Source organism: Canis lupus, chromosome 5 (assembly GCF_048164855.1).
Source record: "Canis lupus baileyi chromosome 5, mCanLup2.hap1, whole genome shotgun sequence".
Taxonomy (NCBI): Eukaryota; Metazoa; Chordata; class Mammalia; order Carnivora; family Canidae; genus Canis; species Canis lupus.
Genome location: NC_132842.1, coordinates 44,919,574 through 45,063,752, shown reverse-complemented (window position 1 = coordinate 45,063,752; position 144,179 = coordinate 44,919,574). Strand labels below are relative to the sequence as shown.

General features: G+C 38.8%; 1 protein-coding gene, 1 long non-coding RNA gene and 1 pseudogene across 7 annotated transcripts; 1 reads left to right on the top strand and 2 right to left on the bottom strand.

Annotated features, from left to right (window-relative positions):
* The first annotated feature begins 40,458 nt into the window (after positions 1-40,458).
* Positions 40,459-47,489, top strand: LOC140633642 (uncharacterized). Its single transcript, XR_012031209.1, has 2 exons — positions 40,459-40,639; positions 46,333-47,489. It is a non-coding gene; the product is annotated as an uncharacterized lncRNA (long non-coding RNA).
* Positions 43,283-44,915, bottom strand: LOC140633641 (GTP-binding nuclear protein Ran-like; annotated as a pseudogene).
* Positions 47,490-59,752: 12,263 nt separating the features above from the next.
* Positions 59,753-132,312, bottom strand: GPBP1 (GC-rich promoter binding protein 1). 6 transcript variants are annotated; one of them, XM_072826507.1, is made up of 13 exons: positions 132,205-132,312; positions 129,650-130,659; positions 100,119-100,238; positions 87,517-87,640; positions 87,167-87,390; positions 83,924-83,990; positions 82,804-82,863; positions 75,952-76,136; positions 75,211-75,348; positions 73,524-73,691; positions 72,897-73,084; positions 66,212-66,314; positions 59,753-60,704 (listed from the first exon to the last, which is right to left on the bottom strand). In XM_072826507.1, the coding sequence occupies exons 3-13, from the start codon at positions 100,179-100,181 to the stop codon at positions 60,546-60,548; spliced, it is 1,479 nt and encodes a 492-aa protein (XP_072682608.1). In that variant the 5' UTR covers positions 100,182-100,238; positions 129,650-130,659; positions 132,205-132,312; the 3' UTR covers positions 59,753-60,545. The 6 variants fall into 6 exon arrangements, with proteins under 6 accessions (XP_072682608.1, XP_072682606.1, XP_072682605.1 ...); XM_072826505.1 differs by having other exon boundaries at positions 129,664-130,659; XM_072826504.1 differs by lacking the exon at positions 132,205-132,312 and adding an exon at positions 131,912-132,113 and having other exon boundaries at positions 129,664-130,659.
* Between the last annotated feature and the right edge of the window lie 11,867 nt (positions 132,313-144,179).

The window sequence follows — 144,179 nt, the reverse complement described above, 5'->3', positions numbered from 1 at the left end:
ACACCTTTTCCAGGATGACTGGCCCTGTCCGCATGGCAGGCCTGAGATGGTGGAGTCCTTTGCAAGTGGTTAAAATCAGCCCCAGGGAAGCAAGCTCTCTGGCAAACACAGGTTAACTTTTAGGATACCTGCACCCCGTAATGATTTAGCTCCAGGATCCAAAGTCTATCAAGTTACAATCTAATGTGTGAATTTAAAGCTTCCAGTTTAAGATGTCAAATGCCATTTATTCAGTAAATACAGTATCTGTCGTTTGTCTGGAGCTGTTCTGTGTGCTTTCCTAATATTAAGTCATTTAAGTCTGCATACCCATATGAGGTAGGTACAGGTACTTTCATCCTTATTTTTGCAAGTGAGGAAAAGGTAATGCAAAAGGGCACTCAGCCAGTATAGCAGCGGAGTCAGGATTCAAACCTGCAGATTCTAATCTACAGCCTGGACTCCTAAGCCCAGCACAGACGAACAACTACGACTGTAGTATGTCAAACAGAGCCAAAGACAGGAGGAAATCATTGAAAAGGTGTAGCTGAAACGAGCCCCCTGTGAACTCACTAGTGTTTCCCTGTGTGGCATTTACCACACTTAAAATCCCCCTCTAACTCATCAAGGCTGGCCAGAAATTAGAGGCAAGGCTGTCCATTTTGGCACAGAAATACAGTTACTACAACAAGAGATGCCTCTGCTCTTAATGGATAGAACTAGACGTCTATCTTTCTTCCCGGGGCTGAGAGCTTTTTCCCTGTTCTCCTCTAGGTGGGAATTCTAATATGGTAACCGTGAAAAAAATCCCATGACTTTCATCAAATGGTATTTTCTCCACCTATGGGGAGAAAAATAATATAGAAACCTTCCATATTTCATTTTCAACCCTGTCACTGACTCACTGATTCCTGGCTGTAATGAGGACCTCCAGAGGTCATTTCCATTCCTGCCTTCAGAGGACAGCCATGAGACTTGATTCTTTCACTTTTAAACTGGTTCCTTCCTATCAGGGAGGGAGACTGTTACTGATAAGTTCATCATTTGCCTGGGAGAAAGAGCCTTCCAAAGTGCTCCTCAGCATTTGGCAAATCCAGATTACAGCATCTGTCAGATGTGCCCACACATTTGTTGCTTCTCAACAAATGAAAGAACCCCAGTGATTACTGCTGCTGACTAAATTAAACTTAACAACCTAGTTTATTCTAGCAGGTTCCTGGTAAACAGCACTGCAGCTGAGAAGGCTTATCCTGTTTACATTAGCATGAAATATTCTGGGCTGGGGCTCCTAGAGCAGGGCAAGGGGCTGTGTTCCCTGAATGTCAGCTGTGTAAAGGGCTTTGTTGTTTAGATAAATGGTGTTTAGGTAAGAAAGCCTCTGTTGATGTGATCTTTTGTATCAACTTTGAGCATTTGACGTAGATGGACGTTGTTCTATTTCAGTATATGCCAGACCTTCTCAAAGAGGAGAATCATCAGTGCGTGTAATGATTGGATGTTCTGTGTTGACTAAACTTACATACACAGTGTGACCTTCTTGAATTTCTGCCTCTGTGTTAGGGTTTCTCAACCTCAGCACTATTTACCTTTGGACTAGATATTCTTCATTGAGGGGTTGTCCTGTGCACTGTAGGATGTTTTAGCAGCATCCCTGGCTTCTACCCACTACATGCCAACAGCACACCACCGCCCAAGTTGTGGCAACCAAAAATGCCCACAAACTACACCAAATGTCCCCTGGAGGGAGGGCAGAAACATGCTCCACGTGAGTTGAGACCACCACTCAAAGCTAAAAAGAAAGTCTTTTTTAAAAAACCAGCAAGGGCAGAGACTATTTGTAGAACATTCAGGAACTCTCAGAGCATCCTCAGATAGGTCTCCTCCATCCGTCATCCATGTCCACAGGACATTCTTATCGGTTCTGCTTATTGAAACTTGGAAACACAGATTCTTGAAAGACCTTAAGAAACATGACCAGAAAAATAAAAATTATCCTGTGACTATTCAGTAAGTGTCCTCTATGTGTCCAGCCCATGTGATCTACTCTCTAGATTCTTTAAAAATGTCTGTCCCTTCAGCTTGAAAAAGGAAGGAAATTCTGACACGTGTAACAACATGAATGACCCTTGAGGACATTATGCTCAGCGAAATCAGCCACATATAAAAGGACAAATACTCTATGAGTCCACTCATATAAAGCATCTAAAGTAATCAAATTCACAGAGACAGAAAACAAAATAGTGGCTGCCAGGGGCTAAGGGAAGGGGGGATCCGGGGTAGTGTTCTTTAATGAGTACACAGTTTCAATTTTGCAAGGTGAACGTTTCTGGAGCTTGGTTGTATGACAATGCGAATGCACTTAATCCTTTTGAACTGTACATTTAGAAATGATTAAGATGGTAAATTTTGTATTATGTGGGTTTTGCCATAATAAAAACTAAAATAACAATAATGATGATGATGAAAAATAACAATAAGCGAGGGATGAAAAAAATTTCTGTCACTATCATTGTCCTCCTAATGGGGCCAGAACGGCTACACTAGAATCCTGTAGACACTCAGGCATGGCATCCTTTACACACTCCTAGTCTGAACCCTGATCACTGGCTCAAGTCAGCCACCATCCTCACAAAAGATCTGAAAACTTTACTTCATCAATTTTAACTTATTTCTCCAATAAATCTTTTTGGGATACTTTAAAATATGTACATTTGAAACCATGTCTCTTCTGTACTTTGGCCAAATTTCTGCAGGAAGTTCTAATGAAACTTGGAACACCTAAAAGGCTAGGGGTGAAGGGAGTGGTAATCAGTACTTTCAAACTGCTAATCTGGCCCCCAAAGAATCTGCAGTTGAAGATATATGGAAATACTCTCCCCTTCCCATCACCACCAGACATATTCCAGCACAGTACCAGGGCAGCACGGGCACCTTGGCTTGGTAGGGATAGGACCAGGGAGGGAAGGCCATGACTGAACTCAGGACAATAGGAGTCTGGCCCCTCCCAAAAGTGTCCCTAATGGCCAAGAAAGTGCTCTGAGACCCCACAACTCATAAGACCTTCCTGCACCTTCCTGTTCTCAGCTAAGCAAGAACAAATGTAGAAAATGATACAACATTCAGATGCTCTTTTGTGGTTTTTGAAACAGTTGCCCAAATTTTACACTAATTTCCTTTTGTGGTGACATACCATGGGAAGACAGAGCACTTTGCTGGCATCCCATTTACAAGGTCCTGATCTGCTGTCAGTGAATATTTCAGACCTGCCTTCACTTCCCTTTCTCACCATTTCAGCTTCCTTTGGCTAGTACCACTTTTATGAGAGATATTTTTCTGTTCAGTAATACTCTGTATTCCCTTTTAACTTATGGCAGTGTTTCTAAACTATGTTCCAAATAAATATGTATGTATGATATAGATATATAGGACACAATATTTTTCTTCTAAATATACAAAAATTAGAAAAATGCTAGGCACATATGCATAGCTTTATTATTTCTCTCATTCTAAAATGAATCAATTTTTTCACATTTTAAAGTTTCTGGAATTGGGACGCCTGAGTGACTCAGAGGTTTAGCACCTGCCTTTGGCCAAGGGCGTGATCCTGGAGTCCCAGGATCGAGTCCCACATTGGGCTCCCTGCATGGAGCCTGCTTCTCTCTCTACCTGTATCCCTGACTCTCTCTTTCTCCGTCTCTCATGAGTAAATAAATAAAATCTTTAAAAAAAAACAAAAAAAATTAATAAAGTTTCTGGAATCAATATGATCTTAGTAACTGATATGTGGCATATTTTTTTCCTAAAAAGCTATTATTAAATCAATGGTGCAATCACTGGGTCTCAAAGCAATGAAATACTTCACCTTGTAACTGTACAAGAGACCGTCTGACCTGACCCACAGGCAGCTAGGATACTAGGCACCAGACATTTCTGCAAATTGTAAGCTGACATGGCAATTTTGGTGATGTGGCCAGGGCAAACCATATCTTCAAGGCAGGCAATATGTCTCTTAAATGATGACATACCCCAGGCTGGTCTGGGGTATGGATTTGATATTTTTTATTTTATTGAGTACTGAACATCTATACCTCACACATATACTTCCTGCAGTGCTACTTCTGAAAGAAAGATACCTTGCATAAGAAGTAGAGTGGTTTGTAGCTCCCAAAATGTATCTAAATCAAACATACAAAAATTTGGAATGCTCCAAAGTAAAAATGAAAAATTTCTGTTGTGGATTTCTAAGAAACTGAGAAAGGTTGTCCAAGACAAAACATGTAATGAAATTAAAGCGGTCTAATTCATATTGACCAGAATATTATAAAATGTATAGGTGATCTTAATCTTCCTCCTGCTACAACACTCCTAATACAAAATGGAATTTCCAAATTAGACTATAATTTTAAAACATATAAGAATAAGCTCCACACAGCTTTTGATAGGAGAAACTAACTCAGAAATATCATTAAAAAATTTAGCAGACAAAGAAAAATGATTAAAAACACTGCTTTCATATAGATTCAGTGCAATCCCTATAAAATTCCAAAGGCATTTTTCACAGAGATAGAACAAATAATCCTAAAATTCATATGGAACCACAAAGGGCCCTCAATAGCCAAATCAATCTTGAGAAAGAAGAATTAAGCGAAGGCATCATGCCCCTGATTTTCAAACTATACTACAAAGCTATAGTCATCAAAACTGTATGGTACAGCCATAAAAAAGAATGTAATCTTTCCACTTACGACAATGTAGATGGACCCTGAAGGCAGTATGCTAAATGAAATAAGTCAGACAGAAAAAAACATATAGAACAGAATAGAGAATTCAGAAATAAGCTTACACTTATATGATCAATTAATTTATAACAAAGGAGCCAAAGGGATCCCTGGGTGGCTCAGCGGTTTAGCACCTGCGTGATCTTGGAGTCCCAGGATCGAGTCCCACATCAGGCTCCCTGCATGGAGTCTGTTTCTCCCTCTGCCTGTGTCTCTGCCTGTCTTTCTTTCTCTCTCTCTCTGTGTGTCTCTCAGGAATAAATAAATAAAATCTTAAAAAAAAAAAAAAAAGGAGCCAAGAACATACAATGGGGAATGGGTAGTCTTTTCAGTAAATGGTGTTGAGAAAACTGGACAACCACATGCAAAAGAATGAAACTGGACCACTTTCTTACATCATACACAAAAATTAATTCAAAATGGATTAAAGACTTGAATGTAAAACCTAAAACCATAAAATTCTAAGAAGAACATATAGGAAGTTAGTTCCTTGACATAGGTCTTGGCAATTATTTTTTGGATTTGATACCAAAAGCAAAGGAACAAAAGCAAAAATAAACATAGAACTGCATCAAACTAAGATACTTCTGCTTAGCAAAGGAAATCATCAACAAAATGAAAAATTCAACCTATTGAATGGAAGAAAATATTTATAAATCACTGATTTGGTAAGGGCTTAATATTTAGAATATATAAAGAACTCATACAACTCAATAGCAAAAAAACAACAATCTCATTTAAAAATAGGCAGATGATCTGAATAGACATTTTTCCCAAAAAGACATACAGATGGCCAACAATTGCATGAATAGATGATCAACAGCACTAATCATCAGGAAAATGCAAATCAACACCACAACAACTTATCATCTCACACCCGTTATTATCAAAAAGATTAGAAATAACAAGTATTGGCAAGGCTGATGAGAAAAGAGAACACTTGTGCACTGTTGGTGGGAATATAAATGAGTGCAATCACTGTGGAAAAAGCCAGAATGGAGGTTCCTTAAGAAACTAAAAGTAGAGCTACCATATGATCCAACAATTACACTTTTGAGTATTTATCCCAAGAAAATGAAAATACTAACTTGAAAAACTAATTCAAAAAGACATTTGCACACCCATGTTCACTGCAGCATTGTTGACAACAGCCAAGACGTGGAAACAACCTAAATGTCCATTCATGGGTGAATGGATAAAGAAAATGTGGTACACATATTCAATGGAATACTATTCAGCCATAAAAAAGAATGTAATCTTGCCACTTAGGCCAATGTAGATGGACCCTGAAGGCAGTATGCTAAGTGAAATAAGTCAAACATAAAAAGTCATATACTGTATGATTTCACTTACATGTGAAATCACTAAACAAACAAAATACAACAACAAAAATGGAGTCATGGGTATGACTGGTGGTTGCCTAAGGCAGGAGGAAATGGAGGGTGGGCAAAATGGGTGAAGGAAGTCAAAAGGTAAAAATTTCCAGTTATTAAGGGGTGCCTGGCTAGCTCAGTCTGTTGGGCATCCAACTCTTGGTTTCTGCTCGGGTCATGATCTCAGGGTCATGACATCAAGCTCCACATCAGGCCCACACTCAGTGCAGAATCCGCTGGAGATTCTGTCTCTGCCCTCCCCTGCTCAGGCATGCTCACTTGCTCTCTCTCTCTCTCTCTAATAAATAAATAGATAAAACGTAAAAAAAATTGTCCAGTTATTAAATGTGTAAGTCATAAGGATGTAATATGACTGCAGTTAAAAATACTGCCTTGCATATTTGGCTAGGAGAGTGGATCTTAAAAGTTCCCACCACGAGGGAAAAAAATTGTAACTATATATGGTGACAGATGTTAGCTGGACTTCTAGTGGTATGCAATATAGACAAATATCAAATCATTATGTTGCACATCTGAAACTAATATGTCAATTACACCTCAACGATAGCAACAAAAATACTGTTCTAGGTAAAGTATGTAAAATAAATTTTTGCTCAATGTGTACAGTTTATTTTTTATTCCTAACAAAATTTTCATTTATCTAATTTTTCCCATTACATTGTAAAAAAAATTTTTAATTTCTTACAGCAATTACTTTATATTGATTCCACATTTGCTATCTACTATAATTCACATGCAAATTTTATTTCATAAGTTCCTGTGATGCTTTTTCAATTCACTATAATTTGTTTTTTTTTTTTTTTGAGATTTTATTTTTTTATTCATGAGAGACACAGAGTGAGAGAGGCAGAGACACAGGGAGAGGGAGAAGCAGGCTCCATGCAGGGAGCCAGACATGGGACTCGATCCTGGGTCTCCAGGATTACGCCCTGGGCCGAAGGCAGCGCCAAACTGCTGAGCCACCGGGGCTGCCCCAATTCACTATAATTTGAAGAGTACCCTTTGTTCAAATCAGTTCAGACACACTGCCTTAATGTGAATTCTATAGTCTACTGAATTTTTGTTTTTTCCTTTTATTTTCTTTCTTTTTAATTTAAATTTTAGTTAACATACAGTGCAAAATTGGTTTCTGGAGTAGAATTTAGTGACCCATCACTTATGTACAATACTCAGTGCTCATCACTAGTGCCCTCTTTAATACCTATCACCTATCTAGCCCATCCCTTACCCACCTCCATCACCCCTCAATTTGTTCTCTATTGTTAAGAGTCTCTTATGGTTTGTTTCCCTCTCTCCTTTTTTCACCCCTTCCCATATGTTCATCTGTTTCTTTCTTAAATTACATGAGTGAAATTATATTGTCTTTCTCTGACTGCTTTATTTCACTTAGCATAATATACTCTACCTCTATCCATGTCATTACAACTAGCAAGATTTCTCTTTTGATGGCTGAGTAATATTCTATTTTATATATCTTCTTTAACCATTCATCAGTCAATGTACACTTGGGCTCTCTCCATAGTTTGGCTATTGTTGATAATGCTGCTTTAAACATTGGGGCGCATGGATCTCTTCAAAACTGTATTTTTACATCCTGTGGGTAAAAACCCAGTAGTGCAACTGCTGGATCATAGGGTATTTCTATTTTTAACTTTTTGAAGAACTTCCATACCATTCTCTAGAGTGGGTGCACTAGGATGCCTTCCCACCAACAGTGCAAGAGTGTTCCCCTTTCTCTGCATCCTTGCCAATACCTGTTGTCTTTCTTGTTTTACTCATCTTAGCTATTCTGACAGGTGTGAGGTGGTATCTCATCATGGTTTTGACTTGTATTTCCCTGATGATGAGTGAGGTTGAGCATCTTTTCATGTGTCTGTTAGCCATTGGAATGTCATCTTTGGAAAAGTGTCTACTCATGTCTTCTGCACATTTCTTAGCTGGGTCATTTGTTTTTGAGGTGTTGAGTTTGATAAGTTCTTTATAGATTTTGAATACGAACCCTTTACCAGATATGTCATTTGCAATATCTTCCCCCATCTGTAGACTGCCTTTTAGTTTTGTTGATTTTTTCCTTTGCTGTGCAGAAGCTTTTTATCTTGATGAAGTCCCAGTATTCATTTTTGCTTTTGTTTCCCTTGCCTCCTGCAATATGTCTATTAAGAAGTTGCTACAGCCAACGTCAAAGAGGTTGCTGCCTGTGTTCTCCTCTAGGATTTTGATGGATTCCTGTCTCACATTTAGGTCTTTCATCCATTTTTAATTTATTTTTGTGTATTGTTGCAAGAAAGTGGCCCAGTTTCATTCTCCTGCATTGCTATCCAGTTTTCCCAACACCATTTGTTGAAGAGGCTGTCTTTTTTTTTTTTTTTAAGATTTTATTTCTTCATTTGAGAGAGAGAGAAAGTACACAAGCAGGCAGGAGAGGTAGAGGAACAAGCAGACTTCTGGATGTGGGACTCGATACCAGGACCCTGGGATCATAGAGGCTGTCTTTTTTTCCACTTGATATTCTTTCCTGCTTTGTTGAAGATTGGCCATATAGTTGTGCAATCTCCTGTTCTACTTCAACAAGGGAAACAGAGTTCAATCCTCACCAAAGTGAAAAATGTTAAAAATACATAATGTAAAAAAAGAAAAAAACCCATAATGCAAAAAGCCTATGTTAACATGAACTCCGAGTTAGAATTCATGGCCTGTGCCTACGAAATGCACAGACCCGACTGCTCCATAAACATCATATTCCACCATTTTCCTCACTATACAAGACCACACAGTACTTTCGGGAAACATAAAATTGGTACTCAGTCCTTAAACCATATGTTTTAATAAGTAGCAGCTAATCAGGCAAAGCATTTGCATGTCTGCTATTTTGGGACCATTTCAACATCTCCCAGGGACTGTAAATGTCCTTACTTGCAGCAAACGGAACCCAAAGTAGTAGCAAAATACAAGCCACAGCTATGCAATTATGCTACTGTGAGAATGTGTTCTCAGCAGGTGAGACTGGAAGCCCAGGCCAGGTGATTAGAAAAGAAATCTGGCAATGAAGACAAAGCGGGGGGCAGAGGCCTGGTGAGGGAGTGCACATGCCCAGTAGACGCCATTTAGCTATACTGCAAAGAATTTAACTTTGTCTAAATGTTAAGAGCTATATGAGGGGTTAATTACCTCCTAGCCTGGGACTGACCTTATTACCACCATGGCTTACTTACTTTTTACTGCGAGAGAGACAGAGAAAAGTATAAAGAAGGTGGGGAAAGGGCTTCTAAGAGTTCTGAGCTAACTAAGAGCTCGAGTTCATCAACTGGCATTTTACTTCTCTGAAATGAGGAACAGTGAACTATCAAATGACTTTTGCTGCCCCTACAAATGATAAATGCTTGTTAAATAAAGAAGGTCTATTGGTCACCCAGAGTAGTGTAATTTGGACGCTTTCCTCCTGTGCACCCCCAGGGGTAACCACCCTAAATTCCACCAATGAGGCGTTAGGCAGAAACAGTTGCTCCTCTTCCTCAGGGTCCTGGTTTAAAATGCAAAATCTAAAAAAAAAAAAAAAGCAAATTCTCAGGGGCACCTGGGTGGCTCACTGATTGAACATTTGCCTTTAGCTCAGGTCATGGTGATCCAGGGGTTCTGAGATCAAGTCCCGCATTGGGCTCCTCACAGGAAGCCTGCTTCTCCCTCTGCCTATGTCTCTGCCTCTCTCTGTGTCTCTCATGAAAATATAAATAAAAATATTTTAAAAATAAAATAAAATGCAAAAGCTCAGGCCTTAAGACACAACACAAGCACAATTTCCACAAAGTAACTTTTTGTAATTCTGGTCCAAGCCCCCACCCACAACCCACTGGTTAGGTTGGACTAAAGAGACCTTCTCCTTGCTCCCTGAGCCCCTGATAAGAAAAGGTGACCTCCTTCACACTGTTGCACTCTGATTTTTTCTTTTTTAGTAACTCCTTTCAACCTCTAAAGTGTTCCAATCTAGATAAGGAAGCACCCAGTCAATTGACTCATTTTTGCCTTCCACCTGCCCCTGCCACAGGGCCTTGCGTCTCCCATTAGAATGAGAGGCCACACGTGGCATTTCCTTCCTTCCTTCCTTCCAGTGGCTAGAGATACCTGGCATTTGGCAGATAATCCATTGATTATTAAGGTCTGTGGAACTTAAATAAAGTAACTGAAAATGCCCCTCAGTCATTAATACTCTAATGTCCAGCCACATACCAGCTCACCAGACAGGAAGGACCCCTAACATCAGGAGAACATGGGGTCACCGAAGGTAGAAGGCTCCTCAGAGAAAACAAGCAAGTGCCTGAGAAAAGCTCAGCCTCCCTCACCACCTACCTACCGAGCAGTCCTTCCCTACCTCCCAGCCAGAGACAGCAAACACCAGGGCCTACCTGCCAGGATCCTTCTCCAGAAGCAGTTAGGTGATGGCCAAAGACCATATGTGAGCCAGCTGCTTCGAACTCTGAAGGTTCTTTCTTCCTCTCTTTTCTGGACTTTTTATCTTTACATTTATTTTGCTTTTCCTTCTGGCTTCATGTTCTGTTGTCGCTGGGATTAGATTAAATTTAACCACCCTAATTTCTAGCATTTACGCCCTGTTGCTACCAGCATTTGCTTATGAGAGAATACATTCATTTCTCAAAGTAACAAGTGAAGAAATGCTCTCAAGGGGAAAGTGCCTTAACAACAGTTACTGGCCCAGAATACTTTTGTCTCTACAACCAGAGCAGAGGAAATGTACAGGTCAAGTGTCCTAGTGACTATTACCATAGACAGCAGAGCTACCATGAAACCCTCAGGACACTTTAGGAAACCCCAACGCACACAATACTTGAATGTATTTAGTCAACAAGCATTATATAAACAGGTTTTCTGTGGCTCCTAGCAGGGAGCCAGGTGGAGAGAGACCAAGGAAAAGTTACAATCTCTATCATTAAAAGATTTATAATCTAGTTAAAGAATGGAGTAAACTGGGGATTCTCAAAGTGTGCTTCCAAAACCAACAGCACCAGATGAAAATTTATGAGAAATACAAATTCTTGGGCTCCAGCCCTACTGAGTCAGAAACTCTAGGAGGGCAGGAGGTGGCAGGGACCTGTGTTGAAATAAGCACTCTGATAATTCTCATGCATGCTAAAGTTTGAAAGCTGGTGGAGTAGAGGCATGCAAGAAGTTAAATAATGATCCTACAAGTGCAGAGTCCATGGTAGGAAGCAGTGTGGGAGTAGATACTTGCTTTGTGTGCACTCTAGCTCAGGTCTGGAGAGGTGGTTCTGTGGCCTTCTCTCAGCCACGAGGCCCTTCCCTCACATTTCTTAGGCTCAAGATTTTGCCATCACACTGAGAGCTTAAGAGTGTACTACTAGGAGTTTTCTGTATTCACTCAAGTTTTATTTTTGCCACCTGCTACATCCTCACGCTGCCCTGGATATATGACACGGGATGACAGGACCAGAGGCCCCCAGGTGAGGTGCTTCCTTTGTTGTTGTGGAGGGCACCCATGACCACATGCCTGACTTCTGACAGCAAAGTAGCAGAGAACAAGCAGCTGGAAGTTTCTCTCCTTGGTGACAGACACTAGGCAGCCTTTACAAAATTGTTCCCAACTTTTATTTCCATTAAAGACAGATTAGATCATTCAAACCAACTTTTCTGCCGAAGACAACTTTTAAAAGCTAGGTGAATTATACAAAAATATTTTCATAAAAGGATCAAATAGCTAACAAGAGGGAAGAATTACATGGGCTATAGTCTAGTTAAAAATGGAAATTCAGAGAGATGGGCCCCACCTCTGGGTCAGCCTTTGCCCTAAAAAGGTAGTTAAAAAGCAAAGCAGTATTTTCAATAGCTCATGAGGATAGAAGAGCAAAAGACAGAGTACAAACCCTGCCACAAAGGGTCTCTAGTGAGCCACTCGGTGCTCGGGTGGGTATTCTGAGAGCTACACTCTAGACATGAGGGCGAACTGCAATTAAACCTGCTCTCATGGGGCACCTGGGTGGCTCAGTCAGGCATCGAACTCTTGATACTAGATCAGGTCATGATCTCACAGTCATGAGATGGAGCCCTGTGTCAGGTTCTGCACTCAGCAGGGAGTCTGCTTGAGATTCTCTCCCTGTCTCTCTGCCCCTCCCCCAACTTGCACATATTGTATGTTCTCTTTCTCTCTCTCTAAAATAAATCAATCAATCAAAAAAAAATTTTAAAAACTCTGCTCTGGGCAGCCCGTGTGGCTCAGTGGTTTAGCGCCACCCCCCACCCAGGGCGTGATCCTGGAGACCCAGGATCGAGTCCCATGTCAGGCTCCCTGCATGGAGCCTGCTTCTCCCTCTGCCTGTGTCTCTGCCTTTCTCTCTGTGTGTGTCTCTCATGAGTAAATAAATTAAAATCTTAAAAATTAATTAATTAATTAATTAATTAAAATCTTTTAAAAAAAGATTAAATAAATAAATAAATAAATAAATAAAACAAACCCTGCTCTGAGTTGCAGCCAGATTGAAAGTTATTAGAGTGGCCCAAAAGTCTCAAACCCTGCAATTACCATAATCCTGCACTGCATTTCTAATTACCTCCAGAAATCTACCAGAAGCAAAAGAATATCCTTTGTGGGGAAAGATATTATTCTAGGCCTCAAATTATTTCTGTAACTAATGTTTTCAAACATAAAGTCCAACACACAATCAAATATAACCAGGCCTCAAAGAGACAGGGCAATATGAACAACAGCAGCACAATAACAATAGAAATAAATTTCCAGGTAGTCCAAATAATACATTGCCAGATAAAAACTATTAAACTACCATGATCAACATGATCAAAGAGAAAAAAACAAAACAAAACAATTTTGGCAGGAAACTGGAAAAGAGAGAAGGCAACATTGCAGATTTGAAAAGGAAATCAGCTGAAATTCAAAATTTAAAAATGCAATAACCAAAACTTAAAATAATGTATTGGTTTACCAGCAGATTAGAGAAAGCTGAATAAAGAATTAGTGAACTGGAAGTTACATCATACGAAACAATGAAATACAGATTAAAGGAATGGAATTCAGAAAGGAGTGGAGAAAAGATATAAAGGCCACAGCTAGAAGATCAAACATGTTTAGCTGGAGACCCAGAAGAAGAGAAGAGAGAATGGCCCTGAAACAGATATGTGGCAGGTGACTGTCCTATTCTGCAGGTAGAGAGGTCCCTCCCACGGGGCTCCTGGAAGTAATCTTACACTCTACCACTTAGTGACAGACAGGGTGCCTCTGTGGGGGGCAGAGTATTCACAGAGGACCATCACATTTACCCATTTCAAATAAGTACTTTTCAATCAATACAATTGAAATGCTTCAAATATTTACATCATTCCCCCATGCACGCTTACTTCAAAGAACAAATTCAACACCAGTGGTGAGTTACATTATCCAAAAAGAAACACCCTAGTTTGGGAGAAAGGTTCTGAAGGTGTTGATGTGAAAGAGGCTGGCAGCTGAATGAGTACATCTAAGGCACTTAGGTGAGTGTTCCTAAGGGGAAAGAAGCCAACAACACAGTCCACCTACTGTGCCCTGGGTGAGACACCCAGGACTCACTGCTGGACCCAGGCAGAGAGGGCCCTACAGCAGAATCTGAAAGAATCGCTTTCAAGAAGGGCACAGCAGGTGCTCTGGTGTACAAAGGATGGTGATAGCTCAGAATTGTCACTGTGACTGTCTCAAGCCCATCACAGAACATAACTTGGCATTTGCTCAGTCAAGACTTCAGGGAAAAGAGCAGAACTAAGGAATAGCAAAGAGCCTTGGATACAGCCTTCTAGGGGCAGCAGGGCGGTGGCCAATGTGAAATAAGTGCCCTCCTGCATCAGCAGTGGTCACGCAACACTGGGAACTGTGGATTGGTGCCATTCACTTTGCTCCTTTATAACTTGTGAGCAGGTGAGGCTAGCAACACATAGGTGAAGTACTTTGCAATCACCACCACTAAAGAAGAAGAAGAAGAAGAAGAAGAAGAAGAAGAAGAAGAAGAAGAAGAAGGAGAAGGAGAAGGAGAAGGAGAAGGAGAAGGAGAAGGAGAAGGAGAAGGAGAAGGAGAAGGAGAAGGAGAAGGAGAAGGAGAAGGAGAAGGAGAGGAAGAGGAAGGAGAAGGAGAAGGAGAAGGAGAAGGAGAAGGAGAAGGAGAAGGAGAAGAAGAAGAAGAAGAAGAAGAAGAGGAAGGAGAAGATCCCTGTGAATTACCTTAGTGCAGTGTATTCACTGCGGTTTATTACTCTGTAGGTGTACAGAGAGCCAAACATCAATTGTTCATCTGACCAATTTTCCCCCAAGAGTTGAATGAGACCTTTCAACACAGAAATACCACACAGCCTTTATTTTGTGCTCAAGTCAAAACACTTGCTGTGAAAAGGCAACTCCTAAACAAAACAGAAGCCAGTGGAGAAACAGGATTCACAATGTAAACAGAAATTTCTCACTGTAGGTTTTGTTTTTTCTTTTCCTTTTTCTTTCTTTCTTTTTTTTTTTTCTTTTTCTTTGTGTGTGTGTGTGTGTGTGTGTGTGTGTATCTTAGGGAAAATACAATGTAAACATGAGGCCAAGTTCTGATGAAATATAGTAAATTGGTTGTTTTGGAAATGTTAATGTCATAGATGTCAGCTTTAGGCTGATTACTTGGTAAGAATGATTCAGTTGTTAAAAACATCTTACTAATAATATGTTCCGCTTTCAGAATACGTCAAAACCTAAAATGTCACCAGAAATAAGACGATTTATACTAATTAAAAGGAATGGTGCTCTTAGTCTAAGAGAAAAATTTAGGATCTCTAAAGGAAAAGGTACATGTATTGAATGAGTCCTTCTTGTTTCTTAATTTTGACAAAAGAGTTTATTTTAGATCTAAACATCCCCCTGACATACTGTGAGCTTAAAATTTTTTGTATATTTTAACTAGAAAGAGAAACTAACCAGAAATAAAGAGGATAAACACAACAACCCAATAGATTCTCATTTTCCAAGCAGAAGTACAGGCACACTGTAAAAAAAAAAAAAAAAAAAAAAAGGCAGAAAAAGCAAAAAGCATGAAATGCTTGCAGTTCCAACTCACCTAAATGAGTATTGGTGAGAGAAGGAAAGTCTTGCCATCTATACTGAGATGAGCAGGGGCAGGTGGCCCTAAGTTCTGCCCTTATTCCCAGCTTGGCTACCATCCCAGGGACACAAACAACCTCCAACATAAAGAGCTGATTGTCAATTAGGACTGATGGCCTTTGGCTCATATTTTAATAAGAGCAATGTTTTGTTCTAAGAGGTCGAGGTGTACTAACACATTTCATCTTCAAGACAATTCCATGAGGCAGGTCATTGCCCTATTCTATCTGCAGGCCAGGAGACTGAGGCACAGAGAAGGCACCCTGCCACAGCCACCAGTGATGGTCCAGGACAGGAGAGTGCCAGCTTTCAAAGTCCTCCAGGTCAGTGCTTCCCAAAGTACCGGCCATACAGCTATCCCGAGGGGAGAACTGTTACAGAACCAATTCAGGTGGCAATGGAAAGCAATTCTTCTGAAATGTTTATAAAAATTTGACAGAGTAGTGTCATATCTATTAGAATTGTGATGGACGAGGACCTTTTTTTTAAAGCTGACCCTCCCCCACAGAGGGTATCTGAAGCTCAGAAACCACCCCAAGTTCAGTGCTGATGAGAAGGGCCCCAACTCCCCATCTGTCTTCATCTGGGAAGTAGTTAGGGGCACAGCATGTGTCCTGGGAAGGAGCAACCTGACCTGCCCGCTGAGAGCGATCCCAGAGAAGACAGGGCCAGGAGATCTGGGAGTGCAGGGGACCTGGGCTGGTCATCTCCTAAGTCCTCTTTGGTGAGCTCAGAACCTGCCCCCTGCAGTGTATAAAAGTAGGAAGAGGGATCCCTGGGTGGCTCGGCGGTTGAGCATCTGCCTTTGGCCCAGGGTGTGATCCTGGAGTCCTGGGATCAAGTCCCACGTCGGGCTTCCTGCATGGAGCCTGCTTCTCCCTCTGCCTTTGTTTCTCCCTCTCTCTCTATCTGTGTCACTCATGAATAAATAAATAAAATCTTTCCAAAAAAAAAATCATCAGTCTTAAACAAAAAAGTAGAAAGAAACTGCCTCTTGAGCACCTTGCAGAGACTTCATTAGAAATGTAGCATTACCAGGGGATCCTGCATAGGGTCATCTCATGCCTTGCCTTCCCCCTAGGGAGAGAACTGTAAGGGGAAAGGGCACCGTGTTTCCCAGGAACAACAGGGCTGTGGCACCTTCATACCCCTTTCTTGGGTCCATCTGATCCCAAAGCACCTCTCCCAGTAACCAACGTATTCCTTCCCTCTTGCACGAAGCCCTCTCCTCACTCTAGAAATGAAGGAGCAGCAGGGGAAAAGACCCTCCTCATTATCTGAAGCAAGACAGGTTTCCCTTGAAGCCAAAGGTGGGGATATGAAGGGTCCCTGCCCCTGGAGGGAGGGAGGAGGAGGACAGTGCAGGACACATTCCTCAGATTTCTCAGGCTCACTCAGCTCTGTTTTCTTGGAAAGCTTTTCCCGAGTAAACAAAAATGGAGCTTTGGGATCTCCGAAGCCACCATTCACCACAAAACCTATGATTTACAAAGAAACTAAATGATACAGCGGAGAAGCCTTCAGCTGAGGTACTCTGGACCACAGGGCCTATTTTCTGGAGGAGATGGATGCTGTGTGAAGGGGGCTCCGGGGCGGAGTTGCCTCGGGCTGAGTACATGAAGATGTGGGTTTGCTGTGGTTCATAGAAAGTAAAAGGGAAAATCTAGAGAGGTCACTGGTCACCGTGTACAAACCAAAAACCCACTGAGTCTACTGTGGTCTTTAAGAGATGTGGGTTGAGGGGATCCCTGGGTGGCTCAGCAGTTTGGCACCTGCCTTTGGCCCAGGGCCTGACCCTGGGGACCGGGGATCGAGTCCCGTGTCAGGCTCCCTGCATGGAGCCTGCTCTGCCTGTGTCTCTGCCTCTCTCTGTGTCTCTCATATGAATAAATAAATAAAGTCTTTAAAAAAAAAGAGAGATGTGGGTTGAAAACTCTACCACTCCTGCTTGATAGAAGAGGCGATGGCCATGACAGCAATATTATTATTAAGGCTTATGGCTTTTATAGCTTACAGAGTGCCTTTGCACATGCGATCTCATTTAATCCTAGTCTTCATCCCAGGCAATAAACAGTAGTTTTTACAATCCCCTTTAGAAAGCAATCATTAATAAAGATGAAGAAACTCAAGACATTTTGCCCAGATCACACCCCCATGAATCAGCTACTTAATTATGTGCCACTCATTTCTTGGTTCATATGTCCTAAGGGGTTTCATTTCATCAGCTACTGTCAGGTCACTGAGATTTAGAAAATAAATAATGATATTAATATTACCTAACCAAGTGCCTGCTACTACACTTATTGGAACCGTGTGTGTGTGTGTGTGTGTGTGTGTGCGTGTGTATGGCATATTCTATAGGATCTTCTTGGTAATTTTTTTAGTGGATCTGAATTCCAAATGGACTCATGAAGACCTTTATATCAGTGTAGTTGTGCTGAACTTTTGGTGAATACATGAATGAATGAATGACTGTCAGAAGGAGCACTTGCAATGTTCTAGCCTGAACATTCATCCCCTGAGGAGCTAACCAGAACCACCTGAAGTGGGTTGAGTTTCCACTCTCCCTGCCTCCACCAGCCATGCACACATGCCAGGGGCCCACCTCCAGAGACTGTGGTTCTGTGAAAGACGACACAGCCTGTGGATCCACATGCTTCAAACAAGACCCGGAAGTGCAGACTTCTGATTAGGAGCCACCTTCTAAGCTAACTCCTTCCTTTAGCAAATGAGAGGTTATGTGACCTGCTCAAGGTCACACATTTTATGGAGAAGAACATGGTAACCCAACACTCCAGGCTCTGGCAGAGGAAAACATCATATGGTACCAAGACCCCAAATTAAAGTCACTTAAGCAACCAAAAATATCATACGGTACCAAGAAAACATCATATGGTACCAAGACCCCAAATTAAGGCCACTTAAGCAACCAAAATGTAGCACATCTTTTTTTCTCCTGCTTGGATAGACTATGGTAAGTTCTAGTTAAGAAGGTAACCTGGGAGGGGGGGGGCGGGGGTGTGTGCCTGGGAGGCTCAATAAGTTAAGTGTCTGCCTTCAGCTTAGGTCATGATCCCAGGGCCCTGGAATGGAGCCCCACATCAGGCTTTCTGCTCCACGGGGCTCTCCTACTGCTTGCCACTGCCCCTGCTCGTGCTCACTCGCTCTCTCTCTCTCTCTCTCTTTCTCTCTGTCAAATGAATGAGTAAAATCTTTTTTAAAAAAGGAAGAATAAGAATGACAACCTGGATAACAATTCCCAGACTTAGGTGATATCGAATAAAAGACCTAGCCATATGCCATTTAGCCTTTGGCTATACAGAATGTCCCTCAGCAAAGTGCAGGGCCTCAGGGTCTTCCCTGAGCATGCGCACACCTAACCTGGTCTCTGAGTCCTATCACCTGTGTGAGGGCCTTCGTGGACTCTGTACTGAGAGACTTCCACTTCCTCATTTCTCAAGATGTAGGCAATGAACTACTCCAGCTGCTTCTCTCTGGAAGAGGTGGTGTGTCCTTGGAGGATCAACGTGAGGAGCCTCTGGAAAAGGAACTAGGAGGGTTCCCTGCGAGGGCCCCAGCGTGTGTAAACATTACAAGTGTCAGCTACTATATGAGAATGTGCTTCTTGAGAAAATATGAGGATATGTTGAGGGAAACATTGAAAATATTGAAAACTATCATTCAGGGAAGAGTGGCTCTGATATCAGGGCCACCTTTTTAAGAAGATATTTAACAAACACATCGGATCTTTAAGAAAACAATCTTTTTTTGCCCTGCTGAATTTTGTGCAGACCCTGCCCTGAACGGTGGTTTGCTGCCCCCTCGTGTTCATCTTTTTATTTAAAATGTTTGACAAATCTTTATAATAATCCTTACTGTTTTCCTTTCCTTCCTGGTCTTTCCAAAGAAAACTGTTCATTGAGTGTCACTGAAATAGCCAAATTAAATCATAACTAAGTTAAATTAAAGGCTCTTCTTACTACATACATGACAGTTACTTAGAACACAAACACGATTTCTGTTTCTCTTCCAGTTGTCCTTCACCAACCAGTGCCATCAACAGGTTAGGAAGGAGTCCAAGGACCACATGACAAAGCCAGAACCACAAAAGTCACCACCATTTCACTTCAACATGTTCTCTTTAAGGAGAGGTTAATTCTCTACCTGAGAAAAGCTATTAGCTACCCCCAGCACTTCCCAAATCAGGCTGGGCATCTGCAGAGCAGTATTTAGACTCCTGGGCCTCAACCCCCGAGACTTCTGAATAAGTAGATCTGAGACAGTTGTATTTTTTAAAACTCTTCAACTAATTCCATGATAGTTTCAGCTTTGAAAACCGCTGAACTACGAATGAGGACCGATGTGTATAGAAAAGACCTAAAGGACAGGATAAAAATTTAAAAAAAAAAAAAAAAAAAGTCAAGTTTCTTGATGGCAAATGAAGCACTGTAGTTTAAGATTTTGTCTAGGGCCAAAAAAGGGCCTCTCTACGGTGATTCTGGGATCTGACACCCAAGGTGAAAGGATCCCTAGTATGCGTGGCGGTGGGCGGGAGTGGCGGGGGATAGAAGCACTGGAGAAAGAAGCTTCTGCTGCTAGTCTGCCCTGTTCCCTCTTTGATCCTATTCTCCATAGCCAGGCAGTCACCACGTTCTGCTTGTTCTTCCTTGTCAATCTCTCTGAAACGCAGCCCTTCCCTGTCTATAGTTCCCACTTTAATTCTAGTAACAAGGAAGGGACAAGGTCAAAAGAGAAGGGGACCTCTTCTAAAACATTCCTCTAATAAAACCATTTACTTATTCCCCTTTTATTAGGGGAACCATTTACGTAAAGATATTCTGCTGGTTCTGTGTTTTGTGTTTCCAAGGATGCTTTCCACAGATTCACACTGGGCCCCGCCTTCAGAAATCCTCCAAAAAGTAAAGGGACAGATACATTTGGTTTACTGTGGCCAACTTAGCACCCATGTTATCTCTTCAGTCTTTTCAGGACTTCACTAAAGTAATAGGAAATGCATATGAGACATATAAAACCACATGGACAGGGGGATCCCTGAGTGGCTCAGTGGTTTACCACCTGCCTTTGGCCAAGGGCGCGATCCTGGAGTCCCGGGATCGAGTCCCACGTCGGGCTCCCAGCATGGAGCCTGCTTCTCCCTCTGCCTCTGTCTCTGCCTCTCTCTCTTTCTATGTCTATCATAAATAAATAAAATCTTTAAGTAAATAAATAAATAAAACCACATAGACAAATTTATAGGGGAGGACACAAACAGCAGATGACCTGCTGGATGGAAGAAACTAAAGAAATATAGGAAAAGTTCCCAGAACTTGAAAAGGCCTCCTCAATGCCTAAAAGAATAAATGAAGGAAGACCGACACAAAGTAATACTTTCACAAAATTCCATGGGCCTAGGAATAAACAAAGATAAAAGCAGGTCACATTCATAGGATCAGGAATCAATGTGACTTCAGACTTCTCAACCAGAGACACTGAAAGGCAATGTAGAAATTCTGTAGGGGAAAAGATTACTAACCTGGAAATACATATTGGGCCAAAGTATCTATCAAGAAGTAAGACACAGTCAGACTTGCAAGGAATTCAAAATGGTAAAGGTGCACTCCCTTTTGGGAAGGTTCTGGAAGATGTGCTCCAGAAAATGAAAGAATAAGCTCAGAAAAGGAAAACGTGTTAAAAGATAAACCAAGGCACATCAAAATTTTTAAGAGTTTGAGTCAAAATTAATTTGATCGGTCAGCATCAAACCAGAGGTGGTTAAGAGTGCTCCTCCAACAGGAGCACGGCAAAGAATTAGATAGAAAAGGTGTGGAAGAGAAGAAAGGAAAGTATATAATTGGCTAAAGCTTAAAAACTGGTTGGCTGTCTGGGACTGGTTGTCTCTACTGTTTTAGTTTTGTAACCTTGAGGCATTTCCAGGCTTAGATTTGGGTTTGCTTGCATAGGCCACCACAGCATTAGAACCTCTTCAGCCTAGTGGCCTCCTTGTTTCATTAATTTACCAGACAAAGGGGATCTAGGCAAAAGGAGCTCCAACAGAGTGAAGGGGTGAAGGCAAGTCAGAGGACAGGAGCTCTGCACGGGCTCAGAGCACAAGCAGTTCAGCTTAGGGCAAGAAGACAGAGAATGGGGAAGATATTTTTGGTAATTTGGAAAATATTATTTGGCACTTGACAATTTGATGATGTGTGTGCAAAATAAGTGCCAAGTGCACAACAAAGCTAAGCCAATGAAAAAGTGAGACAATTAACACCAGGTTAACCAAATTTCACATAAGGAAAAAATCACTCCCATATTAAGCTCAGCAATGAAGAATATGGTTTACAAAATGATGTCAATGTTATGTATATCAAGAGGTTGAAAAAAGGAATGGGGAGCCCAAAAGGCAAACCATCTACCATAATATAAAGCCAATAGCTAATGTCTCAGATTGATAAATTCAGAAACATGACTTAATTTTTTGCCTCTGAGAGATAGAGGTGAAAGGGGCCCATTCTCTGAATTCCTCTTGATAGCTTTTGAATTTTGATCCATATAAATATATTGCTTTTCTGGAGTTATTCTATTTGTTAAAGATTCATCAAATGGATTTCCTCTGGAAGGAAAACCAATGAACTGCTCACAGTGGCTGCCCTTAGTGAAGGGAAATGGGAGATGAGGGAAGCAAGTGAGAGAGAAAAATATGTTTCACTAAGCATCCCTCTGTATTTTTTAAATCTGTACTTTGATGTTATATTATTAAAAAGATACATGGTTTTTTCCAAGGCAAAAGAAACAAGAGTTGAAAATAGTTGCCCCTGTGCAGTAGAATTGGAGAGAATTAAGGGGTGGAGAGTGTAGGGATATTTTGTATCATTTTCTATTTTTATATACAAAAAGATTTGTTGTTAATGTTTTGGTATATTTTTTAAAATATGCGTATGTTATTCTATGTATAAATTTTTAATAATGTTGGGACGCCAGGGTGGCTCAGTGGTTGAGCATCTGCCTTCGGCTCAGGGCATGATCCCAGGGGTCCTGGGATCGAGTCCCACATCAGGCTCCCCTCAGGGAGCCTGCTTCTCCCTCTGCTTATGTCTCTGCCTCTCTGTGTGTGTCTCTCATGAATAAATAAATAAAATCTTTTTAAAAAAAATATTTTTTAATAATGTTAATGAAAGCTGTGGTGTGGTTTCTTGGACACCAAAGTTTAAACACTGTATAGGCAGCACCATTAATTTAGGCAGGCAAAGGTGATTCTGATCCGCATTCTGGAGCCAGGGAATCTCCCAATCATGGAAAGTTCTTTGGCCCCCTCTGCTGGTAAGTGATACAACTTGTCAAGGAGTCTGAGAGTACTTGAATGTCTTCACTAAAAACCTCCTATAAGCTAAGAAATTCATTAGTTGAGTAGTTTCATTTCTATTAAAAATCCCATTAAATTATCTGAGAATGTTCTACATTCCGTAACAATGTCACGGAAGGAAATATTCCCATTTCACACTTTTCTGTGAATTCCAAATAACTTTTTTCCCCTCAGCCATTATTTTCACATACTCCAATAAAATCTGGGGACGCCTGGCTGGCTCAGTTAGTAGAGCATATGACTCTTGATCTCAGGATCATGAGATTGAGTCCCAAGTTAGGGGTAGCATTTACTTTTAAAAAACTTAACAAATAAATAAAATTTGTTCTGGTACTACTCAAAGATGCTTTTCTTTCATGCTAGAGCTGCAAGAGAATGCCAAATAGTAAATTTAAAGATTTTTTTTCATCCTTGTAGTTAAGTTCCAGATGCCATATGGACAGAAACAAGTTCTCTACATATTAGTCTTTGCTGTCTGAGGGGACTTCCTCTACCTCCTGCCTCAGATGGGAGGAATCCCTGGAGAGAGCCCAGACACGTAAAAATCCACCTAACCTCATCCATATATCTACAGAGAGTTAGCAAATACCTTTATGGATTTTCTCTATTTTTGATTACCTAAGTATTACTTGTTGGCTTTAAAGATTAGACCTTTTTAAGTTGTCACAACATCTTTTAAAGGAAATTCCCCAAATATTTTGAAAGTTTTTTTTAATTACATACCCTATAACCCCACAATTTCACTACTTAGTGACTCTCTCAGAGAAACAGAAACATGTATACAAGGCTGCAAAAGTGGAGACTGGAATTGTTTGTAATATCTAAAAAATGAAAACAATCTAACTATTCATCAGCAGGAGAGTAGCTAAAGTAGATGGTTGATTACTTAAGCTATTCAGCATTTTCAAAGAATAAGGTAGTTTACGTGTGCTAACGTGGATATATATCCAAAAAATACGGTGAAGGGGAAAAAGTATATTGTAGAAAGATCCATACAGCATGATGTCACGTATTTTTTTAATATTATAAATTCTCTCCATGTGCATATATAACCATGTAAACACATGGAAAATACCAGGAGGGCCACATACTAAACAGATAACAAGAGAGAGGGAAATGAAAAGGGCCTGGAGTGGTATTCAGAGATGCCAGCTTACAAATATATGGACTCGTTAATTGAGTAATTAAAAATTGATGCAAAGGTAATCTTCTCTCCATCCCCACCCAATCCCACATCCCCAAAAGTAACCAACCTTAAGAATCCTTCTATAACTTTCTCTATGCTCATACAAAAATATACAACTATGCATGTACATATACTTTCTTCTTTTTGATTTTTTAAAATAGGATTAGACGACACATAATATTCTATAATTTCCTTTTTCCACTTAATAATATTTCAAAGATGGGGGCACCTGTCAGTTAAGTGTCTGACTTCAGCTCAAGTAATGATCTCAGGGTCCTGGGATCAAGCCCCACTTCAGGCTCTGCACTCAGCAGGGAGCCTGCTTCTCCCTCTGCCTCTGGCCCTCCCCTTGCTCATGCCACTTTCCTCTTAATCTCTCTCTCTGTCTCTCAAATAAATGAGATCTTTAAGGGCAGCCCAGGTGGCTCAGCGGTTTAGTGCCTGCCTTTGGCCCAGGGTGTGATCCTGGAGATCCAGGATCGAGTCCCATGTCCGGCTCCCTGCATGGAGCCTGGTTCCCTCTCTCTGTGTCTCTCATGAATAAACAAATAAAATATTTTTTAAATAAATAATAATAATTAATAATAGTTCAAAGATGCCTCCTCAGGTAACATATATATTTTATTATTTCTAATAGTTTCACAATAATCATAGTATGGATGTATCATGATTTATCCAAAATTCCCTTATTCGGGAACATTTCAGTTGTTTCTAGTGACTTTTTGCTACCATATCATATAGATATATGAAATATACACATATATCATTTATATGTAATATAGTGACAAAAACACTATAATTACATATGCATAAATATATACTCATGTAAAAAAAGAAAAAAGAAAGAACCATTAACAATATCTTACATCCTGCCATTTATTGAGGAGTATTAGATCAAAGGGCATACAAATTTATGGTTTTATTAGATAATGAAAGCTATTTGTTTGTTGGCCATGAGGGTCCTATATTTTAATATAGCTAACGTTCCTCAGTCTCATCCAGAATAAGGCAACCTTCTAGTTCAAAAGCTGACAGGCTTTCTCTAAGTTAAGGGGAAGGGGAAGCTAAGACCTAAAGAGATTAAATTATTTATCCAAATCACACAGAGCTAAATACATAAACTGGTAACTACTTGCACTGCAACTGCTTGTTAATCAAATTTTCTGCTTTTCACTGGACTTTAGCTGCAAGCAAGTAAGTTTGGAGTTTCTTGGGCTACGATGAGGACAAAGCCTGCCTGAGAGCAAAACAACACAGAGCTGCACAGAGCTGACAGGCAGCAATGGCTCCCTCCCCAACAATTCCAGTTTATTTTTTTTTTAAGATTTTTATTTATTTATTCATGAGAGACAGAGAGAGAGAGGCAGAGACACAGGTAGAGCGAGACGCAGGCTCCACGCAGGGAGCCCAACGTGGGACTTGATCCTGGGACTCCTGGGCCGAAGGCAGGCACTAAACCGCTGAGCCACCCAGGGATCCCCAGCAATTCCATTTTAAAGATAACTGCAGTTTACTTCTCACCATTTGTAGCCAAAAAAATTCTGACTAATTCACCACATTCCCAGTCACATGGTTCTTTCTGCAGAGAATTTTAGGTTTTTTTTTTAAGATAACTGACACACTACAAAACTATTCAAAACCATGGAACTATCTGAAAACATAAGATTAATAACTATTTAATAAAACAAATGCCTGGGCAGCCCTGATGGCCCAGCAGTTTGGTGCTGCCTTCAGCCCAGGGTATGATCCTGGAGACCCGGGATCGAATCCCACGTGAGGCTCCCTAGATGGAGCCTGCTTCTCCCTCTCCCTGTGTCTCTGCCTCTGTGTGTGTGTGTGTGTGTGTGTGTGTGTGTGTGTGTCATGAATAAAATAAAATATTTAAAAAAAAAACAGATGCCAAGTTCACAGGCTAGTGCGTTTCTTTCCTTTAGTACACTAAGGAGGGCCTTATTTCAGTGAAAAGCAGAATGAATTGAAGTGGGATGGGGAACAAAAAGACCTTATGGACTTCATAGGTTGAGAGATATAAGCATTCTATTTTTTTTGTATTATATTTATTATTTTTTAATAAATAAATTTTTTATTGGTGTTCAATTTTCCAACATAAAGAATAACACCCAGTGCTCATCCCGTCAAGTGTCCCACCAGTGCCCGTCACCCATTAACCCCCACCCCACCCCCCGCCCTCCTCCCCTTCCACCACCCCCAGTTCATTTCCCAGAGTTAGGAGTCTTTCATGTTCTGTCTCCCTTTCTGATATTTCCCACACATTTCTTCTCCCTTCCCTAATATTCCCTTTCATTATTATTTATATTCCCCACATGAATGAGAACATATAATGTTTGTCCTTCTCCGATTGACTTACTTCACTCAGCATCATACCCTCCAGTTCCATCCATGTTGAAGCAAATGGTGGGTATTTGTCGTTTCTAATGGCTGAGGAATATTCCATTGTATACATAAACCACATCTTCTTTATCCATTCATCTTTCGATGGACACCGAGGCTCCTTCCACAGTTTGGCTATTGTGGACTTTGCTGCTATAAACATTGGGGTGCAGGTGTTCTGGCGTTTCACTGCATCTGTATCTTTGGGGTAAATCCCCAGCAGTGCAATTGCTGGGTCGTAGGGCAGGTCTATTTTTAACTCTTTGAGGAACCTCCACACAGTTTTCCAGAGTGGCTGCACCAGTTCACATTCCCACCAACAGTGTAAGAGGGTTCCCTTTTCTCCGCATCCTCTCCAACATTTGTGGTTTCCTGCCTTGTTAATTTTCCCCATTCCCACTGGTGTGAGGTGGTATCTCATTGTGGTTTTGATTTGTATTTCCCTGATGGCAAGTGATGCAGAGCATTTTCTCATGTGCATGTTGGCCATGTCTATGTCTTCCTCTGTGAGATTTCTCTTCATGTCTTTTGCCCATTTCATGATTGGATTGTTGGTTTCTTTGGTGTTGAGTTTAATGAGTTCTTTATAGATCTTGGAAACTAGCCCTTTATCTGATACGTCATTTGCAAATATCTTCTCCCATTCTGTAGGTTGTCTTTGAGTTTTGTTGACTGTATCCTTTGCTGTGCAAAAGCTTCTAATCTTGATGAAGTCCCAATAGTTCATTTTTGCTTTTGTTTCTTTTGCCTTCAGGATGTATCTTGCAAGAAGTTACTGTGGCCAAGTTCAAAAAGGGTGTTGACTGTGTTCTCCTCTAGGATTTTGATGGAATCTTGTCTCACATTTAGATCTTTCATCCATTTTGAGTTTATCTTTGTGTATGGTGAAAGAGAGTGGTTTAGTTTCATTCTTCTGCATGTGGATGTCCAATTTTCCCAGCACCATTTATTGAAGAGACTGTCTTTCTTCCAATGGATAGTCTTTCCTCCTTTATCGAATATTAGTTGACCATAAAGTTCAGGGTCCACTTCTGGGTTCTCTATTCTGTTCCACTGATCTATGTGTCTGTTTTTGTGCCAGTACCACACTGTCTTGATGACCACAGGTTTGTAGTACAACCTGAAATCTGGCATTGTGATGCCCCCAGATATGGTTTTCTTTTTTAAAATTCCCCTGGCTATTCGGGGTCTTTTCTGATTCCACACAAATCTTAAAATAATTTGTTCTAACTCTCTGAAGAAAGTCCATGGTATTTTGATAGGGATTGCATTAAACGTGTACATTTCCCTGGGTAACGTTGACATTTTCACAATATTAATTCTGCCAATCCATGAGCATGGAATATTTTTCCATCTCTTTGTGTCTTCCTCAATTTCTTTCAGAAGTGTCCTATACCCTATTTAGGGTATAGATCCTTTACCTCTTTGGTTAGGTTTATTCCTAGGTATCTTATGCTTTTGGGTGCAATTGTGAAAGGGATTGACTCCTTAATTTCTCTTTCTTCAGTCTCATTGTTAGTGTATAGAAATGCCATTGATTTCTGGGCATTGATTTTGTATCCTGCCACACTACCAAATTGCTGTATGAGTTCTAGCAATCTTGGGGTGAAGGCTTTTGGGTTTTCTATGTACAGTATCATGTCATCCGCGAAGAGGGAGAGTTTGACTTCTTCTTTGCCAATTTGAATGCCTTTAATGTCTTTTTGTTGCCTGATTGCTGAAGATAGGACTTCCAATACTATGTTGAATAGCAGTGGTGAGAGTGGACATCCCTGTCTTGTTCCTGATCTTAGAGGAAAGGCTTCCAGTGCTTCCCTATTGAGAATGATATTTGCTGTGGGCTTTTCATAAGATGGCTTTTAAGATGTTGAGGAATGTTCCCTCTATCCCTACACTCTGAAGAGTTTTGATCAGGAATGGATGCTGTATTTTGTCAAATGCTTTCTCTGCATCTAATGAAGGATCATATGGTTCTTGGTTTTTCTCTTGCTGATATGATGAATCACATTGATTGTTTTACGAGTTTTGAACCAGCCTTATGTCCCGGGGATAAATCCTACTTGGTCATGGTGAATAATTTTCTTAATGTACTGTTGGATCCTATTGGCCAGTATCTTGTTGAGAATTTTTGCATCCATGTTCATCAGGGATATTGGTCTGTAATTCTCCTTTTTGGTGGGGTCTTTGTCTGGTTTTGGAATTAAGGTGATGCTGGCCTCATAGAACGAATTTGGAAGTACTCCATCTCTTTCTATCTTCCAAACAGCTTTAGGAGAATAGGTATGATTTCTTCTTTAAACGTTTGATAGAATTCCCCTGGGAAGCCATCTGGCCCTGGACTCTGTGTCTTGGAGATTTTTGATAACTGCTTCAATTTCCTCCCTGGTTATTGGCCTGTTCAGGTTTTCTATTTCTTCCTGTTCCAGTTTCGGTAGTTTGTGGCTTTCCAGGAATGCGTCCATTTCTTCTAGATTGCCTAATTTATTGGCGTATAGCTGTTCATAATATGTTTTTAAAATCGTTTGTATTTCCTTGGTGTTGGTAGTGATCTCTCCTTTCTCATTCATGATTTTATTAATTGAGTCTTCTCTCTCTTCTTTTTAATAAGGTTGGCTAATGGTTTATCTATCTTATTAATTCTTTCAAAGAACCAACTCCTGGTTCTGTTGATCTGTTCCACAGTTCTTCTGGTCTCGATTTCGTTGAGTTCTGCTCGAATTTTAATTAACTCTCTTCTTCTGCTGGGTGTAGGGTCCATCTGCTGTTTTTTCTCTAGCTCCTTTATGTGTAAGGTTAGCTTTTGTATTTGAGTTCTTTCCAGTTTTTGAATGGATGCTTGTATTGCGATGTATTTCCCCCTTAGGACTGCTTTTGCTGCATCCCAAAGATTTTGAACGGTTGTATCTTCATTCTCATTAGTTTCCATAAATCTTTTTAATTCTTCCTTAATTTCCTGGTTGACCCTTTCATCTTTTAGCAGGATGGTCCTTAACCTCCACGTGTTTGAGGTCCTTCCAAACTTCTTGTTGTGATTTAGTTCTAATTTCAAGGCATCATGGTCTGAGAATATGCAGGGGACGATCCCAATCTTTTGGTATCGGTTCAGACCTGATTTGTGACCCAGTATGTGGTCTATTCTGGAGAAAGTTCCATGTGCACTTGAGAAGAATGTGTATTCAGTTGAGTTTGGATGTAAAGTTCTGTAGATATCTGTGAAATCCATCTGGTCCAGTGTATCATTTAAAGCTCTCGTTTCTTTGGAGATGTTGTGCTTAGAAGACCTATCGAGGGTAGAAAGAGCTAGATTGAAGTCACCAAGTATAGTATAAGTGTATTATTATCTAAGTATTTCTTAATTTTGGTTATTAATTGGTTTAAATATTTGGCAGCTCCCACATTCGGGGCATATATATTGAGGATTGTTAAGTCCTCTTGTTGGATAGATCCTTTAAGTATGAGATAGTGTCCCTCTTCATCTCTCACCACAGTCTTCGGGATAAATTTTAGTTTATCTGATATAAGGATGGCTACCCCTGCTTTCTTTTCAGGACCATTTGAATGGTAAATGGTTCTACAACCTTTTATTTTCAGGCTGTAGGTGTCCTTATGTCTAAAATGAGTCTCTTGTAGACAGCAAATAGATGGGTCCTGCTTTTTTATCCAGTCTGAAACCCTGCGCCTTTTGATGGGGTCATTAAGCCCATTCACGTTCAGAGTTACTATTGACAGATACGAGTTTAGTGTCACCATGATATCTATTCAGTCCTTGTTTTTGTGGATTGTTCCACTGAACTTCTTCTTAAAGGGGAATTTTAAGAGTCCCCCTTAAAATTTCTTGCAGACCTGGTTTGGAGGTCACATATTCTTTCAGTTCCTGCCTGTCTTGGAAGCTCTTTATCTCTCCTTCCATTCTGAATGAGAGCCTTGCTGGATAAAGTATTCTTGGTTGCATGTTCTTCTCATTTAGGACCCTGAATATATCCTGCCAGCCCTTTCTGGCCTGCCAGGTCTCTGTGGAGAGGTCTGCTGTTACCCTAATACTCCTCCCCATAAAAGTCAGGGATTTCTTGTCTCTTGCTGCTTTAAGGATCTTCTCTTTATCTTTGGAATTTGCAAGCTTCACTATTAAATGTCGAGGTGTTGAACGGTTTTTATTGATTTTAGGGGGGGATCTCTCTATTTCCTGGATCTGAATGCCTGTTTCCCTTCCCAGATTAGGAAAGTTTTCAGCTATGATTTATTCAAATACATATCCTGGCCCTCTGACCCTTTCGACGCCCTCGGGAACCCCAATTAAACGTAGGTTTTTCTTCCTCAGGCTGTCGTTTATTTCCCTTAATCTATCCTCATGGTCTTTTAATTGTCTGTCTCTTTTTTCCTCAGTTTCCCTCTTTGCCATCAATTTGTCTTCTATGTCACTCACTCATTCTTCCACCTCATTAACCCTCGTCGTTAGGACTTCTAGTTTGGATTGCATCTCATTCAATTGATTTTTAATTTCTGCCTGATTGGATCTAAATTCTGCAGTCATGAAGTCTCTTGAGTCCTTTATGCTTTTTTCTAGAGCCACCAGTAGCTGTATAATAGTGCTTCTGAATTGGCTTTCTGACATTGAATTGTAATCCAGATTTTTAACTCTGTGGGAAAGAGGACTGTTTCTGATTCTTTCTTTTGAGGTGAGTTTTCCTTCTAGTCATTTTGCTCAGTGCAGAGTGGCCAAAAACAAGTTGTATTGGGAAAAGGAGAAAAAGAGAGAGAAAGAAGGAAAGAAAAGAGAAAAATAAAAAAGAAAAAAGGAAGGAAAAAAGAGAAGAAAAAGAGAATGAAAAAGAAAGAAAGGGGGGAAAAGGGTGGGGGAAGCAATCAGAAATAAAAAAAAAAAAAAAAAAAAAAAAACACGGAGGAGTATCTTCTGATTCTGTGTACTTTAAGTCCCTTGACTTCCCCTGGACCTTGTCCGTCTAGCTGGTCTTCTGGGGGAGGGGCCTGTTGTGCTGATTTTCAGGTGTGAGCACTTGGGGGAGCTGCTCTGCCCCCTGCCTGGTGCAGGGCTCAGTGGGGGTTGTTTACCCCGTGAGGTCCCTGGAGGAACAACCCCAGTGGCGGAGGCCAGGTCTGGAAACCCGGATTCATCTCCCGCAGGAACTACTGAGCTCTCCGTCTGCAGGGCCTGGAGGCTCCGGGGCGGGGCCGCTGATCTGCTCAGCTCGGGCCAGGAGCGTCCTCTCTGTCCTGGGCCCTCCCAGCCTCTGCCTGTCCCGGGGGGAGGCCGGATCCTGGGCTGTGTCCGGGCGCCCTGTGCTCCGGGGCCTGCGCTGTTGGATTCGCGCTCCCGCCCCGCAGCCCCCTCCCCGCGGAGCCGCCGCCCGAGCCCCTCCGAGCTGCTCCGGGTCCCGCCGTGCGCGCTGCAGCCCTTAGGGAGCTCGGCGCACTCTCCCCGGGGCGCAGGTGTGTGTTACTGTCCCCGGGAGCCCGAGGGCATCCCCGCCCTCCTGGGGTCCTGCTCCAACTCCCCGCGAGCCCCTTTCCGCCCGGGAAGGTTGGTGCAGCTCCTGCTTCTCCGGGTCGGGGCTCTCCTGTCCTGGGGACACTCGCCCCGGCCTCAGCCCGGCTCCTCGCGGGGCCCCTCCCCCTTGGATGCCTTTTGTTTCTTTATTTTTTTCCCGTCTTCCTACCTGATATAAGCGCGAACTCTTCTCACTGTAGCATTCCAGCTGTTCTCTCTTTAAATCTCAGGCCGAATTCGTAGATTTTCAGGATGATTTGAAGGTTATCTAGGTAATTTGGTGGGGACAGGTGATTTGGGGACCCTACTCTTCCGCCATCTTGCCCCTCCTCTAGATATAAGCATTCTAAAATCAGAATGCTCTCCAGAAATCTTCAAGTCACTGGGAGACAAATAGGAGGATGAAAAGTACCTCTCTGCTCTTTACACTTGGACACTTGGAAAGTTCATGTTCTAAACTAGCTGATAGGTTGCAGATATGAGTTTAGCAATGCACAGTGACAGTGGCCAATTGTTTTTGTAAATAAAGCTTTATTAAAAACATCCACACTCATTTGTTTCCATGTTTTCTAGGGTTGCTTTCTCATTACATAAGTAAAGTAACTACAAGAGAGTGGGCAAATAACCTACAAAGTCAAAAATATTTACTATCTGGGTATTTAGAGAAAACTTTTGCCAACCCTTGAGCCAGAAGGTTGCCTTGTTCTGGGTCAAGCTGAGGAATATTGGCTCCCTCACAATTAGGACCCTCATGGGTTAGACCCTCATGTCAAAGCAAACATTTCATAATGCTGGAATTCCCATTATGTGCAGGCCCTATATTCCATGCTGGGAGTATACAAATCAAGACCACCTAGCCCTGACCTCTAGAAGTTTTCTATCTACTGGGGAACATAAATATGTAAACAAACAGCACGCTTGACAAGGGATTTGAGAGTTATACATTTAAATGAAGCAATATAGAAAGAATGCTTGGCACAATGCCTAACATGTAGTAAGCAATTAATAAATGATAGCCCTTAACATCTATTATTATTGCAATTCCCCAAATGCCTTGAGAGCTACCCAATCCTGCCTAGAGAAGACAGAGGTGTTTCTTGCAGAGGTGCAAGGTTAGATGTTGAAGCAAAGGAACAAGAAAGAACCCAAGGGGGGGCGGGGCTAGATGGTGGAAGAGTAGGGTCCCCAAGTCATCTGTCCCCAACAACTTACCTAGATAACTTTCAAATCATCCTGAAAACCTACGAATTCGGCCTGAGAATTAAAGAGAGAACCGCTAGAATGCTACAGTGAGAAGAGTTCATGCTTCTAACAAGGTAGGAAGATGGAAAATAAAAAATAAAAAAGAATCCATTGGGGAAGAGGCCCCCGGAGGAGCCGGGCTAAGGGGGGTGGCGAGAGCCCCCAGGACAGGAAAGCCCCGTCCCAGAGAAGCAGGAGCTTTACCAATCTTCCCGAAGGGAGAGGCCCTTGCAGGGAACTTGGGCAGGATCCCAGGAGGGGCAGTGGAGCCCCCAGGTCCCCGGGGTCACTAACAGAGGAAGTGCACCCTGGAGAGAGCAGGCCACACCCCGCGGGCCAAGCTCCCCAAAGGGCCTGGGAGCAGCTCAGGCGGCCACTCCGTGCGGAGGTGGCTGCATGGCCCCAGAACGATTCCAGCAGCACAGGCGCCGGAGCCCAGGGCGCTGGGGGACACAGCCGGGATCCTGCACTCCCCCGGGGACAGGCAGAGGCCGGGAGGGCCCAGGACAGCGAGGGCTCCTGCCCCTGGTGCCCTACCCCTGCCAGCTGTGCAGGTCAGCGCCCCCCACCCCGCCCCCAGAGCATCCAGGCCCCTAAGGACTGGGAGCCTGCGGTGGTTACTGCGGGAGCTGACTCCAGGGCTGGCGAGCTGGCCGCTGCCACTGTTGTTGTTCCTCCTGGTGTCACCTTGTGCCTGGGACTGAGCAGGGCCGCCAGGGAGCAGGAACCTCGCAGGATTAACAGCTCCCATTGAGCCGTGCACCTGGCAGGGGGCGGGGCAGCTCCCCCAGGTGCACACACCTGAGAATCAGCGTAGCAGCCCCTCCCCCAGAAGACCAGCTGGAAGGACAGGGGAAGAGCAAGTTCTTGACTGAGCAGCACTGGAAAGCTCTAGGGGAAGTTGAGGGATTTACAATGTATAGAACCAGAGGATACCCCTCCTTGTTTTTTGTTTTTGTTTTTTGTTCTTTTTTCTTCTTCTTTTTTGTTGTTTTTTTTCCCCTTTTTTTCCTCTTTTTTTTCCTTCCTTTATCCAGTACAACTTTTTAGCCACTCTGCACTGAGCAAAATGACTAGAAAGAACTCACCACAAAAGAAAGAATCAGAAACAGTCCTCTCTGCCACAGAGTTACAGAATTTGGATTATAATTCGATATCAGAAAGCCAATTCAGAAGCACAATTATAAAGCTACTGGTGGCTCTGGAAAAAAGGATTCAAGACACTTCATGACTGCAGAATTTAGATCTAATCAGGCTGAAATTAAAAATCAACTAAATGAGATGCAATAAAAATTGGAGGTCCTAACGACGAGGGTTAATGAGGTAAAAGAACAAGTGAGTGACATAGAAGACAAATTGATGGCAAGGAAGGAAGGTGAGGAAAAAAGAGAAAAACAATTAAAAGATCATGAAGAAAGGTTAAGGGAAATAAATGACAGCCTCAGAAGGAAAAATCTATGTTTAATTGGGGTTCCAGAGGGCGCCAATTAAATACACTTACACCAGAAAGTGTATTTGAACAAATCATAGCTGAGAAGTTCCCTAACTTGGGGAGGGAAACAGGCATTCAGATCCTGGAGATAGAGAGGTCCCCCCCTAAAATCAATAAAAACTGTTCAACACCCCAACATCTAATAGTGAAACTTGCAAATTCCAAAGATAAAGAGAAGATCCTTAAGGCAGCAAGAGACAAGAGATCCCTAACCTATATGAGGAGAAATATTAGGTTAACAGCAGACCTCTCCACAGAGAACTGGCAGGCCAGAAAGGGTTGGCAGGATATATTCAGGGTCCTAAATGAGAAGAACAACCTGCAGCCAAGAATACTTTATCCAGCAAGGCTCTCATTCAGAATAGAAGGAGAGATAAAGAGCTTCCAAGATAGGCAGAAACTGAAAGAATATGTGACCACCAAACCAGCTCTGCACGAAATATTAAGGGGGACTCTAAAAGAAAGAGGAAGTCCAAGGAAACAATGCACAAAAACAGGGACTGAATAGGTATCATGATGACACTAAATTCATATCTTTCAATAGTAACTCTGAATGTGATGGGCTTAATGATCCCATCAAAAGGCACAGGGTTTAAGACTGGATAAAAAAGCAAGACGCATCTATTTGCTGTCTACAAAAGACTCATTTTAGACATAAGGACACCTACAGCCTGAAAATAAAAGGTTGGAGAACCATTTACCATTCAAATGGTCCTGAAAAGAAAGCAGGGGTAGCCATCCTCATATCAGATAAATTAAAGTTTATCCCAAAGACTGTAGTGAGAGATGAAGAGGGACACTATATCATACTTAAGGGGTATATGTAACAAGAGGACCTAACAATCATGAATATTTATGCCCCTAACGTGGGAGCTGCCAAATATATCAATTAATAACCAAAGTTAAGACATACTTAAATAATAATACAATTATACTGGAAGACTTCAACACGGTGCTTTCTGTAAATGACAGATATTCAAACCACAACATCTCCAAAGAAACAAGAGCTTGGGGGATCCCTGGGTGGTTCAGCGGTTTAGCGCCTGCCTTTGGCCCGGGGCGTGATCCTGGAGTCCCGGGATTGAGTCCCACGTCGGGCTCCCGGCATGGAGCCTGCTTCTCCCTCCTCCTGTGTCTCTGCCCCTCTCTCTCTCTCTCTTTCTCTCTCTATGTCTATCATAAATAAATAAATAAATCTTTAAAAAAATAAAAAACATTAAAAAAAAGAAACAAGAGCTTTAAATGATACACTGGACCAGATGGATTTCACAGATATTTACAGAACTTTACATCCAAATGCAACTGAATACACATTCTTCTCAAGTGCACATGGAACTGTCTCCAGAATAGACCATATACTGGGTCACAAATCAGGTCTCAACCAATACCAAAAGACTGGGATTGTCCCCTGCATATTTTCAGACCATAATGCTTTGAAACTAGAACTCAATCACAAGAAGAAATTTGGAAGACATTCAAACACGTGGAGGTTAAAGAGCATCCTACTAAAAGATGAAAGGGTCAACCAGGAAATTAGAGAATTAAAAAGATTCATGGAAACTAATGAGAATGAAGATACAACCATTAAAAATCTTTGGGCTACAGCGAAAGCAGTCCTGAGAGGGAAATACATCGCAATACAAGCATCCATCAAAAAAACATTAAAAAAAACTCAAATACTAAAGCTAACCTTGTACCTAAAGAAAATGGAGAAAGAATAGCAAATAAAATCCACACCCAGCAGAAGAAGAGAGTTAATAAAGATTCAAGAAGAACTCAGTAAAATAGAGACCAGAAGAACTGTGGAAGAGATCAACAAAACCAGGAGTTATTTCTCTGAAAGAATTAATAAGATAGATAAACCATTAGCTAGCCTTATTAAAAACAAAAAAGACTCAAATTAATAAAGCACGAATGAAAAAGGAGAGATCACCACCAATACCAAGGAAATACAAACTATTTTAAAAACATATTATGAGCAGCTATACGCCAATAAATTAGGCAATCTAGAAGAAATGGACGCATTTCTGGAAAACCACAAACTACCAAAATTGGAACAGGAAGAAATAGAAAACCTGAACAGGTCGATAATCAGGGAGGAAATTGAAGCAGTCATCAAAAACCTCCAAGACACAAAAGTCCAGGCCAGATGGCTTCCCAGGGGAATTCTATCAAATGTTTAAAGAAAAAGCAATACCTATTCTACTAAAGCTGTTCCAAAAGATAGAAAGAGATGGAGTACTTCCAAACTCATTCTATGAGGCCAGCATCACCTTAATTCCAAAACCAGACAAAGACCTCACCAAAAAGGAGAATTATAGACCAATATCCCTGATGAACACAGATACAAAAATTCTCAACAAGATACTAGCCAATAGGATCCAACAGTACATTAAGAAGATTATTAAAAAAAAAAAAAAAAAAGATTATTCACCATGACCAAGTGGGATTTATCCCCGGGGTGCAAGGCTGGGTCAACACTCGTAAAGCCATCAATGTCATAGATCATATCAACAAGAGAAGAAACAAGAACCATATGACCCTCTCAATAGATGCAGAGAAAGCATTTGACAAAATACAGCATCCATTCCTGATCAAAACTCTTCAGAGTGTAGGGATAGAGGGAACATTCCTCAACATCTTAAAAGCCATCTTATGAAAAGCCCACAGCAAATATCATTCTCAATAGGGAAGCACTGGAAGCCTTTCCCCTAAGATCAGGAACAAGACAGGGATGTCCACTCTCACCACTGCTATTCAACATAGTACTAGAAGTCCTAGCCTCAGCAATCAGGCAACAAAAAGAAATAAAAGGCATTCAAGTTGGCAAAGAAGAAGTCAAACTCTCCCTCTTTGCAGATGACATGATACTGTACATAGAAAACCCAAAAGACTCCACCCCAAGATCGCTAGAACTCATACAGCAATTTGGCAGCATGGCAGGATACAAAATCAATGCCCAGAAATCAGTGGCATTTCTATACACTAACAATGAGACTGAAAAAAAGAAATTAAAGAGTCAATCCCATTTACAATTGCACCCAAAGGCATAAGATACCTAAGAATAAACCTAACCAAAGAGGCAAAGGATCTATACCCTAAAAACTATAGGACACTTCTGAAAGAAATTGAGGAAGACACAAAAAGATGGAAAAATATTCCATGCTCATGGATTGGAAGAATTAATATTGTGAAAATGTCAATGCTACCCAGGGAAATGTACACATTTAATGCAATCCCTATCAAAATACAATGGACTTTCTTCAGAGAGTTGGAAATCATCTTAAGATTTGTGTGGAATCAGAAAAGACCCCGAATAGCCAGGGGAATATTGAAAAAGAAAACCATATCTGGGGGCATCACAATGCCAGATTTCAGGTTGTACTACAAAGCTGTGGTCATCAAGACAGTGTGGTACTGGCACAAAAACAGACACATAGATCAATGGAACAGAAGAGAGAACCCAGAAATGGGCCTTTAACTCTATGCTCAACTAATATTCGACAAAGCAGGAAAGACTATCCACTGGAAAAAAAGACAGTCTCTCCAATAAATGGTGCTGGGAAAATTGGACATCCACATGCAGAAGAATGAAACTAGACCACTCTCTTACACCATACACAAAGATAAACTCAAAATGGATGAAAGATCTAAATGGGAGACAAGAATCCATCAAAATCCTAGAGGAGAACACAGGCAACACCCTTTTTGAACTTGACCACAGCAACTTCTTGCAAGATACATCCATGAAGGGAAAAGAAACAAAAGCAAAAATGAATTATTGGGACTTAATCAAGATAAAAACCTTCTGCACAGCAAAAGAAACAGTCAACAAAACTAAAAGACAACCTACAGAATGGGAGAAGATATTTGCAAATGACCTATCAGATAAAGGGCTAGTTTCCAAGATCTATAAAGAAATGATTAAACTCAACATCCAAGAAACAAACAATCCAATCATGAAATGGGCAAAAGACATGAACAGACATTTCACCAAAGAAGACATACACATGGCCAACAAGGACATGAGAAAATACTCCGCATCACTTGCCATCAGGGAAATACAAATCAAAACCACCAAGAGATACCACCCTACATCTGTGAGAATGGGGAAAATTAAGAAGACAGGAAACAACAAATGTTGGAGAGGATGTGAGAAATGGGAACCCTTTTGCACTGTTGCTGGGAGTGTGAACTGGTGCAGCCACTCTGGAAACTTGTGTGGAGGTTCCTCAAAGAGTAAAAAATAGATCTGCCCTACGAACCAGCAATTGCACTGCTAGGGATTTACCCCAAAGATACAGATGCAGTGAAACGCCAGAACACCTGCACCCCAATGTTTACAGCAGCGAAGTTCACAATAGCCAATCTGTGGAAGGAGCCTCGGTGTCCATCGAAAGATGAATGGATAAAGAAGATGTGGTCTATATATACAGTGGAATATTCCTCAGCCATTAGAAACGACAAATACCCACCATTTGCTTCAACATGGATGGAACTGGAGGGTATTATGCTGAGTGAAGTAAGTCAGTCGGAGAAGGACAAATATTATATGTTCTCATTCATTTGGGGAATATAAAAAATAGTGAAAGGGAATAAAGGGGAAAGGAGAGGAAATGAGTGGGAAATATCAGAGAGGGAGACAACATGAAAGACTCCTAACTCTGGAAACGAACAAGGGGGAGTGGAAAGGGAGGTGGGGGGGATGGGACTGGGTGACAGGCACTGAGTGGGGCACTTGACGGGATGATGGGATGAGCACTGGGTATTATGCTATATGTTGGCAAATTGAGCTCCAATTCAAAAAAAAAGAAAGATTTTAGATGAAATGATATGAAAAATGCTAATTTCAACCTTTTTTTTTTTTTACATGAGCAACTAAAAATGTTATATGGTTCCAAAAAAAAGGAACCCATGACTCCAGGCCTGGGGGATTAGGCTGTGACTATGAAAAAATTCAGACGTGTCAGAGCAGCGGGTGAGGTGGAAGTCTGAGGCTCACCTCCTAACCCATCCGAGACCCCACCCTGAAGAATCGCTCCTGTTGCTAACCAACAACCACCAGAGGGAAGAAGAGGCAGGTTCTGTGAAAAGCTGTTTCTTTTTCGGATATAGAAGCCTCGACAGGGGCCTGGGTGGCTCAGCTGGTTAAGCAGCTGCCTCCAGTTCGGGGCTTGATCTCCGGCCGTGGGTGGGGTCCCGCGGCCGCCCCCTGCTCGGCGGGAGCCTGCTTCTCCCTCTCCCTCTGCCTGCCACTCCCCACCCCTTCAGTCATAGAAATAAATAAAATCAGGGAAAAAAGAAAAAGAAAAAGAAAGGAAGGAAAAAGGAAAGGGAGGAAGGAAGAGAGAAAAGAAAGGAAAGAGAAAAGAGAAAAAAGAGAAAAGAAAGAAAAGAAAAGAAAAGAAAAGAAAAGAAAGAAAAGAAAAGAGAAAAGAAAAAAAAGAGAAAAGAAAAGAGAAAAGAAAAGAAAAGAAGAAAAAAAAAGAAAAGAAAAGAAAGAAAAGAAAAAAAGAAAAGAAAAGAAAAGAAAAGAAAAGAAAAGAAAAGAAAAGAAAAGAGAAAAAAGAAAAAAGACAAGACCCGGAAAAGTTTGTAGGCTGAGCGGAGAGACGAAAGGGCGGGAAGAGGACAGGACGCGCCGGCCTGAGGACACTGGGCCTTCTTCAGAGAAAGCAAAGGCGGGGGGAGGGGGTTGGTTTGCAAACCAGCGCGGGGGGCGGGGGGGGGAGGGGGGCGGCCGCCCCCGCTAGGCCGGGCTGTGCGGTCCCGCGGCGCCTCCGAGCGCCAGGCCCCCACCCCGACGTCTCCACCGCGCGAGGCCCCCTCAGGCCGCACCGGCGAGGCGCCTCCCAGGGGTCGGCCCGAGGTCATGACCTCCCGTGACCTCCGCCCCCCGTCCCCCGCGGCCCTCTTCCGGGCGGGGCGGCAGCGGCCGGCAGGGGCTCCCTCCCGGCGGGGCGGCCGCGGGGGCGGCGGGGCCGCGGCGAGAGGAGCCGGGCGAGGGGGTGACTCCCGAGCGGCTTCCTCAGTGGAGCGGGCAGGGCTCGGTGCCAGCGGGCTCCGCCGACCACTGAGGCTCGTTGGAGACGTCGAGGCAGGTCCTGTGCGTGTCCTGTAAGGTCCCCCGGGCCCCTGAGGGGACGACGACGGCGGCCAGGTGCCCATACTGGTGAGAGGGAGTGTGTCCACCTGGCCTTCAGGGATGGAGACGGCAGCTTTAGGAATTTGATCTGGTTGTGCGGAGCGTACATGTTGGCGGAGGGAGGCAGCACCGTCAGCCATGAAGAGATGGACGCGGGCCGCCAGTCAGGATTCAAACCAAAGTTTCTCCAAACCCAGTGTTAATGACCTTAACGTTTCCCAAAGCGTTCTTAAGTGGTTAGCCATTGATGTCAGGCCTTTGACTCTTTAAGTGTGATCTCTCTCTAGCCACTTGCCAGCATTTGACACCATTTTCTACTTCATTACCTGGCTCTACTCTTTTTTTTTTTTTCTTAAGATTTTATTTATTTATTCATGAGACACAGAGAGAGAGGCAGAGGCACAGGCAGAGGGAGAAGCAGGGTCCTTGGGTGGAGTGTGATGCGAGACTTGATCCCGGGACCCCAGGATCACAACTTGAGCTGAAGGCAGACACTCAACTGCTGAGCCGGCCAGGTGCCCCACGTGGCTCTACTCTTATTGGGCGCTGCTGCCCGCGGCTCACTGCCTGTCATATACCCTACACCTTGCCTTCCTGTGCTGGGATGCACCTCGGCCGTAGTCCTCTCTCAGCCCTAACCTGTCTACACAGGTCCTTGTTAACTTCCTGCAGATAGATAGATGATAGATAGATGGACAGATAGAATTTTTTTTATAGTAAAAGGACCATCTTTATTTTTTAATAGATTTTATTTATTTGACACAGCATGCACAAGCAGGGGGAGTGGCAGGCAGAGGGAGAGGGAGAAGGCTCCCCACCAAGGAGAGAGCCCAATGTGGAGCCCAATGCGAGACTCCGTCCCAGGACCCTGGAGTTATGACTGCAGCCGAAGGCGGACACTTAACCAACTGAGCCACCCACGTGCTACAACGACTGTCTTACTTTTAATCAAGTTACAGAAAAAGGCCACACTGCTTTGGAAAGCACTTGTCGCAGCAGAAGACACAAGAGTGTTTTATAAGAGAATATTTCTAGAAGAAAACAGGCACCAAGCGTATCCCCGATTTTGCCTTCTGCTTGCCTTTGGTGGAAGGCTTCTCCATAACCTGGGTGGGGAGGCTACTTCACCCAGCTGACTGGGGATGTCATAGTGCCCCATGAGGCTGTCCAGGTGTCTGCTGAAGTCTGCCACTCTCTGCTTCTGGATTTTGGATGCTTTCTTCAGTAGTCTTTCCATTTGTTCCAGTTAAGGACACTAGAGGGAAGAGTGGATTGTCTTTCTGTTCCACCTAAAGAATAATAGTATAGGGGTGCCTAGATGGCTCAGTCAGTTAAGCATCTGCCTTCTGCTCAAGTCATGATCCCAGGGTCCTGGGATAGAGCCCCATGTAGGGCTCCTGTTCAGCGGGGAGTCGGATTCTCCCTCTCCCTCTGCCCCTCCTGCTCATGCTTCCTCTCTCTCTCAAATGAACAAATTTTTAAAATCTTAAATGAACAGTCTCTTTCTTTTGAAGTTTTCTTAAAGAGAGCCCCCCAAATTGCATTAGTTTTAGGCTCCACAAAACCTAAAACACCCCACCTAAGCTGGGATGGTGTTTCGTATGACAGCTTTAACAAACTATCACAAACTTGGAGGTGTAAACAACACAAATCTATGATCTTACAGTTGTATAGGTTTCAGAAGTTTACACTGGTCTCACTGGGCTAAAATCAGTGGCACAGAGGAACTCGTTCTGGAGGCTCTAGGGGAAAATCTATTTCCTTGCTTTTTCTAGCTTTCAGAGGCTGTCCACACTCCTTCACTTGTGATCCCTTCCTCTATTTTCAAAGCTAGTAACAGTGGTCAATTCCTTCTCACATCCACCACTCTGACATCCAGTAGCCACATCTCCCTGGTACTCTCCTGCCTCCTTCTCATTCATCTTTTTTTTTTAAGATTTATTTATTTAGGGGATCCCTGGGTGGCTCAGTGGTTTAGCGCCTGCCTTCGGCCCAGGGCCTGATTCTGGAGTCCCGGGATCGAGTCCCACATCCAGCTCCCTACATGGAGCCTGCTTCTCCCTCTGCCTGTGTCTCTGCCTTTCTCTCTCTGTGTCTCTCATGAATAAATAAATAAATCTTTAAAAAAAAAGATTTATTTATTTATTTTGAGAGAGAGAGAGAGAGTCATGTGTGCCTGACTGGGGTGAGGGAGGGGCAAAGGGAGACAATCTCAAGCAGACTCCCCACTGAGTGTGGAGCCTGACCTGGGGCTTGATCCCACGACCCTGAATTCATGACCTGAGCTTTTTAAAGATTTTATTTATATATTCACGAGAGAGGCAGAGACATAGGCAGAAGGAATAACAGGTTCCCTGTGGGGAGCCAGATGTGGGACTCGATCCCCATACCCTGGGATCATGCCCTAAGCCAAAGGCAGACGCTCAACCACTGAGCCACCCAGGCGTCTCAGCCCTTCCACTTTTAAGAGTCCTTGTGACTACACTGGACCAATGTAGATAATCCAGGATAATATCCCTGTTCATCTGCAGTCTTTTTTTTTTTTTATATTTGAAATACAACTTTATTCTGGTTATAAATGAAAGAGAATGGAAATAACAATAACATGTGAGATTTCACCACAGGATATTGTGATGTGACAATAGTAGTCTTATATTTGAAACTCAGGAAGAAAACAGCTGCATTCCAAAACAGCTAAGTGTGTGGGTCCAAAAAATGTAGGTACTGTTTAAACTGCCACATTCACTCTGAAGCCGATTCATCTCCGTCCCAGAGATTAAGCGCATGTTCTGCTCAGCTGTATAATCAAGTGCCAAACACGCTGCACCACTGACATCGCAGGACCGTTGCCCGTAAGACGAGGCTCCTGATGCTGGGCTCCAGATGTACCTTCTCACAGGGCACCATCCTTCCCCAGGAGAGCAGTTGTCCAAGCAAGTCTAGATCATGCTCATACTGTGCTGCCAAAGCTAAGTCCACGACAACCTCTGGAGGGGCAAGAGCAGGCATGGCAACAGACTCTAAGCTTGGGCCTCCAGTTAGTTCTCCAGCAAGCCACAGGAAAGGCTTTCCATAGCTGTGGTTACTTTTGGCAGAAATGTCATGGTACTGAAGGTTCTTCTTTTGGTGGAAGACAATAGATTTTTGCCTTAACTTTTCTGTCCTTCATGTGCACTCTGTTGCCACACAGCACAATGGGGATGTTTTCACACACTGGTACCAAATCTCTATGCCACTTAGGCACATTCTTGTAAGTAACCCTGATGTTACATCAAACGTTATCATGGCACACTGAGCTTGGATGTCACAGCCATCTTTCCACCCAGATTTCTCCTGACCAGCCATACCCCATATATTGAACTTAATAGGTCCTCTTTTGGTATGAAACATAAGGGGATGGACCTCAACACCCAAGATGACTACATACTTCTCGAGTTCACCAGTCAGATGACATTTCATGAACATAGTTTTTCCAGTACCACCATCGCCAACCAATACAAGTTTGAACTGGACTTGGGATTCTCCTTGGGCAGCCATTGTGCTGTTGCTTCCAGAAGCATCTCTGGCCCACGTGACTGAGGGCTAGAAAAATGGCAGAGGCGCAACTCAGATGCTCCCGAATTGCAGTCTTATGCTATGTGAGATAACATAGCCACAGGTTTGTGGGATTAGAACATGGACATCTTTGGAAGCTGTTCTGTTCCTACCACAGAGAAGATAAGCCTGGACCGCTCTGCACCAGGCTTCTCCACATCCACACCTGCACCCACTCCCAAAGGAGGAAGCCATCAACAAAAGGGACAATAAGGAGGGACAATACCGCAGGGGACAAGGTAGGATGTATATGAAAGAGGAGGAGGAGAGTAGGAGAGGGGGAGAGAGCACTGAAGTGCTAGAGACAATAAGTCTCTGACTACCCCCTGTTCTTCCTCAGTATTGATCAAACACCTTTTCTGCTTGACAAACTTGAGATCAGGATCTGTCACTTGCCACTAGCAGAATCCTGATTAATGAAACAGTCATTTAGTGAGAGCCTACTATATGGCAAGACACTGTGTGAAACACTGCATGAGCAATTGCATTTTCTGCTCCTCAAAACCACACTGCAAAATATTAGTTTTTGCGTTTTAAAAATGAAGAACCTGGAGTATCTGGGTGGCTCAGTTGGTTAAGCTTCTGACTCTTGGTTTTAGCTCAGGTCCTGATCTCAGCGTCCTGGGATCAAGCCCCACGGCAGGCTCCATGCTCAGCAGGGAGTCTGCTTGAGGACTCTCTCTCTCCCTCTCCTTCTGCCCCTCCCCTGATTGTGTTCTCTCTCTCTCTCTCTCTAATAAATAAATCTTTAAAAATAAATAAATAAATAAATAAATAAATAAATAAATAAATAAAAATAAAAATGAAGAACCTAAGGCTTTATGAAGTACCTTGTCCCAGGTCAGGCTCTAAGGCTCTAACCTAAGTCTATCCAAAGGATTTAAGCAGAATTTATAGGCAGAATCAGGAGTTTTCCTTCTGTGGATCATCTACTTCTGGAAGTCACCCCTAACTTTCTGTTCAATGGTTCTCCACCCAGGAAGACAGGTTTTCTACTGGTGTTTTAACTGTTCCTAACTAGGTCCTGACTTAGACTAGAAGTCATCAAAATAGGAAACTAAGTCAGTCCCATTCATTTCTCTCCAAGATCAACCCCCCTCCAGATTTTGCTAGCTAGTCTCTCTCTCCAGTGACCCCTTTCTGAATTCCAAATCTGTATGACTAACTGCTTTCTAGACATTGCCATTTGAATGCTTCAAATTCAACATCTGAAGTGGACCCTCTTTTTCTCTCAAAATACACTCTTCCTTCTCAATTTATTTATTTTTTTTTTTTTAAGATTTTCTATTTTTAGACCTGATGTGGGGTTTGAATCCACCATCCCAAGATCAAGGATCGCATGCTCTTCCAACTGAGCCAGCCAGGCACCACTCTCAGTTTCTTAACGGATGACACAACCACCTAAGCCAAGCACAGAGCGATATCCTTGACCTCTTGATTCTCTTACTAACAAAATCCTAGCGACTCTCTCTCCTTAACACCTCAATTTCATTCCTACTGCAATTGTCTTAGTTCACTTCTTTTCCATTCTTTGCCAGTATTATTCCAACACTCTGAACTGTCTCCCTATTTCTCATTGTACCCTCTTCCTAGCTTTTCTTTACACTGTGGCCAAAGTGATCTTTCTAAAATATATGTATCTGCTCATATGACCTCTCTTCAGTAATTCCTCACTGCCTCCAGGACAACATCGCAGATATTTTCATTGTCAAAATTTCCGTCTGCTACAGTGGCCTTTACCCATTCCTCCACACACATTCCTCTAATACTGCTCACACACTAGCTCTTGCATTGAAACACCCTTTCCTCCACCATCCAGCTAACATTTCTCAAAATAAGGAGGAGAAATTTACATATTTGCAGGGAATTTTCTGAAATGCCTTTATGCAGATCACAGTAATATCTTGGTTTTATCTTTGCTCTCCTCTCCCCTATTTATGTTCCCAGAGTCCAGGACAGTGGCTGATATATATTAAATTCTCCATAAATACTTGTTGAAGTAACAAAACAAAATATTTAAATAATAGAAGAGTAGTCATATTATAAATTGGGTATGCTTCTCCCCTAGAGTTTTCCCCTAGACAAACAATTTTAATTCTTCCAACCTTTCCTTTTAATCACTTTAGTGAACATCCACAGAAAAGGGGAAAAAATACACTCCAGCTTCTTCACAATGAATTGAACTTGGACTGGGTATTCCTAAACCAAGTATTTCACTCCTGGTTCTTTTCACTCCTGATTCTTTCCACTGCACTGATCATCAGGGTGATTGAATGATCTAGAAATATTTTTAACAACTTTAGTAGTAAAAGGAACTCAATACACCTTATGTCATGTCATCACATTTGCCGAATTCCTTAATAATAACTGGGGAAAACACCAACATTTTCTATTTATCTAAGAGTTGCCTGTGAGTAGGGTCACCCTTGCTCTTTTGGATCGAAATGTGCAAACCTACAGATTCACAAAGTAAAAAACTCATCTATTTTGGAAGAGACAGTAACAAGAAAAAATACAAAATGAAGATACAAAAATATTCTGTACATACATAATACGAAATAAATGTCTCACTCAAAAGAAATGAAGATCCAAAAAGAGGTTAAATAGTGAAGAATTAAATCAAAGCCCAAAGGTAGCATAAGAATGCTACAGGAAAGAGAAAGAAAGAAAGAAAAGAAAGAAGAAAGAAGAAAGAAAGAGAAGAAAGAAAGAAAGAAAGAAAGAAAGAAAGAAAGAAAGAAAGAAAGAAAGAAAGAAAGAAAGAAAAGGACTCAAATATACAACTCACCTCTCTCATCAGAAGACTAACTGCAACAATGTGAACCACTCAATTTTTCTTGGCCACAGGAGAATAAGAAATGGTGGAGTATAGTAGATTAGTCAACTGAATAACTGTAGTGAGAAACCATTTAGTAACAAATATTGACATTTCAACCTATATTAACATGAAATGCAAGTGGGTATAGAAGATATCCAAATAACTTATTTGACTTATGCAAGATAATTTGGAGTGGAAGAAAAGACTAATTAATACCTAGAAATAGCAACCTAAACTCAAACTGGGCTCAAGATTTAAAAAATACTACTACTGCTAATAATAATACATGCAGTATTTTTCTACATTGCTTTGCAATATTGTGCCACCTGAGGGCACTAAAGGCTTAAAAATATTTTCACCACGTTCGCCACTGAAATAAAGTTGTTCAAATTCTTTTCAATGAACATTTGTTGAGCATTGTTCATTTTTTTAAGAACAAAGAGACAAAAAAAAAAAAAGAACAAAGAGACATAATGACACAAACACAAATAAAATATGATCAGTAGCCTTAGTGAATGAGTGGGAGTGGCCTTAGTGCTGGCTGCAGAGGAGAATGTCATGCTCCATATTAAATACTGTCATTTGCCAGGCTGGGCCCATAATTAGTGTCATTTGATATGAGTATATTCAATCTATCCTAGACATTGCTTCTCTAACTAGGGCCCAGATTCCCGAGAGTCTCTGAAACTCTTAGAGGATTGGTTCAGTTCACACTACTTTCATTATAATACCAACATGTTTCTGCTTTTGTCACTTTTTTTCTGAGGCATCTGTAGTGTTTTCCAGAGACTTCATGATGTGATAATGTTATTGCTCTGCTAATGAAATATGCTTGTATATCGTGGTTTTTTTTTAAGAAATTTCTAAGGTAGCAAGGTGATTCACTCCCTCATTGGTGCAGGTGCGGGGGTGGAGGGGGGGCCTCCCCAGCTGGAGTGTGGTCAAGAGAGTGTGCAACATCCTTGAATCCATGCGCGAGATCTTCTGTGCCCCTAGGGACTCTGGCTCACCCCATGGCAGATTCCCAGTGCCTCTTGGGCCCTGCATCTGCCCTCCCCACCACCAGCCTGCACCAACTTTTCACACCCCTAAAGGCAATTCTCCTGTTTGCTGAGATTACATGGTGGCTGGTGATTCGGATCTGCTTCAGCACCTCCACACCAGGATACTCCTCCCTGACAGTGGATGAGATGATCCTTGCTGGGGTTTTTTGCAATCTATATGTGTGACTTGCACACCAAGATGCAGATCATCACTGGCCTTGGAGTGATTTCTTCCACACCCTCATTGCGGCCATCCTCTATCCAATGACCTCCTTGTTGTCCTTCTTGAGAGAGGAAACCACTCCTAAATCATTGCAGGGTTACTGGGCCTAATCCCTATGTGCCTCTTTGGTATAATGTCTATGCCTCACCTACCCTGTGACAGTAAGGACATACAGCAGCCCCACTGACTCAGTGGATGGCCCAGTGTAGGTGAGCTCCCTTCATTTCTCTCTGCAGCCTGCAAAAAACACTTTCATCGAAATAACTCCTCCTTGTCCCTACAACACTCCCAAGCCAACTCCCAGCCTCTTACTGAAGTAAAAGTGCCTTTATGGAGAGACTGTCTTCCCACCTGCCTCCTGGTTTGGCCATTTTTATGGGTATGCCTCTGCACCCCACCCTTCCTTCTGTAGTATCCAAAAGGAGACACCTGTTCTGCCTAAACTATGCGTCAAGTTAAGCCACAAAATTAAGGAAGAGGGAGCCTCATCAGATTTCAGATTCGAGGCCCCAGGTTGTAACCCACACCACAGGTGGTTCTGTGGAGGGATAAATAAACAGGTTAGAACATATCAGAATGAACAAATTAGTCCTTCGGTCAAAACAAAAATTCTAAGGTAACTGCTTCAGACTATACATTTTGTGCATTTTCAAAGATTAACTCTGTTCTCTGTATTCTTACTGGGCTCTTGGTGGCTATCTTCAGTTAAACTTGCTATGGTTTCTGCACAGTATCCAGTAAATCATGCTTTTGGAACCCACAAGTTTTTCTTACACCTCTGTGGAAACATTACTAAGTACACGCTGAGATCTTGATTCATGATATTTTTTAATTCTTAAAAACTTTTTCTAGATTTTTTGTATCTGAAGTATTATTTTGTAACTTAATATTTCTTGCTAAAATTAACTATGTATTTTTCTTATGTTTAAGGGGAGTTGGCTTAACCTAGGGAGATCAAATAACTGATTTTCAACAGTTCAGAGCTACACTGCACATAAAGATGTTGAAAGTAATGAACTCATGGAAGGAAGGAATCTACTCCAAAAAAACTGCAAAAAGCTATACATAAAGTTTAATGAAAACATCTTCCTCTCGGCTTTATGGATGTTTTTAACTTGCTGTGTCTTATTCAGTAGAACTCTTTCAAATAGTTTCACCATGTTACTTAAATGGTAGCATCAGTTTGAGCCCCAAGAGTAAAGAAAAAGTTTAAAGAAAAAGGAATGGAATACTGTACTCCTGGTTAAATAGTGGGCCCAAAATTCATGACTACCCTGAACCTGAGGATGTCACTTTATGGAAATAAGGTCTTTGCAGATGTAATCAGCTAAGATGGGTCATACTAGATTAAGCCCTAATCCAAGGACTAGTGTCCTCATAAGAAGAGAAAGCAGGAACAAACAGACACACACAGGGAAAGCAGCCATGTGAAGATGGAGGCAGGGATTAGAGTTATGTTGCCACAAACCAAGTGATGCTAAAGATTGTCAGAAGCCACCCAAAGCTAGGAAAAGTGAAGGAAACCTCTTCCCCCAGAGACTTCAGAGAGGGTATGGCCCTGCCAACACCTTGATTTCACACTCCTAGGCTCCAGAACTGTGAGATAACAAAATTTATATTGTTTAAAGCATATATTTTAAACATCAAAGTCATGAGCTCTTTAAAAGCCAAAAATTATTTGTACCCTGCTTTTCCAAACCCAAAATATAAAAGCCACTGAAACATCAAACAAATCTTTTGTATTGCACTGACTGGGAAAAAAACACTTATCGACTGAGAGGCTAATTTAAATCCCTGGTACAACTGACACTGCTGAATACAGGAAGACTCAGTATAGAAGTCCCAGGAGTGCCATTTTCCAATGATATGGATATTGATATTATCCATGATAATGATATTCATCAAGTAAAAATTTTAATTGTACTGTGAAGATTCAGTTAATAGCCCATCTTCAAAACTGTACTTGCCTTACAAAAGGCTGCATCTATAGATGTGCTGAACTTAACTATTTTGCTTATATTCACCTCGTACTTAGTGCCAATTCATTATCAAAGAATATCTTCTTTTACGTGAATACTTGCCAACACAAGTGATGCTGAGGTAGTCAAAGCAATGACTAACTTTTTGAATCACAGAGTTTATACTGCAACAATTATGTTGAATATTTGCACTGATAGTACAAAAGAAATGAGTAAATTGCTGGTACGTCACTTTGAATCGAGGTGGTGACACCGAACAGTATCAGTAATCATTTTATTTTTTAACTCCCAGATATTAACAGTAAGGGAGGAGGGAATAACAGCTTCACTTAAGAATGTTCTGCTAAAACAGTAAAAGTTGCTGATTTTGCTAGATTTCAACCCTGGAGTACATATCTTTTTAATATTCTCTGTGATGCAATGTGACGTATACCTAAGGCTAAGTGTACCAGGTCATGTTACTCACATTTTGCTACCAGAAAGTATAAGGCAAGTAAATTACACAAAACATTTAAGTGAGAGTAGCTTACATTATTTATGACTTTGAGATGAGTTACAATGAAAAATAATTAAAATTTTAAAAATATGAGCTAACAAACTTAATTTACTTAAGACCATACAATCTAAGTCAAAGGGACCATTACAGTCATCTAGGGCAAGATTCTCCCAAATGAAAGAAGTCCTTCACAGTATCTATGAAAACTGGTCACCAAGCTCTTGCTTGAATACTGACTGCCACTGCTCATTCTCTCACAAGCAAACTATTTCATAAGAACTCTAGTAAAAAGATTTCTCATTCAGTGACTGAACTCTGCATCCCTCCAACATCCTTGGATTGGCCCTAGTTGTTTCATTAAGCAGAAAGCACATTGACTTAGGAAGTTAGAAGACCTCATTCAAGTACCAATCAGTGCACTCATGTATTCACAGGAAGACTTTAGGGGAGATTATGAACCTTCTTGAGTTTCACCTTGTACAAATGGGGAATACTCATACTTTCCACTGCACCCAGCAAATGGTTAAGGTTCAATGTTTAAAACTTCTTGGTAAACATGTTTATCCATGAAATACCCATTTAGAAAATTATCCTGCTAGAGTTCTTTCCATTGAGATACACAGAAAAAAAATTAAGTTGATATTTCTGAGTGGACTATGTGCCAAGTTCTCATAAAGGCCTTACATGTATTTTTTTGAGACAGCTCCAAATAATATCCCATCTTATACTTCAGTAAATTGAGGCACATACAAGTCAGATCATTCAACCAACACACAAAAACTACCCAATTAATCTCTTTTCCTAATAATACTTTAAATACTTGAAGACAACTTTGCTACCTGCTCTCTACTGGCCTTATCTTTTGGGCACCCTTGCACAAAAAATCTATTGCTCAGAATAGCCTGGCCAGGAAGCTGGCTCAGAATCCTGTAGTCAAAAGCAATTGATCAGTGGACCTTCTGAGACTCAAGAATGCCTATGCTACTCAGGTACAGCAAGGCAAACACTCATGAACAGCCACCCAGCCTGGAATGAAAGACATTCCAGAAGAATCCAACCTCTCTTCATAATTATCCCCAAGTCAAAAAGAACAGCTTGAAAATTTGTCAGTTAGCAGCTGTAATTTCAGAACTTTTGTCTACCAAATCCAAAGCTAAAACTCAAGGCAAACAACCAATATTACTCTCAAATGTTTTCACTAAAGTCACATCTTAGTAAAGAAAGAAATGTGATTTTTATTTTTCTGACAGACACATTGGAACTGGACCATCCAAAAGACTAATATTCCTTTCAGAGTAATATTGGTAGGCTTTGCATCACAAACATGCAGGACAGAGCTAGGCACTGAGAAAGCAGGTGCTCAGTGTGTGAATGATTTTGGTGATGCTGCCATTGCTTAAAGCATTTTTAGAATACTTTTGGTTAAGTTCTCCTAAATCAAGTTATATGTTTAACTATCTTTGATAGTAGCTCTCCTTAGCCTTACAGGTCACTATTTAACAAGTGGAATTCCTTCTTTCTCCCAGTTGTGAAATAAACCATAGAAAAGTGCATAAACCATGAAGACTTTGAATACATTTTAAGTGTAAATTCAGTATATTTTTAGAAATGTCAAAAGCATTGTTCAAAGAGAGGTTTTTGAAAAAAAATTTTTTTCAGGTATTCTGAATTGTGCCTAGCTATCTATTCAAAGAATTCAAGATTTAGCCTCCCTGGACTTAGTTATATCGATACACATATATGGGTTAAGGAGATCATGTTTCTTGAGCCAAGGCCACATCTTTCTATCTTTGGATTTCCTCATTCACTAACATTACATTATGTTTATGGTAATTCCCCAAAATCATTCAATTATTTTTTAGTAAACTTTCAGATTTACTTTGGACACAGAGGGGAGAAAAAGGCTTATTATTAAGAACAAAATTACTTCTTAGAACTTCATTTTTCAAAAAAAAAAAACTTCATTTTTCTTTTTTTTTAATTTTATTTATTTATTCATGAGAGACACAGAGCACGAGAGGGAGAGCAGAGACACAGGCAGAGGGAGAAGTAGGCTCCATGCAGGGAGCCAGACATGGGACTTGATCCCGGGTCTCCAGGATCATGCCCTGGGCCGAAGGCAGCGCTAAACTGCTGAGCCACCCGGGCTGCCCAGAACTTCATTTTTCTGAAGTCACTATGGACTTCATCAACTTTCCCCTGACATGCCTGGAGCAGTTTGCCTCTTTCATTGCTAACATGTATTCCTCTACCTAGACAATTCTTTACCTAAAGTCACACCTGGAATGTGGCATTCACAAGTTAACCCTTCAAACTGTCCTGCAGGGTTTTTTTGTTTGTTTGTTTTTTGTTTTTTTCTTTTAGTAAGCTCTATACCCATTGTGGGGCTCGAACTCATGACCCCAAGATGAAGTTACATGCTCCTTTGAGCCAGCCAGGCTCCCTGTCCTTGCACAGTTTTAAGCAATCACATACACGGACCATCATGTTAAGGGATTTTTAAAGCTAACCAGAAGGAACACTGTGTCTGATGGCTCAATTTTAGTGTGTTTGATGGTTCCCCACTGCTTGCAGGGTGAAATCAAAGTTTGGTCAACACAGTAAACAAGGGTCTTTGTGATCTGGTCCCTGCAGCCTAACCTCCATCTCCTGTACTTCTACTGAACTATTTATGGTTTCCTGAACCCGTTTGGCTGTAGCATGCCCTTGCACAAACCAATTCCTTTGCCTAAAATTTCCCTCTGCTCTTTGTGCCTTAGTAAACTGTTATCCATTCGTTGAAACCAAGCTATGACATCCTCTGGAAAGCCTTCCCTGAACCCTCTGACTTTACCCTATACTAACCCTATATGCCACACATACTTGAAAACTCATTTGCAATGTTTTTCCTACAAGGCTGTAATCAACTTCAGCCAGGGGTTATCTTTATTCTTCAAACTAATCAGCAGAGTCTGGCCTACTAGGCTCTCATTTTAGTCAGCTTATGATTTAAATTGAGAAGTTGCAGATTCAAGAAATATTTACTATTAAGACATTGACATTAGATTGTAAACTAGGGGTACCTGGGTGGCTCAATCAGTGAAGTGTCTGTCTGCCTTCGGCTCGGGTCATGATCCCGGGGTCCTGGGATGGAGCCCCACATTGGACTTTCTGCTCAGCAGGGAACCTACTTCTCCCGCTCCCTCTGCTATTCACCCCACATGTGCTCTCTGTCGGATGAATAGATAAGATCTTAAAATGTAAACTAGTGTAGGCTTCATATGTACACTTACTCTTCAATCAGAACTGTTCTTACTCAGGTTGGATAGAGCAAGCGATTTGAACTTCATTTCGTTAGAAGCTGTTTAGCCCTGCCTCTCACTAGGTATGGTGGGGTTGAGTCCTTAATGCAACGTGTTAGTCTATGGGTTTACTGACCATGTGGCACCTCTGGTGTGGCTTAACCTCATCACCAGCTTGCAGCCTCACTAAAGCTGAGTTAAGTGTTTCTGATATCTAGTTCCTCAGTTCAGATTTGACATACTGATTCTACCTCTTGCCTATCAGACTTGCCATCTTTCCCTCACCTCCACTCCAGAAATTATTTCAGTACTGTCTTCTCTGTGCCTAGTTGTTAGCCTGAAGCATGCACTACTGAAGACTTAACTTCACCACCTGTTGCTATTACCTGGGCCTTGTCTTACTGGTACCCATTAGACTTCAATTCAAATGCAGGCACTGAAATTCTGATGTGAACGTGATGCCTTGGAATAGCAACTTGCAATAACAAACCTTGGACCCTCACTTATTTCAAAGCTCTTGTTCCATTTTATGTCCTATTGCTGGTAGAGACGCTTTTGGGGAGCATCTGAGTGGCTCAGTGGTTGAGCATCTGCCTTTGGCTCAGGTTTGATCCAGGGGTCCTGGGATCAAATACTACATCAGGTTCCCTACTGGGAATCTGCCTCTCCCTCTATGTCTCTCATGAATAAATAAAATCTTTTAAAAGATCACATACTCTTTACCAAATACTTCTCTATTACTTCAGAGAAAAGCTCTAGTTTCCACCAAAGGCCATCTTTCTTTAGAATCGTCCATAATATCACAGGCACAATCCAAATGAAGAACTTTTTAACTTTCTAAAATGTATAGTTGAGAATGCTGGCAGAGTAACAAGTCAGGAAAGAAATACTCTTAGGGGAGAAAAGGAAACTAGGGCTGCCCTTTCAAAAGTATCCCCATGATTTACTAGTATCTGTACTGCAGTGATAAATTTGCACTTCTTTCAGGGTGATTCGGGATGCAATATATTTTATCCTGTGTGGACATAATACTACAACCATGTTTGACTAAAAGGGGCAAAATCAATTTCTTACAAGTTAAGCAATTTCTAAGACTAAATGATCACCCTGGTAATACTGTATATATCAAAAAACACATCTCTTTCACTTTAAAGTTGTTAAAGATTTGGTCCTTAATATCTAGAAGCTATCAGCAAACTACTATCTCCAGCTGGGCAGTTTTACTGCAGAAGACTTCTCAATTAATTTATGTATGGTCTATGGCAGATTTCATGCTACAGTGGCAGAACGGATGCAAAAGATTATATTGTCTAAAATACTTAGTATCTATCCTTGACAGAAAGTTTGACAACATCCAACTCAGAAAAAAATCTCCCAAAATGAAACATCGCACATCTTAAAAGGTGGCACAAAACCTCTATGCCTCTATTTGGTCATGAGAAACAGTCTCTAGTCTCCTTACTTCTCAACGCACGGGTTTTATCTATTCTGCATAATGACTAACTCTAAACTCGTTTCATGAAAATAGTAAAAATTGCTTAATACTGTCAGAGCATTACATCAAAAAATAAGGGGGAAAATTTCCAAATATTTTTCCACCTCTGGAGATTAAGGAGTACATTTGTTATAAAGAGCACTGAGTAATGTACAGTTCAACCACTATATTGTACAACTCAAACTACAACACTGTTACGTTTTAATAAAACTTAAAAAGTGGAAAAAATTTTTTCACCTCACCAAATGAACTTCTTAGAAAATAACTACACTCTACCTATTAACAGTATTCAGACTAACTGAAATTTCTGTCTATTGCTAGTTTGCGCTTTTCTCAATCATTAAAGAAACCATGTTAAAATGGAATTAAGGCTATGAGGACAAAAGTATATTCCCCAATGAAAAAAGCATTCATATCTAAATAAAAACACCATCATGGAATCATAAGCCTCTTATGCTGAAGTTGACACCTATGAATTACTTTTCAAATCATGTCACCGAGACTCACTGAGCTTGTTCTCATGATAGAGTGTCCATATAAGGGTAAGAAGCCAAAAAAAGGTTCTCTCTCATCACAACTCACCAGCCCATTATCTGTTATCTTTAGCATCCCAGAAAAAGGGAAAAAAAAAAATATTGAAAAGAAATGGAGTCAAACTCCGGCTTAGAACTGTTATTTCCATAAATAGTATCACGAAAAGATGGAACTGTTGGATCCAACTCTATTTTTGAAGATTTGAAGCACTGAAGCCTATCTTTATAATTAGTTCACGAGGACATGATTTACCATTAAGGTGCAATGATTACATTTCAGAAAACTGGTAAACCTCAAAGATTAAATCAGATTATCAAGCTTAGTTCATAGCTGAACATAATACCAAAAAAAAAAAAAAAAAAAAACGAAGCAGAGATTGAAACAGCTCAATCTTAATTCATTGAGAACTCAACCAGATGTTTATCATATACACCTATTTGGAATAGGATCAACCTGCTTTCTCTAACATGTAATTTTAAAAACACACTACATGCTCCTTAGAGCTTTCTGTTGAATAAGATGGTTAAGCAGAAAAAAAAAAAAAAAAAAAAGCTCAAATATTTATGCAGCAGCTACTGTGCACTCATGATTTTCATTCTCACAGTAACTCTTTAGGATACGAACATCTAGAAGCATTAAGTATCTGGATTAAAGTCACAGCTCATGGGCAGCCCCAGTGGCACAGCGGTTTAGCACCACCTGCAGCCGGGGTGTGATCCTGGAGAGCCTGGATCGAATCCCACGTCAGGTCAGGCTTCCTGTATGGAGTCCGCTTCTCCCTCTGTGTCTCTGCCCCTCTCTGTCTCTATGAATAAATAAAATCTTAAAAAAAAAAAAAAAAGTCACAGCTCATAAAGGGCAAAGCCAGTTCTCAAATCACCATTTTTTTTTTTAAGCTTTCCAGTGAAACCAATGTGCAGACAAGTTTGGGAACCACGACTCTTATGCATACAAAGAGTAAGGACCCTGTTGCATTGAACATGAAAAGTGTTCTTCCCAAACATCTCATGATTTAACACACTATAAACCTCAATCATTGTGCCAGATTAAGTTTCCACAAAACAAATACTACCTAAAAGTAAGTGGAGTAAACTTACAGGATAAATTAAACATCATCAAGGGATTAACTGCACAATTTAGGTCTCTTAGGTAAACAAGAAAAACTCAGTTACAAAAAAGTAATACTGAATTACACATTTCCAAGCTCTGCAATTTTTCAGGTCTGTGTCCCAAAGTGCTCATATTCTATACAACCACTACTTTTGTTGGAGCACCAAAACTGTCTATAGTTCTAGCATGCTGCCCTTAGGCAAGGAAATAACATTAACTAGCAAAATAGAATAAGCAAAGCTTCTTTGCAATACTTGGGAAGGCTCTGGGGGTTTTTCTAGTGTTTGAAATACCCGGCCCACTCTACCCACCATTACCAGGTGGCCACTATAACCTCCAGAAACATGAACTGTTCAAAAGACAAAGACATAATACCCAGCTCTCAATCAGTGATATCCTATTACTTAAAAGTCCTAGGAATATATTCCTAAATTTATCATGTAACCCAAAATAAAAATTCTCACTTGAAAAATTTCAAAAGGGTGTGCCTTTTCTAAATCCAGATACTTACATTCTAATAAAAGCACTATTTAATAAAACATCTTTTATAAAGTCATGAGTAGGAGATTATGGAGCATCCAAGTAGAATGTGATCTCAGGTTAACGATTTGGGAGGGAGGGTCAAAAGTCATTTATGAGACATCCCTAGTAAGTCCAAAATATGTTTGCATAACCATATTCTAACAACAATACATAATAAACACTAGTAAACTGAACTTAAGGTATGTGTTTATAGGAACCAGGCAGGCCCTTGAAGACATTGAATTTTTAAGAGTTAATATAAATCTGATGTTATCAAATCAATCTGATTATTTTTAGGTTTACACTTCTACATTTATTTCAACTTTAATAGAAATAGATTTATGGAAATATAAATAATTCTAATCCTTATCTTAATATAAAGCAAATAAGATACAATTTTTGAAATGTTATTTTAAACCCATTACCATAAGATTTTTGCTCATTAATTACATTTCATACCAAAAGGGGAGGGGTGCTGAGGAGGGAGGTAGTAATAAGAGGGAAGGATTACAAAGGAGGGACACCAAAAAATGTCTGGGAGTGACATATACTGTTCACTACCTTGATTGCAGTGATGGTTTCACAGAAGTCAAAACTTAACAAATTATATGCTTTAAATGTTTTTTTTATCAATTTACACTTTAATAAAGTGGTTTGTAAAAAACAACCTGCTGCAGAGAAGCTGAGTATGAATCAGTCCAAAGTACTCTTTTTTTTAAAACATCCATGGCCTATTTCTGAGTTAAACAAATCTACACTAGATGTGCAATTTAACTCGTTTCTGTACTTTATGAGCTCCCTTTCAACCCATATGGTCCAAGTCTTTACCAGCTACCCATTAGAGAGTAATTTTGCTAAGCTTTAATGGTTCTATTGAAATACATTTGTATGGATTCTCCCAGTCAGTAAGCAAACTTGTTGATGCTATCACTTAAGTAGAATAACCACCTCATTGTACCCTACCATACTTATAAAAGGTAAACTACTAAACACATTCCATATTAATGCATGAATGCACAAAAAACATTACTTAACTGCTGACAGATGAGACTTAAGGCCAAAAAAATTATCTGAATTATAAAGCAGAAAAGATACTTAAAATTTTTCTTAAGAAATCTTTTTCTGAAAGCTGTTCAGTGGAAACAGTAAGGTAGATTTTAATGTAAACCACATTTCAAGTCCCTTCTAGTTTATGTTAGCAAATACATTTTCCATCTGATAGATTTCATTAATCTGTTAACCAAACAGTGCAATCTGAGAGTCCCCAATACATTCAGTATCTGATACCGACAGAGCTTTGTCAAAGCATACTTTAGGTTCACCTGTGGATGTATGCACTACACTAACTCTCTAGGTGACTAGATTGCAGTGTGGCATATTATGTAGTAAGACTCTATTTAAAAGATAACTTTAAGATGTATTTAATACTTGTTACCACTCTAACTCATCCTCTGAGTTTTGTGGGGGTAAAAGTGTGCTTTTGTTGTTTTTCAATTTCCCTATCACCACCAGTCTCAGTGTGAACAAAAAATCTGGCTTCTCTTGAAAAGCTGGGGAGTTTGAGCAGGATCCTGAGGTAGAAATAGCAAAAACACTGCAACGTTCTGAGAAAATACAATTTAAAACAAAACAAAAAAAAAATGTGGATTAGCTTAATCTAACCTAAAACCTACATTTTGCTCTGAGATTATACTCTTTACAATCAGCATATATTTAAACATGGATAGAAATGGGATGAGAGAAGCTATAAGCAAATGCAGGAACACAAAACTAGAAAAACTGAAATATAAATATACAGAGCCAAATTACTCTTCCAGTCAATGAAATAGAAATGACTTTAAAGATATGCAAATGAAAATAAAGTGACGTTTAACATTCATTGATTTAATAAACTTAAACATTTGATAATAAAAGGCTATTTTCCATAACTTTTTTCTAAACTAATCACTATCTTTAATAAAGAAGGTATAACTTTGTTTTAATAAGTAAATGAAGCACATTGTGTTTAGAGACCAAAACCTTGAACACTAGAGAGAACAACAATATTCTGAAAATCCAGTTTATTTTCCATGTGTGGACAGATCCAGTCAGTGTGATCAGTTTTTCTGCATGTGTAATAATTTATCAAAATAAGTTTTCCCACAAGACTCTTCCATCAACTCTGAAAGTCCTGGTCTGACAACATACCCAAATAAAGTTCTTGAAAATCGCCTCTTAAAATTTGGAAGAAAGTGTGTCAAGTCTTTCCTGTAACGTTAACCGAACAAATGGCTAAAGAGCAATTTATGTTTTAAAAGGTGACTAGTACAACACTTGAGTTCAGGAAATTAATGTTTTAGTGCACTTTGCTCCAGTTTTAGCCAACATGCTACATTGTCCTTTTGGGGGCAGGGGGGCACAAAGTGGACTTGAGGATTTCCATTGTACGAAAAAGATATGACTCTGCAAGCAAAACAGTGTAAGCTGCCTTTTTTCTTAAGACCTGGACATTTTAAGACAGAAGCTTTGCAAAACATTACACAATTTTTTATTATTAAATGAGAAAATCTCATTTGTTACATCGTCACATTGCTAGTCAGAGAAATGCTGCAGTGATGAAGAAAGTCAATGTTGGATCAACCAAAGTCCTCATTTCTACAACATTCATTTACAAAGAAATAATGTTCAACACAGCCCAACACAACATTCTTGGTTTTCTTCATAGTGAAGTCCCTCAAAAAAATCATCTTCTAATGGGGTATTTTACTACATAAATTATAGTTCTTCATTTTTACAATTCACCCCAAACTGTATGAGAGATGTATCACACTAAAATTTCTAAAGCTGTTAGGAAATCCTTCACACATCGTCATCATCTGATGTGTCACTGCTACTTGTCTCTGTGTCATCATTCTCAATAGTGGGTTTGAAAGTGCTGTTTTTCCAGGGTCCAAACTTGAAGTCACAGATCAGGCCATTTTTCAAAATACCATTTTTCCTCAGACCATTCTTCTGTAACTAAAAGATCAAAAATAAGTAAATTAAATATATAACCTATCCTCCAGGGGTTACTTATAAATTAAGAATACTATAGTAATTCAATGTAACCATGAATACATTAATAAAATTATATTCTATGCTGAAAATTCCAGATGATATCATTTCCAGAAAACTAGTTAAATACAGGTAATTGAGCCAACAGTTCTAACAAATTATTTCCTAGGAATAAATCCTTACCTTTTAGAAAACTATAATTAACATCAACCAAAGCAAAAAGTGAATAAAATTAATGTGTTACTACTGTAGTGGAAAGAGCAGGTTGTCAATCAAGACAGGGTAGGTGTGGACGTAACTGTTATCACTTGTTAAGATACTAAATAATCCTATCCAAATTTTCATCTCCTTAATTGAAAGTTGCACTAAATACTAAACACCTTCAGATGCTAACCAGAATATAATCACCAGCCATTAAGCTTTGGCTGTTATTTTATTATTCTGACCAAACTGGGCTATTATAACACACTCCGGAAACTGCTTTATTCCCACTTTGCAGAATAAGTAGAATACAAACTATTCCAGAAGGTAAGTATTCAAGTAAGGTACACAAAATAACAAAATCAAATAGAGCCCTTTAAAGGCTTAACCACAGAGATTCCAACACGGGGTGGGGGGGGGGGGGGGAGTCTTCTATTTTTGAAAACGAGAGATATCAGAACGAAAGGGGTTAGCATGGTAAAATACATAAGAACAGAGTCCAAAGATCACAAATAGGGGAAGGGGGTATGATTGATCCAAATTAGAAACAATTATTTAAAGACACAAAATTAAGATAAATTAATAATGGTAACATACACTCTCTAATAACACTTGTCTTTTGAATTATATTTATGAAAAAGGAGACTGTAATTTATACCAAAAATCTCTAAATACGACCTTCTGTAAGACCAAATTCAACAATATAATATTATTTGGATCTGTCTAGAAGTTTCACATTTTAGAAAGGTTTTTTTTTAAATCGCTAAATCCTGAGCATTAGGTTAGGATGCAAAGGAAAAGAGCCACTTAAATCACAGTTTATTTTGTTACAGATCTTAACAAACAAGAAATAAGTCTAGAGTCTTAGCCCTCAATTTCTTTTTGCCCTACTTCTCTATTTTCCACAGATTTTCTTTCTACCTAAATACTAAGTTTAAGCTAACCTCCCCCTCACTTTGAACAAATGACCTCATATTAGCTTTACTGAGAAAAAACATGGCCCACATATGTATCCCCTCGTGTTCTCAGCCACTGTGATGATTACAAATACACCTTGGTCCTTTTTTAAAGGTACACCTTTACCATCCTCCAAAGTTTCTACCCTTGCTTTTCAAATCGTTATCATCAATGCCACAAAGCTGTGGAAAGATATCAGCTGAAAAACTTTGATTTTAAAAAGGGGGGAGAGGGATGCCTGGGTGGCTCAGTCAGTTAAGAATCTGACTCGGGCTCAGGTCATAATCTCAGAGGTCCTGGGGATGGAGCTCCATGTAGGGTTCTGCACTCAGCAAGGAATCTGCTTGTCCCTCTCCCACTCGTGTGCACTAATAAATAAGATCTTGTCTTTTTTTTTTTAAAGATTTTATTTATTTATTCATGAGACACAGAGACAGAGGCAGAGACAGGCAGAGGGAGAAGCAGGTTCCATGCAGGGAGCCTGATGTGGGACCTGATCCCAGGACTCTAGGGTTATGCCCTGAGCCAAAGGCAGAGGCTTAACCACTGAGACATCCAGGCGTCCCATAAGTAAGATCTTTAAAAAAAAAAAACTAAATCTTTTCTCTGTTTTCTCTAAATGTCTGCATTGTCCCCACAAACATCTAACTTATTAGCAAGTTTTTTAAAAGCCTCCTAAGAACCAGCTCCTCCTGTATTCCTCTTTTGTTATGATACAATTATCAGTACATAGGTTGAAAAATTTCAAAATCCTGCTGATTCTATTTCAGATTTTAGTTTCATCAAGACTATTTTTTACTACCATTTCTCTACTTTAGGCCCTCATTTATCCTTCCTCTAATTATTACAATATATTTCCCAAGTAATCATTCTGATTTTGGTCTTCCAACGTACACTTTAGACTACACCTGTACTTATGTACAAACAATTGTTTCACACCCCTTAAAACAAATACCCAGCACACTGGCTCTCTCTCCTGCCTTCATCTTAAATATTATGAAAACCATCACATTCTGCTTTATATGGGAATCCATCTACCCGCTCAAAATGTCACTCTATGACAGGGGCTCATTTATGTAAAAGTCCATAGTATCTTGGGTGAAATTTTAAAAAGGGAGTTTGAAATCAGATTCTTCTGTTATCAGATAAAATATAAATTCTTTTATATATATATATATAAAAGAATATATATATTTATATATACATATATAAATCTCAAGCCCTAATAATTTTCAGGTGTCTATGCCAAATGATATGTCACCATTAATATGAACATATCAATGTCCTTATCATTTGTTTAGAAAAAATTCGACATTATACTTACATACCATTGCTTTCCAACATACAGAATGCACAAAATTTTTATATTACTCAGTAGGATTTTATCCACCTGCCCCAGTTATCACAAAGTTGAAAGCCAACTATATTGATCGGACAGTATTTTGTTCCTTGAACTACTACCTTATGGTAATTGTACGGGGTGGCTTTCTCTTGACGGCTTTCTCCACATTCAGAACGAACTGTTTAAACAGATCCACAAACTGGTAAATCCATAAAATGGACTATTACTCACCAAACATGGGTGAGTTTCAAAAAACATGAAAGCAGCCAAATCTAAGACTATACAGTGCTTGGTTCAATTACTAAAACATTCCAGAGGCTAATTATGGTGACAGAAAACAAATAAATGTCTGCCAGGGACTGGAGCTGAAAGTAAAAGAACTGAATGCTAAGGGGCATAATGCATCTGTCATCTGTCAAAACTCATCCAACTGTATACATAAAGTCAATGTTTTTATGTAAAATATACAGTACAATAAACAAGACAAAAAATCCTTGTAACTATTACCTATCAGCTTTACAATCCTGTTATGAAAAATAACTAAAAACTTTTCAAGGGACACCTGGGTGGCTCAGCGATTTAGCGCCTGCCTTTGGCCCAGGACGGGATCCTGGAGTCCCTGGATCAAGTCCCACATTGGGCTACTTGTGAGAAGACTGCTTCTCCCTCTGCCTATGTCTCGGCCTCTCCCTGTTTCTCATGAATAAACAGATATTTAAAAAAATAACTTCTGAATAAAAACTTTAAACTGGGAAGGCAATACGAAATTGGAAAAGAAGTAAAATTATCTGTTCAAAGATGACATGACCGTATATGTAGAACACCCTAAAGATTCCACATAAAAACTGAGAACAAATATGGTAAATATGCACACTATAAGAAATAACTTAACCAAAAGAGGCCAAAAATTCCTTCAATGCAAACTACAAATCATTGCTGAAAAAATTTTCAAAGCACCAATAAATGTAAAAGAGTCCACACTCCTAGATTAAAAGACTTTTTACTAGGATGAGAATGTTACATCCAAAGCAATCTATAGATTAAAATGCAACCTATAATCTTTTTTTTTAATTTTATTCTTATTTTTATTTATTTATGATAGTCACAGAGAGAGAGAGAGAGAGAGAGAGAGAGAGAGAGAGAGAGAGGCAGAGACACAGGCAGAGGGAGAAGCAGGCTCCATGCACTGGGAGCCTGATGTGGGATTCGATCCCAGGTCTCCAGGATCGCGCCCTGGGCCAAAGGCAGGCGCCAAACCGCTGCGCCGCCCAGGGATCCCGCAACCTATAATCTATATTTAATCTAGATTAAAAATGTATAACCCCTATCAAAATCCCAAAGCTATCTGCTGCAGAAATAGAAAAGCCCATCCTGAAATTCATATTCAATTTGAATTCTCAAGGGATTCCAAACAGCCAAAATAATCTTTAAAAACAAGTAAGTTGGAAGTTCCATGCTTCCTGATTTCTAAACTTCTTTCAGAGTTGGAGTCATCAAGACAATGTGGTACTGGTTTAAAAAACAAAACAGAAAAGACCAATGGATTAGAAAACCAAAATAAACCCTTACATATATGGTTGATCCTTGAACAACCCAAGGATTAAGGGCACCAACCTGCCCTCTCCCACCCAGTGGAGTAGAAAATCCATGTATTACTTCTGACTCCTCCAAAACTTAACTGCTGAGAGTCTACTGTTAACTAGGAAGCCCTATAGATAACAAAAAGATTGTATGCTATACAGTATTCTTACAATAAGGGTAAAAAAAAAAAAAAAAGAAAAGAAAATGTTAAGATAATCGTAAGAGAAAAATATATGTAGAGTATCGCAAAAAAAAAAAAAAAATCTGCATCTAAGTAGACTCATGCAATTGAAACCTGTGTTCTTCAAGGAGCAACTTCATACTCAAATTATTTTTGACAAAGTTTTCAGAGATATAACCCAAAAAAATGAAGGTAAGTCCTTACAACACAAACAAAAACTAACTCAAAATGGATCAAACACTTAAACCTAAGAACCAAAACTAGAGAACAGAGAAGAAAACATAGGGCAAAAGCTTCACGACATTGAAGTTTGGCAATGATTTCTGGAATATGACAATAATAGGAGTAGGAACTAAGGAAAAAAATAGTTAAGTTGGATCCAAAACTTAAAGCTTTTATGCATCAAAGAATACAATCAAAAGAGTAAAAAGGCAACCTACCAAATGTGAGAAAATACTGTAATTCATGTAGGAGTTAAGAGCCACAATATATATAGAAGTACCACAATTCAACACCTGATTAAAAAATGGGCCAAGTACTTGAATAAACTTTCTCCAAAGAGGATATACAAATGGCAAGTTCAAGAAAAATGCTCAAACACCTATTTAATTAACTAATACTGAAGAGCAAATCAAAACCATAATCAAATACCTACTTAGCAACCATTAGGATAGCAATTCTCAATCAATCAATTCCTGAGCACAACTGATGAGAATGTAAAATGGTACGGGTACTGTGGAAAAACAGTATGGTGGTTCCTCAAAAAGTTAAACACGACCATATGACCTAGCAATTTCATTTTTTTCACATTTAAAATTTTTTTTATTTCAGCAATTCTATCAAACATTTCCTAACACTCTTTCAAAAAAGAAACTATGGAGACAAAAAACAAGAGGATTCAGAACACAAAATATTCTTATGCAAGGAAAGGGTGAAGACAGTGGTGCTTTTTACTTATCCCCATACTATTAAAAAAAAAAAAAAAAGGCTGGACATGACAAATCATAGACATTTTATACTAATTTCTAAGCAATGTAGACAAATGCAATTTAAAACAAATTCAATTCTGACCTATACTGTGATGTCTAATAAACTCCTAAATAGAAAGGTATAAAATCTCTCTTCTCTTAAAAAATGCTTAGTATAGTATGTCATTCTGATTAAGGAAAGGCAATTTAAAGTGAATTTTTATGATCCAGGTCTTCTCACCTGTTCACTAATAACTTGGAATTCTCTCATTTCATCCTCAGTTAAGGGAGCACATGTTTCATCATTCTCACTGTCTTCTTGCCAGCCCATCTCCTTTAACAATCTGAAAAGGAGTCAGGAAAACAGGTTAATTTATAGCTTCACCCAAGTAGAATAATTCCATTTACACTGTAAGAAAACACCATCCAGATCCATTATAAAGTCCTCAAAACACATAAAAAAGAACTTACTATACGCTTTCAATCTTTTTTAAAATGAACAGGTAAAATTAAAGCCCAATAAACTGTTAGGAAGATCAGAATGAACTGTGTGCGACTGTTTTAACTTTGTCCTCAGAGGTTCTCTAGGCTGGAAATTTAGGAAAGGGTCTCTAGCCCAGAAACTTAAAAATAAAACAAAAACTGCTAAATTCTTATACAGAAAGTAAAAGCAGTATTTCTTCTTCTTCTTTTTTTTTAATATCACCACAATCTACCATATTCTTAGCTACTCATTAAGTTTTTTTTACTTTGGAAAGAAAAAGTTGAGCTATCTTACCCCTACCTTGCATTTTATAGTTGGTATCACCTCTTACGTACATGCCAATCATCAACCTCAACATATATTTCAATGTGAAAGGGGCACTATGTTCTACAGTAGCAGACCACTTTTTTAAAAGCTCTTCCGATGAAGAGATCTAAGTAAAATAATTAATATGGTTATTCTCTTTTCCTTCCAATTTTTATTTATTATTTTTTAAAGATTTTATTTATTTATTCATAGAGATACACAGAGAAAGAGAGAGACACAGGCAGAGGGAAAAGCAGGCTCCATACAAGGAGCCCGATGTGGGTCTCGATCCCGGGTCCCCAGGATCACACCCCTGGCTGCAGGTTGCGCTAAACCACTGTGCCACTGGGGCTGCCCTCCTTCCAATTTTTAAAAAGAATATTTCCATCTAAGGCACAGTGAGCTTTAAAAAAATAAGTAACAGGGAGCCAATGACTTTTCTCCAGTCAGGCAAATATGAAAACCAGCCACAGCTGATGCATCTGACTCAACTATTTCAAAGTTTCTTACATAGCCACATGTACTGTATTGGTCCATGTTGGTTTTTTAATATTTTGTTACTCTATTTATACCTAACTCATCTCTTAACTTGAACCAGCCACAAGGGTCTTGTACCTTTTCAAATAATCTCAGTATCAGTGCTCAGAGAATCTGAGCACTGATTTAACGTAACACCCATATTTTACACATAATCAAGATCAGGTAAAATAACTTGCTTACTTGATGGCAAAGAAGCAAACAGAATTCTAGTCTTCTCTTTCCAAGTTAGTATAAATGTCCAATCTCACCTTCCCCCTTCCCTCCAGAAGGTGTAACTATTAACTGTTTCTGGAAGAGCTTTCAAAACAAATGCTTTGCCCTACAGTTAGGAATATACTGTGACAGTGATCTACGCCTTTCCTTTTTTGTTAGTGTTTCTCCTCATTCCCTCAAACTATTACACCAATTACATCTTACACTTTGACTATCACCCTTACATCTTATACTTTCACAATAACTAGCCTCTGCTAAGTGTTTCTAATGGCTTCCCAATTCCTAAAGAATAAACTCCTTAACTTCATGACCACAAATTCAAATTTCTTACATTAGAAAAAGTATAGATTTAGAAGCAGAGTACTTGGGTCCCAATTCCTATTCTATCACAAATAGGTATATAAGCCAAAGGCAAATTCCTTCACTTCCCTGAGCTAATTCTTCATCTGAAGCAATCAAGGAGTTTGCAAAGATCTCCAAGGCCCTGCCTTTTCAATGTTATCTCTAATTCCAGTAAGGACTACACACTCCTTCAAGATACTTCACTCACTGCCCCTTAAGTATGTATTCAACCCTAAATATCCTTTCACATCCCCTTCCTGTCCTATTATTGTCTCATCTTTAAAGATTTAATTTAGCTCTGAATTACTCTTTCTGACTGGTACTCAAGCCATGAGATCTATCCCAAACTCCCTTGAATTTCTCTGGCACTCATTTGATGCTTACCTACTCCCCACCCTTAACATTCAAACTATCCTCACTATCGTGATGAAATATTGAAACTTGACAAGAAAACTAATAATAACGTGTTTTTTGTATATGTTTCGTATTTTTCATTTTGTATTTTAGTTTACACATACGAACTAAGAATTGTTATCCCTGAGAACTTTATCACTGACGCCTGATTTGTTAAATTCAACCAATGTAAATACTTAATATGCACATAAAGTTTATGGAAATTTGAAGCCATGGAAAAGAAGTATCACTCCACCATTTTCAGAGAAATAAAACTCATAATCTGAAAGAAGCCATTAACTTTGTTACCTCAAAATATATATTAATGTGTTTCTGTGGAATACTTCTAAACATACACTATACACCAAGCAGAAAAAACTCAAACTAAGAAATTTAAGTTAAAATGCTTCCAAAGTAGTAGCACATTTACTTCCTTTTTTATTGACTTGAGATCTTTTTTAGCATGTACAACATTTCCACAAAATAATATAAGGACTTCAAAAAAAAATAAAAAGGACGATGACGTACAAAGTGAAATATTCATTCAGGTAGTCATCACTGTTAATCTCGTTATGCACTATGGGTTCCCTACCAACCCCCTAGAGTTTATCCCAATTTTGGAACTTCTCTTCTTGCTCTATGTGGCTTAGTTCTGAATTCCTATTCTCTCCATTTTCTCCCATTAGTAGTCACCTGAAGAAGATCACACTCTGTTGAGGTATAGAATGGCAAATCTCTCTTCCCCGCATCTTCATGAATCAAGCAAGAAAACACCAAAATGCTTTCTACATTACTATGTCTGCAGATGAAGAACTAATAAAGTTAAATCATTCATTATAGGTACTGGAGTGAGTATTTTCTATGTAACTGTGTGGCTCAACTTCCTTTTGCTACAAAATACTGCAGGCAAATACAAAAACAAAAAAGATACTAAGTTCCAACTTTACCATTAAGTTTCAACTTTTACTACAGTCTTAACACAGTTTCTACAGGTAAAAAATTTATCTTTATTCTTTTATTGCCTATGCTGTATCTCCTTTATTTTATTTTTTTAAGATTTCATTTATTGATTCATGAGTGAGAGAGTGGCAGAGACACAGGCAGGGAGAGAAGCAGGCTCCCTATGAGGAGCCTGATGCGGAACTTGATCCCGGGACCCCGGAGTCACACCCTGAGCTGAAGGCAGACGCTCAACTGCTGAGCCATTCAGGCGTCCCTCCTTTAATTTTTTTTTTAAAGATTTTATTCATTTATTCATGGGAGACACAGAAAAAGAGAGAGAGGCAGAGACACAGGCAGAGGGAGAAGCAGGCTCCACGCAGGGAGCCCGACATGGGACTTGATCCTGGGTCCCCAGGATCATGGCCTGGGCCAAAGGCAGGCGCTAAACTGCTGAGCCACCCAGGGATACCCTGTATCTCCTTTTAAAAGGTAATTCCTCTTTTACTATAATCATTAGAACATCTGGGTTTGTATAATTTCTTTTCTCTGCACAGGACTTAACTGTCAGACTAAAAATATTTAAATGACTATTGGTGAGACTGGGAACTGGAAAAACATCTTCAAGTAAAATCTGATTATTTTAATTACGTGTGCCATTTGACCATTTAACTTCATTCCTAGTAGTCTGTTTTATACACATTTATACATATGTTTAAGGATATATAAATACAAGGATGTTCACACCAGAACTATCTGGGTTTTTTTTTTAAGATTTTATATATCTGAGAGAGAGAGAGAGAGAGAGAGAGAGAGAGCGCGCACACAAGCATGGAGAGGGGCAGAGGGAGAGACAATTTCAAGGAAACTCCATGCTAAGCACAAAACTCAAGGAGCTTGACCTCACAATCCTGAGATCATGACCTAAGCCAAAATCAAGAGTCAGACACTGAACCAACTGAGGCACCCAGGTGCCTCACAGCAGCATTATTTGTAAAAAAACAAACAAAAGTACAGGGAGAGATCCCAAATTAATAGGTAAACAAGTTTCATGAATTATATTCATACTACAGAACCGTAGCTCCAAATGAGATATATAAGATGGTCTACTAGAATAATGGGGGGGAAATACCAAAATGTCTACCTCTGCCTATCTTTTTAAAAAGGAATTAGTGTTTACCATTTTCTGCACTGTATGACACTGCAGCCATTACTTGGCCTACGATCAGAGTTACAAGTCAGTAACTACAGCATGAAGTAAAAGGGAATTCTACCCTTTGGGTGGGAATAAAAAGTATGGTTACTGATCCATTCATACTAAATGCATAGAAACAAAATACAGTTTGCCCGAATAAGTAAATTTATAGATATTACCTAGTTAAGTTAGCTCAAATTAATCTAGTTTAACTCTCAGCAAATGAACATTCACATTTATCACCCACCCAATAAATTATTTTAGGCAAAAAGAAGTTCAAGTTAGTATAGGAAGATTACAAAATTAAAACAAATGCCTGTATTCTCATATATAATAGTTACAGCTACATTTAAAAAGGGCAGGACATCATTTGGTAAAGGGGAGCAAAAACCGTTATGGAGATAAAGAATAATGTATGAATTGGACCTGAAAGACAAAGACTTAAAGAGGTCTTTAATCTAAATATTTTAAAAGTTATTCTACGGTAGGTATAGCTTACATCCCCACTGTCTTAGAATTAAATAAAGTTCTAGGAGAAATGGCATTAAACTAAACAGAAAGTCAAGTCAACCACCGAGGCTGTTAACATATACATATCACTCCACACTGAGCCTGGTCCTAAACAATGTAAAAATTTTTTAACAGAAGAACAACTCAATTTACATAAGGCAATTACAGAGTGATATGTGACAATATAACTACACATATCAGCATTTTATTGCTTTAGTAGTTACACTGAAAAACTGCATAAATATGTATGGGAAAAAGCCTATAAAAATGAAAACTACAGGGCCACCTGGGTGGCTCAGTTGGTTAAATGTCTGCCTTTGGCTCAGATCATGATCTTAGGGTCCTGGGATCAAGGTCCCCATGGGTTCCCTGCTCAGTGGGGAGTCTGCTTCTCTCTCCCCCTCTGCTACCCCCACCACCATCACTTAAGCTCTCTCTCAAATAAAATCTGTAATAGAAAAAAAATGAAGATTACAGACTGAATAGTAATCTAATACTAGTAGACATAGTAGAGAGGTAAGTTTTGGTGCCATCATTTCTCCCTTCATGGTGTTGGTAATTCAATCAGTTGAAGTATATTTCTGTACCACAATTTAAGCTTCAATAAAAATCTGCTTAATTAAAACGACAAAAAAAATCAGAAGGAATTAAGCTTTAGTCCATAAATGCCTCATTTACTAATGTTGAACTACGTGGTTTATTTCAAGACCATATGAAGGGTAAGTCATTTATTTCTTAAAAAATACCTGCTATTATCTTACCTAGGGAATCATAGGAGGAAAAAAAAAACCTAAAAGTTCACACTAGACTTCAATACTCTTCAATTCTTAGACTACTAAATCACTTAAGACTTCACTATTTAAAAAGTGTTTAAAAACTGCAATAATGGAAGCATAAAGTGCTCTTGAAAGCCTGCAATAAAAAAATAAATCACATAGTGAGACAACTGGATATCCATATGGAAAAGGATGAATTTGGACCTCTATACTTCGAACATTCACAAAATGTGCAAAACAGAATAAAAGGGGGAAAAATGATAAAATGACTTTATCGAAATTTAAAGTTTTTGCATTTCAAAAGGCACCACTGAAAAAGTGAAAAACTCAGAATGGGGAAAAATATCTGCAAATTATCATGTGATTATGGACCTATATTCAAAATACATACAGAATTCTTACAATCAGTAAGACAAATAATACAATTTAATAATGGACAAAGAATTTCAATAGGTATTTCTTCACAGAAGACATACAAATGGCGAACAAGTACTTGAAAAGATACTCAACACAAACATTAGAGTGGTTAAGTAAGAATATGGAGAAACTGGAACCTTCATATGTTGTTAATAAGAATGTAAAATGGTATAGTCATTTTAGAAAATAGTTTGAAGTCTCAAAATGTTGAGCTTATGTCCCAGCAATTCCACTCCTGTAACTACCCACACCCAAAATGCCAAAAACATGTCCATACAAAAACGTGTACAGGAATTTTCAGATAGTAAGTACCATTATCCTGAATACTCATCAAGTACAAACAACTCAATACCCAACAAAACTGATGAACAAAATGTGACAGAGCCATATCGCATACTTGTCACTAAAGATACACAAAATAGTGACACAAGATACAACATGAATCTTGAAAGCATTATGCTAAGTGAAAGAAGCCAGGCATAAAACACCAATATATGATTCTATTTATATCCAGCAAAGGCAAAACTATCAAGAAAGTAGATTAGTAATTGCCCAGGACATAGAGGAAAAATGAGAAATTAAATGCAAATGAGCACAGGGCTTCTTCTAGGGGGGACAGAAATGCTGTAAAATCAGAATGTGATGTCAGTTGCACAGCTCTGAATGTATCAAAAATCATGTAACTCTACATGTAAGATGGAGGGAATTTGGTAAACAGTTCAAAAAAACTTCAAATAAGTCACAATTCTATAATAATATCAAAACCCTGGATGTAAAAAATGCTAAGAAAAAAGTAAAAATGAACACTAACCTGTGTTCTGCCTCAAGTGAACTTGAAAGAACATCAGTTTGTGGGAAGGTTGAAGACCGAATGATCTGCTGGGAAATTACTGAGGCATTGCCATTCTCCTGTGGAATTTCATTTTCATCAAAATTTCGGTTTATATCCCTTTCTTGATGAGTACTATTGCTGTTATGCAAGTTAAATGAATCATCATCCTGATTTGTAGGAAGTTAAAAAAGAAAAAGGAGTTAGAGATTACATCTGTTGAAAACTTTAATAGATTCCAGATAATACATAAATATTATAGTCATTAAATTTAGGAGATATTCTCAGAAAATATAAAAGTAAGCTGTGAAGAATACCCACAGTTTTCTGACTCTATGTCTTCACATTTATTCAACAAAGGCAAATCAAAAGGATGAAGGCAGGCAAGACAGAAAATACAAAACAAAACATTATTTCTGCACAGCAACAACAGAACGAGAAAAATCTACTTCAGAAAAGAAGTCCTTCTTTATACATATAGTAAACTAGCTTGCTTTCAGGGAGATGACTATTTTGATTAAAGTTTATTCAAAGGTCTTGAATGATATCTGACCAAATATTCCAATGACATGTTAATGTCAAACCAAGAGTTACTGCTAGTTCAATTACCTTCTCTGAGCCAGCATGACTTTCATCTTCATGTTCCTCTTCTACTCTGTCCCTTTTCAACGCTTTCAAAAATTCACTCTTCTTATCAGTGCGCATACGTGTCAGTTTGGTTAGACGAGGCTGCTGATTAAGTTTGTCAACAGGTGAAGAGGAATTTGAGCGATTACACTAAGAAAAAATTCAGAAATAGTAATAAATACAGAGACAAAGAATATCAATATAAAGTTTAACTACTACAACTTCCTATTTCACCCTATTCACAATACAAAATTGATTTTAAAGCCTATTTCCCTCTATACTTGTATAAGTTTATCCCACTGAATAAGTAAACAAAAGAATTTTTTTTAATTCTTTTTTTTTTTTTTATCCCATAAAACAATTAAGGTCTGGCACTACTAACAACCACTGTTCTAAATTGAGAGTTTAAATAATTTCGTAAAATCCATTCTAAAGCTACTTAAATATGCCTATAATACATATTGGAGTGGTTTTTAAAACTGTGTCCCATAGAGTTCTAAGGTCCTAATAACTCCAATAAGATCTATTTTATAATTATATACACACAGATACAGAGTTTATCAAGTAGGATTTCATGAAGGAAAATGTTTGTGGTAGGGCTGGAAGGAGGTGGGGGGGATATGTACTAGAGTCCTTTTTTTTATTTTGTTTTGACAGTGGAACACAGTAGAAAACAATGTTAAAACTCCATGTTAGAGATTTTTATCTATGGAAAACTACCATAATGCCAAAGTGTTGGCAATAAATGTCTATAGACTATAAGGAATCTAAGCCATAATACCAACTGAGAATGCTGGTCCTTTCATCCCAGTTCTAAATTTCTATTACTAAAAACCAGTAAAATGAGGGGCTATGATGTTCCAATACAATACACAGAGCAATTTCCAGTGTAGCAACATAGAAACAAATGCCTTTGACCCTGAACTCATCATGGAACTCCCTGATCTAGAAGCTTCAGAAACTTGGTCAAATGACAAAAAAAAAATACTTAAGCTACCAAAAGCAGCCAAAGTCCATAAAATAATAATATGCATTCTTCCTCTTCTCCTCCTCTCTGGCCCCTTGAGTGTTAACACTAATCATCCCCAAAGGAAGATTATATAATACAAATCCTCCTTTTTTAGTCAAGGTTCAATCTTAGAGCATAGTGTAACTCTATCACATATGGCAAAATTGCAATTGTCATCATTCTTTTCTTAAAAATTTTTACTTATAGCTGATTGGTAACTAGGTATTTCTATTAGTTTCTCTACATTTTAAGATACTTGGGGATTTTGTTTAAAAATACTTAAATTGGCGATCCCTGGATGGCTCAGTGGTTTAATGCCTGCCTTCAGCCCAGGGCATGATCCTGGAGTCCTGGGATTGAGTCCCACATCAGGCTCCCCTGCATGGAGTCTGCTTCTCCCTCTGCCTGTGTCTCTGCCTCTCATGAATAAATAAATAAAACCTTTAAAAAATTAAATAAGTAAAAATACTTAAATTATTCTTAAAGTGCAAAAATGATTAGCATTAGCAAGAGCTAAGTTTTTGAATCAAGTATTCTGAAAACACTGAAATATCTCATTTAAATGTACTCATTTAATGTATCTATGCCCTTTGCTCAGTTAATTGAATTATCATGATTAAGATATGTTGCATTCCTCAGGAATAATTTTAAATGACATACCTCTTTCACTGAAGTTGTTGATGGAGTAAAATTCTTGGCAGTTGATTTAAAAGCATTGAAGTTGCCAACACCATATGTAGACTCATGAGGGAAAGTCCCAACTTTATTTTCTTTAGTTTGGCTTTTCCATTGTGTGGGCTAAAGAAAAATATTCAAGTATTAATATGCATCGAAAACAGATCATCTGGAACATAGAGAAAAAGTGAACTCTATAAAATAAAGATGACTACTATGAGACTCATAAAGACAATCATTTTTGTAATGTATCTTAATCATTCCTACTTATTTCTCTTTCTACAAATCAAACCAAAGCTTCATATTCAGATAAAAATATCTGACTACTATGCTATTTTTTCAAAGTTCTATTAATCTAAAGTTAGATTTACTTTGCCTACTATCAAGAAAATACAAGTAGGAGCTCCAAAAACCTAAAAGTGAACACCAAGGAAACAGCACTATATATTATTAAGCAAATATATCATAGATCCATCTGGGAAAACAAAATTTTAGATTTCACTTGCTATTAAAAGAAGATAAAACATACATGGACAAACACACACAGCATCTAAAAGATAATTAAAATTAATGACATACAGTGAGCCAAGTCTTTGCACTTAAAAGTCAGTACCCACCAACAACCCCCACCCCCACACTTTGGTGTAAAATTTTTAACATTCTTTTCCTGAAGTAACTTAATTGGTACCAACTTAAAACTTGCATTTTTAAAAATGTAGAACTTACTTTTGTAGGTGGAGCAGCAGGTTTAGGGACTAAGCCTTTATAAACACTTGGACCAGTCCCATTCTTAACTGGCTGTGACTGAAGATTTCCTACCACTGGGAATCCAGATAGCTGTAAGTCTTTTGTATTACCTTTCTTAATGACCAGCATCCTTGGAGCTCTAGATTTAGGATTCGGAGGATACTCTGCATAAATAAAGCACGAGCAAGGGTTACATACAGTTTATATTTTAGCAAAAAATTAAACCACCAAAAAAGCAGCATATTCCAAACCTAGATTATGTTTAAGAATAATAGCTGCTTCCAGGGTAAAATAATTAAGTTATATAAGCATGAGCTATATAAGCTATAAGCGTGAGCTTCCTGCTTCAAAAATAAAGCTACAACATAATTAAAAATATAGCAAGAATTGAGCAATGTCAAGTAATACAGATGATTTCAGCTCACTAGTGGCCTAGAATGTTAACTATGACCAATTCAAGATTAACTTATACTCTTAGCATATTTTTAATTTTTTTAAATGCAAACTTCACCCTAATTGCACCTAATGCTCAGAATATAGAGTACATTTTATTTTTGCCTTCTCCTTAAAAAGACATTTTTCCTAACCCATTCTCATTCTTTTTATCTCACTTAAAAAGTTATCACCAATAAACAAAGAACTATATAGTTCCCTTATTTTTAAATTTCTCCCTGAAGTTATGACTAGCAGAAAACAGGATTCTATTTCACAATACCAAGTCAAATACTCATTGCCCATCTAACTACAATGAAGGCATTATATATACTACAGGGCTAAGAACTCAATCGTTCTGAAGATAGTACTAGCAACAACAACTGGAAAGCTTTCTTCTCAAGACCAACTGCAGTTGTTAAAACATGAAAAAAACTGAGTTTAGTTTCTACACACTCCTAGAATTTAGTGCAGTATTACACGTGAGCTTGTTCACAATTATTGTGGTAAAATGTCTTTCTTCCCTTAGAAAAAATCTCAAAGTATCAGTTTCATCATAATTGGAGAGCTTAGGGTAAAAGAACTGAGAGAAAGCTCAGAAAATCTAAAACAAAATTAGCACTGTGTATGAAATAAGATAAGATCCTGTGAGATGCCAAGTTGTCTACATGTTTGTGAGGATGCCTCACTTCAAACAAACCAAACCAAACTTCCTATGGACCATTTTAAAAACTAAACAAGGATTTGTAGGGATACGAAGGTACTCTCAAAGTTCATATGAGTGAGCTTCAAACTCCTCAAAATATAGAGCTGGTATGATGCTTCATTTATTTTAATGGTAAAGTACGAAAGAACAAGGACCTAAAGTAAACTGAGCAATATTCCTAAAAGTTAATAAACAGACGGCTCAACTACTAAGGCAAACATTTCAACTTCTTGAGGGTCTTAAGGGCTAAGGAAGAAATCTTCAGGCACGCAACACAGATATTAAATCGGTAATACATAGCTTTTCTAAAGAACCTACACAATTAAGTCAACAAAACAAAAATTAAGAATAAAGATCTCAAATGCAGGTGAATGTAGAACACCAGAAATAGCACTCAACAATTTAAGTTTTGTAAATTATTCTGGTAAACAGATGATGTAAGTGTGTGAGTAAAATTGTGGGAAAAAAAGATTTAAATTAGCAATTCTAAAAATTAAAATGTAAGAGAAAATCTTAACAGCCTGGTACTCAAACTCTAAATTAAATGAAACTCAAGAATCAGAATGATTGGTACTGAGAAAAGGTACTAAGCATTGCAAGGTCCCGGAGGAATTCAAGTGTTGAAACAGAGGACATTTCTATCAGTACATCACAATTAAAGGAGTTCAAACATGACTCATAGGCACTTCTAGTTCAACAAGGCCCATTAAGCACACAAGCTCATCTCTTCTTTACCTTATAGTAGGTCCTTACGTTAAAGTCACTCTAAGAAGAAAACAAATACAACAGGAAAAGGGTCATCTGGAAGGAGTCATGTCAACCCACATTTTTAGAAAAAGTAGTAAAGAAAAAAAACTTTAGAGTATCCACAAAGGAACCTAACAGCTGAAGATGGGATTAATTTACCCTACAGAATCTTGGATTATAAATGGGACTCGAAAAAACCATATATGGCAAAGGACAGAAGTGAAACTTTTCAAAGATCAATCACTAAGAAAAAAATTCCTACTGAAGGAAATTCTAAACAAGGTACTGCAAGAAGTAGAATGGTCCCACATAGAAGGCTGAGGTACAAGAACAAAAAATTGACAAGGTACAAGAACAAAAAATTAACAAGAAATTATTGTGCATAAACAATCAAAATTAAAAGATAGAAAAGGATAAGCAAACATATTTTATCTGTAAGCCTCAACATAGTTCCTGACTACAAAGTTCACTTTCCTAAAATTTGATTCTTAGACATCTAGAGCAAGAAATATTCTGGCTTCTTCCTCAAAAAGGCCTTCAGGGCAAAGAGAGAATACTCTAAAAAAGGTGAAGGGATGTCTAGCTGGCTCAGTAGAGCACGGAACACTGGAACTCAGTAGTGGATTCAAGCTTCCACAGATGTGAAGAATTAAAAAGAAGAAAGAAAGATGAAGCCTAAGAAATAAATTATAAAAGGCTAAGTAGCAGGGAGCCTGGGTAGCTTAGTTAGTTAACCATCTGCCTTCCCTCAGGTCATGATCCCAGAGTCCTGGGTTCAAGCCCCGAATCGGGCTCTTTGCTCAGCAGGGGAGTTTGCTTCTCCCTCTTCCTCTGCCTACTTGTGAGCACACATACCTGTGTGCACTCTCCTTGTAAAATAAATAAAATCTTAAAAAAAAAAAAAAAAGACAAGAGCAATGTAAAATAAAGGTACCCAAAGGAAGATGATATGGTTTGCAAGGAAAGAGAAGCAGACATAGTGCTAATGCACTAATTAGGCATTCATATTCAATTCTTATAGTAGAGTTTAAGAAACATGTACTTTGTACCAAATTTACAGAATCTTGCTCCAATCACATGAATTTATCTTATCTATAAAATTAAAAATAGTTCCTGTGTCACAGTTACTATGAAATGTTTTTTCAAAAATACTAGAAATGTCCTAAAAAAGTCAGACTGTCCCCCACTAAAATACACTCCCAATTATATTTCAATATTATATCAAATTTTAGGTTGATTTACATTATAGAAAATGAGAAACACTGACAGAAATAAACATAACAGAGACTAACTTATGTCCTATACAACTACCCTGAATATACCACATAAACCTGCCCATTTAAAAACAAAGTGGGGGCGCCAGGATGGCTCAGTTAAGCATCCAACCCTTGATTTCATCTCAGGTCATGATCTCAGGGTCATGAGATCGAACCCCACGTCAGGCTCTGCAACTCAGCGTGGAGTCTGCTGGAGATTCTCTCCTCCCTCTGCCCTTCTCCCTACTTGCACGTTCATTCTCTCTCTCAAAATAAATCAAAACCTTAAAAAAAAATAAAAATAAAAACAGTGTTCTTAATAGCAATGATTACATAACAGCAATGTAAAGGATAATGGCAGCACTAATTACCAAACCTGAGTTATTCATATTCACTTTATATTACAGTTGACCCTGAATAACAAGGTTTGAACTGCACCAGTCTACCTATATGCAGTTTTTTCTGACAAATACAGTGTAATATTGTAAATATATTTTCTCTTCCTTAGCTTACTTCATTGTAAGAATATCTAATACATGCAATATACAAAATACGTGTTAATTGACCATATTATCAGTAAAGCTTCCAGTCAATAATAACTATTAGTACTAAGTTTTAGGGGTGTAAAAAATTATACGTGATCTTAAATTTTTTCCTTAAATACAAATTCAATGGTGGGAAGAGGACTAGTTCAATTCTTTGGAGAAAAAAAAATCAGAATTAAAATAGTGCCATCTTGGGGCACCTGGGTGGCTCAGTGGTTGAGTGTCTACTTTTGGCTCAGGTTCACTGCGTGGAGCCTGCTTCTCCCTCTGCCTGTTCTCTGCTGTCTCTGTGTGTCTCAGGAATAAATTAAATCTTTTAAAAAATGTAAAAATAAAATAAAATAGTGCCATCTATAATACAAAGTAATTTGGTAACATGTATGGTTCAGAGCGGGCATCTCAATTTTTCATCCTCTTTGTCTTTCACTATACTCTCCATATAGGTGTCTTGTATATATTTTGTTTCAGTCACTTACTACTTTATTCTTTGATCTCTCACTTAGAAATTCTTTTTGTTTTTTAATAAATCTACTAGAATATGTACTGCTTACTAGATTTGAACATACTGTAGTTAATATTCATTACATACCTGTAATGTGATCAAAGATTTTACACAACAGATCAACTTTACACAATTTAAACCTCTTACACAATTTATTATTAACAACGCTTTTCTCATTATAATTATTGTAAACATTCTCATCTCACAGAAAATTCACTCAGATTAAGTCATCTGCCCAAAGTCTAAATAACCATTAGGTAAAAGACCTAAAGTTTAGACCCAGGTCTGATTCCAAAGCAAATACCCTTAACCACTACATTATTATACCAGTGGACAAAACAGAATTAAAGTATAGCTAGGCCAAGTACTTCAAAATGTTTACTATCCCCAACTAAAAATACAAGAAGCCTATAACTGTTCAGAATGAGAAGCCTGTAAGTGTACACTATCAAATGAAGTCAAAGTCCACTGTTTTCTGATGCCAAATTACTGATTAAGGTTATCATCCTGATATAAGAGGCAACCTGAATGCGTGAACAATAGCATATAGCCAAACAAAGGGTTAACTACATGTGAATTAAATTTTCACACTAATTTGAAAAGGAAATTTAGTCACATAAAACACAGTAATACACAAATATCAAACTCAATCTGTACCACAGCAATTAAAAAAAATTCCTATTGTGAACACTAATTTTAATGCAGAAAATTAGTTTCTGATTTACATAAATTGATGCTACTTACATCTTTTTGGCTTTCGTTTTTTTAATTTGATGTAGTAGGAGTTTCAAACAAATGAGTTTCACTAACTTAATAATTATGTCAAAAGTAAGGGTATGTATGGTGTTTTTCTTTAACAAGGTCCCCCTACATTACTCAAAACTTCTGAAACAACTTACATGATGAATAAATAAAACTTCTAACTCTAATCCATTAGTCCAATTTACTTCTGTCAGGTTGCCTAATAAAGTCCTATTAATTTTCCCTTCTCAACTTAACATATGTTGCAATACCTTCTTGTTATTTTAACAATTATTTTCACATAAGATATTGAAGGAAAGTTGAGTCTTTTCCATGTATAAACTACCAACAATGCTTTTACAAAGAAATTCAATAAAGATTATTCCTTTCTCTTAAATTCTATTTACAAAGTTCATTTTTTAAAAAACTGGTTTTCATCTAACTCCATGCAATCTTGTCACCCATCTGTATACTTTTGGCTAGTATCACTGGAATTCTCTAGAAAATAACCCACCTTTAAGAAATAGTCAACTAATTTGCTTTTAGAAAGCTAAACAAAATCTTAAAAATTAACCTCAATGCTTTTAAGTAGTATTATCAGATATGAGCAAAAAATCAGAAAAGTCCATCAAGTTATCAAGAAATAGACACAAAAATAAATGCTGAGCTGAAAGATTATGCTTAATTACTAGTGAATGAAATTTTCACTATTTAGCATTTTAAGTACTAAATGTTAGCCTCTGCCAGTAATATATTGCTGACATAATTCATCGACACAAAAACAGCCAGTAGGACTTCTGAAAACACACAAATGAACAGTCATTAATCACGTCTCAAGTAGCATAGAAACACATTTTTTTTCTTTCTCACATCCCAAAAAATTACATAACTTAATATTTTACAACTGTCACAGGCACACTCAAGTACCTTTAATTTTTCTTTTAATTTTAAATTATTAAGGATCTAGGGATAGATTTAGTATTACTCGTAGGCATTCAAAAAGTGATCCTAAGATCAAAACAATAAAGACATGATAAAAGCTACATGAAGGTGTTTCCAAAACTAATTAAGTTCTAAGTAGAATTAAACTTATGTAACTGTATTTTAAACAGTGTAATTACTTTCCCTCAAGGTATTATTTTTAGCTGGGATATTATGTTTAGACTCTTGCAATTTCTGATCTACAAAAGGATAGTTTCAGGGACAAACTAGTTTGTTTTTTTTAATACATATTACATTCCCGTTATTAAATTTTTACTTACCTGGAAGGAAGTAGCACTAGATAAGTTCTATTGAAGTCTTTCCTAAAATTCTCTCATGTCTTCCTCAGGAACATTGCTATTTTAAATGTTGCAATGGGGAAAACAGTATTTGGGAACCCAGGGGGGGGGAGGTGAGAAAGGAATAGTGAAGTGTAATACAATGAAAGCTTCATTGTATTCCTATGAGAAGTACTGGGAATTTAACAGTTAATCAAACCACAATTAACCATTTTCTTTTTTCTAATGCAGACACACTTCTTAGTTTACCTAAAGCACAGTAAAGAGTACATCTTCCTTTTAAACATCTTTTCAACTAGTGCTCAAAATCCTTAGACCAACCCTGAAACAGTAGAACCAAAATCTTTATATTAATACATTTTATTCTCATAGTTTCAAAAATGTATTTGCCTTTAAATCATCTCTAAAATTATTAAATTAACCAAGGATCAGTACCAATAGTATCTATAGGTAGTTTTATATGACAAATGCTCACTGACATTGATTTTTTAATTTACTTTCATTCTAGTCAAATCCAAATTATTCCTAATTTCTTAGAGATTCTATTTAACACCTTCCAGGTGGTTCTATATTCTTATGCAATCAGCTGTTCCCAGAAAAACTGAATAATAAGGAAACATACCTAAGAGAGGAGCTTGGGAGATTTTTTTGGTTGGGTATGTGTGTGTCTGGGCGTGTAGGCCTGGGGAGAGTGGTAGAAATACTAATTTGCAATACAGAAAAAACAATGCCATTCACATGGTTCTAACAAAAGTGTCTGACCACCCCCACCCCCACCCTTAAAAAGCCCTTAAATAAATCGGGAGATCAAAAGAAAACAAAATAATTCCCCAGAGTATCAACCCCATAAATACAATAAAGAACAGCACAGGAAGTGGCAAAGTTTAAAATAATGCCTTTGTCATTAGGACTAGTATGGTGTCACAAGCCACAATCCTTCTTTTCTTTTGGTAAGCTGATAATTTTCAATAGGAAAATACAAATGAACATGTGTTTAAGTTCCAAAGTGGATTCATCACCTTTGAATTTGGCATCAAATAATTAAATTTATTTTTCAGATATCAAATCTTCACATTTAAATTTTTTCCATTATTTTAAACTTCACTTGAATCTTTAAGAAGCTGTCTGATTTGTAATGAGTGCAGTTTAATCTTCTGTAAGATGCTATCAAATTAAACTCAGCAGTTTTAATGAAAAGGGAGTTATTACCCAAAAATGTCATTAAGCTTTGACAATCAAAAAGGCAAATAATTTCAATCATAGATTAGTTTCATAGGCAAATTTATACAATTATTTAACACTCTTTATGTATAACCATTTTCATACGTAAAAAGATTAATTTTATGTCATATGATGATTAGAAGTACTTAGTTTTCAGTTAACTAAGTTTTCAACTGTGAAAAACTAAAAATTAAACTAAGTTTTTGTTTCCTTAGATTATCAGGCTGCTCTTGAAATGACATTGATTCAATTACATTAACTTACAACCATTAAAAAACAAACAAAACTCATGAGTATACTTAATGTACTTATATGTGCAAATCAAGTATTTCAAATCAAACTCTCCATCCCTGGTATCCTGTTTTTAAAAGGTAAGTGCTACCTTTATATGTAGCTGAGCACTCAAAAACATATTTTTAAAAAGTTTAATTCTAGCCTGTTTATTTTTAAAAACACACAAAAAAAGGGAAATCTACAAATAACATTTTATACCCCTCAAAGATAGATTTAAAATTACTTACCCCATACACCTGCAGCTAAAGATTTATTCTGATTTGGTTCTCTCTCATATTCAGGATTTAAAGATGGCTGAAAGAAATTGGAATAAAAATAAAACAAATGTTAACACTGCTCACATTTTAAAAAAATAAACCTTTTCTAAAGTAATCTCAAAACCACAGTGAAGGGGCACCTCGGTGGCTCAGTTGAGCAGACTCAGTTTCAGCTTAGGTCATGATCTCATGACTTGTAGGATGGAGCCCTATGTGGGGCTCAGCACTCAGGAGTATGCTTGAGATTCTCTCCCTGCCCCCCTCCCTTCCACAGGCACACAACTCTCAAGCTTTCAAATAAATTAATTAAAAAATAATAATACAAGGATGCCTGGGTAGCTCAGTGGTGGAGTCTCTGCCTTTGGCTCGGGTCGTGATCCCAGGGTCCTGGGATCGAGTCCTGCATGGGACGCTCTCCGTGTCTCTCAGGGAATAAATAAAATCTAAATATACATATATACACACACACACACACACACACACACACACACGTATGTATATGTGTATATATACACACACAGAAAAAACCTGGCATGATACAATCAACTATTAAAGTCTATTCATAAACCTTACTTTCAGCTCACTCTGCTAACAATCAAAATGGTTACTGTCTATTCTCACTTCTAGAAGGAAAACACAGAAATAATCTTTAAATATTTTTATCCTCAACTATCTGAGGATAATATGTGAATTTAAAAAAAGAAAAACCACAGCAAACTCAAGGCAATGTGGTCTTTGTACCAACTGGAAAAATTACTCTTTCAGCCTAAGGTCAAGAGGAAAGAAGAGAAAAGTCAGACTACTCCCCAACAGTTGTCAGGTTTTCATTGCTGCATGAATTAGTTAACACACACATTCTCCAAGCAAAGTACAAATTTTTATTTCAACAAGTGATTCACAGGATATTAAAAAGAAAATTGAGTTCAGCATTGAATGTGTATTCTAAAAGCTAAGTTTTAAGATCCCCAGTCAGATATTTTTCCATATTACCTAGCAACACAGTATACCTTAAAGGTACTTAACATGCTGAAAAAAAGAAATCCTCATGTATTTTACTTACCCACAAAAGTGAACTCTTAACACTATACTGACGTTACTGTGAAGTCCCCCCACACACACGAGTATGTATGCATACCAGTATGATTTCTTGATACCAACTAAATAGGACGTCAGAAGACTTTGGTGGAGGCTATAGGTGATTTCTAACAGGGCTAGGCCAACTCAGTAGTGGGGGTTGAGACGGTAACAATAGCAACAAGGTTTTATTGAGTGCTTGCTATGTGTCAAGACACTGTTTTTAAGTGATTTACTGCATTACTCATTTAACCCTACAACACTATGAAATCATACTATTATCATTACTAATTTACTTATATTACAAAAATTCCATTTTATGGCAACTAGTAAGTGGAAAAAATGAACCACTAAAGTGGGAAGGCATAGCAATTACAGTTACTTCATTACAGGACCTAAGAATAATATTTTGTTCTTCTTTCTTCTCACCACTCCCCTGCCCTAAATCCAATCTATCAAACCCTTTGACTCACTTCCACCCTCCACCCAATTTACCATTAAACCATACCCAAAACATTATCTTCGCTAATCATAGCTACCCAGTTTAAGCCATTGTTTTCTCTGGAACTACTACAACTGCTTCCTAGCTGGTCTCCCTCCTCTCACTGTAATCCATTCAAGATCCAACTGAAATAGTCTTCTAAAAAAAATTTTTAAATGAAGGACGCCTGGGTGGCTCAGCAGCTGAGCATATGCCATTGCTCAGGGCATGATCCCAGAATCCAGGACTGAGTCCCACACTGGGCTCCTTTCGGGAGCCTGCTTCTCCCTCTGCCTATGTCTCTGCCCCCCACCCTTTCTCTCTCTGTGTCTCTTATGAATAAAATATTTTAAAATAAATATAATTTAAATGAGATCACATGACTTTCCTCCAAAGGGGCTTCCTCCTACTACATCTGTAATTAAACTGAATTTAAAGGTTTAAAATAATTGAAGATTATTTACCTTTATCTGCCAAAGTCCTATTCAATCAAAATCCCTTGCAACCTCTCTAACCTGGTTTAATAGTCACTACCCATACTGACCTTTTTATCCCTTAAACATTACAAGCTCACGTCTAACCTTAGAGGCCTTAGCTCACTTCTAACCTTAGTTAGAGGCCTTCCCCTCTTCCAGTTTTGTGTTTTGTTTTGTTTTGTTTTTTTTAATTCATAAGAGAAAGAGAGAGAGGCAGAGACACAGGCAGAGGGAGAAGCAGGCTCCATGCAGGGAGCCCAACGTGGGACTTGATCCCGGGTCTCCAGGATCACACCCTGGGCTGAAGGCAGCGCTAAACCGCTGGGCCACCCGGGCTGCTCTCTTCCTTCCAGTTTTAACAAAGCTCACCCCTTAACCAAAGTAGGTCCCAAATTAAATGTCACTTCCTAGGGAAACCTCTCCTGACCTCTCAAAGTAACCATCAAGTCACTTCTTGTCTAAGTTCTCTTGCAAAATACTACTTTTTACATCAATAATGCATCTAAATAGAATAGAAACTCAATGAGAGTAAGGACCTTCCTATCTTGTCCCATCTACCGACAACCACTCAAATATGTACAGAATGAAAAATGAGCATATACAGAAAAATAAACTACCAGGCATGAAACACAAGGCTCAGTGGGTTGAGTATCTGACTCTTGATTTTGGCTCAGATAATTATCCCATGAGATTAAGTCCTGAGTAGGGCTCTGTAGTCAACAGGGAGTCTGCTTGAGATTCTCTCCCTCTTCCTTTGCCCATCCTCCTGCTCCCATTCAAGCAGACTTGTGTACTCTCTAAAATAAAAAAATAAATCTTTAAAATAAACATAAAAAAATAATTGAACCTGTCAGGCCTGATTTCTATAGAAAACGAACCATAGTGATAAAATCTCCTGAGAAAGCCTTGATGCAGGCAGCCTGGGTGGCTCAGTGGTTTAGCACCGCCTTCAGCCCAGGGCCTGATCCTGGAGACCTGGGATCGAGTCCCATGTCGGGCTCCCTGCATGGAAGCCTGCTTCTCCCTCTGCCTGTGTCTCTGCCCCCACCCCCATGAATAAATAAGGGATTTCTCATGAATAAATAAGTAAAGTCTTTAAAAAAAGAGAGAGAGAGAGAAAGCCTTGATGGTAAAATGGCACTTGTCAAAACCTCAGTTGTATTAAAATTATTAGAAACTTACAAAATCCTCAGCCTCAAACTGCTTGCGTTCTCTCTTGTCTTCTTTCCTCCCTGTTTCATTGTCAGGTATGCTGTTTTCATGTAGTCCTTGGCTTTTTCCAGAATGGAAAATACTGCTACGAGAACGGGAACTTCCACCATGGTATCCCCCTCGATGATTTATGTTTTCAGTACCATTTCTTCCATGCATCCGCCATCCATTTTTTTCTTTCCTTCCAAAATTACCTTTATTTAATAATGGTAAAGTATTATAAATTTAAAGATAGTTCTGTTTAAATATTCAATCACTATCAACATTCTTAAAAGATCAAGAAAATTATCCTTAAACTTTCATTTCTTAGCAAATTTTACCTCCATTAGGACGTCCAATACCAGAATCAAAGCCATCTGAAGAGTTGTGTCGTCGACGATTCACATCATAACGATTTTCTGTCCATGAAAAGTTTTCAGAATGCTTCTCAAAATTTAATGACGACTGAAACAAAATAAGCACATAGGTAAACATATGTATAAAACCTGGCTCAATTTATTTCCAAGAATTCTAAATGGCTAAGAATATTCTGTAGTTACTTTCAATACATTTGGTAACTGGTAACTTATTAAGATAGATTGCACCGTTGGTCTATTTTGTCTAATGGAAACCATTCTGAAAAAGTTTAATAACCACATATACTTACCCAAAAACTTTAAAAGTAAAATACTATTCTAAGGAAAACAAGGCAAAACTTAGTGTACTTCTCTTATGTAACAAAATATAATACTCTATCATATATTACTTGATTTTAAGTAGCTCAAGGTTTTCAACATCAGAAAGTCATGACAAATGAAGCTGAAATTCTAAGTTCTTCAGACTTATTTCCAAATTCCTCTTCCCCAAAACAAATGTTTGGGTTTTCTTTTAAATTATCAAAATAATAATATAGAGGCAGCTAGCTGGCTCAGTCTGTGGGGCTGGCGACTCTTGAACTCAGGGTTCTAAGTTCAAGCCTCATGTTGGCTGGAGGGATTACTTACGAATAAAATCCTAAGAAAAAAAATAATGTATAAAAACTATTTCTAAAAACTAGGAATCTATAGGGGCAGCCTGGTGGCTCAGCGGTTTAGCGCCACCTTCAGCCCAGGGCCTGATCCTGGGTACCCGGGATCAAGTCCCACATCGGGCTCCCTGCATGAAGCCTGTTTCTCCCTCTGCCTGTGTCTCTGCCTCTCTCTCTCTCTGTCTCTCATGAGTAAATAAATAAAATCTTTAAAAAAAATAAAAATAAAAACTAGGAATCTATGAAAACCTATAAAAAGTCACACCTATTTATAAAAGTTGCTGTTCTTCCCTGTATCAGTCCATTAATCTCTTATGATCATAATCAAAACTTCAAAACTCTTTTTAAACTTCCCTGACCGGGCAAGCCCCAGTGACTGAGCAGTTTAGTGCCGCCTTCGGCCAGGGGTGTGATCCTGCGGACCCGGGATCGAGTCCCGTGTCGGGCTCTCTGCATGGGGCCTGCTTCTCTCTCTGTGTGTCTCTCATGAATAAATAAATAAATAAAAATTTTAAAAATATAAAATAAAATAATAAGCTGCCCTGACCATTTCTCTGGACTGGACTTACGTTACAACTGCCTCTAGGACAATGAGCAGTGTTCTTCATTTGCAATGTAAACCCAGTGCACATACCCATGTCAGCCACTAGTCCCTTCCACAGTGTCACTTGCAGGACTTACTGGTGCTTCCCCCCTATTGCCCCCAGCCTCAGCCTCATGCTATGTATTGCACCATGAAAGATAGTCTCCTTGTCTCATACCTTCAGCCAGCATACATGAAACACTAACACATTACCACAGTAGCCTCCAAGTAGGGTTAAAAAAGCAAACCATTCACAGCCCCCTAACAGTTCTGGTGATTAGGATGTAATGCTAACAGAACCTAAATTTCCTGGAAAAAAAACAAATACAAGGGTCTCCAGGCCACATTAGGGTGTAAACAAAGACTCTCAAGATTTTGGCAGCAAGTGCTGTCATCCAAGTGATAGGTGGAAGCAAGGGTCCCTCAATGTGCTTAGCAGCTAACTGGCAAAGGGCAGAAGGGAAACAAGGTGCCCAAACGGTGCTTTAGGTTTTTTAACTCTCCCAAGTTAGATGATTGGATTTCTTATTATGACAACGGGGTCCCACCTGAAACGCAACAATACTGTTGTGGCTGCTGAGTCAAGGTAACTCCAAAGATGAAACACTTGATGCCAACAATGAGGATACAGTTTTAGAAAGATTAAAAACCCATTAAAAGAAAATTTAAGGTTACAGCCTACTTGGAAACAAAATAAATGCAGAACCTAGCTTCCTGTAGTGGAAGTGTTCTGTGCGCTTTGTACTTCCTGGTCCCTTTCTCTTCCCCACTACATCAACCTCAGCAGCTTTACTTTAATGAGAATGTCTAACATGCTGGTGTTTAAGAAGGGAACAAACTTTTATAGCTCTGCTAGACACACATGCACAATTCATGAGCTACCCACTCCCATGAGGAGACAACAGAAAGTAGGGGTTGCTGAAAATATTGATGAATGTGGGCAAAGACATGTCAGTGCAGTGCATGGCACAGGAAAGACCCCATCCTGGCAGTCTGCTGAAGCCAGAAGGTACACAGAGTAGGAAGCAACACCAACCTTGGGTGGAGGAATCAGAAGAGAAACAGTAAGTTTACAAACCATCCATGCAATCCCCAAAGGAGTTATTTTCTCCTCCACCCTGTACTTTCCCACATTCATTGATGAAGAAATCATGTAATCTCCAGTAAGCTTGATTTTTAACCCTGAAGTGCATGTACAAAACTTCTTAGTTTGTGCCCTGCACTGAGAGATAAGGTGCCCCAATGACTCAATTTAACTGATTTTGGAGTTTGAAAATTCAGCAGCAGGAAAGAGAAATTAGGGTGATCTTGCTGGTGAGGCTTTTAAGCCAATTCAACGTACTATTGTTTGTTGTGTCTTAGCTTGGTACTAATGTTACATGCTTGTACTGAAAATGCTCAAGATTCTTCCATTCGGAATACCACAAGATGACAGGTAATTCCTGTCCCCCCTCAGGTAGTCTAGCAAAAGCACTACAGGCTCCCAGAAGGAAAGAGAGAAAAAAGCAAAAAAAAAAAAAAAGCAAAAAAAAAAAAGCAGAGATATAGTAGTTGGAGGCTATTTTCCAGTACAGCGGTACCATGTGCCTGACATGTACATCCCTTTTTCAAAGGGAATACGGCTCTTGCCCTACTGTTGAGCTCTCAAAATGAAAGTGAACTCAGGGGATCCCTGGGTGGCGCAACGGTTTGGCGCCTGCCTTTGGCCCAGGGCGCGATCCTGGAGACCCGGGATCAAATCCCACGTCAGGCTCCCGGTGCATGGAGCCTGCTTCTCCCTCTGCCTGTGTCTCTGCCTCTCTCTCTCTCTCTCTTTCTGTATGACTATCATAAATAAAACACAAAAAACAAAGAACAAAAAACACAAAAAAAAACCCAAATCCTTAAAAAAAAAAAAAAAAAGAAAGAAAGTGAACTCAAACTAAGAACAGAAAAGGGGGCCCACTTGAACTCTTGATCAAATGTAAAGTATTTGAGAATGCAGCTGACCCCCACTGAGACATCTGTTTTGCATGAAATGACAACTACCCTCTAGGGTAAACCTTATCCCTTTCCTGATACCTTAACAAGCTCCCGGTTCAATAAGGCTCTCAAATCATAATCCCCTAAACGCCTGGGTCCGGTTCATTCTCTGCTGATTCAACCATGTTAAAAGAGGGCATTGTCCGTTGGGTGGCAGCAGCCATCTGACCCCAAGAACTCTGGAAGACCAAGTAGATTAAGTGTCATTCATCACAATGGGCTAAAATGGAGGAGGAAAAAACAACAACAACCCTGGCCTTAGGATAAGTCTAAGAACTACATATTTTATGTTTTTCTGCTTCTTGGGACTGTTGCCAATGTCCCAGTCATCTGATTGATCACCTTAAAAACTAGAGACTGGCATATTTCAAGGTAATTCTTTGGGGTTATAAACTGTGAAAATATTGCTGCTGCTGAGATAATCTGAATTACTCAGATACTTACAGTAGATTGCTGGCATAAAGAACAACTAAAATCAGAATATTGCTTAAGTCCGCAGCATGTGTCACACCAGATATTTAACTGTCCACCACCATAGACTGGTCACAAAATAGACTACTTTTTCTTCCTGATGGAGAAGCCACCTCTGCATGCCAGTCTGTGAGCCTGCCTAAAGTTGATCCATTTGTCCCACTGTGAAGGAGGCCATATTTAGATATGAAACCTTTGATCACTTAAGAGTTATCAACAGTGTTTCATCACTGTTGAAAATTTTCAGTTACAGTGTTGCTATTGCAATCTGACTGGTTAATAGGAATGTGACCCTTGAAATTAATCCATGTCATATATTTTGGTGTCACTTTTTTGGTGTTCCAGGCCATCAACATTCCAATAATAGTACATCTTTTGTCATAAAGGCCAACCTGCAATGCGTCAATATTCAAGTATTAATATTCAAGTTATTCTACACTCCATACTATCCAAAGACATCCAGTATCGTCAAACAAGAGGAATAGTCTCAGCATTCAACTCACAACAACCTATAAACCTACATTCCTCAACTCTTCATACACTTTAATGAGACAATTTGGTCAATGAATGTAGCACATCCAAAAAAGAGATCATCTCTTCTTAACCACTTCCTAGGTAGGAATTATGATTTAAAAAAAAATGAAGTTATTAATACTTTTAAAATACCAGGATTCTGCCCTGATTATTTCTTGACATGATGCTTCTTTCCCCTAAGAGAAAGTACAGGCCAAGCTACCTCTCAAGGTGATGGTCTGGTCAAAAAGAAATCTAAGGAATTCACCAACTTTTGTTAATAGAAGCTTTAATTAAATGCTGTATAAAACAATTAAATGGATTTGGTCCTAGTCTCTGTTAGAATAATCAGAGTGGCTAACAGAGTAGTACAACCATACAAAAATTCAAGTTTGGACAAGAACATGTAGGGCTGATCAGCTGATTGTTGGTACAGGCAACCCACCATGGGCTCTAAGCATTCCCTTCCATTCTTCCTTGTGTGCCAAGAATGCAAGGCTTCCACCACTCTTTGTATAGCCCATTTCTCAAGGTTATGTTTACAGTGAGCAACATTTATGAGATGACAGGTAACATCCATCTTTGGGACAAAGAGCAGGCTTATTATAAATATGGAAGATTCCCCACTCAGCACCAAGGGTAGTAGCATCCACCTGGACCCTTCCATGGCAACCATCAAAGGCTTTAGGGGGCATGAAGAACCACTGCCAAAATCATGCTTATCATGCTAGTAAGTAATAAAGTTCTTGGCCCTTGATCTAGGAATCTCATGTCTCCTGCTAGCACCTATGTTAGCTTACAAGTAGGATAAAACCCAGACCCTTCACAGATTGACACACAGCACAATAACAAGAAGAAATACAAGTAATAAGGCTAAAAAGGTAGATAGGAAACTGTTATTTGTGAATGAAAAATCCAAAATATAACAGAGTATGAACTAAAGTTGCTAGATACAACACTACCACAAGATGTATCTGTGACAAAGACTTAATTATAAAGCTTTTTAAAGTAAGTTCTAAAGGAGTAGTGGGGAAAAAAATTAAAACAAATAAATAATAAAGGAGTAGTGGAAAGGGAGGTGGGGGGGCTGGTGTGACTGGGTGATGGGCACTGAGGGAGGCACTTGGCGGGATGAGCACTGGGTGTTATGCTATATGTTGGCAAACTGAACTCCAATAAAAAAATTTTTTTAATAAAACAAAATGGCAATAAACAAATAAATAGTAAGCTCTATGCCCAATGAGGCATGAACTCACAACCCCAAGATCAAGAGTCCCATCCTCTACCAACTGAATCAGCCACACACTCCAGTAATAAAGCTCTTCAGAACATCATTTAAGGGTACCTAGCTGGCTCACTCTGTGGAGCGTGTGACTCTTGATCTCAGGGTCATGAGCCCAAACCCCACGTTGGACAGAAAATTTACTTAATAAAAAATATATTACATTAAGTAAATACCATTTAAAATAGCCAACAAAGAAAATAAAATAGCCAACAAGTATTATAAGGTACTCAAATAAACCTAATGAAACATATATGCAAGACTGAAAAAAATAACTTTAAAGACGTTAAAAATGACACACATACATACAATACATAGTGTGTACAGAAGTACATTGTCATAAATCAGTACGAAAAGCAACCCGGGGGACTTTATCAAGAAAAGAGCTTTTGCACAGCAAAGAATACAGTCAACAAAACTAAAAGACAACCTACAGAATGGGAGAAGATATTTGCAAATGACCTATCAGATAAAGGGCTAGTTTCCAAGATCTATAAAGAACTTATTAAACTCAACAGCAAAGAAACAAACAATCCAATCATGAAATGGGCAAAAGACATGAACAGCAACCTCATAGAGGAAGATATAGACATGGCCAACAAGCACATGAGAAAATGCTCCGCATCACTGGCCATCAGGGAAATGGGGCCAGTGAGATACCACCTCACACCAGTGGGAATGGGGAAAATTAACAAGGCAGGAAACCACAAATGTTGGAGAGGATGAGGAGAAAAGGGAACCCTCTTACACTGTTGGTGGGAATGTGAACTGGTGCAGCCACTCTGGAAAACTGTGTGGAGGTTCCTCAAAGAGTTAAAAATAGATCTGCCCTACGACCCAGCAATTGCACTGCTGGGGACTGACCCAAAAGATACAGATGCAGTGAAACGTCGGGACACCTGCACCCGGATGTTTCTAGCAGCAATGTCCACAATAGCCAAACTGTGGAAGGAGCCTCGGTGTCCAACGAAAGATGAATGGATAAAGAAGCTGTGGTCTTATGTATACAATGGAATATTACTCAGCCATTAAAAATGACAAATACCCACCATTTGCTTCAACGTGGATGGAACTGGAGGGTATTATGCTGAGTGAAGTAAGTCAATCGGAGGACAAACATTATATGGTCTCATTCATTTGGGGAATATAAATAATAGTGAAAGGGAATATAAGGGAAGGGAGAAGAAATGTGTGGGAAATATCTGAAAGGGAGAACATAAAGACTCCTAACTCTGGGAAACGAACTAGGGGTGGTGGAAGGGGAGGAGGGCGGGGGGTGGGAGTGAATGGGTGACGGGCACTGAGGGGGGGGCACTTGACGGGATGCACACTGGGTGTTATTCTGTATGTTGGAAAATTGAACACCAATAAAAAATAAATTTATTAAAAAAAAAAAAAAAAGAAAGACTCCTAACTGGGAAACAAACTAAGAGTGGTGGAAGGGGAGGTGGGCGGGGGGTGGGGGAGACTGGGTGACAGGCACTGAGGTGGGCACTTGACAGGATGAGCACTGGGTGTTATTCTATATGTTGACAAATTGAACACCAATAAAAAATAAATTTTATTAAAAAAAAAAAGAAAAAGAAAAGCAACCCAGGGCACCTGGGTGGCTCAGCGGTTTAGCGCCTGCCTTCGGCCCAGGGCATGATCAGTCAGGCTCCCTGCATGGGGCCTGCTTCTCCCTCTACCTGTGTCTCTGTCTGTGTGTATCTCTCATGAATAAATAAATAAATAAAATCTTAAAAAAAAAAAAAAAAGCAACCCAAAAGAAATAACAAAGGTGGCAAAAGAGGCATCACAGAAATGTAACTCCCATGTCCATGAAAGAGTGAAAATGCTTTTTTTTTTTTTTTACAAAGATTGGCAAAAAAATTAACTGCTAATCTAACAAAGTTTTGGCAAGAATTTAAAGTAAAGAGAATAGTTATACAGAACATACAGCAGTATAAATCAGTATACCATACAGAAAAGGAATTTTGCAATATCTAACCAAGTCTCAGCAATTTTCCTTCTACATCTAAGTTGAAGCCTTCTACTGAAACTGTGGTCCACACACAAGCAGAATCAGTATCATTTTGAAGGCTGTTATAACTAGGGCCCTGCCCAAGAACTACTGAAATCAAAATCTGCATTTTAACAAAATCCCCAGGTTATTTTCTTAATCATTAGTGTGAGTAGCATTGGTCTAAAAAATTCTTATCCAAAAAAAAAAAAAAAATCTTATCCATGTGTACAAGGAGATAGCATAAGAATATGCAATGCAAAAAAAATATATATATATATTCAATACAGTATTTCTCTATAGTAGCCAAAGTTACGTTATCAACAATTTAAACTTAAATGGACAAATAAAATGTAGTACAGATAAACAAAATAGGACACCACATAGTTTTAAGATGATTACACTACATTTCCAGATATCATGAGTAGAGAAAATTTCAAAGATATAATGAACGTAAAAGATGCAGACATATAAATGAAAATCACTGATAAAAATTTTTTAAACATACATGACAATACTGTTTGACATTCACATATGTAGTTATAAGAACATGTGCTGAGAATACCTCTGGGGAAAAATGAAGATTAAGGACTGTGAATACTACAGTGGACTTGAATGTATACATGCTTTACTTCCAAAAGAAAAGTTAACATAGCAGAATGTTGACAAAACTATATTGGTGTTTAGTAAGTATTCATTTAATTTTTATCTATCCTTTGTAAGTTCCATTAAAATCTTCAGTGAGGTTTTTCAAAGAATTATCAAACCATCTATAGAATGGATGAATCACTACATTGTACAGCTGAAACCAATATAACACTGTATGTTAACTATACTGGAATCTAAACTTAAAACTGAAAAAAAAAAAAAACAAATAAGCTGTAATATTTGCAACATGTATGGCAAATTCCCCAACGTGTAAAAAAAAGCTATTACAAATCACTAAGTAACAGATTACATGAACAAGTAGTTCTTAAAAAACCATTCACTAAAAAAAAAAAAAAAAAAAAAAACCATTCACTGCACCAAAATATACTCAACCATAATTTTAAAAATGCAAATCAAAACAATGAAGTTCCATTTTTCATCTAATTGCAGATTTTAAATTGTGATAACATCCAGCATTGCCAAAACTGAAAACATTAGTCCCCCTCATAAAATTCTGATGGGCTTTTAAATAACTTTTTTTTTTGTTAAAGTAGGCTCCACGCCTAGCATGGAGCCCAACACAGAGCTTGAAATTACAACTCTGAGATCAAGACCTGAGCAGAAATTAAAGAGTTGGGACACTTAAAACTGACTGAACCACCCAGGCACCCCAGTACAACCTTTTTTGAGAACTATTAGACATTATCTATCAATATGTACAAACCCTCTGATTTACTGATTCTACTAAGAATTTACCCTACAAATATATTCAAGAGATGCCTAGACATTCCTACAGCTTAGTCCATCAATAGGTAAACTAATCAAATTATCCATGTATATCTGCTCAATAAAAGATTACGCATGGACACTGAAAAGTTACATGTGCATGCAGTGATGATAGAAATTGGAGATGCCATCTTTGAAGTGAAAAAAATTTCATTTATCCAAACCAGGATAAAAATACATTCTGGTGTATGCATAAAAGCATGATAGTATTTCATTTCTGAAAATTAGTGTACTACCTAATAGTCAAGAAAAGAAATTTAGTAAGTTGGTAAGTATTAAAGTCTTGCACACATGAATGCCTATCTTAGCTCCAGCACTTTGGGGCATGTTATCTACTTCTCTCAACTTCAAACCATTTAAAATAGCCTTTTGTAAATGGAAGAAAGAAAACAGAGAATTTACCTCTTATTCACACAAATTGTTTTATACAATCATTGGTATGTAATAATGAATAAAAAGAAACATGTTACTATGGGCAAGAAAGAGACCATCCCTATCCCTTTACATACTTAAAATCTTTCTCTGGATTCCTTTAAAAAATAATGTAGCCATTTCTTCTTTGATGACCACAATATGAGCCACTAGTTAACAAAAACTCTACATAGTAAATAAGTTTCAATGAACTCTACTATCAGTCTGACTGAATTTTCCAATTCTCTCTTAGCCTGAACTTTAAATACACATTCTCAATGCAAACCGACACTGTTTATGCATTATTAAAAGAAGTTTTGGCAAAATATTAATCACTTTTTTAGATGTTACCATGAAAGAATCCATTATGCACTAATGCTACACTCTAGCCAGAGAGGTAACTAAAGAATATTGAATACAAATACGAATATGTACCTTCTGTAGTGGAATATCATTAAAACAGGTATTACCTTATACTTAAAAAGGATAAAAATTGCTGTATTTTCACACCTCTGGAATCTTTTTTTTTTTTTTTTTTTTTCAGTAGACTCCACAACCTTCATGGGGCTTGAGTTCACAACCCTGAGATCAAGAGTGACATGCCTTTCTGACTGAGCCAGCCAGGTGCTCCTGGAATATTCCTTCTTCTAAAAAGACTATGAAAGAATACCTCAACCTGATTAAAGGGATGATTTTATTATCCTTCCTAGAGTTAGATGGCCAGGAGAAGCATCTAAAACAAAGAGGCATCTAAACTTTTCCAGTATCTACAATCATTTCAGTTTAGTACTGCTTCAATAATATATGTTACTCCCTAAAATGGAACTACAGACCTATTAAAGGATCACAGTAGCAGTATCAATTTACATTTTCTAATGGAATAAGAGAACAGAAGACCACAAGATAAAGTACTGATGCACTACAGATGTGTGACAATTATTTTAGTTAAACCTATGTATATACAAAAACATATGTAAAATTTACTTTTTATTGGATCCCAATCAACAGCTCAAATGTCCATGCCTTATTCCACATAAAATCAACCACATGCAGTTTAAAATTTCACCACATGATGGGGCTAAAATTCTATACACCTCAGAAAACTACGAAAAAGTGCACTTCCAAAACTGTCTTTACTTTTTATTTCACATCCTCATCCCTTTGAACAAGTAAATGAAAGACTTACATTAAGTTGCAACAGAGAGTCCCCCAACCCCAGTAAATTAATCTCTGTTCCATTTATTCATGGTAAGATTAAAAGGGCTCTGGCAGAAAACTAGAGGTTAATTATAAATGAGAACCCATAAATAGTGATTTTGAGACATGGAAGGATAAGATGGAAGGTGTAAGAAGTCATTACAAAAGGTCTGTATTTGTCAAAATCACACTGTGTAAGGTCAAAATAAATAATTTCAAGTAGTGAGGAGTTCAAATAAATTTTCTGTAGGTAATGTAGAATAAATGAGAATAACAGATTTAGAATAGGCAATCCCAATGCTCAAAATCATCATTCATGAAGACCTATACCCAAATCAAGGGTCAGGTTCTGCAAAGCAGTAGGATTTCACCATATAAACAAACAGTTAGGGATGCCTGGGTGGCTCAGCGGTTGAGCTTCTGCCTTTGGCTCAGGATGTGATCACAGGATCCAGGATTGAGTCCCATATTGGGCTCCCTGCGAAGGAGCCTGCTTCTCCCTCTGCTTATGTTTCTGCCCCTCTCTCTCTCTCTCTGTCTCTCATGAAAAATAAATCTTAAAAAAAAAAAAAAAAAGTTAATCAACTTCCGATTAACATCTAAATGAAGACAAAAATTATTCTCAATATTTTCAATGTTTTATAACTTTCCAGATGTTGATAATTTATCAACTTGCTTGAAAATGAAAACAAGTCTTATACCTATTTCAGAGAAATTAAACAAAATAGAAAAAAGAAAAGTGTGTAGCAGGAAACTCATGTGTTCAGGCTCTGAAGTAAGCCTGAAAAATGAGCTGGCTAAGGGCGAGATTAGAGCAGCTGGGTTTAAAAAGAAGGGGGAAGGCGGGAGGAAATTGCAAAGACCTGCAGGTAAGAGGAAAAGGGGCAAACAAAGAATCTGTAATTAAGAAGTGATCTCAGCACCTTAATCAATAGAAGCCACCATTTTCTAACCATTTCAAATCCCATTGCATAGGCTATGAAATGAGATGTTTAACCATTTGGCAGCATTCCCAAATGAGTCCTATGTAAAGAGTACAGAATAGGAAATGCATCCTGGACTCTAGTCTAGACTCATAGTCACTGTGTGAAAAACAGGCAAGTCAATTAACCTTTCAGAGAATCCATCTGTACAATATTATGGGCCAAAATATGGGCCAATTTATTATGATCTGACAAGTCCTTACTGGGGAACAACTTTGCAAATTATAAAAACTGTTCCCATAAGAGTTGCTTTTAATAAACTGTTTTTGTAACAGCTGCCTATACCCCAAAAGGTGTTAGATGAACCCCTTATCATGGTGGAGCATGATTAACAGGCAAACAGATGATCAAAACTCTCCCTTGATTCCTTTGCACAATAAAAAAGAACAAAAATCAAAGGACCGCTATTAAGCCAGTTAGACTGATTTTAACAAATTCCAAGGTTCCTCTTTTAGCAAGTCTTTTAAGTGAAAACAATTGCAAGGCCTAGCAAGTCTTATTCAAACTATTCTGTTTTGGTTTTTAAGTAAAATGACAGTATTTCTTAGATTACTTATGTATGATATTTAACAATGATGCAAAGTTTTCATCACTCCTGAAATTTTAGTGAAGCCTCATTCAGTCTTATTTATCTGAAAAAGTAGTCTTTGGGGTATTAGGAAAGACCTCAAAAACCTCAGATTTTTTAACATATTTACCTATAGAACAGAAAGTAAAGCAAGTTATCTAAAGAATAGTACAAATAAAGGTAAGACGCAATGTGTCCAATGGATTTAACTGAAAAATATGCAGAACTTTGATTAGTACAAAAGACAACTGAAATAAATGGTACAGACGATGACGGAAAACTAACTTTTTAAACAATAAAAACTAACAGATCCCATATGAAATAGCATAGATGGTAATACAAAAAATTTTTCTCCACAAAAACATTAAAGGCTTTGCATTTCAACTACATTTGTGTACAGCAAGAACAAATGAGAGGTAGACACAAAGAGAGAAATGCAAGAAAGAGTACCTTTGTTGATGATGGTGGAGTAGGAAAATTAAGCCAGGCTGGAGCAAAGTCATGCTGCGCCATTTAGGTCCAGTCTCTCCAACTCAGTGAAACAAGGCTTCAACACCTCATGGCAAGTCCCTGTCATATAAAAATGGAAGGAATTAGACCTGGAGCTCCTTGCCAAAATTATCTTCTTATGCTCTTCTAAATGACAGTGATCATACTACTATAAGACTCCAATTATAATGAAATTCTAAAATAAGCAAAAATATAACAGAAACTAGATGGGGGGGGGGGCTGAAGTTTAGGGGTATAGGGCTATGACCCAAAGGGAGGGTTTTTCTTGATTTTGTCTTAACTGTGGTTCCACAAAGGTACACATCTCTCAAAGATTAAATTGTACCCTTAATACTGGCCAATTTCACTGTAAATAAACTATCTCAGTAAACTTTATTTTTTTAAATTACTATGTTCTCATCACAAATAGACATCAAGTGTCTCTAGATGTGACACACTACGATGTACATGACATCATCTAGAATGTATTCTTGTATACCCCAGATGGAATCTGAAATCTGATCTAACTACTAACTTTCAGGAAGTTCAACAGAGAGAAATTAAGGAAATCGAAGGGAAGTAATCCAATAAATTCAGATCACAGGATACTTGATAGGTGAAATGACTGGGTCCCCCGCCAACAAATAAGTGGCTTTTAACATGTAGATCAAACATGCAGGCCTTATACAAATCCTTACTCAAACCAATCAACCTTTAAAAAAATGAAAATTATGAATCAAAATTTTAAACATTAGTGGAACATTAAATGACATTAAGAAATTACTACTCATTTTAGATGTGATAATGGTTAGTGTGATGGTGGTACATAAAAAACTGAAGTCTTTACAATTACATGGATATATCTAGAATCTGTTTTAAAAACCACAGAATGCTAATAAGGATAGTTGAAAAGAGGTTGCACATGTTTATAAAGGTTAGTACAAGGAGGTGTGTAAACACTTTTTTCTCTAGTTACATTCATGTTTAAAAATTTCCATAATGAAAAGGTTTTGTTGTTGTTGTTGTTTTTTTAATTACAATCATCACGATGAGTATCTGAAGTATTTTAGAACTCCTTTTCTGCATTCTAAATTTAACTTTTTGGGAGCCTTTATCAACTGCATCACTGAAAGTTTCAAGTTGCCAGCCCAATGTAAACAGCAAATGCAGTGGTTTTTGTTTTTTTCTTTAAATAAGGCAGAAGTCAACTGAGCAACTGTACTCATTTCAATATAAAGCTACCAACTGATGAAGGAATCAAATTTTCTGTGCATCACAATGAGTTTACTATTAACAAATGTTTATACTTAAAATTGTATAATCTCAAAAGTGAAATTTTAAAAAACAAAAGAATATCACTGTTTATCTTTCCTTTTCTGCTTCTATAGCAGAATCCTTTAACATCATACCAACTTGCTAAAATACTTTTTAAAAAATTCTCAAATTATAGAAATATTCCATTTTCACTATTACAAACTGCAGAGAACTATTTAAGAAAAGGTTAAGTGGGGACAAATACAAGAAATGGACACAAATGGTTAACTCACCATGGCAATGAAAATGTTTAAACTTTAGATAAAAGCTCATATGATATGAGCCATGAGCAAAAGGGGAAAAACCCTGATACAATTTGATTAACCAGAAATGACCAATTCCAGTAATACATTTATGAAACAAATGGAAGAGTATACCTAACAAAAATGAAACTACATAAAAATTTAGGCATTCTAAGCTCTAGACCATCTTATACATTTTGAAGTATTCAAAAATTAAAATGAAAACTAAAGTGTTTCTGGATAAAGGATATTATCCATTCTGACATTAAGCTACATACTAAGCTGCTTTGTGATGTTTATGATACGATGTTACATTAAATTTACACTTTCAATAGCTAAAGGGAATGAAAAATCATTTTTATAGTTTGTACCAAAAATTTTCAAAAAATTGAGGAGAATCTAAAATAATGAAGAATTTAAAGCTTATCATTTTAAATAGTCAAGTGGTAATTTATAGATTAAAAATAATCCCTAGGAGGCTAACCACTAATATTACCTATTCATTTTTGCAATGTCCGTTTTTTTTTTAATTTAAATCTAGTTTTGAAAAAATAAAGTATGAATAGTTAATGGCAAAAGTTTTCAAGTTCTGAAAAAAGGTAAAGAACACTATTAGCTAATACTAAGACATTTACACAAGTGTGTTTAAGAATCATAATATGCCACCCCAAAATATGCCACTTTATAACATAAGAATAGCTTTAAGTTTCACGAAGGCATTTTAATTCCTGCTATCTCTTACCTACCTAAAAACAGAGCCTCCAAAAAGAATTTATCAGTCCCCTTCCCTGGAGCAACTCTTCCCTACAGACACAGGTACAAAATCAGCACCACACCCAGACACTGCCACAAACTATCATTTCTCCCATCAATTCTCCTAAGGGCCCATTTACCTATCTTTCAAGAAGTCACCTGTTTTTCCATTTAAGTGCCCTTCACCCCACCCCCCCGACTTCCCCCTATGGAATTAGGTAGAATTGGCAAATTCTAACCATCCCTGAGTTATTCCCAGGTGGGAGCACCCTCTAACAAACTTTTGTTTTCTCTTGTTGATCTGTCTTTTTTAATCTACTTTACAGGTCCCCAAACCCGGGAACCTAGAAGGATAGAAAAAGAAAGAAATTTTACTCCCTTAACCAGTGTAAAGGCAATTAAACTTTCAAAAGAACCACCCTATCATTTACTTTTAAGTACACTTAGTGCCATCCAAATTCATTCTATTCTAATAGAATAGAATAGAATAGATTCTAATAGAATCTATTCATTCTATTCTAATTCTCTGAGCTTCCAAAAAACTATGACAAAATAAACTTACTTAACCCACTCAGTTTGCAGTAGTTTGTTATGGCTTCCCTAGCAAAGGTTAAAAAGAAACAAAAGGCCCAAAATTGAGCCACCTGTGCTAAGACCCCATCAACAAGAATACCTACCTGATTGCACTTTAAGATCCTCCCAGAAAAAGAGGTACCTGGGTGGCTCAGATTGCTGAACAGCTGCCTTCAGCTCAGGTCATGATCCTGGGGATCCTGGGGACCTGAGATCAAGCTTCATGTTGGGCTCCATGCTCAGTGAAGAGTCAGCTCCTACCCCACACCCCCCATGATCTCTCTCTCTCAAATTAAATCTTTATAAAAAAGAGGGGAAATGACCCTCCCAGATAGGAAATCTTAACTGGTCAATCTGTAATTTCCTGGTCAGCACTAGTGAGGTAATCACCTGATAGACCCCTTCCACCATTTCCTAATGAAAGAGGAGGTTATCCACCTTTTCCTTGTCCCTGGCCTCTTCTGCCTATAAAAGGCTCCATTTTGTACAGCTCCTTGGGAGCTACTTTCTTTTGGACAGGTAGGAGGCTGCCCCATTCATAAAATGGTGAAAAAAATCAATTTGAGGGATGCCTGGGTGGTTCACTGGTTGAGCGTCTGCTTTGGCTCAGGGTGTGATCCTGGGGTTCCGGGATTGAGTCCCATATTGGGCTCCCCCGCTTCTTCCTCTGCCTGCCTATGTCTCTACCTCTGCCTCTCCATGACTCTCATGAATAAATAAAATCTTTTAAAAAAATCAATTTGATCTTTAAATATACTGATAAATTGTCTTTTAACAAAGACTAATACAAACAAGTATTAAAAATACATTCATCAAAAAAAATACATTCATCAAAAATGTATGTATTAAGTGGTACTTATAGGAGACTGCTAGGGTGCGGGGGAGCAAATTAGTAGTCCTATTAATGGTAATTCCAGATTATTAGGAATCTCCCATCAGATTCCGTTATAAGGTCTGATGGTCCCATATGGAAATAAAGATTTTTAAATGCTGATGGCACAAAAATCCTAATTTCTAATCTCAATCAATTTACAACCTATTTCTGAATAAATGCCTGAAGTCTAAAACATCAACTATAAGAAAATTCCCAAAGATTCGGAATTATAAGGATTTATATTTCAGACACCAAAAGCTTTAATATATAATAATAATATATAAATTACCATTTCATTGCTATTTAAAATGATAATTTGATCAGGGAACCCCATGTGGGGATCAACCTAAGATGGCAGCCGCTTAACCAAATGAGCCACCCAGGGGCCCCAAAATTCACTGATTAACTAAAAATCCAAAACAGATTTCTTCATACTGAAAAACGCACTTTGGCAAAAAGTACACAAATATGAATAAGATTTTTCCTATTTCCTTAATGTTTTTACTTCTGAACCCATCAAGTTCATGCCCAATGTTTTCAATGAAAAACTAAAATTGATTTCATCATAATGAACATCCAACACTATCTTTATAATGATTTAAATTTCAGACACCAAAAACTTTAAAAGTCACAAAGCCCACCAAAAACATGCAAAATCAACTAAAGATTAAGGCATTTCAACTAATTAAGGCAGATTTTTAAGAAAGAACACAGGCATCAGAGTCCAATGGTCCTGGATTCAAATCAACTCAACCAATTACTAGACTGGATGATTTTGGCAAGTTAGTATCAGACTGTTTTCTTCTCTTCGTTAAAATTTAGATAACTACTACTTACCTTTCACCTTGAAAACTATTAAAGTTCTAAAAGACAACTACCCTTTATTACCAGACTATCTACATACAATCTTTCAAAAAGGTTAAATTTTTCATTTAGCCCAACTGTTCCAATCCCTTCATTAATAAGAACCAGAAGATGACTATTCAAATTCAACCTTAATTCTCTTTTGAAAATAAGCCTGTGAAATACTCCTTTGGTATAAGCTTAGTTTAATATATTAATAGTTTTCATTTAAAAAGTGGGTCTTCTGATTCAGGACTAAAGCCCAGCACAGGATGTCAGTGTCAAAGATAAACTCAAAATGGATGAAAGATCTAAATGGGAGACAAGATTCCATCAAAATCCTAGAGGAGAACACAGGCAACACCCTTTTTGAACTCGGCCACAGTAACTTCTTGCGAGATACATCCAGGAAGGCAAAAGAAACAAAAGCAAAAATGAACTATTGGGACTTCATCAAGATAAGAAGCTTTTGCACAGCAAAGGATACAGTCAACAAAACTAAAAGACAACCTACAGAATGGGAGAAGATATTTGCAAATGACCTATCAGATAAAGGGCTAGTTTCCAAGATCTATAAAGAACTTATTAAACTCAACACCAAAGAAACAAACAATCCAATCATGAAATGGGCAAAAGACATGAAGAGAAATCTCACAGAGGAAGACATAGACATGGCCAACATGCACATGAGAAAATGCTCTGCATCACTTGCCATCAGGGAAATACAAATCAAAACCACAATGAGATACCACCTCACACCAGTGAGAATGGGGCAAATTAATAAGGCAGGAAACAACAAATGTTGGAGAGGATGCGGAGAAAAGGGAACCCTCTTACACTGTTGGTGGGAATGTGAACTGGTGCAACCACTCTGGAAAACTGTGTGGAGGTTCCTCAAAGAGTTAAAAATATACCTGCCCTACAACCCAGCAATTGCACTGTTGGGGATTTACCCCAAAGATACAAATGCAATGAAACGCCGGGACACCTGCACCCCGATGTTTATAGCAGCAATGGCCACGACAGCCAAACTGTGGAAGGAGCCTCGGTGTCCAACGAAAGATGAATGGATAAAGAAGATGTGGTTTATGTATACAATGGAATATTACTCAGCTATTAGAAATGACAAATACCCACCATTTGCTTCAACGTGGATGGAACTGGAGGGTATTATGCTGAGTGAAGTAAGTCAGTCCGAGAAGGACAAACATTATATGTTCTCATTCATTTGGGGAATATAAATAATAGTGAAAGGGAATATAAGGGAAGGGAGAAGAAATGTGTGGGAAATATCAGAAAGGGAGACAGAATGTAAAGACTGCTAACTCTGGGAAACGAACTAGGGGTGGTAGAAGGGGAGGAGGGCGGGGGGTGGGAGTGAATGGGTGATGGGCACTGGGGGTTATTCTGTATGTTAGTAAATTGAACACCAATAAAAAATAAATTAAAAAAAAAAAGGATGTCAGTGTCAAAGCAGGATGAGGAAGGCACCTACGTAGAGGGACAGTAAGGTATGGGGAACTGAGCTGAAAAGAGTGAGGAAGGCGGGGGGGGGGGGGGGGTCATCAGTGAGAAGAGTCAAGATGATAAACAAGGAGAGGTGGGTGTCCGCATACAGGTGGTGGCAGTGGCCACAAAAGAAGACCGATTATATACAGGAGAAATAATCAAGTAAGTGTTTAGAATAATGAAAGCTAAGTTTCATACTGTCAAAGAACACAGTAACTAGTAACAGGGTGAAAACTAGTGAATGCTGTGGTGTTATACTCTATCAGTAGAATCAATGATTAAATCACAGGCACATACTAAGATACTAAGGTTCACATATACCACAAAGGTACATATTTGTTTATGTATGTATGTATGTATGCGTGTGTGTGTGTGTGTGTGTGTATATACACACCTCTCCCAACTCTGCACTGAGAGGGCCTGAGTGACTCCAATAAACAAACATTCTTAACACAGGATCTTGGCTTCTAAAAACCGTTTTCCACTAAACAAAACCAGGGCTTTGAGAAATAGCTGATTTCCAAGGCTGGGGAAAGATGACAAAATAAGCCTAAAATATTTCACTTTAGCAAAAAGCAAGGAAATGTCCAAAAAAATTATGAAATACCAAAAGGGCATAGAAACAAGCCTGAATGGGTTCCCACTGGCCAAATCAGGGACAATTTGAGCATTAAAAACAAGAAAACACATGTGAAGACCACTAACACAAAATGGTGAAACAGGGAACTATAAGGGCCTACCTACCCCTTCAACAGAACAGCAAAAATGAAGCAAAATCTGTCAGAAATATCTTTGTCAGAACTCTGAAACAAAGGCTTACAGCAATCAAGCACACTGAATCCAGAAAACGGAAACTTTGAAACAGTATAAAAGCTTTGTGGCATTTTTACTTCCCCTTGACCCCCATCTCTCCCAAGCACAGTAGAAGTCCCAAAAAGACAGTGTGGGACCCAGGTCTCTGGTTCTAGAGTGAGCCCTAGAAATCTTATTCTCACAGAATTATGTTTGTCTGTATAAACCTGTTACAGATAACCCCTTGGGGGTTACCTAAGGAATCACAAGAGGTACTCGCCTTTGTTTTACCTAACACGGAAGGAAATGCTGCTATGTTGAGGGCATTTCTCACAAATAGCGTAAGGTGCATGAATCTCCTCTGCCTTGGGAAAAAGGTTTAAAAAAGTAAACAGTAGCACACCCAAAACATAGAAAGGCTGAGAGACAATTTTCTTTGGGAAATTATGACACTGAAAAGAATTCCCGTATAACCCGGAAGCTTAGAAAACCACACAGAGCCCCAAGGCCAGACACATGCTCAAAAAACAAAACAAAACAAAACAAAAACCTCAGAAGACCCTAAGCTTTCACCTCAGATTGATCTTTATATTCAATTTAAAAGAGGATATGAGAACTAAGATAGTTATAAATGGTTGGCTAACCACTGAAGAAATGCCCTAACACAGACCTAATGGGCAAACACTGGGAGAGTTACTTTTTAATTTCCCTTCATTTCTATTCCTTGTTGGCTTGACATGCATTGGCAACAAAACACTAGCTGAACATGGTAACGGTGTCTCTACCTTGGTAAAATGGCTCTTATTTGAAGAGCTCTCAGAACAGTAGTATCCATGGACAATAGAAATAAAACTGCTATTTAAATTTTTAAAAAAGATTTTATTTAATGAGAGAGAGAGAGAGAGAGAGAGACGCAGAGAGAGAAGTAGGCTCCTCCAGGGGTGCCTGATGCAGGACGCAATCCCGGGACTCCAGGACCACGCCCTGAGCCAAAGGCAGACACACCACTGAGCCACCCAGGTGTCCCTGAAATTACTTTCTGTAACAACATTCATGAACCTTTAGTCAAATCTTATTGAAGGCTACAACCTGGGGACACCTGGGTGGCTCAGTGGTTGAGCATCTGCCTTGGGCTCAGGGCACCGTCCCAGGGTCCTGGGATCGAGTCCGACATCTGGCTCCTGCAGGAAGCCTACTTCTCCCCTCTGCCTAGGTCTCTGCCTCTCTGTCTCTCTTGACTTAAATAAATAAAATCTTTAAAAATATATAAATAAAGACTACAACCTGTCTCAGCTGTGCTGTAATCACTGTAAGAGTTGGTTCCTTGTTTGAGCCATGTGAAAACATCTGTAATCTTTGGACAAGATAACATACTAATCCTCATATTCAAACTTTATTTTGTTCATCACAAATTTTTGCATTAATTTTTTCAACTTCACTAAAATATTATCTGAAAAAACAAAAACAAGAAACACTAGGTGACCACAAGCTAAGGGACGGTGACTTCAGAGACTACCCAAAACAAAGAACACAGACTTTACAAAACTGGTTTCAAAGTCACTGAATGAACACACAACTACATGCCCACTGTAAGCAACCCTGAGGATAGGAGGGAAAAAAACATTTGGTTCCCAAAGTTTCCAAATTACAATATTAAAAATGCTCAATTTTCTACAAAAATTACAAAGCATTCAAAGAACTATGAAAATATGGCCCACTCACCAGGAGGGAAAAATGAAAATTAGCAAAACAGTCCCTCTGATAGAACACAGACACCAACTGTCCTAAATACAAAGAGCTAAAGGAAACAGAGCAATATCAACAGAATATCCATAAGGAGATTAAGCATCATAGAAAGGAACCAAACAGATTCTTGGGCCAAAAAAGTATTAGTAACTGAAATAAAAATTTCACTAAACAGTTGCAATGGAAGAGCCAACAGAAGTAAGAATCAGATTAAGTGGAAGTTAGGTCAATTAAAATTATCAGTCTGGAGCAGGAAGGAAAAAAAAAAAAAACTACGGAAGAGTCAAACCTCAATTTTGACCTCAAACTTTCTAGTTGGGTTCTTCGTTCCAGCTTGTCTCTTAGTTCAGTCAGCAGACCCTAAGAGCAAAGCATACCCAGAAAGGAACAGAAAACTACCCTCTCAAGCAATTAAAGACTGCCTTGAGCCAGCAAGACACCTCTGTCAAGTGAATGACACCAGGACAGTGATTGATTTGACCTTGACTACCTACCTGCACAGAACGACTCATCTTTGCCACACATTTTTCTTATATAAACCTTGAAGTATTCTTGGCGTTTTGGAGACAGTCTCTGAGAACGTTAGTCCAATGTCTTCTTGGTGTTGGCCTCACTAAAATAAATTCCTTTGTTTCACTACCACTCATATCTCTGCCTATAGATTTTGTCAGCAGCGAGTGGCTGAAACCAGCCTGTTTGCTCTTGCACCTCTGCACCCCAGCTACAAAAAGACCTGTAGGACACCATCAAGCATACCAATCACATGAGTATATAATATAGGCATACTACCGATTAAAATTCCAACATCCTTTTTTGCACAGAAAAGCCATTCTCAAATTCATTTGGAACTGCAAGGGATCACAAACATCCAAAACAATATTGAGAAGGAGAATATAGTTACAGGATTCACATTTCTGTATTTCAAAACTTACTAAAAAGCTACAAAAATCAAATCGCAATGGCATATGGAAAGATATATAAACCAATGGGATGGAAATGAGAGTCCAGAAATAAAGTCATATGGCCAGTTAATTTTTTTAAAGCACTAGCCATTTAATGGGGGAAATGATAGTCTTTTCAACAAATGGTGCCGAGACAAATGGATAGTCAATGAACTCCTATCCACACTATATACAAAAATTAACTCAAAATGGATCAGACCTAACTATAAAAGCTACAACTACAAAGCTATCAGAAGAAAACATGTGGGTAAAGGTTCATGATCTTGGATTTGGCGTTAGATTTTTAGATATGACACCAAAAGGATAAACAACAATAGAAAAAAATGGCCTTCATATAAATATAAAACTTCTGTGGCAAAGGATATTATCTAGAAAGTGAATGACAACTGACAGAATGGGAGAAAATACTTGCAAAACATCTGATAAGGGTCTAGTATCGAGGATATATAAAGAACTCTTACAATTCTACAACAAAAACAACCCAATTTTAAAATGGGCAAACAGGACACCTGGTTGGCTCAGCGGTTGGGTGTCTGCTTTTGGCTCAGGGCGTGATCCTGGACTTCCGGGATCAACTCCAGCATCAGGCTCCCCACATGGAGTCTACTTCTCCCTCTGCCTGTGTTCTCTGCCTCTGTTTCTCTCATGAATAAATAAAATGGGCAAAGGACTTGATAGACCTCTCTTCCCCCCTCACCTACATCTTTAAAAAAAAAAAAAAAAAAAAAAAAACAGTACATAGCAAGTGCTGATGAAGATATGGGAGAAATTAGTACCCCTGTACGTTGTTAGTGGGAAGGTAAATTGGTGCAAACTGTGGAAAAGTTCAATAACTCCTTATTAAAAAGTTAAATATATATTAATGACCAAGCAATACTAAGTATATGTATTATGTGTATACATGTGTGTATATATCCAAAAGAATTGCAAATGGGTATTCAGATATTTGTACACCAAATGTTCAATACCAGATCTATTCACAATAGCCAAGAGGAAGTATACCAAACATCCATCAATACATCAATGAATAAACAAAATGTGGTATATATATTATAAAGACATGAAGTACTGACACATGCTAAAGGGTTAACCTAAAAAACATGCTAAATGAAAGAAGCCAGACCAAAGATCACATATTGCACAATTCCAGTTATATGAAATATCCGTGAGTAAATCCATAAAGATGAAAAGCACACTAGTGGTTGCCAAGGATTGCTGGGAGGGAGGAATGGGGAGTGACTGCTAAATGAATACAGATTTTTCTTTTTGGGTGACAAAAATGTTCTGGAACTTAATAAAGGTGGTTTCACATCATTGTGAATGTACTAAATGCCACTGAATTGTATGTTTTAAAATGGGTCATGTAATGTGACTTTCATTTCAATAAAAATAAATACTACTATATAATAACCCCATGAATAAAACACCATCAATCAGGATATAAATGCATAGAGTGAAAAATTACAGGAGGAGGAGGTTATACATTTCTAGTTACCTTCTACCCCTCAAAACAAAAACAAAACCACTTATTACAGTTTTGCAGTGAAATAGCCAAATAGCCTGGGAAATCCTTAATGAACAGATCAAAGTGAACATCATCAGTGATGGAACAAACTGAAATTGTGTGCCAAATGACAGAATGCAATAAGCAAAAGGGAGCACTGCTTTACTGCTATAATATTCTAGCCAAAGATGCATAACCAAAGCAGCACAGCCTGTCTGAACACGAGAAATGCCAACTTGAGAGACATAACTGACCCATAATCTTCATGCATCAGGTTATAAAAGGAAAATTATTTTTAAAAAATGATCAGTCTGTGACACATGTTCATCCCATATTTTTGTAAGTCACATTTTAACTTTTAAAAACTATACTATGATGGGGCACCTGGGTGGCTCAGGGATTGAGTGTCTGCCTATGTCTTGCTATCTCTTATGAATAAATCTTAAAAAAAAAAAAAAAACTATGACATTTTGTTCCACTGAATTTTGTTTTCATTGCTCTAATACCATAATGAAACTTTATTTAGTATGCACACTGTTAAGTGCTGAGTGATTTACAGACTTTCCTAAGAGGCCCCTCCCCCTGTAGATTCTGATGGCACAGGTCCTAATTAAACAGGACCTACAATTCTGTTATTTTTTTTTTTAAGATTTTTATTTTACTTATTCATGAGACACACCGAGAGAGAAGCAGAGACACTGGCAGAGGGAGAAGCAGGCTCATCACAGGGAGCCCGATGCAGGACTGGATCCCCAGACCCGGGATCACACGCTAAGTGGAAGGCATACGCTCAAACGCTGAGCCACCCAGGAGTCCCTATAATTCTGTTTTTAAGCCAGTATTTAAAGTAATGATGAAAAAAATAAAAAATAGATAAAGTAATGATGATCAGGAAAGGATGGTAAATACTGCAAAAAACATCAAGAAAGGGACGCCTGTGTGGCTCAGCGGTTTAGTGCCTGTCTTCGGCCCAGGGCGTGATCCTGGAGTCCCAGGATCGAGTCCTATATCGGGCTCCCTGCATGGGTCCTGCTTCTCCCTCTTCTTGTGTCTCTGCCACTCTGTGTCTCCGCCTCTCTGTGTCTCCCATGAATAAATGAAGTCTTTAAAAAAAAAAATCCTTCTTTCTCAAAAGACTTAGAAGTTAAAAATCCAGGGATCCCTGGGTGGCGCAGCGGTTTGGCGCCTGCCTTTGGCCCAGGGCGCGATCCTGGAGACCCCGGATCGAATCCCACATCAGGCTCCCGGTGCATGGAGCCTGCTTCTCCCTCTGCCTATGTCTCTGCCTCTCTCTCTCTCTCTCTGTGACTATCATAAATAAATAAAAAAATTAAAAAAAAAAAGTTAAAAATCCTAATTTGCAAAATAAAAATAAAGAAAAAATTATTGCCTACAGAATATGGCCTCTAAAGGAAATTATTCTACTGCTTGACTATTTTTTACAGTTTGGACCATGAAACAATGTCCAGTATCTTATTATTTAATATACTTAAAATCGCATTCAAATTTAACAGATTAATAAATTTCACAAGAAATCTAGAGTATTACAAATGCCCATCCTTTAAAAGTTTTAACTTCATGCTTCTTTAACCTGGAATTTCTAAGACCCTTTTCATTCTCAGTTTACCTTTTTGTTTTTAAGATTTATTTATTTGAGAAAGAAAAGTGCAAGCACAAACGGGGAGAGGCAGAGGGAGAGAATCTCAAGGGGACTCCCTGCTGAGTGCAGAGCCTGACACTGGGCTCAATCCCAGAACCCTGACATGACCTGAACCAAAATCAAGAGTGGGACGCGTAACCGACTGAGCTACCCAGGCGCCCCTCAAGTTATTTAAAATCTTTCAACTTTTTAAAAAACTTTTCCTTTAAACTTTTTAAAAAAAAGTTTACCTCAAGTTATTCAAAATCTTTCCATGCTTTGATTAAAAAAAAAATTTGTTAAATTGCTATATACAAAAATTGCTACATTCACCCTCCAAAAAGAATTTAAGAGGAAAAAAAAGCATTACTGGAAACAAGATGCCCCTAATTCTCGAATTTCTAGACTACTAAAGGTATAATACACAATGTAACTCAAGAGCTGTGAAACTTTAATGAACTTAATTTTTTCTTTTAAGATTTTGAGAGTGAGCGAGAAGACAGAGCATAAAGGGAGATGTGTAAATGACTGAGCCACCCAGGAACCCCAGGACTTAATTTGCATAAAAACTCACTACCAAAAATAAATAAATAAATAAATAAATAAATAAATAAATAAATAAATAAATAAATAAATAAATAAATAAAGTAAAACTCACTGTCAAAAAATAAGCGCTACTCTATAACTGAAGTGGGTTAAGTCATCCCTGAATTTTTTTCTATTCTGCTTACAGGACCCTTTTTCTTGTAAGGGTTGGTAATGGCACATTTTAAAAATTATATTGCAAACAAATTGGACTCAAATGGAATAAACTGAATTCAAATAAACTAGCCAATGTGATCAAAGCAAAGTGCTAGCTAAACAGTGAAAATACTCAAAAGGCTCAAGAAAGCAGTCCCCCAGAACATTCTAAACAGTTAACAAATGCTTAAAAAAAAAAAAAAAAAGTTGCAGAATCAAATCCTTTATCAGAAAGGTTGAGGTATAGGTAAATTACTCATCTGAAGTATTTATCAGGAGAAAAATGCCAAAGTTATGAGGGTTTTAATTAAGGAACCAGATATGCTTAAAAAAAAAAAAAGACAAAAGATATACTAGGATCAGCTTAAACACGTTCTCTAAAAAAAGGGGGCAGATTTATAAGAGATAAGTAATTTACCCCTAAGCTACATGACCAGTAATGACAAGACCTGGACAGTAAGTAATTAACATCCTTCTGCCTTAAAAATCATGCTCTTTTGTTCATTATCAGTATGTCTCAAGTGCTCCCACACAAATTACTGAAAGTTAACTCATCCTCCTGCTCTGCACTGCTCCCACCCCAACAAACATATTTTCAGAAAGTAACCAAAATAACTTAATCTTCAAGTCTCATTTTACTTTATAAACTTGGGAAAATTCTGCTTCCCATAAAGAAACATTTCTGATATATTTGTTTGCTGAGACATAAATCATCAACATTTAAGGAGCAGCTACTCTAAACCAGCACTTTAAACAATATTCTCCCTCCAGAAGAATGCATACTACTAAGGAATGTAGTAAAGAGGGAGGAAAAAAGTGAAGGCAGGGAAATTAGCTCATTCTTCCTCGTAACTACAAGCAAAAAAGGAGCAATTAATGGTAAAGATTATCCTCAAACTACTAAAATGTGAAATGTAGCAGACTAAATTATGATAATATCAAATTAATTCCAGAATTGGTTACATTGTGCTGAAACTTTACATCAGATTTATTTACAAAGAAGACTAGAAGTCCTGAATTTGAGGACTGAAAGGGATGGAAAATTACTGACAAAAGTTAAGTGTGAAAAGAGAACATGTGGGAAAATTTTTTATAATCTCAGAAGGGGGAAGGAAAGCCTTTTTAAGTATAATACACAAAACAGAAGTGATAAAAATAAAAAAATATATTTATATATTCAATTATAAGTATAAACACATAAAAGCATTCTACATGACAAATTCACAACCAAGGTCAAAGGAAACAACATGGGGGGAAAAACCTGTCATAAATTGCACAAAGGGCTGACTTCCCTTCATACATCAAATGTTCTTACAAATCAAAAGAAAAAAAAAAATAAAGAACATACAGAGTTGACAGAAAAGGGTCTTACATGTGAAAAACTTTCATTCTAATTCAAAAGAAAAAGGCATGGGGCGCCTGAGTGGCTCAGCGGTTGAGCACCTCCTTTCGGCCCAGGGCATGATCCTGGAGTCCTGGGATCCAATCCCACATTGGGCTCCCAGCATGGAGCCTGCTTCTCTTTCTGCCAGTGTCTCTGTCTCTCTCTGTGGGTATCTCATGAATAAATAAATAAGATCTTTAAAAAGAAAGAAAGAAAAGAAAGAAGAAAAGAAAAGAAAAGAAAAGAAAAGAAAAGAAAAGAAAAGAAAAGAAAAGAAAAGAAAAGAAAAGAAAAGAAAAGAAAGAAAAGGAAAGAAAGGAAGGAAGGAAGGAAGGAAGGAAGGAAGGAAGAAAGGAAGAAAGAAAGAAAAAGAAAGAAAGAAAGAAAGAAAGAAAGAAAGAAAGAAAGAAAGAAAGAAAGAAAGAAAGAAAGAAAGAAAGAAGGCGAAATACCCACGAAAAAGTATGAAACCACATTACATTAGTGCTGGAACTGTAAGTCGGTATGCCTCTATGAAGAACAACTTAGCATAGCTCTCAAAATTACACCCAGAAATTCCCACTTAGGGGCCGCGTGGGTGGCTCAGTCAGTTAAGCGCCTGCACTTGGCTCAGGACGTGATCCCTCATCCTGGGATTAAGGCCCCACACATCAATATCAGGCTCCCTGCTCCGTGGGGAGCCTGCTCCTCCCCCACCTCTGCCGCTCCCCCTGCTTGTGGCGCCTCTTTCTCAAATTAATTAATTAATTAATTAATTAATTAATTAAATAAAATCTTTAAAAGAAATTCCACTTTGAAGAATGTACCTCACATCTATAAGGATAACAACTAGCATTGTTTCTAACAGTTAAAAAAAAAAAAGGAACCAATGCACAGCAAAAGAGTTGGTTAAGTAGACATTAAGCCATCAATATAAAAAGAACAGGGTAGCTTTACATATATTAATATGGAATAATATTCCAAATATTTCCTTAAATAAAAGAAGGCTGTAGAGCAAGGTGGACCTCATGCTACTGCTTACATCATACACATAAGGTCTCTCCAGAAAAATACATAAAGAGCGATTTCTTTAAAAAGATTTTATTTATTTATTCATGAGAGAGAGAGAGAGAGAGAGGCAGAGATACAGGCAGAGGGAGAAGCAGGCTCCATGCCGGGAGCCCGACGCGGGACTCAGATCCTAGGACTCCAAGATCGCGCCCTGGGCCAAAGGCAGGTGCTAAACTGCTGAGCCACCCAGGGATCCCCTAAAGAGCGATTTCTTCAGATAAAGACTACTGCTAGGGGGGCACCTGGGTGGCTCAGTCAGTTGAGTATCTGCTTTCAGCTCGGGTCATGATCCCGGGGGTCCTAGGATGGAGTCCCACACTGGGTTCCCTGCCCAGTGGGAAGCCTGTTTCTCCCTCTTGCTTGTGTGCACTCTGTCAAATAAAATCTTAAAAAAAACAAACAAACAAAACGAACTACCGCTGGGAAACAGGCATGAGGGGATGAGGGGGTGACTGCTCTCTAAAAATCATTGTGCTTTTTGTAATCTGCACTGGGTATATATTCAAAGTAATTTTCTTTGCTCTGACTACCTTTTCTTGAATCCTCTAACTTTTAACATTACCCATCTTTTTCTTAAGCCAAGGCAGGCTGAAAAGCAGCATTCCAAGACCAATAAACAAGTTTCAACAAATGAATTTATAAAACGAGCCTAACACTATCAACTAGTCATTTCATAAAGAATTCAAACAGAAAAAAAAAAAAAAAAGAAGAAGAAGAATTCAAACCGGGACAGGATCCTTGACATGAAGTGAAAGATTTGGAAATGCAAGTACCTTAACTTCTTGATTATGAAGCCAAAGATATATACTGAATAGACACAGAGACGCACATGTGTGCACACACACAATTAGCTAAACAATTTGCTTAGGGTTTTATAAGTATTATCTCATTTAGTGCTCAGTACATCCCCAGGAGATTGACGTAATCTCTTCTTCAAACAAGGTTTTTTTATAGGAGCACCTGGGTGGCTCCCTTGGTTAAGTGTTGGACTTTGGCTCAGGGTCATGATCTCAGGTTGTAGGATCGAACCCCCTACATCAGGCTCCCAACTCAGCTGGGGAGTCTGATTTTACCTCTCCCTCTGCTCCTCCCCTGCTCGTGAACACATGCTCTCTCAAATAGCTTTTTTTTTTTTTTTTACATCTTAACAACAACAAAAATCATGTTGGTTTTTTTTTTTAGATTTTATTTATTTACTCATGAGAGACACAGAGAAAGAGGGGCAGAGACACAGGCAGAGGGAGAAGCAGGCTCCATGCAAGGAACCCGATATAGGACTCAATCCTGAGACTCCAGGATCACGCCCTGGGCCGAAGGCAGGCACTAAACCGCTGAGCCACAGGCGTCACAAAAAAACAGGTTTTTATATAGACAAACGCATTTTCAAGTCCCCAGTGTCAGAGCACTCTTAAGTGGTAGGTGAAAATCTTTTTTTTTTTTTTTTTTTTTTTTATTATTTATGATAGGCACGCAGTGAGAGAGAGAGAGAGGCAGAGACACAGGCAGAGGGAGAAGCAGGCTCCATGCACCGGGAGCCCGACGTGGGATTCGATCCCGGGTCTCCAGGATCGCGCCCTGGGCCAAAGGCAGGCGCCACCCAGGGATCCCTGGTAGGTGAAATTCTTAACCACTATACACATACGTACTGTAAATAACTGAGATTATTTAGGTATTATTAGGTAGAGAGCTCACCTTATACAACATTTTAGCCTATAATAGCTATTTAAATCTCTAAACTCTGAGCTTAAGTTTTAGTTTCACCTGTTAGGTACTGACCTATAGCTACAAGGAGCCTTAAACAAAATACAGATCTTAATCTCCCAAACACATAAAAGAGATATAGTTTTGAGCTACCAACTGCAGTCATTAACTTGCTATCTACCAACATAAGCCAACTTAAGTCTCCAACAGACTGTCCTCTCAAACTGTCCTTGATGGTCCTAATTTAAAGGACTAAGTTGAAAACATTTTCACTCACTTTTTTCCCCACTTCCACAATGTCCCTGTAAGAAGGAATCATTTTAATGGAAGAAACCAAAGAGTAATTCATGTGAAAAATCTGAAAACTACCAGTTCACTTAGAAAAACAAAGGCAACCAAGTTACATAGGAAAAGTCCTTACGAAGTCCTATCAGCTGAATGCATTTTTCAAGTAGTTTTCAACCTAGCTAGTATTCCATGAAAATTATCTCATCACTCATTGTAACAGCCTCAAGTGTAGCATCCTTGTAGAGCTTTAATAAAAAGGCCCCTTATAAGAAACCTTTATCATGCTCCTCTTATACCTAAAGCAAGATCACACTGAGAAAATTTGTAATATCAAAAATAATTGAAACTCTGTGGCACAAACTTCCTTTTGTATCTCTGAGGAGCAAACATAAGGTTATGTTTCTTCTTCAAAAAAAGACACTAGGAGCCAAAAATTCTGTTCGCTCACTTATTTCAAAGTTACTCCTTGAAACCTAAAGTTTGTTTTATCTCTTTAAACCTGAGGACAATTTCACTAGGTTTTAACCCCTCCAGTTCAAACAAGGAAACACTTTATTTCTTTCAAAATTTTACTTTTATGTAATCTCCACATCCTACAGAAGGCTCGAACTCACAACCCTGAGATTAACAGTCACACTCTCTACTGACTGAGCCAGCCAGGCGCCTTAGTGTCCCTAAGGAATCCTTTTAAAGGCAAGGGTCATAATGAGTTAAGTCCTTATCAGGCAGTTCTTTCAGGAAGCTAACAGCAAATCCCAAGCAGGTCTTCTGCAAGTAGATTAGAAGCTCCTGTAACAAATTATTTAAATCTAGGCAGATAAAACAACTTTTAAATAATCTAACAAACCAAGTTATAAATAATCCCCTAAACACCAATAAAAAATAAATTTATTATTTAAAATAATAATAATAATAATCCCCTAATAAATTTTTCCTAGTCCCCAAACAGTTAAACTGCAGTTCTATAATAAAAATACCACTTGCACATACTCAATTCTGGGGGGAAACATTCATTAACCTAAATCATCTAAGATATTCATTCTTTTACTCTGCAGGTAACTACTAATATAACAAATAAATGAGACAAGGTCCCCCACCCTCAGAAGACTATATGAGTGAAAGTAAACCAAATAATTAAGAGACTGTACTTTGAAAGAAGTACTTAGAATAAACAAGAGAATCCAAAGGGTATATAGGAAGCAGGGTTGCCCACTTTACATAAAATGATTAGAGGGTCACCTAGAATGTAACACATAAACTAAAATTGAGCTAACAAAGGGAAAACAGAAGAAAGAGCAAGCATAACAGCCCCAAGACGGGAAGGAAAATGCATGGTGTGTTCAAGAAAGAAAGAAGAGGGCCAAAGGCAAATGGTTTAGGAAGACATTAAGGAAGACTGCAGAAAAATGAAGGGAACAAGTAATTCTTAAAGGCTATAGTCTGCATGTTATTCTTAGGTCCAGTGGGAACACCCTGCTCTGTGAATAATAAACTACAGAGGGGCAAGAAGAGCAGAGGAACAAAGTTACAAGACTACAGCAATAGTTCAGGTTACAGAGATGGTGGGGCTTGGACAAGTCCAATAGCAGTGGAATAAAAAAGTACTTACTTCAAACAGATTTGCTAAATGATTAGACAAGAGGAAAAGCAGAAATCAAAGGTTATTTCCAAGTTTTTTAGGTTGACTAGATGGACTGTACATCCATTTATTGAACTAGAAAAGAATGGAGAAAGTATGGAGCTAAAAAAGACTCAAGAGTGCAGTTTTGAACATATCAAATTTGTAAACTAAGTAGAGAGCTCAAGAATGCAGTTAAACTACAAGAGTAGAATATTAAATTACAAGAGTAGAATATGAGAAAGAGATCTGGATTGTAGATTTAGATTTGAGCTCAAATGCGTACCATAAACTATGGTATTATATCCCAGGTTACACAAATGTTGCCTCAGAAGAATGTAATGCATTATGTTTACATCAATTTTAAACATGCTATAAAATGCAATCTAAATGTACCTGGGTTTGGGGTGCCTGGGTGGCTCAGCAGTTGAGCATCTGCCTTCAACCCGGGGAGTGATCCTGGAGTCCCTGCATGAGTCCCACATCGGGCTCCCTGCATGGAGCCTGCTTTTCTCTCTGTCTGTATCTCTGCCTCTCTCTCTCATGAATAAATAAAATCTTAAAAAAAAAAAAAAAAAGTATCTGCCTTTGGCTCAGGCTGCCATCCCAGGGTCCTGCTCAGCAGGGGCATCTGCTTCTCCCTCTGCCCCTCCTTCTCCCTGGTTTTCTCTTAAATAAAATCTCTCTTAAAAATAAATAAGTAGGGGATCCCTGGGTGGCTCAGCGGTTTAGCGCCTACCTTTGGCCCAGGGAACGATCCTGGAGTCCTGGGATTGAGTCCCGCATCAGGCTCCCGGCATGGAGCCTGCTTCTCCCTCTGCATGTGTCTCTGCCTCTCTCTCTCTCTCCCTGTGTCTCTCTGTCTCTCTCTCTATGCCAATCATGAGTAAATAAATAAAATATTTTAAAAAAATAAAAAATAAATAAAAATAAATAAGTAGGGCAGCCCCAGTGGCGCAGCGGTTTAGCACCGCCTGCAGCCCGGGGTGTGATCCTGGAGACCAGGGATCGAGTCCCACATCGGGCTCCCTGCATGGAGCCCGCTTCTCCCTCTGCCTGGGTCTCTGCCTCTGTGTGTGTCTCTATGAATAAATAAATGAAATTTAAAAATAAATAAATAAGTAAGTATACCTGGTTTCTGTTTAGTTCTGTCTTTTCAGTTTAATTTATCTCTGCTCCCCATCCAGTCTTCTCCCTCCTAGTTGATCATAATGGCCTTCAATCACTACTATCTACATGATGCAGCCATAACAGTACTGCTAAATAAAGTCTGTATCATTTTACAATTTCAAAACATTCAGCACTCATTATATTTTACTTGAGTCTAATGATAACCTTGTGAAGCAGGAAAAGAACCAGTTTTATTAGGGCAGGAATTAAGAGTCTTATAAACGCAGCCATGGCCATGATCAAATAGCTATTATTTACTAGAAGGGATGAAACCAAAATTCAAATTTAAGGATTCTATTTACTCTGCATTCACAGAACTTCAGAGCAGACCAACTGGAGGAGTTCAGGGATCTTATATTTTTGCCTTGCTACTAAATTAATGCTCAGTGCAAAGGAAACAGCAGGCATACAGTAGGCACTTAAACATCTTCTGAGGCAATGAACATCTTCTCTAGCAGACTAACACTCAAGAAATCCCAGAAACACTGGGGAATCAATGTTTTAAAGTCAGTAAAGTTGATAGTTTGTGCCCTCCTTTCTCATTTCCAAAATAGAAATATTGTCATTTAAAGTATATTCAAGTATAAATTAGATAATACCTAACATTTCAAATCACACAAAAGATTGCTCTATCAATTCAAGATGGCATTATTTTGCAACAGGTCTTACTTCACACAATTTCTCCTTTTTGTCCACATTTCCTATAAAAGATTTTAGAAAACAAAAGATGCCAACAAGACTTTAAAATAAAGCAGAGGGACGCCTGGGTGGCTCAGCAGTTGGGCATCTGCCTTTGGCTCAGGGCATGATCCCGGATTCCAGGATACAGTCCCACATCAGGCTCCCTGCGAGGAGCCTGCTTCTCCCTCTGCCTTTGTCTCTGCCTCTCTGTGTGTCTCTCATGATTAAATAAACCTTAAAAAAAATATATATATATATATACACACACATATACATATATATATATATATATATATATATATATATATGTATCATTGACAAGCATACCAGTAGTTCCACACATATGGGAAACAGATTTTCAACAGTTCTACAAAGCGACTCAATGGGAAACAAAGCCTTCTCAACAAATAGTACTGGGACAACTAGACATCATCTACAAATTTTTTTTATCTACAAATTAAAAAAAAAAAAAAGAAAGGAAAAAAAGAACCTCAACCCTTTGCTCACATGGCATGCAAAAAAATCACTCAAAATGCATCACAAACCTAAAAGGATAAGCTAAACTACAAAATTTCTATTGGAAAACAGGGGATCCTGTGACCTTGGGCAGAAAAAGATTTCTTAGGACACAAAAGAGCACACAGCAATCTTACTTCCACATTTAAAATGCCTGTTCTTCAAAACACACTATTAAGAAAATGATGGCAAACCACAGACGAGGAGAAATTATGTACAAAACATGTCTCATATACATGTACCCAATATATATAAATAATTCTTACAATTCAACAAGACAATCTCATCTTTTTTAAACAGGTAAAATAGGGCAGCCTGGGTGGCTCAGTGGTTTAGCGCCGCCTTCCACCCAGGGCATGACCCTGGAGACCCAGGACAGAGTCCCGCTTCAGGCTCCCTGCATGGGGCCTGCTTCTCCCTCTGCCTGTGTCTCTGCCTCTCTCTCTCTCTCTCTCTCTCTCTGTGTCTGTCATGAATAAATAAAATCTTTAAAATAAATGAATAAAAATAAAATACAGTTCTTCTTCTGCAGTATCCACACTTCAAATAATGTCCTATGTCGAGCAATTACCATACTTAACCGTGCAAAGAATGCTTCCCTCAAAGTTCTACTGGACAGCACTGCTCCAGAGTAAAATCTACTTAGAACACTAAGAAAATCCACCGTAACAGAAGAATTTAGAGCAGAATTCAAATCCTAACTTTGTCACTTACTGATGATCTTACATAAATTAATCTCAAAGTTTCTTAAATCATTCAATGGAAATAGCACTTATTTCACTTTCTAATCTAAAATACTGTAAACATTAATTATGAAGTGATACAAAAGTAATATACTTCTAAATGAGAATAAACCCATGTTAAGGGTATATTATAAAAAAAAAGTCATAACTATCTCACTAAGGAAAAGAAAAGTTAGTGGCTGGCTAATATATCTTCTCAGTCTTGAAACAGTAGTACTTCTACTTTCCTCATATTATCACCTTAAAAACTTTAACTATGAGCCATCAGAGTCTGAAGTCTAGGCTCTGGATATACATAATGCGTAGGTTCAGAAATATCACTTACTGGTTGTGTGACTTTGGTGACTTAAATCTCTGTGCTTTCATTTTTTCATTTGTAAAATAAGAACAGTAAGACATTCCCACCCACACCATCCATGAGCTTTAGTTAATTCACTTCAAGTTAAAAGGCACAGAACAGCCTGGCAACATGGTAAGCACTGATAAACAGTAGCTATCAAAATCTAGTCCTCCTGAGAGGTGTTGATTTCCAGAATACAAAAAGAACTCCTACAACTCAAATTTTAAAATGAGCAAAAGATTTAAATACACATCTTCAAAAAGATATAAAATGGTCAATAAGCAAATGAGAAGCCATCAGTAATCATTAGAGAAATGCAAATCAAAACCACAATGAGGGTATCTCTGGGTGGCTCAGCGGTTTAGCGCCTGCCTTTGGCCCAGGGCCCGATCCTGGAGTCCCCCGAGCGAGTCCCACGTCAGGCTCCCCACAAGGGGCCTGCTTCTCCCTCCTCCTGTGTCTCTGCCTCTATCTATCATCAATCAATCTTAAAAAAAAAAAAAAAAAACACAATGAGATACCACTTCACAACCATTAGGATGGCTATTACTAAAAACATCGACAACAAATAATGTTGGAAAGAATATGGATCAAGTGGAACCCATCCATGTGCACTGCTGGTAGGAAAAAGAGAATTACCGTATGAACCAGCAATTCCACTTCCAGTATGTACCCAAAAGAATTAAAAGCAGGAATTTAAAAAAAAAAAAAAAAAAAAAGGCAGGGATTCAAACAAGTTATTTGTACACCCATGTTCACTGCAACATTATTCATACTATCAAAAGTAGAAACAACCAAAATGTCGATTTACAGATAAGTGGATAAACATACGATACATAAAATGGATTATTCTTTTCTCTTAAAAAGGAAGGAATTTGATTCTACTATATGCTACAACATGGATGAACATGGAAGACAGTATGCAAGGTGAAATAAACCAGTTACAAAACAACAAATACTGCACAATTCCACTTATGCCAAGTACCTACAATAGTCTAACTCATCGAAATACAAAGTAGAATGGTGACTGCCAGGGGTGAGGGAGAGAGGAATGCAAAGTTAATGTTTAATGGGTACAGATAATTTCAGTTTGGGAAGATGAAAAAAGTTTTGGAGATGGAAGGTGGTGATGAATGCACAACAATGTGAATATACTCAATGCCACTTAAATATGTACTCAAAAATGGCTAAAATGGTAAATTTTGGGATTTTTTTAAAAAAAATTCTCTCATTCTACTGACTGAAAGGTTAGCAGGAAAGGAGAGGAAAAAAACCTTACCTCCAAAGCTCAGACTGTGGCTATAAAAGTATAAAGATTTAAATCTCCTATATTTATATAAACTTAGAATACACTTTCTTCTCTAAAGTTGTAACAGCCCAACCTACTAATTGTGAAGACTGGCTAATTCTAATTATGCTGACAACTACTGGTTGTGAACGATTACCTCCTACTGTGGTTCTGTAAAATGTCCACAAATTCTTTTGAGAAAAGATGAAACCTAACTATAATCCCTTGGTTTCAGGCTGGACTTCATGAATTGCTTGTAACAGAAAGAATGTGGCAGAAATGACTCCTGGAATAGGTCATAAAAGATATTCTACCTATCAGATCACTTGCCTTAGGAGCTGCAGTTGCCATGTTTTAAAGAAACTCGAGGAGGGGAGCCTGGCTGGCTCAGTGAATGTGACTTGGAGCCCCAAGATAAATGTAGACATTACTTTAAAAAAAAAAAACAAAAACAAAAACACACAACTCAATGAACTCAAAGGAGATCCACATACAGTAAGGGAGAGAGTCCTCCAGACAACAGCCAGCATCAAAGGCTGAGAGACCAAGGAGTACACCATCTCAAAAAGGATCCTCCAGCCCCAAACAATATCTATAGCCCTGGTAACCGTATTGGAGATTTTATGAAAGCCCTAGAGGGAGCCAGAACCACTTAGGTAAACTGTTGCCAAACTTCTGAACCACAGGTATCATGTGAGATAACAATTATTTTAAACGTATTAAGAAAATATTTGTACTCACTGGAAACTAATTTCTTTTATTACAATGCATATGTAAAGATAAAGAGAACTTCCTGACAATTTCTCAGTTTTTTTTTTTTGGCGGGGGGGAGGGAGCAGCCCTGGTGGCTCAGCGGTTTAGCGCCGCCTTTGACCCGGGCCCTGATCCTGGAGACCCGGGATCAAGTCCCATGTTGGGCTCCCTGCATGGAGCCTGCTTCTCCCTCTACCTGCGTCTCTGCCCCGCCCCCCCCACCTCTCTTTCTCTCTCTCATGAATAAATAAAATCTTTTAAAAATATTTTTTTTCAGCTTAATTTTTTTTAAGTAGGCTCCATGCCCATCATAGAGCCCAACACAGAGCTTGAACTCACCACCCTGAGATTAAGACCTGAGCTGAGGGGTACCTAGGTGGCTCATCGAGTTAGGCATCAGACTCCTTTCAGCTCAGGGCATCATCTCAGGGTTGTAAGATGGAACTCAGCGTGGAGCTTGCTTTGAAGTCTCTCTCCACCTCTGCCCCTCCCGCTCTCCCCTCCCTCTCTCTCCAAAAAAAAATAAATAAATAAAAACAAAACCCACCACACCTAAGGTAAGATCCAGAGTCAGACACATATCAACTGCCACTCAGGCACCCCTCAGTTTAAGAATTTCTTAAAGTGTATTTGCAAGTTCTGAGTTTTAAAGGAAACAGTACATATTTAACAATTTTAAAACTTTTTCTGACTAAAAGTAAGTACAGAAAAAACCTTTTTAAAAGGTTTCAAAAAATATAAACTATAAATTGAATTTAAGGGCAGAAAATGAAACACCAAAACATGGCACTCACCAAACTGTGAACAGAAAGATGACTCAAGAACAAGAAAATGAGTAGGATACCTCGTATAAAAAGATGCAGAAGCTAGCAATTACTTGAAAGGATATAGAGCAAAAGCCCTTGTAACTATTCTGCTGGGTGTGGCAGCTAACAAAAAAGGTTTCAGGTAAAACCGAAAAACCTCCAACCACAAAAGTTTTATCAGTAACACTAACATTGTTTCTCATGAGGTTCCTGTTCAAAGTAATGGACCCGCTCCCCAGAAAAATATGTAAGCATCCCCAAAATGACCTATTTTAGAGAATTCTCAAACCACTGTTTCCCACACCCACCTACATAGCCAAAAAAAATCAAAAAACCCTTAGGAAACCCTGACATATAAAACATTTAAAAAGAGGGAGAAGGGGACAAGGAATACATCTCTTTCCAACCTGGTCCCCCTAAACATGCCAAATCTACCACCCTAAGTATGGGCTGCTAAAGTAACAAAACCACTGTACTTTATATTTCTGGCCACATAAGAGACTATGGAGAAAAAGAGAAAGCAGCTAAAAGGCAGAGATGAGTTAGTTGGTTACTTTCTTAGTGAAGGACCAAGCTAGATAATAAATAAACTGGAAATGGGGAGGGGCAGAGCATGAATGGGTTTCAGGTGATGCCATTAACAGAAACAAGAGGAGAAACAACTTCAGACTATGACAAATACTGATTTGACATCTATTAATCAGAATCTTAAAATACTGGAAGTTAGAATAAAATGTTACACACGTATTAATTACACTTCACAATTAACATAAAGCCTTCATATAAAATTATTTCCATTAGTTTTATGGAATGCTAACACCAAAGATGTTGGGTAAATACACATGGGTCACTAAGCCCTTTTTTAGATCTTCCAAACCCTAAACCAAAATCTCCTAACTCCCAGACATTTCTACATCACTATCCTTACCTGGATCAAAATTGCTATCTAAACATTTTTGCCAAAAATAAAACAACAACAACAACAAAAAGTTAGTTATATCCAAGTCATTATCTGGCCTGTTTAGATTGTATCCTCATCTGCTAACTCCACTCTCAGAGTAGAAGTTCCCATCCCTATTTCCGGTGTACCTCTCTAAATTTCGTTTTTTCTTTTTCTGCTCACTACTGTTACTTCCTTACTATTCCTCCCCTTACTCCGTTCTCAAGTGTCAGGAGCTTTTAGCACAAAATAAATCTATGGACCTATCTCAGTTCAAAACCAGAGAAAAAGTAAATCAAAGCTGACATGCATTTAGCTTCATATGTGTGCAAAGAGGATGTGGGTGTATAAGACAGGAATACAACCTGAAACTACACTTTAATTTTAGCTAAGTTCTACCAGATAAGTTACTAACAAATAGCAACACCAACAATACCTTCTACTTTCAGCTTAACTCCAAGTTCCACTAGTAATGAGTACTAATCAAAGAGAAACAGTATATGAGATGAAAAAACAAAAATACCAGAGATAATGTCAAATAGAATGAATTAATGAAGTATAATTCACAAGAAAGCAGTATAGCATAGTGATTAATATGGAGCCCAATGGGACACCTGGGTGGCTCAGCAGTAGAGCATCTGCCTTCAGCTCAGGGCATGATCTTGGGGTCCATGACTGGATCGAGTCCTGCCTGCACTGGGCTCCCCGAGAGGAGCCTGCTTCTCCCTCTGCCTCTCTCTCTCTCTCTCTCTGTCTCTTTCATGAATAAATAAATATAATCTTTAAAAAAAAAAAAAAAAAAAGAATATGGAGCCCAAGATTCCTACCCTAATCTAGATCCTAACCAAGTTACTTTCTCCCAGTCTCAATCTCCCAAAAATCTTAAGTTTTCTCACCTATACAACTTAGTTAAGACCACTTTCTTCACAGAATTATTCTAAAAACTAAAGTATACAATGTAAAGTCCACAGCAAAGTAAGTGACACAGTAATCACCTACAAATGTTAATTACTATGGTTATAGTTTTTAGACCTGTAGTCTAAACCACAGATTTTAAAAAATGGAGTAGAGAAGAAAGAAGTGAGGGGTGGGGGGTGGGGAGAGGCAGCCCAGCAATTGTTTCAATTACCATTGCTATCTGTTTTGATGCCAAGAACATATTTATCAAAACATTCAAGTAAGTAACTCTGTCCTCGAGCAATTGCCGCTAGCAAAGTTCACCAATGTTAAGCTATTCAAAGATTATAAAGTTAATTCTTAAAAACTGTTTCTCGATTATCTTTATCCTGATACCACAGCTCTGAGTAATGATCAAGAGGAATAATTTAAAGGAAAATAATCAAATAATGTTCCTTTCAGTGAAAAAACATTTCCACTTCAACTTTTTAATCACATTTAAAACGCATATTCCTAGAAGAGTAACTTGAAAACCCATTGAGAGATGCATAAAATAGCATATTCTCTGAAGCAAGAAGGCAGAGAATGGTCCCACCATTTTTTAATATAAATCAACGTGGAACCTCAATTAGAAGTACTACACACAGCTCTGACAGACAAAACACAAACAAGCCAGTCTATTTTAACAGAGAATTACTGAATTCTAATCTCAATTTTAGATCAGAAAATGTTTTATTTGGATACCATTCTTCTGGACTCTACTATCTCTTATGCTCTAAGTGAAATAATTCAATAGCACAGCAAAAAAAGGTCTGTTTTGAAACAAATGAGCAACTGACAAGTTATAAAGCCATCTTGGCAAAATGTTCAAAACTACATTCTTTTACCTCAGAATGCTGATTAAATGAAAAATTCTAATTTTAGCTACACATACATATTCACTAATAGTAACGGTCTGAAAAATAAATATAAGTGAGTTTTTAAATAACAAACATTCCTATGCCTAGGAGTCACTGAAAAACCAGATAATAACTAATGGTCACTAAAAACACTATTATTCCATACTGAAAAATGTAATAATTATTAAAATATAGTTCTCACTCGTCAAAGGATCTCTATTACAGCAATACTTCCAGCTTTTTTTTTTTTTTTTTTTTTAAGATTTTATCTATTTATTCATGAGAAACACAGAGAGACAGGCAGAGACAGAAGGAGAAGCAGGCTCCCCACAAGGAGCCTGATGCAGGGACCTGATCCCGGGACTGGGATCATGACCTGAGCCAAAGGCGCTCAACCACCCAAGTGGCCCTACTTCCAACTTCTTAAACAAGTTTTGTTTATAAACTTAAGCCAGCATAACCTTCCAAAAAGAAAATATATCAAGTTATTTAAAAGAATTATGAATTATTGTGAATCAGGTTTAAAAACCAAGCCATGTTATAATTTACTCTAAACTACCTAAATAAATTGCAACACTAAACTCCCATTAGAAAGCAGCCTAAACTCACATTTATAAAATATAAACTGGCTAGCAAGACACATAAAATATGTTTTTTCCTTTTCCCAATCTGTGAAGCTATAAAAATTAAGATGAATAATGACCACAGGGATTTCATTTACTTCAGAAGCACAAAAAAGGTAACATAGGGACTGTTTGATCTGAAATATTCTTAACTCTTTCGGCATTTCAATCCACTTAATGGTAGTCTTCACACCGTTCAGGAAACTGAAGCCAAGCAGTATTATTCCAAGAAACTGAAAGGCTTCCAACATAGGATAAACTTGACTCTCATTACAGTTTACAAATGAGTATTTGTTTGCTCACCATGTAATACTTACAAATTCCAAAAGGACTGCACAGGAAGGTGTTGGGTTTTTCTCTGTAATCTTTATGTTTTCCAGTTTGTTTTTTTATTTTGTATCCTCTGAAATAATATCCAAGTTCTTTGAAGATACTTAACCTATGACTATTTGACATAGAGTTACTTCAAGTCAGCTACCCATACTTCTGTTTTAAAGTTTTCATATGGCTATCTCCAGAATTAGCCAAGTTCCTTGGATTTAAGATTTTAAAGTCTTCTTTATTATTCCATGTACTTGTCACTGTTGTATTTATCCACTCCAGATGAAATATCCAATTTATGAGCCAAAAAGCAAAAACAAAAAGAAAATTTCACATCTGAAGAGCATTCCTAAATATCAGCATATAGAGAGACATACAGCTATCTCAATACTACCACGCTGCTGGAAAACTGCAACATCTTAAATTTCCACGTAAATAAAAGATAAAATGAAAAAAACTCTGGATTCTTTCAATGTCTTCATTTAGAAAAGTTGTCCCATTGTGACATGAAAAGGGCTGAGGTCAAAATTTCCTAAAACTTTTAATAAAGGTAAAAATAAACTGCCATGAAACTTCAGCAATATTTAAACAGTAATTTGAAACTGCTGAAACTACTCAGTACACAAATCAAACATATCTTACAGTTTTTGGCTGAAGAACAACTACAGGAGAGGGGTGGGGGTTGGGGGGGGAAGGGGAAAAAAACAAAAAACAAAAAACAAAACAAACAAAAAAAACCAGCTGAAATAATTTAACCAGTTATATAATCCGTTTGAACCAAAATACTGAAGAAATGCCTGGGTCTCTTTAAGTAGCTTGTAGAATTGTTCACTACTACAAATTGACTTCAGAGATGGTTCTTGCCACTTTTAATAAACTTCTGGGGCAAAATTATCCAAAAACATTGTAATCCCAAAATGGCCACTTCAAATATCCGGGGCCTTTTACACAAAACCTAGAAGATGATCTTCATATATGAGTAATTCGATCACCTGTAAAAGTCACACACACAAAAAAAACAAACAAACCTTAAATTACACAATGAATTTTAATTTTGAGCTAAAAATTAACCCCCACCTCCAAGAGTCAACTTCTGGAGAGAAATTCACTTCTACGAAATTATACTGGGGTCTGAAAGCAGCTTTGCCCAAGCAATCGCCCCCAAAACAGTCTGCTGTATGAAAAAGACTTTAGACGGAGAGGGAAAGGTAGGAGAGGCTATTACCGAGACCAGAAGTGAGCTCAACTGGGAAGGGGGTGCGGATATAATACAAGGAGATTATATAAACCTTCCTATAGTTTTCGAGTAAGATTTAAGACCATGAAACCGGCCCAGAATCTTATAAAAGACCACCTCTATTTTCAATTCTCTGGGCCCAGAGAAATGGAACAGGCAGGTGTGGGGCCAGGAGCATCAAATGCAACTTAAGAGAAAAGGGGCTACGAAGAGAGGACGCTCTCTCTGAGGCAGAATGCCTGAAAGGAGAGAGACCTTTCCCCGACTGAGGGTAGAAAGTAAGGAGGTGAGACGTGGGGCAGGAACATCGCTTCAGTTCGCCTGAGGGGGAGACTTGCCCGGCTCCCGAGGGCGGCTGTGGGGTCAGGGTGTCGGTCCCCGATTTCCTCGAATTAAGAAAACAGGTTTCCCCCGGCACCGAGGGGGCGGAAGGGGCCACGCCGTCCTCGGGAATCACAGGAGGAGCGGCGCTCCCCGCAAACACAAGCGGTCCCGTCAGGCCCCAAAGGACTCCGGGGACCTGGCAGCGGCGAGTCCGGGGCACCGCCACGGCCGCGGACCCGGCGAGGCGGAGCGCGCGGGCGCGCTACTGAGGAAACGCCGAAGGCCACAACTCGGCCTCGACTCCCCCGGCCCGCGGAGAGGAGCAGGAGTGCCACAGGAGGCGGGCGCGTGCGGAAGGCCGGGGGGAGAAGACCCGGCCGGGGGCGGCGGGCCCGCTCTCAGCCTCCGCCGAGCAGCCCCCAGCCGCCAAGCCTAAGCCGCCCACCCCCTCCCCACGGCCGCCGCCCCCACTCCGCCGGGGCCGAGTCGGTACCCGGAGGGGCGCCGCGGCGCCGGCCGGCCGTCTCTCTCCCTGCTCTCCGCCACCCCCCACGCCGCGTCCGCGGGCAGCCTCACACCTCGCGCCGCCAACGCCGCTCCCGACCCCCTCAAACCCCGACGCCGACAGGGGCGCCCCCCTTCGTCCCCCAGACTCCAGCGCGGAGCACCGGGGACGGCGTTACCTTCTGCCACACCAGAGGTGCCCCTGGCCTGGGGGTGCCGCTGCGCTCGATCCCGGGAGGAGGTTTTCGGTACTTTGAATAATCCCCTTTTGCCGCTTTTCCCTCCCCCACAACCAGTCTCAGTCCCAAAATGGCGCCGACCCGATCCGCAATGTTCTGGGTCAAGTCTCGCGAGATCGTGGAAGGTGGCGAGGCGGGGAAGGAACTAGAGGGGTTGAGGAGAAGGGAGGGGAAAGGCGGGGCGAGGAAAAGGAGGAGGGAGAAAGGGTGTGGAAGAAGCGGTGCGAACGAACCTACGGGGCGGGGCAGCAGGAGGAGCGCCTCCACCAGAGAACCTTCTGGCCCAAGCAACCGCTCACGCCCCGGCCGGAAAAGCTCCGCCCTCTACGTCGGGCGGCGGGGTGGGGGGAGGGGAACAGGGCGTGGCCACGTCTAGGGGCGGGGCGTCGAGGAAGCCCCGGAGGCAGGGGCGCGTGGGGGGCGGTGGCTCCGCGCAGTGACGTCAGGAGCAGCTGGAGTCGGGGATTACCCCCTGCTGCTGACGTGAGGACTGTGAACAATCGGGAACGTTCGGTGGAAGGGGGAATTCCCCGCCGCTCGCTCAGGAGCCCCCTCCCCCCGCCCCTCCCCCGCCCGGAGCCGCGGGGAGCCTGGGATGGCGGGGCCTGCGGGAGGGTGAGAGGGGCAGGCTGAGCCGGGAGGCCGGCAGCCGCGCGAGCCGGAGTGGCGCGTGCCGCGGCGTGCAGGGATCCCTGCCTGGACGCTCGCAGCAGCCGCGGCGCGTTCGGCTCGCGGGCTCCGCGCTCGGGCCTGGGCGGAAGGCAGATCACATGCTCGCCGGCGCGCTGCCCTGCGCGGGCGGAGCGCTGGCCGCGCGGGCGCCGGGCTAATTGGCGCCCTGAAGCAGGGGATCCACCATCTTATGCAAATACGAGTGTGTCGGGCGTAAATGACACGTACGGGAGCCCGGGCTGCCGGGCGGAGACCGACTCGGTGGGAGCTGAGCTCGGATTCCCTTTGAGCCAAAAACGGCTGCTGGGTGTGATGGTGCTGATCATTTTTCTTCCTGCTAAGTCTGCAGGAGGTGAGAGCATTCTTATTCCACGGGGTCCCTGGCCCGCGCACCCCACACAGTTTTGGTTTTTTGTTTGCTTGTTTTTCAGTGGATTTCCTGGTAGTCATGGTTCTCAAATAGCGATGCTTTTTCGCTTTGTAACTCAAGGCTGTCTTTGAAACCTGTGAAGTTAGTTTTCTAAGAGGTAGAAAAGTAACCACATGTGCTTGGGGGGGGGGGAAGTGTCTCAAAGAGAGAAAATCCAGTAAACAAGAAGTCCTTGGCTCTCCGTACTCCCCCAGCCCACAAGGGCTTCGTGCGCAGAAACTTTATGGTCCTTTTCTTTTTTTTTTTTTTTTTAAGATCTTATTTATGAGAGAGAGAGAGGCAGAGACCCAGGCAGAGGGAGAAGCAGGCTCCACGCAGGGAGCCCGACGTGGGACTCGATCCTAGGTCTCCAGGATCACGCCCTGGGCCGAGGGCGGGCGCTGAACCGCTGAGCCACCCGGGGATTCCCTTTATGGTCCTTTTATATGCGTTATGGGGTTTGTATTTTAATGGACTGCTTCTAAACGCTCCCTGATACGATGTTTGAATGCAAACTTAACAAAAATTACACCTCTCAATCTTTTGGTTCAGGCGCATTGGAGAGAGCTATTTGGGGCAAATAATACCTCGCCGAGAGCAAAGAAAGGAAAAGAGCATTTTCACAAGCTGGATGCCGCATCTGTGCCAGGCACTTCGTCCATACACCAGCTTAGGAAGTGGACGTTATTTGTAGCGTTTTGCAAATGAGGAAACTGGTTCAGGTTAAGTAACGTAGTTAAGGTTGCGCGACAGGGAAGCCGAGTGCCACCAACTTGGCGGTCCATCTTGAATGTGCTAGGGTCTTCATGCACATTCTTTCCTCCACACCACAGTACTTCAGTAGAAGTAATTGAGGTATTGGGACAAGACCTGCTTCAGCATCTATTTCTAAGCATGATGCCAATTCAAGAAATAAAAAGAAAGAAAAGAAAAGAAATTGTTGATTTGAGCACACACAAATTGTGCCTTTCCAATGGCACAAGACATAAAGCTAAAAAATAACAAAATGGAGAAACAATTGTATTTACTGCAAACTGTTTAGTATTTAATTATACATACTTAGTTCTACCCGTGGTATCTAAGAATGTTTGATTTACAAAATATGTTAAGAGCTCTTAAGAATCGTGACAGAAAAGATAGCCATACTCTTAGAAAGTCAAAGGACGAAAACAAGCTAGTCATGTGTATGTCAGAAATTGCATGAAAAGATATTCTACTTCGCTAGAAATCAGAAAAAAAAGAAAATGGTGAGATACTACTTTTCACCTGTTAGATTGGCAAAGATTTTAAAAGAACAGAACCTAGATGAGGCTATAAGGAATACGTAATTGCATTAACTCTATCAAGAATCAAAATCTAGGGGATCCCTGGGTGGCTCAGCCATTCAGCGCCTGCCTTTGGCCCAGGGCGTGATCCTGGAGACCCGGGATGGAGAACCGGGATCAAGACCCTTGTCAGGCTCCTTGCATGGAGCCTGCTTCTCCCTCTACCTGTGTCTCTGCCTCTCTCTCTATGATTATCATGAATAAATAAATAAATAATCTTTAGAAAAAGCAAAAAAAGAATCAAAATCTACAGCGTTTCTGGAAAATAGTTTGGCTTTCATTTTTTAAAAAAGGTCTTTAAGAGTCTCTTTGCCCAGTTATTCTACATCTTCGAATTAATTTTAATAAAATAGTGGGAAAGGTGTTCAACAGTTTTAAAGATATTCATTGATATATTGTTTATAGCTACAAAAAAATTGGGAAACAACCTGAATTCCTATAAATGAAGAGACCGAGTAAACAAATTATGGCACAGTACATTCATATATAAAATACGAAGCCATTAAAAATGATGATGTGGGGCCACCTGAACCACTAAGTCTGTAGAGCACATGACTCTTGATCCATGATCAAGTCCCATGTTGGGTGTAGAGATAACTTAAAGATAAACAAACATCATGATGTGCTTCTTGGTAAAAAGAAAATGGTGGCATGAAATCAGTTTCACAGCCTACCAGTAAGAAAAAGTTACGAAACTACCTAATGTTCCATTGCTTGGCTAAGTAAACTGTAAATCAAAGAACAAAATCTAACTGAATAGTTACAAAACTGTTAACCATGCGCATGTCTAGGTGGCACAATAACAAAGGATCTTTATTCTTTATACTTGATAAGAGACTATGTTACTTTTCTAATCATTTTTAAAAAGTGAACTGAACAATTATGTTTGTGTCGGAAACCTTGAGTCCTTCGAAACTATATCTTTTTCTGTGTTCCCATTGTACAATCCTATGCTTCCCTCTTGATTAATTATCTACCCATTCCTACTTCTACCTTGATCCTGAAAAGGTCCAGGACCTTCCTTATCATTTCTCCTACACTTAGTAAACACTAGATTGTAATTGCTGATTTTCTTACTATTTCTACCACTGAACTGAAATATCCTTGAAAGCAGCAATTATGCCTTTTTCTTATTTATTCATAGCAATAGCAAAGTTTCAGCCCAGATGTAAACTCTCCAATTTTTGTTAGATGCATCACTTCCCCACATGTAGTCTTTATTTTAGCCCCATACTAACTGCAGTTCTCAGAATTTCCCTTATTCTTAAACATTCTATGCAAATATTATTCCCTTTAACTAGATTGCCTTTCTCCTTCCCACTCTCTGCTTTATAAATGCTTGTTTCTTGTCTCTGGAGAGCCTGTTCAGATAACATTCAGGTAAACCATAATCAGGTAGACCTCAGAACTTCCTTCTCTGGACTCTCATATGGATTTACACTTATTTGTATCAGTATTTGTTCTCCTGTATGTCCCCCTTTCTAGGTGCTGTGACCCTTGTCAGGGACAGTATTCCATTCATTCCCTTTCTCTGAAACAATACTCAACCCATAAAAGGTCCTCAGTAAATATAACTCGTGGCATAGATGACTAAAGCCTCCATAACCCACTCAGCCCCTGTTCCCATGCACCAGCACAGCCTTACCTGTTTCAAGTGACTGCCCAAGTGCAAAGGTCCTCTCTTGTTCTCTGTTGACTACCAGTTGTGGGCCTGCTATTGCACTCTTGTGCTTCACAGACAGTGTGAGTTGAGGCTTAACTACCTAACTTGGAAAAAATTACAAACTCACAAAGGCTTTCTCTTTGATATAATTTTTAAAAATATTTGCATGTTCCTCTTTTTTCTAGCAAGTTTCACAATTTTGTGCTGATCGATTTAATGAGTCCCTCTCCTCAGTGGGTTTAATAAGGCATGAGCCCAAGCCCATTTTGTTCCCTGCTGTGTCCCTAGCACCTGGCACAAGGCTGGGCACAGAGTAAGTACTCTATAAATACTATCTGAATGAAAAAAAAAAATACTATCTGAATGAAAGAAAGACTGTTTAATAAAAATGAAAACATTTTTAAGAGGAATGTTTCAGAAACAACTGTGTTCTACAAGAAATAAAGTTTATTTTAATTAAGTTATGTAACATGAAAAATGATTGAGTATATAGTTTTCACTTTGAAATGATCTCCTCCTTAATTATGGTAACGTAATGATAAACTGGATCAATAAATCTGGTGTTCATTCATTTCAATTAAGTATAAAAATAGTATATATGGTAGAAAACTCAAAAGATACAGAAGAGTATAAAGAAATGAAATTACCTATAGTCCATCCCCCAGAAATAATGAACCTTAAATTTTAATGTATTTTATCAAGTATTTGTTCCTTGTGTGTTATATCTTTGTCATAGTATATATACACTTCTATGCCCATTTATTATTTCATATGTTCTAAAATTCCCATATTTTAAAAACTTCATTTTTCCTATGTTCCATTTTAAAAATTAACATAAGATTTTATTTCTTAATTTAAAACATTTTGTACTAGTCCTATTATCTCTTTATTTGAACATAATAAGGATGATTACTATTTTTGAGCTTTTCCAATCTTCTTTCCATTAGAAAAGGTTCCTGATTCCATTAAGGTTTCCTCAGTATAATCCATGATTATAAATTTAAATTTATCAAGATTTTTCTCCTATGATCAGTTTTAAAATTTCATATGGGATTGGAGCATCTGGATGGCTCAATCTGTTGGCATCCGACTCTTGTCTTCAAATCAGGTCATGATCTCAAGGGATCCAGCCCCATGTCAGGCTCCTCACCAAGCAAGGAATCTGCTTGAGATTTTTTCTCCCTTCGCCCCTCCCCACACTCCTGCTCACACACTTTGCTCTCTCTCTCTTTCTCTCAAATAAAAAAATCTTAAAAAAAAATAAATCTCATATAGGACTAACACTGGAAAATTAACCACTTACTTCTTAAACAAAATAGATACATAGGTTGACAAATACTCCTCCAGGCTTCAGTTATGGATGGCCCAGTTTCCCTAATTGGCACATCCACTTCTGTACTCCTCCCTCTGTACTAGGAACTATGGAGGAACACCATTAACATAAGCACAAATTATCAGCAAAAATGTTTAAGTGTTCTCTGCCCATATGTGACTTCAAAAACACAGCCTTTTTTTACACAGCTTTAACAATTTTAAAAGTACAGCAGGTCTATAAGCATGTAAATTGTTGTACATAACGTGAAAAGCACATTTTACAATATTTTTAAAGGATTTCTATTTCAATATGTTTTATGCTTAATCATCTCTAGAAATGGAATACAATGAACCCTGACATGTAATCGTCCCCATCCGCTGCACCTTGTTACAGACTGTAATATGTGTGAGAGACTGAATCCAAACTGGGTTATTTTGCTAACTTGATTCTAGGTACAATAAACGTGGGATACAGCTTAAGAATATTCTCTGTGGTGGGATTTCCCTTTTTATCCTCTTGGGTTTTCAAGTTCATTTTGGGATACTATCCTCCACTTTTGACTCTGAATGCCCATTTAATAAAAGGAAATCCATCATCCATCAGAAACTTTATTGAATCAGACAGTAGCTTCCCAAGTGTAACTAAGTGGCAACCCTCCCAAACCATCCTACTTAAATGAATTAATGCTTCCCATAACATTGAGCCTAATTACCTAATTAGCATATAGAGATATAGACAGAAGCTAAATGGCATGATCAAAAGCCAATCAGAGGAAATCAGAGATGGGAGTAAAATCTGAAAATTTCTCCCTCTGTTACCTACTATTAAGCTTTCAAGTTTCAGAATTAGAGTAATCATAGATCACTCCAACTTTACTAAGACTAGAAACTGTGTTCACACTAACTGACTTCAATTAAAATTCATAGGAATTAAAGTAACAGTGGTTTCTATTATGAGAGCATCTTTGATTATATTTTCACCTTTTTCTTCCTTTTTATTGTGAAAAATAATACAAGCTTGTTATAAAAAATTCAAACAATATAAAAGTATATAAATTAAAAGTAATGTCCAACTATTCCTCTAGAGTGAAACTTTAGTGAAGTTTTTGTGATCCTTCTAGATTTTTTCCTATACATGTTATACACATATATATTTTAATGAAATTGAGCTATACATACTATTCTGTAATTTGTTTCTTTCAGTAGGTGATATATGGACATCTTTCCATGTCAGTACAGTTGATAATTTTTTAGGAATTATGTAATAATAAAAAGAACTATGTAAGAACCCATTGAAAGAATTTACCTTATCTTATTTAACCAGTGCCTTCTAGAAAGATATTTAGGTTGCATCTAATTTCTCCTCCTATAAACCATGTAGTAATAAATATTTCTGAATTCAGAGTGTGTTTGGAAAGGAAGGAGAAGGAAGTGGTGGAAAAATTATGGTAATATGCCAGTGGGTAAATCATTAAGCCAAGGATAATAGTTTATTTTTATTTATTTTTGTTTTGTTTTGTTTTTTAGGATGATAGTTTTAATTTGGCAAAATAACATCATTTACTTAGCATGATAATGAACCAGGTCCCAGTTAGTTGTGATCCATGCTACCATTTTTCTTAATAGTGCTACTATTTATATTTTATAGACTCAGATTAATCTGGATTCCACATAGTCCTGGAAATAGCATGGGCTTTGGAATTTGACCTGGGCTTGATCCTAGCTCAGTTCAGTTCAGATTTATTATATTAGGCCCTGCTGCTGTGCTATCTGTTCGGGAATGATACAGACACAATCTCTCCTCCAGATTCTTACAGCCTGAGGGATGAAGCTGACATAGTATCTATTTTGTTGAGTGTGTAGAGCAGGGCCTAGTAATAATAACTACACAATATTATTCTTTGCCAAGTGAATGAACTCCAAGACTGTGCCAAGTACTATGCTAGAGCCATGCACAGAGTACTATAACACGGCTTTCCAAGAAGCCTTAAAAACTGAGTCTGATGGGAATGCCTGGTTTAGTCAGTAGACTAAATGATGGGTAGACTGACTGATGAGCTTAGTCAGTAGAGCATGTGACCCTTGAGCTCAGGGTCTCAGGGTCTTGAGTTTGAGCCCCACATTGGGTGTGGAGATTACTTAAAAACAAAACAAAACAAACAAACAAACAAAAAAAAAAAACACTGAGTGTGATGAGTTGAGCAGAATTCCAGGAGTAAAGAACTTTCTAATTAGAAGCGGTTGTAAAACCAAAAGTGCAAGGATGGAAATAAGCCCAAATGAGACATTGACAAAGATGCAAAGAGAATCAACTGTCTCCATACAGGCTATTGGGAACCATGAGAGAGGGCTGGAGAACAACACAGAGACCACATCAAAAAGGGTTTTGACCCTGTACTAGGGAGACCACATGTTTATCCTGAAAGTTTGGGAGAATCTTTTACAGTCTGTACCCCTTTATCTGCAGTTCCGCTTTCTAAGGTTTCTACCTCTTTTTTTTTTTTTTTTTAAGATTTACTTATTCATTTTGAGAGAAAGAATGAGCGAGTGGGGGGAGGAGCAGAGGGAGAAGGAGAGAGAGAATCCCAAGCAGACTCCCCACTGAGCATGGAGCCCAACGTGGGCCTGATCTCATGACTCATGAGATCATGACCTGAGCCGAAATCAAGAGTCGGACATTTAACTGCCTGAGCCACCCAGGTGCCTCTCCAAGGTTCCCATTACCACAGTAAACTGGGACCCAGAAGTAGATGATCCTCTGACATAGCATCAGAAGGTTGGTAGTAGCCTAACTCTCTGTCACAGTGCCTACATCATTCACTTCACTTCATCTCATCACAGAGGTATTTTATCATCTCACATCACCACAAGAAGGGTGAATACAGTAATAGGATATTTTGAGAGAGAGCCCCGTCTCACATAACTTTAATTACAGAGTACAATTGACTCAAACAACACAGGTTTTAACTGTGCGGGTCCACTCATACATGGGTTTTGTTTTGTTTTGTTTCATAAATACAGTATACAGTACCGTAAATGTATTTTCTCTTCCTAATGATTTTCTTAACATCTTCTTTTCTCAAGCTTACTGTATTGTAGGAATATAGTATGTAACACATAAACGAAATACATGGGTTTTTTTTTTCCTTTTTTTTTTTTTTAAGATTTTATGTATTCATGAGAGACACAGAGAGAGGCAGAGACACAGGCAGAGGGAGAAGCAGGCTCCATGCTGGGAGCCCGATGAGGAACTAGATCCCAGGGCCTCCAGAATCATGCCCTGAGCCAAAGGCAGATGCTCATCCACTGAGCCACCCAGGCATCCCTACAAAATACATGTTAATCAACTGTTTAGGTTCTCAGTAAAGTTTTGGTCAACAGTAGTAGTAAAATTTAGGAGGAGTCAAAAGTTATATTCAGATTTTTGCAGGGTCAGCACCCGTAATCCCCACGTTGTTCAAGGACTAACTTTTATAATTGCCCTATTTTATTATGATTTATTATTATTAATCTTCTGTGACTAAAATTTATAAATTAAACTTTATCCTGGGTATGTATGTATGGGAAAAAAACATAATATATATAGTGTTTGGTACTATCTGTGGTTTCAGGCATCCACTGGGGTTGTTGGAACACATCTCTGGATAAGGCGAGACTAATGTATTTTAAGCAAGAGAGACATGATTGGGTTCACTCTTTACAAAGGACCTAATAAACAATATTAGGAAAATGAAATTCTAGAAGAAAAAGAAGCTAAGGGGTGATTGCAGTAATCCAAATGAAAGGTTTCGGTTTCTCCTACACATCGTAATCCCCCTCCGTTTTTCTTGTAACACAGGCAATTGTGTGAAGGGTCATCACACAAACTGGTCTTTCTGGCTGGAACACATGTGGCCTTCCACTTTCTCCCACCAGTTCTTACAAGCTTTAAAGCCTCACCCTAAATGTCACAGCCTCCTCTGACACCCTGCCTCCCTGTACTCTCCTTTATAGCACTGAACATAGTTATAAATTAAACATTTATATGATTATTTGTTGGGTATGTGCCTTATGGATATGTGCCTTATCCCCAGGACTCTAGATTTCATGAGGAATGCATGAGTAAGTGAATGGGCAGGGAGAGAGGTGAACAAATTCAAGAGATCCAGATCCAGAGATTGTTATATCTAAATGTTTGTGAAGATAAGGCAAGGAAAAAAATAGTCAATTATTAAATGTAGTTTCTAATTTAGTCACGTGGGTTGATCCTGGTGGCATTCCCTGAGTTAGGAGACCAAAGCAAACAGGTTAGGTGGAAGATGGAAATCATGAGTTCAGTATGGAATATGTAGTGGATACAAATCTCAAACCACAAACTCAATTGGGCAAGAAATAAAACTTGACAAAATTTCTGTAATAAACTCTCTACCCCAGTGTTAACCTCAGCCATCTCCAGCACTCACTCCAATGATAACCAAGGCTACTGATTATCCTAGAACCATATTTCTTTACTCTTGGAGTTACTTTGCATCTATTTTATTTGTAATTTTTCTCCTTGATTGTCTTTTCTTTTTCTTTCTAATTTTCTCTTTTTCCAAGCTATAAGGTTATTGAAGCAAAGTTTGTTACTGCTGTTTGATGTCTATCAAGAGTACAACAAAAGTAAATGTGCTTGTAAATTAAAACGAGTGTTTTTTGTTAGAAATAAGGAGATGCTTTCTGAAAGGAAGAAATTTATTAAATATTGGAATGGGTAACAGAGAAGTGTAAGAAATTGCCATCTTTTAAATTCTCAAACTTGGAGGGAGTTTAAAGAGGGGACCTTTTGTAAAACAAAACAAATACATATGTATATATACATATATATATTTATTTATTGTATATATACATATATATATTTATATATGCTTATATACACCCACATATATCAGCAAGAGAAATGTCTGGCCAGCAATTCTTTTCTCTTTTTCTTCTGATAACCGAATGCCATTTTTTTGAGGAAACCCATTCTGTGTAGTATGAGTGGGATTAACACCCCCCACCCCTGCACTCAGTTCTAGGTGTGGACATGTGTCCTAGACCTGCCTAATTAAAATGCTCTCTCCATGGCCATAGTGTTGATTGGGGCACCTGACTCAAACTAGTTACAACAAAACCTCTGAGAATTTTCTACAGCTGCTGTCAGAAAGCTGTTCTCTTTCTATTGGGGCTACTAAAACTGAAAGGGTGTAAATCTGAAATTTCCAGTAGGAAAAATCTGGACTTTCCATCTTGCCTACCAGGTAGTTCTCAGAGACAAACATAATCAGAGCACTGACAATATGCTTTTAATCCTTGGATGTAGACTTCCCCAAAGCAGTGATCCTCTCTGGACGTCAAAGTAATATAAGCAAATAAATTTCCTTTATTGCTTTACTAGTTTGTGTTGGGTTACTGTCCGTTTCAGTCAGGAGGGTACCTATGAATTTAGGGTCTCTATCCTATAAAGTGACTGATACTATGCAATGTTTTCTTCCAGCCATGATATTCAGTATCATTGGTGAAAGACTTTCCATTTCTGGTAAAGAAACTGGCCATCAGAAACAGCCAATGGGGGAGGCGTTAACAATTCTGGTGCTTCTCTCTCCTTTTGTATCAACACTATGACTAGCCCAAAGAAGAATCAAATCCACTTATTCTACCTATAAATAAGTTACCCTTTAAAGCAGGATCCCTTTTGTGGAAAATAAATTGAAAAGGAAACAAGTTATCCTATCCAATTTTCCTCTATCATCCAGGGCAGAAGCTCTTTTCACATCAGCGGAATGAAAAGGGAATCTGAGAAAGGTTCTGGGAAATCTCCTTCAGTGAACTTTTTTTTTTTCTACTGCAAACTTCTAGAAGTGCATAATGGATAGGCAGTGAAGGAAGGCAATCACTTTGTGGGGAAAAAAGCCGGTGACTCAAAGAGTGAGAGAAAAGTAGAATTGCAATGAGAAACTAAAATTGGTTAAGAAAGAAAACTAAAACAGGAAAATAACATTACTCAGTGTTTTCTTTGTTGTTCTTTCCTTTAACTTACGCGAAGTGTACTTTCCAATGACAAAAACATTAATCCATTAAGCAAATAGATATAAAGTCTACTCTGACCTAGGTACCAGGTGAATGCTGAGGATATAAATAAGATACTTATGAGTCCATCTATATTCATAAGAGCCAAAACTTAGCTCTAGGAAGGGAAGGAATATCAAACACCCACTATATTATTATAGTGATGTACTTCAGGCTCTCCAAACACCCTGGGCAATGGGCAAAGGGAGGAGGGTGCTTACTCTATCCTTAAACTAATGAAGAGGGGAGATTGAAAGATTGAAAACTTGGTGGGGTAGAGGATGCATGAATTATCCATGAGCCAGATATGGACTCAGTGAAGGAGGTTGGACTTACCCATTGAGACCACTTGAAGGGCGTGGTGACTCCAGCAGAGAGATGGGTTACTGGAAACCCCTGGAAATGATCAAAGACAGACAAAGCAAGACACTGATTAAAGTGGTAAGGACACATTTTAATCAGTAATATACCACTGCAATAGGAAAAAGAGTCCAGTGTGAACTGAACTCAACTTCAATTTGTGCAGAAGTGTCTGAGCATTTTAAAGAAAGGATAAAGGAATAAGGAGAGGAGAGAGCAGAGGCTTCATAGAATTAAGGAAATGAAAACTCACAAAAGCTTGTCTGTGTGAAACACATCTGAGTTCCTTAACTGGCCCTTATTAGAGTTAGAGTTCTACCTTCCTACAAAGTGGGAGACAGGGGCTCTATCTTCAAGCGTTGGCTAGAACATACAGTAAATTATTCTGGTGGCATG

Excerpts from the sequence above, each read along its gene's own strand:
- GPBP1 (XM_072826507.1), bottom strand. The coding sequence starts at position 100,181 with ATGGCGCAGCATGACTTTGCTCCAGCCTGGCTTAATTTTCCTACTCCA. Across the intron at positions 83,991-87,166 it reads AGTTTGAGGCTGAGGATTTT|CCATCTTTAAATCCTGAATA; the intron begins GTAAGTTTCTAA and ends AATTTCTTTCAG. Across the intron at positions 66,315-72,896 it reads TCACTTGAGGCAGAACACAG|ATTGTTAAAGGAGATGGGCT; the intron begins GTTAGTGTTCAT and ends ACTCCTTTTCAG.